Consider the following 133,878-nt stretch of genomic DNA (forward strand, 5'->3'; position numbering starts at 1 on the left):
ATTTCATACATGCTTGCATGCATGATATAATTTAATTACAAAGCTAAGAAAGCGAGAACTATATATTTCCAAATACTTTAGCCTATGTTTAATAGACATTCCAAAGTCTTAAGCGTGAGTTTGAGGCAACCGAACTAGAAAAGAAAATGATGATTGATTGTTTAAAGCAAATTGCTTTTACTCTTAAAAATACATGACTAAAAGTGGGAAAAACGTAACTTTGTGTTATTGTGAGAATACTATATATTAAGTTTAACTATAAACTTCGTTCAAAAATATAACTTTTTAAATATAAATTACTTCACTTTAAATTTATTTTTAACTATATAAAATCAGTTTTGTAAAATCAAAATCTTCTAATATAATCAAGTTTGAAAATTATATAATTCTGAGTCAAATATGAAGGCTAGGTACACATTAACATGTGTCACATGATAAACATGAACTGCTGTAATTATTCTAACACCTCCTAACCCCTTCACTAGCCAACAACAATCAATCATTTTCTGCCACAGCATTATGACAGTACATCATTTAGGTCTAAATACACGATTCTATATCTTCACGAAGTGAATAAGTGAAAGTTGTACACGGATAAGAACTAAAACCATACAGAAAAATAAAAAGCTGGCACAAGAATCTGCTTCATTAACGAAGGTACAAGTCGAGGGTAAGGTAAGTGGTCCTCTATATATGCTGCATATTTAACCAAATTAATGTAAGTATAGAAGCAAGTACAATTCTTGCTTTCACTTTTAATTTGGTCCCGCTTGCTCAGGATTCTAGAGGATGGGACTAATTGCATTTTTTGTGCCAAAGAAAGAATGAAAATTTCAGGGTCCACCTTCCTCCTATTTCAATTTTTCAGACTATGGGGGGCTGAATAAGTTCCAAACTTATGGATGCAGACAAAACAGAACGTATTCTTATATTCTATTCGTTACCCTCCAAACAGTCCCATGCAAGCATCTAAACTGTTTTTTTTTAATCTTTTCTTGTATTTCAAGGTGCTCTAGTCAATGGAATTATTCCTTCTTATTATAAATTCTTCATGTACAACTATTTAAGAAGTTTTTTTTTAAGAATATTAGTTGTCAATAATTTGTTAGTTTTTGTTAGTAAAAATATTTGAACTCACCGTTTTTCTCTTTTAATTTGTTTCTCTTTTCACCTTCAAGCCAATCTTATATATATCTCCAAATTAATTAAGAAATTAATTAATTCCTTGGCTTTTATGTCTTAGTATTTTAACATACATAACAATCAACAAAATCATCCATCATGTTAAAAATACTTTTGCACGTAACGATCACAAAATCAAACTTAGGAACAAAAACATTTAGTGCTTTAACATAGAAGAATCTTCTACTAGAGCAAATTAAGATATGTAATGGATGAGTTTTGGCAGTTCCAAGTCGAGAGGATTATAAGATTCCCCAGAACCAAGTCAGGAAAAATAAAACAAAAATAAAATCCTATTTCAAATTTGGGAATATGATTCCCACTTTTGCCAGGTAAGCGAATTAGAATGCACATTTGGTTAAAATTTGAAGGATCAATTCCAGAATCTAATGCAGTTAGGAACTAGATATTTGCATATTAATTTTTTTTTGGGGTATAAATTTACAACAATTTTAATTTATTTACAGATATTGCTCAAATTCTAAAACAGTTGTAAGAGGCAAAGGGAAAAAAAGTGTTACGACTTACACAGGACATGCATGTCTAATGAAATTTGAGAGTTAAAAGATTAAACCTTAGTCATACAATCATACGCAAATGTTCAAGATTGTTTTAATCTTGATCAGTCATTCATATGATTAAAATTACCTCTTCACATGCTCTCATTTTTCACTCATATGCTTCCAAAATATAATTTACATATATATGCACTAATTAAACAGGAACTCAAATGGAATATTTTGCACTGCCTTAGAATAGAAAGTGGAACTAAGAAAGAGGGTCCACAAGCATAATACAAGTGAGGGAAAAAGTGGGAAGGGTCTATTTGTCAGGTCACCATGCTTAAAGGATTAAGTTCTGTTTTCCATTGGTTGTACCAAAGATTCCATGTGTTACTAGTTCCCCTCCAGCTCTCATATATAACTACCTGTCTAAGCAGGCTTTGCAATGAAGAGAAATGTGCAGTGGAGAAACAAGACAAAGCACCACAAGTTAACATAGGTTCACTTATATATTACTATCAAGTCTTATTATTAATACTTGTAAATAGAGCATTATCAGGTTTCACCTTTCATTGGTAGCAAAGTGATCATTCAGAGAAAGAGAAGCCTGATCAGGTAAAGGCGCAATCATCAGGTGATTATGTTGTTTGATTGATTTTAAAATGTCATGGACTCATATATAGTGCTTATAATAAACAGTACTTATAAGTGGCTTTGCAGGTTGAATGTACACTCATCAGCAACATCAAGGAAAGAACATTCACTCTTCTTCCAGAATGCCAATCCCTTCTGAGAGGCAGATGTTCCTTCAAACAGGAAATGGCTCTGGTGATTCTGGACTTGTTCTCTCAACTGATGCTAAGCCTAGATTGAAATGGACACCTGATCTTCATGCAAGGTTTATAGAAGCTGTGCAGCAATTAGGAGGAGCTGACAGTGAGTACTTACTATATAATACTATACACATCCATTTGTTGATCATCAAATCTCGAAGAGCATAGAATAGAACTTTTAATTCTAGTTGACTAATTCAAAGTGCAAAATTTGTACTGCAGAGGCAACTCCAAAAACGGTAATGAAACTCATAGGGATTCCGGGTCTTACCTTATATCATCTGAAGAGCCATCTCCAGGTAAAAATCATTAGTTTTCTGTATTATATATGTTTGTATTAATTACAATATTTCTGTCCTCTTATGACTACTATTTTCAGTACATGAATTATTTCACCAGTCCTTGCATGTCAAATGAATTCCAGTATCATTCTCCCTCCAAAGTTTGAGAATTGTACTCACAACTAAACAAGTCTAGTTTTTGTCATTCAAAATATATAACAATTATTAAAAAAGAAAAAGATTTTACTCCTATAACATGAGAAAATAAGGGTGCATCCACCGTTGATTTTTAATTAAGTTAGAACAAAAGAAAATCTACCAATAGAACATATGAAATTTTGTCTCAATAAGAAGGGAAATAATTCATCCTAAGACTTTCCTACCATATGAATCTACATGCAAAACATGATCTTGTTCATCATATAGAGCTGTTAAATTGATATGCAAAGATATTTTCATATATAATATGCACAAACACAAACCCATCATAACTATCTGACCTTGACTTGTATGGTGCAATTACTGATCCTTTCTTTTTCCTCACCAGAAATACAGATTGAGCAAGAGTCTGCATGGACAAAGTAACAATATGACACACAAAATAAGTAAGAGAACAATCTCCTCCATTATGTCTAACATCTAATGAACCACAAAGCTTTGTTTCTGAACAACAAACTGGTTTCTCAGCCATAAATTCAGGTGCAGCAACAGACGAAAGACTCAGAGAAAATAACGGAACTCATATGAATAGTTTAAACCTTGCCCCTCAGTCTAACAACAAGTAAAAAATTTTGTTTTCACACATGCTTTCTTAAGAACTTTCTAATTTCTATCACTAAAGGTTTTATACTGACATTCATTAACTTCCCTTGTACCTGGCAGAGATTTATACATAAGTGAGGCACTGCATATGCAAATAGAGGAGCAGAGAAGACTAAATGAGCAACTTGAGGTGTGTTAGACCAACTTACCATTACCATGCATGATATTTCAACCCATCAACCTTAAAATTTATTACATGGTCAGAGACCATCACATGATCCCAACTAATTTACATACGACACCTAATTGAATGTTATTAATTATTTCTCAAATTAAAAAATTTAATTATGTATCTCATAGAAATTGATCAAAACTATAGACACATGATAGTTTAGAATTATATAATAATTTCTCCATCTCAATTAAATGCTATTAATTCTTTCTCTTAAATTAAAATTTTAATTAGGTGTCTACATGAAAATTAGTCAAAACTATATACACATGATAGTCCAGACTATATAATAATTTCTACATCTCAGACCCACTAATGCAAACAATTGACATAACATAAAGCTTTCAGCTTTTTGACATAGCGTAAATTCTAACAAACCCGTCTGACCCCATCCAGGTGCAAAGACTTCTGCAGCTACGTATAGAGGCTCAAGGAAAATACCTTCAGGCTGTGTTGGAGAAAGCTCAAGAAACACTTGGAAGACAGAATTTGGGAGCAGTAGGACTTGAAGCTACCAAACTTCAACTCTCAGAGCTAGTGTCAAAAGTGTCCTCTCAGTGTCTGAATTCAGCATTTTCAGATCGGCTGAAGGAGATACAAGGATGTAGCCCCCACCAACAAACACAAACCAACCAGCCAAATACAAATGACTGTTCCATGGACAGTTGCCTCACATCTTGTGAGGGATCACAAAAGGAGCAAGAGATACAAAATGGAGGGATGAGCTTAAGACCCTTCAATGTTCACACATTCATGGAAAGAAAGGAAGTCATAGAGGGTCCAAATCTTAATAATCTACCAAACACTGACCTCAATTGGTGTGATCCAGTGAAGAAGAATACCTTCCTTACCCCATTGAGCATGCATGCAGATAAAAGAAGTCCAAGCAACTTGTCTATGAGCATTGGACTTGAAGGAGAAACTGAGAATGGAAGCACCATTAGGACAGAATCAGTGAAACCGGTGGCTGATAAAGTTTCTCAAGATTATGGATTGCCATCTAATTACTTTGCTGCTTCAAAACTGGACCTAACCACTGAAGATAATAAAGACACTAAAACGAGTTGTAAACAACTGGACTTGAATGGATTCAGTTGGAACTGAAAAAAGAAAGGACAACGGAAGTACACAAAGCAAGGCAACTCCAATGGCAGGAACAATGTATTTAATGTAAACAATGTATGTATCAGCTGCTGTTTCTTTCAGCTCATGGTGGTCACTAGCCAAATATCAGTTACTTTTAGTAGAATGCAAAATTGCAACTAACAAATTTGTAAGCAGTGATTATAGTGGATATAGAGTATCGTTTCTCTCTCTCTCTCTCCATATCTATCTATATATATATATATGCTTTATTCAAAGTTTAAGACATGTAAGCCTGACATGTATTTGACATATGCCGCATATAACTAATTAGAAAAAAAATACAAGACTAATTATAAACATATCTTGTATGTTTCAGTCTTATTTTACCTTTTTTTTTCTCTTTCTATTTTTCTCTTTTTTTCCATCAAATTACTTATGTTATCTATTATTTTACCTTTCTTCCTTCCACCTCAATCCATCCTAAAATGAGATGGATGTTAATTATGTGTCATATATTAATTTTGAAAAATGTTAAGTGTGCATCTCATTTAATTTTGGGGCACAACATTAATTCTTTTATTCTTTTATCTCTTTTTATCGCACTTTATAAAAATGTTAAAAATAATTTTTGTTTATTTATGATATTGTATTTATATTTTTGCAATCCAATTAAATTCATTATTGTTCCAATAGCTGTGATTAGTGTGTATCTCATTTAATTTTGGGTACAACATTAACTTTTTTATTCTTTATTATTTTATCTTTTTCTATTGCACTTTGTAAAAACGTTAAAAATAATTTTTGTTTATTTATGATATTGTTATTTATATTTTTGCAATCCAATTAAATTTATTGTTATTCCGATAACTGTGTGTGGTTGGTGAACATTGATATTTTGTTGAGTATTAAGCTGTGATACAATATTTGGGTTTCTATTTTATACTTTTTGCACAACTTACCAAATAATTCAATTAATACATATTTTATATTTATTTTATTTTATTATATTTCCAATAGAATCAATTATAGTACATAATAGTTGTATAAATTAAAATATTTAGATTTTATATTTATTATATTTTTTTAAATTTTATATAATAGGTTTAAGAACCGTGTAAATTAATATGGTATATTTTTTTTATAAAAATAAAAAATGTAAAAAATATCTTATTACTTGTATATTTTAAAATATAGTAATTATTGTTAAAAGTAAATTATTATACGTGAACACAACTCATAAGGAGTTGTTTCTAGTGTTTTTTAATTTACCCAAGTAAAGTTTAAACTAATTCACACAAACATTTTTTACTATTATCAGACATACACATGTATAATTTTAATTAATTGTCTAATAAAATAATTTAAATCAACATTAATTTATTCTATATATTTATTGAATATTATATAAAATAAATTTAAATATTTATTGATATATATACTAATATATGTTTAATAAAATTTAAATAATATAAAAAATTAATTCTATAAATAATAAAATATGAATTTAATACATGTATATGATACGAAAAATTATATATATATATATATATATATATATATATATATATATATTTGATTTTATGAAATGATGTCACCTAATAATTTGATATTGATTCTCTTCCATTAAGATGGTTATTTTATTCTGAAATATTTAATTGCAGTAATCATTTATGACTAATATATTCTAACTAATTAATGATATAATTATTTTGAAGATAGTTTATTTGAATATTTGCTCTCAATTTGTCTTAATTTTAAGTATCATTTTTAAGGTAGAAATATTATATATATGAAGATTAAAATAATTAAAATGTAGATAATTTGACCATATATTTCAATCAGTTAAGATTAATTATAGTACTAAAATATTATGCGTCAAATATTCATATACAGTATCTTATATGAAATATTTTTTCTATAATAAACATTATAATTACTATATTATTATATTAAATATTAATTAAGAATATCGAAATTATAAAATATTTGTGATAATATTTTAGGAATAAACATGATAATCATATTTTAAATTTCGTCAATTTCCTAATAATTGTAACATTATAGTACACTTAATAATAAATATTAAAATGTAGATATTTCGAGATACACTATCTTAAATACTATAAGATAACTAAAATGTAGATAATTTGACCATATATTTCAATCGGTTAAGATTAATTATAGTACTAAAATATTACGTGTCAAATATTCATATACACTATCTTACATGAAATATTTTTTCTATAATAAACATTATAATTATTATATTATTATATAAATATTAATTAAGAATATCGGAATTATAAAATATCTGAGATAATATTTTAGGAATAAACATGATAATAATATTTTAAAATTTTGTCAATCTTATAATGATTGTAACATTTATATAATATACTTAATAATAAATATATTTATAATTATTAATTCCTATAAATATATTTAATTACATGAATTAAATTAATTAATTAAGATAATTATAAGTGACATGACATTTATGATTTCAACTTTCAAATTATATATAAAGTTTGATTGAAATTAATTTATAATTGATAATTTGAATTACATATATATATATATATGCATGTGGATGACAAATTTTCACCATCAAGTCTTTTTATTTTTCATTTGTGCTAACTATTCTTTCTTCGATACACTTAATTTTTTTCTGATTTTTTTTATTCATAATGGCAGAATTAATACAAGCAAAAAACACTAATGTATGGGTAGGTTCATAGCTCTTTTTTCTTTCTTTATTATGTTTTCATCTTATTATATTCATTTTCATACTTGATATTTTGTTAATTTCTTCCTTTGACATACCTTACAAGTCTAATTATTTTATCCCCCCCCCCCCCCCGCCCCCCCTCACTTTTTAGCCTTTAAGAGGGTGAGTGAAACGTTGAAGACAAATAATAGATGAATTTGTGGGTAAATTTATATTATTTACTAATTTTTAAATTCTATGTTTTTTTTTTCAAAAAATGTGTCATACTATTTTTTTCATACCCTAACTTAGTCTTTTTTTTTTCATTGCTTTTAGTTTGATTTCTACGTTTCTTATTCAATATTTAAAATTGTGAGAGTTCAGTTATGTTAAAAAACATTAATTATCAAATTTAGATATTATCTAACATTAATGCTTATGTGGTTTAGGATAAAGATGAATCTCCTGTTAATGTATGATAAAAAAGACAATGCAATAAAATCGAGTATTCAAATAAAATAAAATTTGAAAAAATAAAATAAAAAAACTTTGTAATACCTTTTTTTCATTGTCAAAAGTATTTTTTTTATAAAATATTTTACCTTTTTTCGTTTTATTTCATTTTTATTTTTCTTTTGAGGTAAGCTTATAAATATTATTACTATTACCTAAATGTTTTTATTTTTCCAATAAATAACATTTCAGATTTACTTTTTAAAATTTTTTTGCAATTTATGCTTATACGATAGATTTAAGAAAAGGAATTTCATAAAAGAATAATAGAACATTAGAAATATAATTATATTATAAAAATTATAACCTTAATTTTAGATTTTAAATTGAACGTTACATCCATCTTCATTTTTCTTCCTCTAAAATATATTTATTATTTATTAAAAATGGAGATTTTATTGCTAGGATAATACAATGTACATATAAAATTCATTTAATCAATATTTTTATAATATATATCGTTTATTTTTTATAGCTTTATTATCTTATTTTCTTCCTCTAATGTAATGTTTCATTTTTATTTACGTTTTATAATTTTAATTAATGACAAGAAACAAAAAAATATAAAATATAAATTACCTATTTATACGATATCAATATAAGAATTAATAATTTATAGTCTTTTCAATTATTTTAATGCATGGAGTTAGAATAAAATATTAATACCAAATATAATTGTATTACTAAATACAAATTTTTGTTCTAATTATAGTTTATTAAAAATATATTTAAATATTTATTGGCATATTTCTAATATATATTTATTAAAATTTAAACTAAATAATTATTAATAATTTATAAATTTAAATTAATATAAAAATACTCCTATAAATTATAAAATATGAATTTAATATTTGTGAAACTGTAGAAGACATGAAACATTAAGTTAGTAATATAAAATGAATGGTAGAATTTACAATATGAAAAAGAATATAATAATTAAAACTAAAAAAATATATAATTAATCGTAAATAAAATATTATAGCTGTTCAAAATAAATTAAAAGTATAAATTATCATTACCAAAAATTATGTTAAAATTTATATAAAAACATCACATAAGTATATTAATTTCTATTATTTTATTTTATACTTACCAGCTTATCAAACATTTAAGTTCATCAAATAATTATAACTTAATAAAATGAATTAATAAATTTTAACTTTTCAGTTAACAATCTTAAGTTATCACTTATCAGTTAATTTTATCATCACGAATCATGATAATCATCTATTTTAAATAGGCTTGTGTGTAATAGAAGGAGAAAGAAGATAAATTAAAAAGAAATAAGATAAATCCTACATCTTTTGTATTCTACATTAATTTAAATATCTTTATCTATTTTTCTTTAAAAAAATATTTTCTAACCAAACACACATGTGGAAGGTTTAGATAGTAATTAACATGTATCAATGTCACCATTATTAAAAAAAAAGTTAATTTTATCATGATAGAAAAATTAAATTAAATTAAAAAAATAGTTGGGGTGTGTTTGGAACTGTGGGCAGCTAGCTCCTAGTAGGGGCCAGAAGGATCTGATTCACTTTACTTTCAACAGATACGACACATTACCATTCATAATAAACCCCAAAACAAAGTTCTTCTCTCTCTCTCTCTCTCCCTCTCTCGTGAATCATCACTTCGTTTTCCCCGCTTTCAACACCGCTCATCTTCTCTTCTCTTTTCTCTGTAAGCCCCTTCAACATCTCTTTTCTTATTCTTATTCATTATTTATGTATACTATGGATTCATATTTCTTAGACTCTGCAGTTTTTTTTTTTTATTCACTTATATAAACCCTTCATCAATCTTGATCAGGGTTTTTCTTTTCTCTTACCAACTGCACATATATTACTCTATATCTTTATGATTTATGTATTAAATAACATCTTCATCTATTCATCGTATTCTTACGGGACATGGGTATTGTTTGTTTTTTAAGAGAACAAGAAAAAAAAATCTTTTTTTTGGGTTTTGGTGTGACCAAATATATGGGTGAATACTTATACATGTTTTGCTATGCTCTCTTTTTTCTTTGTGTCTTGCACTGTTGGTTGCTTAGGAATTGGGATTGTTATCTAATCAGGAGGTTTTCAATGCAAAGAAACAAACTTTTTTTTTTCTTTAATTATTTAGTGATGCAGTTGAGTGTTACTTCTAGAGTGTCAGGGTCTGTCTTTAGACTGGTTATGACTTATGAGTGTGTTTATGTTTTATGTGCAACAACTGTATAAGAATATTTATTGGTTTTAAGAGAAAATGAGGCAATTTTATAGGTTGTTTTCGTTGTAAATTGGAGCATCGAGTGAAGAGCAGAGAATTACCATCCTGCTTCTTCTCATACGCCTCCATAAATCAAGAGCCTTTTATATGGCAGGATTGGAATTGGTTCCATTCTCTGTAAATTTTAATGGCATAAATTCATTCAAATGTTATGATATGAAGTTGCTTTTACAGTTTTCTTTAGGATTAAAACTCTTTTACTTACTTACCTGCCTACCTTTGATATAGTTTTGATAGTTCGGTGGTTCCCTTCTCTGGTTCTGTAATATGAAATCAACAACTTTAATATCCTGGCCTAGCAGAGGATAGTTGAATGTGCACTAGTAAAGGGGTCTTGGTCTTAGCATTATGGGTTGAGAAGAACTAAGCATAGAGAAGTATCGATGTCACTTTTCATTCAATCTTTTTGTTTGTGTTGTATGAGTGTTGGGCTACTGCATTGTAATTGAATGACATAATCGAGTGAGACATGAAATAATATGAATCAATTATCAGGTGTTTCTACAAAATGTTGTGTTTGTGTCTTGCAATGTTTTGTCAGTGAATATTGCAAGTGGAATCTAAAAGAGACTATCCTTGTTTCCTACTATTGAAAGACTAAGACTCCTTAAAACTTGAGCTGATAGGTGAAGACTTAAGATTATACGTTCCTTTATATCTCTCATACATGTCATTATTAAGGCGTATTTTTATCAATGCGATGATACAAAATAGAAAAAATGTAAAGATTACTTGTGGATATAAAAGATAGTTTATAGCACATTCATTTTTTGACACTTGCATGATAATTTTATTGTGTGCTTTAATCAACAACTCTGACCCATGAATATTGGATACTTCAAAATCGATGACATATCTGACTCATACCTGCGCTGGATACCTATAGAACTTAAAGAAACAACAGTGTTAAAATTAAGACTTACTCATACCATACCTGTACCTGTGCAACATAGAATCAGTAATGACATATACTGTGTATGTCATTTATTCTCTAGGTGAAATATCTTTGCTGTATAATCTTAAATTTCATTCTTTTAGTTTCTTCAGAAGGGTATTGTTATTTGATGAATGTATTTGCCAAACAATGTATGTCTTATAGAACTTTAACTGAATCTAATTGTGTTTTAAGTCTTAATTTTTTATTAATTGGTATGTATAACCTATCTTAACTGTGATTGCCCTTTGTGATAGATAACCACTTGCAAAGGGTTGATTTTTGTAGTGTTGATTTATTTTCAGGCTAATCATGGCAACCTTGTCTACTATGAAAGTTTCCCCTCATTGCACATTACAAACTGCAAGCAAAAATCCATCCATTGTTGCCACCATAGTGAAGTGTCCTTCTTCTTTAAGGTCTGTGAAGAGCGTTTCCAGATCTTTCGGCTTGAAGTCGGCCTCTTCATTTAGAGTCACTGCCATGGCTTCTTACAAGGTTAAGCTGATTGGCCCAGATGGAACAGAGAACGAGTTCGAAGCCACTGACGATACTTACATCTTAGATGCAGCAGAGAGTGCTGGAGTTGAACTTCCTTACTCATGCCGAGCTGGAGCATGCTCCACCTGTGCTGGGAAGATTGTTTCTGGTTCTGTGGACCAGTCCGATGGCTCATTCCTCGATGACAACCAACTGAAGGAAGGCTTTGTACTTACCTGTGTCTCCTATCCAACTGCAGACTGTGTAATTGAAACTCACAAGGAAGGAGATCTCTACTGAGCAATGCTGGCCTTGAAGTTGGGAACTGGGAATTTAAGGTAGACTTTGCAACTAGTTTACTTGTGCTGCTTTAGAATCAAATTTTCTTTTTTGATTATTAGTGATTTGGTGTATTGAATTTTTGTTTGTGCAGCAAGCACTGTGATCTTAATTAATAAGACGATAAGCACCTTCGGTTGGCTTTTAAATGTGGTAGTTGTTTTTTCTTTCTTTTGCTTCTTTATTCGGTTCTTTTAATGTGTTTCTTTCTCTCTCTTTTTTGTTACATTAACATTGGTTAAGAAAAGAAAATATTTAATATTTATTAAAAAAGAAAGCATTTAATTTTAATGTTTTTTTACATCAAGAGCTTAAAAGCTATATAATGCTTTTTTTTTTTAAAAAATAGAACTATTTAATAATTTATAGAGTATTAGTTATTTAGTTTAAACTAACGCATTTTAAATCAAAATTAAGAGGAGGGACATTTGAATTAAGAAAGGGAAATTACAAGATGTAAAAATTGTTAGAAGATAATTATTTTTTTCAATCACTTGATTAAATGTTAAAACGAGGGCGAGCCCTGGTGCAGCGGTAAAGTTGTGCCTTGGTGACTTGTTGGTCATGGGTTCGAATCCGGAAACAGCTTCTTTGCATATGCAAGGGTAAGGCTGCGTACAATATCCCTTCCCCATACCTTCGCATAGCGAAGAGCCTCTGGACAATGGGGTACGAAGTTTTTTTGATTAAATGTTAAAACGAGAATTCTTGAATAATTTAATAAACGTAAGCAAAGTTTCATATTTTAAGTTTCTGTTCCCCTACACAAAAGGGGATGGTCATTGAATTTGTTCTAATCGTTTTCACTTTAAAATATGTTAATCTAAATATAGACTATGAAGCCATTGACATATCATATGAAAGCAATAGGTATTAATATTTTCTTAATGACTTCCACCCTGGTTGTTAAGTACTATTTAGATGTTATTTTTACCATTTATTCTCATGTCAATTTTATTGTTCATGTGTAAGGTTTATTGGTTTTAATCTTAGTGTGCAGGTGCCGTGCATCACAGTGATGCACGTGGGGGTGGTGGGTGGTGGCGTAGTGATGGCTTTGGTGCGGTGTGGAGGTAACGTTGGGTGATTGCGGTGGTAGTGTTTGGGTGCGGCAGTGGTGTTGGGTGGTTGGGTAGAGGTGGGTGCAGGTGGAGGTTTGATGGAGAGGAGGCTAAGATTTTCTTGGGAGAGGAAGGGTAAGGGAAGAGTATTAGGAATTTTGGGGGTGCATCAAGTGATTGCCTATAACATTACTTAAATTAGGGCCCAAGTAAAATGAAACCATAGTTGGACCCCCCAAAAAAGGATTATACCATTGCTCACCGGCTCAGTGCAGCTGATTGAAGTGGAATATACATTGATGAAAAAAATATTATAAATAATATGCACAAATAAAGGAATTATAAATAAACTAAATCACAAGCATCTCTTTTCTCCAACCGATGAAATCATGGCTATCTCTTTTAACTATTCAAATATTGTCTTAGGCTGGTTTCTGTTATTGCTAGGGTCTGATTAGGTGAACCCAATTTGAGATTTTGAAAAGGTGTTTGTTACATTAAATAACAGAACTAGGATCTTTTTGGTGGGTTTTTCTCTACCTAGGGTGCATGGTGATTGATGATGATGGTAGTTGTTGCTACCCACCAACCCTTCCTAATGAAAAGAAGGATTTAAATAGAAGGGTTGGTGTGGCCACCAGAGTGTAAATGGGTCACAACATTGATTTCATGTAGCATTGGAGAGGGAGAGGATCTTACCATTCAATATTCATGCGTGAATGCTTTTTGGTTTTTGCCAAGTTAAAAGCACAAGCTGAGGTGGAATTTTTCGTTATTTTCCAACTTTTTCAAAAGCAAACAAATCATGCGGACGTTGAAAGCCAGTCCAAATCAACTTTTTTTCATTTTTCTTTCCAAGCCATGTCTTATAAACGAATTATATATTAATATTTTGAAAAGTGAAAGGAAAAAAAAAAAAACTATATACTGACATTATAAAATTCTAATCACAACATGTGATAAATTTATGATTAATTAGTTATTTTCGTCCTCAAATAAGTAGAATATTGACAAATTCATCCTTAAAAGATAAAAATTCAAATTTTAGTTTCAGCAAGTGAAAAAAAATCCGACAAATTCATCTATCTTTTAACTTTCATGAGTTATCATTAATGAAAGAATCTACATACATGGTACAAAGAGATCAAAATGTTACAAAAATGATTGTCAATATGATTATTAAATAGATTGGATCAAAGTGTCACGAGGTTTTCATTTGATCAAAATATCATGAAGTTTCCATTAGACTAATTTGTCAAACTTTAAATTTTGTTCATTTAAGGATAAAATATAATTTAATTTTCATCTCTTCTCTCTTTTTTATCATTGCAAACATAATTACAATAAGGGCTAAAAAGAATAGGGAAACATGAATAAGTTAGAACAAATATAATAATAAACATAATATTAATTAATAATTATAATTTGTCTGTTGCTTTGAAAATTCTAATGTGTCAGTACCTTATCCAAAATATGAGACTTAAATAAAAATACATAATCACTAAGTTAATTCTTAAAAAAAAAATGAAATGATGGGTACATTAATAAGCATATTGATTCGAATCCAATTATTATCCTCACTAATTGTCATCACTCATCATTAGCATTAATTGATAGTGCAATTAAAAAAAGTTCATAAAAGAAAAAACTACTCCAGTTGTTTACGTTTTTGCGTTTTTCTAATAGGTCCAAACGTGGATCGAAAAAAAAATCGTTTTTCAGAAAACAGCAAACACGCACGCACGTGCCATCCCGGAGGTATATCAGCCGGCTTTCATGGAGTCGTCGTTGCTCAACACGTGGGCTTCACTGAGATCCCAGTAACCATTTTTTTAATATTAAATAAATCATTACCATAATTTCATCATATTAATTAATTATTTTCTGGCCATTTTAATGGCAGATTTACCGTTCAAAAGTTTCATGACTTTACGTCTCATCACAGTTTATGTTTTCACTATAAAAACTTTGATTGATGGAAGTGTTTTCAAATTAACCTCAATTAAAAAAATTAATCCGAGTTTGAGTTAATCATACAGTCATCATCATAATCAAAATCTCCAGTAAGTTAAGCACATTTGAGGTCATATTCTATTATTTGATGCTTTTTAAAAAAAATTATACATGTTACCATCAAATCCTAATATATATATATATATATATATATATATATATATATATATATGCAACAGAGTATTAAGATTGTATTGCTATCGACACCTAAGTTAGAGAAAGAATAACTTAAAAAGAGTGTTTAGGTTAGTATTAACATACTTAGAATATTGGATACTACTTCTATATGGAATGAAGAAGACATCACAGTATTCTTCACGACATCGTAATTCATGTTACATCATCATGATTATAACGATGTAAGAGACCTTTAATTTTGTATGGCGCAAGTTGTTATTAAAACTAAATAAATATATTTGTATAAAAAAACTACATAAATATATTTGTTATAAAAAAAAACTCTATCTATATCAGATCACTTAAGATTTTGGTATATTCAATTATTCTTAATATACAAGCTTTTGCAATTAGTTAAAAGATGTAATACTAGGCTTATTAAGACACTCAAAGATAATAAAAAAATGCTAATATAGAAATTATTTATAAGCCTATTAATAACTTAAATAATAATAAAATAAATAATTATTGTTTAGATTATTCTTACTGTCTAATTTTCTCTCAGTAAAGGTAACAATTACAGAAAGAAAAAAATGTTTATTCACCAAAACAAAATTGTCAAATCCCTTCTTTTACAGAAAAAACTATAATTAAAATAGTTAATTTATAACTAATTAATTAATTGCTGTATGTGTGGTCCGCACATTTGCAATGAGAGTGACCCACACTTACAATGAGAATTGGGCTTCATCAATAGAGTCTGTGTTTTTCTTTTGTTTTATTTAGCTTGTGTATATCTTATCTTTGTTTATCATACACGAAAGGAAAATCATATTTTTACATTAGTTTTTTAGGTTACTTTTTACATGATTTTTTGCGTCATGCTTGTTTAGGAAGAAAAAAAAGTAAATAAATAGTGTATTAAAATGCATTTTTTTCGTTTTATTATCAATCTTAGTAACAGTAATGTAGGAATGATGTAAATAAAATAACATTGCAATAATACTATAATAGCATTGCTCTTGAAAACAGAGTTGCCCTGATACTCATCTGACAATTGATTAATATATATTTATACACCGAAGCTCACATTATATGAAAAGTATTAGGTGGCCAACATTGCATCCTCTCTCAGTTTCTGTGCCTAGAAGTAGGTGTCTATGGCCATAATGATCAGATCAGTAATGACAGGCTTTTCCTTCTTCATATCAATGCTTTTGTTTCTTCTCACCATTTCAGGTTCGTTATCTGCTTTGTCTACTTCTGCTTGATTCCCTGGAAAGTGAATGAATAAGAAAAGAAAGAAACAATTATGTTAATATAAGATAGTCTTATTCTATTCTATTGGCACTTGCCTTGGAAATGGAACATTCTATTTACCCTTATTGAGTAGTGATCAGAATAGCTTGACAAGAGGAATCAACCACTATTTTAGCTTCCTCATTCTCTCAACTTGTAGTAGTATCTATTCTTCTCATGATATATGTATTGAGTGTTGGTTACCAGGTTCAATGTCTAATCTGACTTAAAGGGCCATCTTGATTCAATGTTTGATCATTTGTGCAAGTTAAGTTGACATTTTTTATTTTCTTAATGTGTTTTCAGATTTGTTTGCGCGAATCCATGGCCTTGGTTTTGGAATCAACTACGGACAGATAGGCAACAATTTGCCTCTTCCCTCTCAAGTGGCTGTTCTTATAAAATCTATGAATGTGAGTAGGATCAAGCTCTATGATGCTGATCCAGATGTTCTACAAGCCTTCTCTCAGTACAATGTGGAATTCATTATAGGACTTGGAAATGAGTACCTAGAGAACATGACAAACCCTTATAAAGCTCAAACTTGGATTCAGCAGCATGTTCAACCTTACCTTTCACAGACTAAAATCACTTGCATCACTGTGGGAAATGAGGTGTTCAATAGCAATGATACTCAGCAAATGTTGAACCTTCTCCCAGCAATGCAAACTGTGCATGATGCCCTTGTTAATCTTGGACTAGACCAACAAGTAACCGTCACAACCGCGCATTCCTTCAACATATTATCCAATTCCTACCCTCCTTCGTCCGGAGCTTTTAGGGAAGATCTTGTGCAATATATCCAAGCCCTTCTTGACTTTCATGCTCAAATCAACTCACCTTTTCTTATCAATGCATACCCTTTCTTTGCATACAAAGACAACCCGGATGAGGTTTCCTTAAACTATGTGCTTTTTCAGCCGAATGAAGGCATGGCTGATCCAAACACCAATTTCCATTATGACAACATGTTGTATGCTCAAATTGATGCTGTCTATGCTGCCATCAAACAAATGGGGCATGATGATGTTCAAGTAAGGATTTCTGAGACCGGTTGGCCTTCTAATGGTGATCCTGAAGAGGTTGGAGCTACACCGCAGAACGCCGCATTGTATAATGGTAACTTGATCAAAAGGATAGAGCAGAAACAAGGCACTCCTGCAAAACCATCGGTTCCAATTGACATATATGTCTTTGCACTTTTTAATGAGAATTTGAAGCCTGGTCCAGCATCAGAGAGAAACTATGGACTTTACTATCCTAATGGTTCTCCAGTTTATAACATTGGATTGAAGGGTTATCTCCCAGAGATGCCTTTGGCAGCTAAATCCAATGTAAGTAGACACATGATGGAAGTTTAACATACTTTAAAATATTCTCATTATTTTTGTATTATTATTATTATTATTTGGCTTGTAGATTGTATATTTTGATCGAGTAGTTTTTAATGCTTCCATCGTTCTTAATCTGCAGACTTTGTCTGTCAATTTTCTTGTATGCATAATTACATGCTTGATATTTGCTTTGGAGCTTTCAAGATGGTGATCAGAAAGGAAGGCTAAAGGGAAACAGAGGAATTCCCATACGTCATTCTTTTGCAATAGATAGTTATTCAAGGTGAGGAAAAATTTAATTTGTCCATGCATTTTTATTTTTAAATCTTAATAATTTTCCTTGTATTTTATTTGCAAGTAATTGGTATTTCCTCCAATTGCTAATACTTAAACTAGAAAGGAGTTAAAATGTCAATATACAAATATAGGGCTGTTGATTTTTTTTATTTCTTATTTTTCAAGTCTTATATAGGTCACATGCTAGATAAGAAGATAATTACTGAACATTTTATGGGTTTATTATACCATGTCATAGAAAATTAGAAATGATTGAGTGTGTGAGAAAGTTCAGTCCGAGGCTCAAAAGGGAAAGCCTTTTGATGCCACCACTTTAATCTTCACTTTCTAATATTAGTGTACAGATTTAGAACAGTTTGAAAATAATTTAATGGGAAATTTTTGGAACATTACTGTAGAAAGGTTCTGCCTTAATATCAATTCGTGCATGCCACAAGTGGACTCTGGTGCCGACCTTAACCACCCCAAGAAAGCCTTCATTACTCTTTTTGAATATTAAAATATGGTAATTAGTCTCCATCTTCCTTATCTCCCACATGCAATCATGCGTATGAATCATCCTGTGAAGGAAATTATTCTTGTCTTCAGCTATACAAAAGTCCAAATCAGTTGCATCAGATTAAAAATAAAAGCCCTCAGAACCTCATCTCAGAAATTCAAACCCCACAAGTTTTGTACATGGTTGTGATTTGTGAGCCTTATTTCACGCATATTTCCTTCTTGTTCCAGTAATTTCTCTTTTTATTTCCATTTTATTTTTTAAGCATACTAGTCATTCTTTAAACATTTCAAACTCACCATGATTGAAGCACAATGTTCAAATCAAATTCATTTAATTAACTTAGTGTGGAATAAATAGTTACTGTGCAAGGGTATTATAAAAAAAATGCTTACAGAGTTGAGAATTTCTACTATCTCTACCACTGAGTCATGTTCTTGCCAATGCAATAGGAATTTCTTTGGGTGAATTGTTCGAATGTCTAAATAACGTGTTGGATAATTATGTGCTTGCGTATCATATATGACTTAACAAGTATACCACATAAAATGGAAGAGGTTATGAGCATGAGTGGCTAAAACTTTCAAAGAAGGAAACTGATTTAGAACTATTTGTGGCTTCGTTTTTGTACAAAAACCACGTGGAATATTCTACAACATGAGATGCTAATCGCTTATTGAAATGAACATGGCATGGTTCATACCCTTGAAAATTGTTGTATTCAATATCGGTTATAGGTCCAAATGGGATAAGATAATTGACAGGTAAAAACATCCACTTGAAAATTTCCAGCTCGGACACTGATTCGGTGATTCCTATCGTACCTGAACTTTTGATGCATTAAAAATGTTAAATTTTTTTTTTTGTATGTAGATTTAACAATTGTTAGAGCATTATAATATGAGTTAAAGTTATACACGAATAGGTAAAGTTTTATATTGCCATCATCATAAATCACTATACATGTTAAATTTGTTAACTTATAATATTAGTTGGTTTTTATTTTGACTAAGTATAGCTTCATGAACTCTTGTCAAAAGAAACAAATAGAATGTAGTAAGGTGAAATATTTAACATAAATTCGTGGACACTGGAATGGTGAACCTAACTCCATGGCCATTTAATGCGTATAGATAATGGCAGAGGTTTCGTTTCTCTAATATTCAAGTTCAACAATACAAAGGGTGGCATGTAGTCATGATGTAGAAATATAGTTAAATTTAAATTTAATTTATTAAACAAGGTTTAAGAAGAAGTAATATAAATTGCAGGATAGAGGAGGTTCCTTATCATCTTAACCAAATCATAGCAAATGATGTAGCTTCTGCTTTTTCGTTGCATTAATAAAATCCAGCATTTACACGTAAAAAAAAGTAATATAAATTGTTGGGGTATAATATATAATGTGATTTCTCTCAATTTTGAGACATCTTTCAAACTGTGGTTACGTATATCTCTCTAGGTAATACATGAGTGGGAAAGGTGGAGTCTGCATTTGGTATATGGTCAGTAAATCAAAGCTATTGGATAAAGATCAAACGTTTGAAATTTCGAATTTATGTTTCGAATTCAATTTGCTAAGATTGAAAATTAAGGCCGTTTGATTTTCATATATAATGACTTCAATGTACTGAGTGCACTAAATGCACCATTTTTACTGCATTGATACAAAGCCCTAGGTCCAATATTTATTTGATTGCATGTTATTGGTTTTGATGTATCATTGCAGGGAGAAGGAAACTAAAGCAGCACAACTTTCTTTTCATTTGCCCAAGGAAAATCCTACACTTCGCATGATGTTGGCGGGTTTGTCCATATAAATGGAAGATGTATCATAGTTAAAATCATTCATACACTTATTGATTTCACCATTTTAGCAATAACCAAAATAAATCTCACAAATTGAAGGTGTAAAGAGGAGTATAGTGATTTTTTCCATATGAACATGAGCTTATTTGTTAATTTTCAGAAATTATGAGAACTGCTGTGTATATATGCACAAGAATGGTACAGTTCAAACTTATCAATGATGCTTCTGATAATCTGATCACACAAAACAATTATGTCCGTCCCTATAAAAATCTTTTTAATAAACTAATTCACAATAGTTAATTAATCAAACACTTATTTTAAAATTACTCTTACAATTACGAAGACTTATGATCTCACTTTTTTACTTATTATTTTACTTACTTATTAGTTTCCGTCTGGGATAATTGTGAGTTTTTAGTTTTAAAATAGAATTTTCAAAACAAAACATACTTGGTAAAAATGGAACTCAAATGATTTTTAATTCAAGGTTTAATGTTACTTTTGATTCATTATGTTTCGTAATTATTTCACTTTGGTAAATAAAATTTTTAAAACTTCATTTTAATCTTTTATGTTTTTTAAATGTATTATTTTTGTCCTTTTTCAATTTTATGTTAAAAATGTTAATATTATGTTAACTTTTAAATTTTAAAAAATGTTACTTTCGGTCTATTATGTTGCATAATTGTTTCACTTTTGTACATTATGTTTTAAAAGTTCAATTATGGTTATTTATATTTTCGAAATGTATCATTTTGGTTCTTTTTTCAATATTTTGTTGGAAACGTTAATGTCCGTTAGTGTTTTAAATTTTAAAATAGTTAAACTAACATATTGACAACTAAAAGTTGTTATTATCTTTTTTATTTAGAAATAAAAAAAAATCACTAGCTAGGTAAATGAAGAAAAGATGGATTTGAAGCCACGAACAACAACATCCTCCACCATCATTATTATTATCCTCGTTCAATTTAATCATTTAATAACAATAAAAATTTTATTTACCAATTATTCTCAATTATAATGGGTAAAGGTCCCTTCTCCTTTCGTCGCTTTGCCTCTTGTTGTCGACCCAAAAGAGTGTAGCACCACCTCCGCTTTCGTCTTTGCCACAACCTTCCCACACAACCGGAATTGCCACCTCACCTAATGACAACAACCGTCTCATCACTGTCATCGATAACAATGCGTTGATGAAGGTAAAGAAGAAGATCGACAACACTCGATTGTGGATGAGACGGTACTATGTAAAGTTAATTTTTTAAAATGTTTAATGTCACTTTTAGTTTATTTTGTTTCACAGTTATTTTCGCTTTGGTACATTAAATTTTAAAAGTTTCATTCTAGTCCTTTATGTTTTTTTTAAATGTATCATTTTTGTCTTTTTTTCAACAGAAAATTTAAAAAATGACCAAAACAATACATTTCGAAAACCTAAAGGACTAGGATGAAATGTTTAAAACTTAATGTACCAAAGCGAAATAACTCTCAAACATAATGGACCAAAAATGACATTAAGCCTTAATTCAATTTCGAAAAATTTTACGTTCATTTTCAAAATCAAGAAAAAATTATGTGTGGATTTAATTTTTAGTTTTAAAAAACAATTTCACCACCATCATTGTTGTCAGCTTGTCGCTATTGCCACCACTGTCACCACACAATTGTGATCACTATTGTCAACACTAATTTATCGTTACACCACCATCATCATTGTTGTAATATCTCATTTTTCGTAAATAAATTAAAAAATATTTTTATTTATAAATAAATATAGTTTTAGAAAAATGATGAGATTTTTATATTTAAATAAATAAGGAGAAATAACTTTATTAATTAAAATAGAGGTTTAAAGGAAAATAAAAATGATATTTTATTTATTCATTTGATAGAAAATAAAATAGAGTTTCATTTTAAAAAATAATAAAAATAAAGAAAAATAGAGTAAATAATAGACTGAGAGTACCATAGCTATAAATAAAGACATATTAGGTTAGTTTTCAGACTGGCGATACGTCTCTACGCTTCCTCTTCCTCTCAAATTCGTTTTCTCTTTTCCTCTCCCAAAACTCTATCTTTTTACTGCATACACTCAAATGTGTCTCAGTAAAATGATAATCCCAAACTCGTCAACCGTTAGATCATCGCGAAATTTGAACATGTGGTTTCAAACTTAATTTCTCACACACCCACCGTTGAGATTTTCTTGATAATGTCTATGATGGAAGAAATGTTCCTCGCATTGAGCTTTCACTTTTCCTGCATACACCCAAAACCTGTTTTGGTAAAACTATGATCCCGGACTCGTCAACCGTTAAATCGTCATGAAATTTGGACACCACCTTTGGAAGCCATTTTCACACATTGTCACCATTGGGATTTGTTAAATAATGTTTTGCAAAGAGAAATTAGTCTCGCACGTCGATAGTGAAATGAAGGCTACAATCTCTTCTCCTTCTCTCTAACGCTTGGAAACCCTAAGAGATAAAATAGAGGAAAAACTTGAGGAATTTTAGGGAATTGTTAGAGACTCTGATATCACTGTCAAACTACACACCTGAGCTCGCTTAGAGGTAAGGGATGAGTTTATCACAATTGGGGTTAGAATGAACATATGTAGGGATCCTTAAGGGATCAAATTGAGGTTTATTTTGGGATATTTATTGTATTGTAATTCTTTATGTATGATTATAATTGCGAGACAGTTATATTGAGATCATAAAATTGTGATTGAAGTTGTGAGTAAGTGATAAATTCAATATGTGATGAATTCTGAAATAACATGTTGCATTGAGATCATAATATTGTTATTGAAATTGAGTATAAGTGTAAAGTTGAACATGTGTTAATTTATGAGATACACATAAACATGTGATGGTAGATTATGACATTATGAGATGTTAAATTGTGGACATGAGATTTGGTTGTGAATAAGTGTGTGGTTAACACTTGATGTGATAGTACTTATGTTGTGAGCTGTGAATTATACAATAACCCGATTGATGTTTACCTTGAGAAAAATGTTTATGCGCAGTGTTAAAGAAAAAGTGTAGGATTCCTATTTAGGAACCTAAAATGTTAAATTGTAGCACAATGTGTTAAGCGCGTTTGAAACACGAGTGTGAGATCATGGGTATTGTATAATTCATGAGCAGTGTCTGTGTGCAAAAATTATTTTAGGGGTTGGATCTGAATTAGGAAGGTGAGACCCTAACAGATTCTTCGGAGTCTAAGTCTTGGGGGTAAATACATTCGGTTTGAGTGCTCTTTTAAGCTTGTGTTGATCCTATCTAGTTGAAACATTATCGTAAAACAGAGTGACCCTGACTGGTCACCTTATGATTTTACTTAGTGAGAGTGACCTGACATACCCATTGTATGGTTGTCTTGTTATGTATTCCTAAACGTCCCAATGTGGTTTTTCACTAACATGGTACCACATTACATATAAGCTTGAGTCTTAGTATAATTTTTGCATAATGTTTGCTAATTATTTATTATGAAATCGATGAGTGTTACTACGTCTTGACTCGAGTGTGTGATTCATATGTAATGTGATTGGTGATTGAAAAATAAATTTTAAATGATAAAGTAGTAAAGTGATGTAGATTGTATTAAGTTGAGCTATGTTATAAATATTTCTATAATTTATTTTGATCATGTCTTTGTTTGTTTGTTTTTTATTTTTTTTAGAAATGTGATAACTCAATCCTTATGTGTTATTTGTGTTTGTTTGGATCCAGTGACGATCTCGAATCTTGTGTTCGTGAGAGCAAATGACTAGGTGGATGACTTTAAAGAACCTCGTGTTAGAGGACGATGGAACACAATGCTCTCATAGGATGTGACATTGGGGATGAATTTTATTTTAATTATATGATGCTATTTTATTTTATTTTTACCTCACTGATTTAACAAAATTTCTTTTGTAAACTTTGACAACCTTGTTCTGAGTCGAATATGTTTTTAATAAGTTTTATTTGACAATATTAAAGCGAATGTGAACTTTTATGCCCATGAATTTGTTTATCTGTATTTTTATATATTTTATTTATATGTATGTGGGGTAAAGGTGTCACAATTGTCACCACCATTAATTTATAGTAAAGTTAAATATGATAAAAAAAATTAGTATTCATGTTATTAATATGTGGAAGCAAAGCTTTCCAAGTTTATTTTGATGATGCCAAAGACTCAAGTCAAGAATCAAGAGTCAAACAAGTTTCAAGAATCAAAGAGTCATTCAATCAAGAATCAAGATTCAAGTGAAGTTTCAAGAGAAGACTCAAGATATGCAAGAACTTCAAGAACCATTAAGATAAGTATAAAAAGATTTTTTTTTCAAAATATTGAATAATACAATTTTGATCAAGAGAATTTTTCAAAAAGAAAAATCTTTTACTAAAGAGTTTTACTCTTTGGTAATCGATTACCATAAGGCAGTAATCGATTACCAGTAGCCAACATTCTTTTCAAACTGATTTACAAAGCTGTAATCGATTAACATAATCATGTAATCGATTACCAATGTTTAAAAACGTTATATTTCAAATTCCAAAAGTCACAACTTATGATAAAATATTTTCAAATCATTTCAAACTTATGTAATCAATTACGCAATACTTGTAATCGATTACAAAAGTTTCTAAACATTTTGATTTTCAAATTTAAACATAAAGAGTCACATCTGTTGATGTGTAATCGATTACACTATGATGATAATCGATTACCAGTGACTTGTTTTGAAAAAATAAATTATCAAAAGTCACAATTCTTAAAGTGACTTGTTTCTGAAGATTTTTTCAAAAGTCACAACCTTTAAGTGACTAGTTTTCAAAAGAGTCACAACTTTTAAAGTGACTAGTTTTGAAGAAATTGCCAACAGTCACAACTTTTAACTTGATTTTTCAAGAGCCATCAAATGGCTATAAATATGTGACCATGACACGAATTTTATAGAGAGAACTTTCAGATTTCTTTCATTCATTCAAAGCATTCTTCTAAGAGTTTTTGTTCAATATTTTTTTTATTCAAGAAAAGTTCATTGACCAAAAACTTGTGTTATTCTTTTTCTTCATTTTTTCTCCCTCTTGACAAAAGATTCAAAGGATTAACCGTCTGAGAATTTTTTTGATTCTTCCTTTTCCCTTTAAACAAAAGATTTCAAAGGACTAACCGCTTGAGATATCTTTTGTTTCCCCTTACAAAGATTCAAGGGACTAACCGCCTAAGAATTTTTTATCTTAACACATTGGAGGGTACATTCTTTGTTGTACAAGTAGAGCGTACATCTACTTGGGTTGTAATACTGAAAACAAGAGAGGGTACATCTCTTGTGGATCAGTTCAAGTGGAGCGTACATCCACTTGGTTGTTCAAAGAGAACAAGGGAGGGTACATCCCTTGTGGATCTTTGCTTGTAAAGGATTTTACAAGGTTATTGGAAATCTCAAGAATCAGTGGTTGCTTGGGGACTGGATGTAGGCACAAGTTGTTGCCGAACCAGTATAAAAACTTGTGTTTGTTTTCTTCTTTCCTACACTCTTTATGGCTGTGTACTTCTTATTTCTGCTTTACTTTTGTTTAAGTTATTGTTTCGATTCTTTACTTTCTCATAACTCAGTAGTAAAACCTAATTGAATTTAGTAATATTAAGAAGGATAAATTTTTAATTAATCAAGACACGTTTATAATTAATTCAACCCCTCCCTTCTTAATTATTATGAGACCACTTGATCCAACATAATATAGGATAGATTCTTTTCTCTTAATCACATTTTTTATCAACAAGGCTTAAACCTAATATTAAATTTGTATCACTTAGACTAACGTTGTTATAAAAATCAACAATGTTAGTGTGTATAATAGTGCATCATTGTGTAAAAATACTTATACCATAAATACATTCTAATTAAATTCTTATACATTTTCCGGTTGTAAAATGCTGTCACGCACTTTGAAATTGAAAGAAAAGAATAGGTCATTGATAATGGCGGGAAAGGAAATTTAACTATAAAAGCCTAACCCTAAACCCATTCGAATTCCGAATCGGAATCGAAAGAAGAAAATGTCGGAGGCGGAGGAGCTGCCCCGTTCTATCGTGCGCCGCGTCGTGAAGTATAAGTTGTCCCGTTGCTCTGAAGACGGAGAAATTTCCGTCAGCAAAGACGGTCTTCTCGCATTCTCCGAAAGCGGTAGGATCTTCATCCACTACCTTTCCGCAACGTAAGCCCTCGAAACCCTTCTATGAATTTCACTCAAAATTTTGGATTTTTATGTTTGAATTCCTTTTCCCCTTATTAGAGAAAAAGTAGGACTCGGATTGTAATTGTATGATTGATTCATAGATCATGAAATTAAACAGTGGAAGAAAGTAAAAGTGGGAACTTTTTGAGATAGAAGAAGCAAGACAATAATGGTGTATTTGTATTGTATTGTAGTGTATGTAAATATGCATGTGATGTGATGTGTTATGCAGGGCTAATGACATATGTAAGGAGTCAAAGAGGCAGATTATCAATGTTGAGAATGTTTTCAAAGCTCTTGAGGAAACTGAGTTCCCTGAGTTTGTTTGCCCTCTAAAAGCTTCCCTTGAAGGTATATGATCCTGGCTTGTTAATTACTTTGTTCTTTGTTGTTGTGCTAACTAAACAAGCACGATCAGCTAGTGTAGTGAGTAATATTTAGTTCAAAGCTATAAAGAGGAGCTGTAGGATCTGTTATTTTATTCCTATTGGGTACATATGTATAGTAGGAGACTAGGACAAGATATACTATTTTGAAGCACCCAAGACACTACTTTGTAACATTTGCATTAGTAATATGTCTAATAAGAGTTATGTAATATATTTTATTCATGATGGAAAAAGAAAATATGTTTTTGTTTTGATTTTTCTAATGTTTGCACTTAGCATGGCAGGCAGTTTATTTTGGAAGAATTTATTCACTGTATCTGCATAGTTTCTAGCACACCTTGACACATTTTCTACATTGCATAACAGAGTTTAGGAAGAAGAATGCTAGAAAGAAAGTCGTAGTGTCAAAGGGAAAGGAAGATGAGCCGAAGAAGAAAAGGAAGTTGGAAGGTGAGTCATCTGATAAAGGCGAAGGTTCTGAGAAAGGAGAAGATAATGATAAAGGTGAGGATTCCGATAAAGGTGTGAGTGGTGATGACCAATGATTCAAAGGGATGAAGGCAATTGTATTTGTTATGACTGAGCCAGGGCGTTATAGTGTTATGTTGATAATGTGCATGACTCCTTGTTAATTGGATGCTGCTTGTTACTACTGCCACAAATAGCTTTCTGATTGTTTATCAGTAAAACACATCCCTTACCCCCTAATGTAAGGAGCATTTTTTTTATTGTTCTTAAACTTGCCCTTGGTCCTTATCGAAAGGGTTGACACTTTTTTTATTCCAAAAATATTCTTTCCATAGAATTATGATTTTGTTGAACAAAATACACAAAGGAATCATGAGTTTGTAATACATTAGTTTTTGCCTCCATTTTCACAATGGAATCACAATTTTATTGTATGAGAATACAACGGAATCATGATATGATTGTATATTTTTTCTTACCCCAAATATAACGGAATCATGATTTCATTGTTGTATTTTTTGGCATCCCCTTAACACAATGGAATCGTTATTGTAAAAAATTATTCTCGATGGAATCATGATTTCGTAGTGATAAAAAATTATCTATAACGGAATTTTGTTGTGGTGTTTTTTTTAAAAAGAAAAAATACGATGTGTTTTTTAAATGTATTTTTTTATTGAATACTACAACAGTGCATTTATTGTCTATTTATTTATTGAGACTATCTTTTTTTAGACATATTGAGTGAAAATCACTTTTTCTAAGACGTATTTTGTGAATGTATGTATACATGATTTTGATGATGTCAAAAGAAGAATCAAACAAGGCTCATTTTGCTTCAAGATTAATACAAGATTGTTTCAACAAATAAAGCCTTGATTCAAGATTTCTTCAAGATCAAGCCTTGCCTCACAATGAAAGGTTTCAAGTCATTCAAGGCACATGTAATCGATTACCAATACATGTAATCGATTACCAATGGTTTGAAAGTGTGTAATCAATTACACATCATATGGTAATCGATTACCAGAGACTCTGAACGTTGGGAATTAAAATTTTAAATGAAGAGTCACAACTGTTCAAGAAATATAACTGTGTAATCGATTACACAAACATTGTAATCGATTACCAGTGGAGAGTTTTCAGAAAATCTGCCAACAGTCACATGTTTTCATTGGATTTGTGAATGACCATCAAAGGCCTATAAATAGGTGACTTGGGAACAAATTAAAAAGAGAGTTTTGATTGATCAAAATGTTTTATCCTCTCAAAAGATTAAGAGAGTTTTGCTTGGCAAAAATGTCTTATCCTCTCAAAAGACAATGAGAGAGATTCCAAAAAGAAATTCTTGACCAAACACTTGCAAAATCTATAAGGATTCTTACATGATCTTCATTGTAATATTCTTCTATTGAAGAGAGAATTCTTCTTCCATTCTTTTTATTCAATGAGATTGGTTAAGAGACTGTGAGTCTCTTGTTGTAAAGCATCTAAACACAAGGGATGGGTTGTCCCTGTGTGGTTCAGACTTTGTAATGGATTTTACAAAGATAGTGAAAAACTCAAGTGAGTTGCTTGAGTACTGGATGTAGGCACAAGGGTGTGGCCGAACCAGTATAAAACTGTGTTTGCATTCTCTCTTCCCTTATCTTATTTATTTTGTTGCAATCAATTGTGTCTTGCATGTTTAAAGAACATTGTTAAATTGATTGTTGTTACTTCTTCTGCATTCTAAGCCTATCCCTTTTAAGATTATTAAGGCCACAAGGTCCAACATATTTGCTAAACGATTGTTTTTCCTAATGCGCATACCAATTGTATTGAATATAAATGTAATCTAAATTATTTACATTGTCGGTGCGATCTCAATTGTTGGTATGATATGACTAATGAGAGAATAATAGATTATCTAATATAAATAATAGTAGGAGTTTGATGCAATTCAACATCTTTGCTTGATATTCATCATATTACTTAAAACATAGAAAATGTATATTTTTTTGTTGCGATGGTGACATGATTCCATCATCCGAAGGGATATTGTTTGAATATCCTTTTGGTTCTCAAGTCATCACAATAAGTGATCACATGTCGCTTGATGCCTTATGGAAAACAATTATTGATGTCATCAAAGGTTGCAAATTTTAATTTATCTTATCGTCAACCAATTTACGTTGGTGATGGTTATGTTGAATACGAGTGTATGGAGCTTAAACACGACAATGATATGGGAAAAATATTTTTCATTTCTTTTGGAATTTTGTAACAAATTTTCGATTGAAATGAATGTAATTTTTAGCCAATCTCCAAATGAAATCTTTGTCCTGTAACGTTTGTTTATTTTATTTTCAAAAAAAAGTTAGTATTATTAGTATTTCTTTAGTTGTTGTTCATCCATATGTTTGTTTTATGAATCAATTGAATAGTTGTTACTACTAGGCGCATGTTGTTTAAACAATTGACAAACACAAAAAATAAACAAATCAAACACATCATTAACTAAAAAAAATGGCAAAGCAACAAAAAGTTGTGCATACTACATGTACAAATAATAATAATGAAATCATAATCCGCCTCGGCCACCCTTGTTGCCCTTGCCACCATCCTTGTCCTTGGCCTTGGCCGTCCTCTTCCTTTGCCTCTCTAAGTTGCACCCAACTTTGAAGCCCTCTTGCAACAATTGCAAAATTTGTTGTATGGTCTGATGATGGCTCATGCTCTTTGACACAACTCTAAGGTCCAATAAGCTTTGCATAGCGCTTGACACCATCCAAAATCTATCCTACAAGCACAATTTCAATTAGTAACATTTTTTAAGTGACAATTTAGGGAAAAAATTAACAAAATTCAATTTAATTTATCTGGCAAAAGTACTCTTGACTTGGTATATACTCTATCAATGTTGTCTAGGCATTAGTTGTACTTGGATGGGCAATAAATGTATGGGAGGACATGATAACTCTCTTTTCTCTAGCAAAATGACATACGGGTGAGAAAACTTATAAAACCATGGTAGATAGTCACGGGTGCAAACTCAAGGACCCCTAGGTGGTACAACATCACCTAAAGGAATGACATGTTGCCACTTCAACCATGTCGTATCATAAGCCTGATACGTGAGATGTTGCGATGGAAGGCATGAGATGCTCTGAACATGACCAAACTACCTCCGCACCCTCTCTGAAAGATAAGACCACACATCTATCTCGCATTTGATGAAGTAAGAGAAAAGACCTACTGGGGAAAAAGGCATGACACCCATGTGGCGCTCATAAGGACACTAAACGACAACATCCATCTAGAGGTCATCCAACTTCTCCTTGATTAGAAGGGTATGCCTAATACCTTGTGTTGGCTTCCATTTGTTGGCAATCAAGTCATTCAGATCATCGATCTTAGGCTCGAAATAGCCAACATTGGGCAGATGCGCAAACGCCCATGACTATAAAAAATATTGTAAAAAAATTAATTATAGTAATAAAGAAAATAATACAAGTAATCACAATTAAACAATTATTTGCTTATCATGACTAATGTCATATAACCTCCAACCTACTTGTTGGTGTACTGGCTCGCATAGGAGAGATGGTCATATAGGTATGCCATTGTAGTGACTCCTCAAGCGTACTCATGGCATTCATTCAGGTTGTTGAGGTATAGGAGGTAGGCAACATGGACGTGAGTCGAGGACTTGTCAAAAAATATTGTATTTTCGATCAAGTGCAAAAGATAAGTTGCGGTAGTCAACACGCATGATCCTGACTCGACGTACCGGTGATACAGCTGTCAGCCACGTCAACCTAACCCTAGCACATGTGGTAGTCATTGCTCTAGCCTCCTCCTCTGTAGAAATGCCAAGGCGAGTCATTAGCAGAAGCTTCATGGCCTCTCTACTAAAGATGAATGGGACATAATTAATAGGCTTGCCTACCATAGACAGATGTAGGAGACAAGACACATCATCCAGAGTGATGGTCATCTCTCCGATAGACAGGTGTAAGGATGATGTCTCTTAGTGCCACCTCTCCACAAGGGCATTCATGAAACCCTTGTTTACGCCAGGGTACCGTGTCGTAACTAGGGCTGATAACCTCAATCGTACCACATAAGCCCTCACTGTTGGCTCAATGGGGAGTGGTAAGACCTGGGCACTGAGGTTGACCAGTTTCATCTCTAGTCGCACCTGTTGGATCCATACATGACCAACAGAGTGGTCTCTGTAAGATCGAATCAATGATAAATCAATCAGACCTCCTCCAAATGGAGGTCCAATGATCTTGTCAGCTAGACATGCCTCTGCCTTTGCCTATGGCTCTGGCTCTGTCGGCGGTTGTCGTTGGCTGCATGCTAACACAGTTAGCCTCTGATGCCTCTCTCCAACATCATCCCTTTCATATGAGGGGCTCAGGCCCTCATGAGAGGGGTTGCGTCCAGCCACATATGAAGTCTATTTGGTTCGAGCCATTTGAAATTAAAGAAAAAACAATCAAACTATTGATAAAAGAAATAACAAAAAAGAAAGAAAGACAATAATTATTAAAAATAATAACAAAAAGAAAAAAAATAAACTCTTAATAAAAATAATAAATAAAATAAAAACCCCAAACCCTGATAAAAATAATAAAATTAAAAAACTTTAAGAACCACAACATTTTGTTCTAACATGATTATGTTGTGTGTTTTGACAAAACACTCAACAAAATACGATTCCCTTATGGACTTCAAAATCTAAAAAAAAATAACAAAATTGTAATTCTATTATTCTTTTTTTTAAAACAAAAAAAAATAATGGAATCACGATTCCATTATAGATTTTTACATCGGAATCATGATTCAATTGCCAACCATAACCCAAAAAAAAAATTTACCTTTGTGTTGCAAGGCGCAAAGAAGTGGAGAAGGGAAGGATTGGATTCACAAAGAATGAGAGAAGGGAAGCGAAGGGTTGGGTTCGCTGGTTGGGTTGGGGAGGAGGAGGAAAACGTGAGAAGGAAGAAGGAGAAGGTTTGGGGGCTCAGAGGAAGCTGAGGACGTGGTAAGGCTAAAGATGGATGAGGCGTGAGGATTTTTGAATTGGGGGGACAAAATGATCAATTCAAGTCTAGGTAGGGACTAATACTTATTTTATTACTTGTAGCCCACCCAAATATTACACTAACTGTAATCGCCATAGATTGGTCAGTTAAAACAAAAATTCTTGAAATTGACACTAATCACTAAGCTTTGTGCATATTTTTAAATTGTTATAGTTTTGTATTTTTAATCTTATGGGTCCATAAAATTAAAATCCATGGGAAATCAAATGAGTGGGCTGGTAACAGCGATATATGTCCATTATTTTAAATACCAATAGATACCATTGGGTGAGTTCCCTTTACTGTCTCTAGTTATGATACACCCAAATGAAAGGAATGCATAGCTATTTTTTCCCATTGGAAAAAGGGTCCTCAAGTATAAAACTGATTAATTATCAACATAGGAAGAATTCAACTTACAAACGCCCTGACATCATGTATGTAATCAAGACTGATTGTACAACAGTTTTTTGATGAAAAAAATATGTAGCACATTTTGATGAATTAAATGAGCTTGAAAAGCCCTAAATACATTTGAGAGAAGGGGGGGTGCTACTATCTATACCAAGACCAGCTAATATGGCCGGTATCTGCGCCCATGGCCGCCATCATTGTTGTGCCTTCCCTTACTTGAACTTCCGGCATTCCTGTTGCCACTCCCACTGCCACCACCGCCCCTGCCACCTCTATGATGTGAGGGTGGGGCTTGTGGCTGCATTCCTGGTTGTTGCCTGCAGAACAAAATAAATTCTCAGGCTTTGGATTCAGGCAGCTAGGTGTTTCATAAGGCCATTGGAATTTTATAGAAAACATCATGGCAACACCTTCCAATCTACCATATGTCATGATAGCAAGCTATACATTTAGAACAACAGTTTTACTTACAAGACATATCCAATCCGTCCATCAGCCAAAAGCATAGGCATCATGGCCATTCCAGCGGGAGTTTGACCTCCTCCATATAACAAGGGCTGCAAAAGATACAACTCCAGCCATCAGAATCTCATATTAATAGATAGTAAGTGTGATAATGAATCAATAGCACATATATATTGCAGAGATCACCTTGTATCTAAATACACTTCCTGTAGCATATACTGATTAGTCTAATATATGCATGATTCTATAAAAGTCAGTAGCTCTATAATCCCATTATTTAGCATCAAAATAATGATTTCAGTTAAACACAAAATGAAGACCATAAAAGAATATTTTTGGGTCTGGAAACGATCTAAAGATATCTAATGGAAACAGAAATGCAAACATGTCACCTGTGCAAGACACAAAATGAAGACCATAAAAGAATATTTTTGGGTCTGGAAACAATCTAAAGATATCTAATGGAAACAGAAATGCAAAAATGTCACCTGTGCAAGACCTGGAGCAGCATATCCTGCACCAAGTGCACCATAGGCACCCCCAACCAAACCATAGCCAACATGTGGTGGATAGCTAGGAAGCAATCCTGGTCCTGGCTTCTGTGTGTTTGATCCTCCAGACTTTTGATCAGCCTGTGGCTTTGCCAGAGAGCATTCTAAAAGTTGACCTGAAACATAGAAGAAACCTTAAATATGTTGACCAACATTCACATAAGATGATAAAAAAGGCTGGACAATAATATGTTACCTTCTAATTCATATCTTTCAGTGTTTTTAAGTGCTTTCATAGCATTTGACCTCTCTGCAAAATGTACAAAGCCAATTCTGTTCTTTTCCTGACCAGACTTTGCTGGTGGAAGAACCACCTTTGTGATCTTTCCATGGCGTTCAAAAAGCTTCTTCAACTGCTCTTGAGTTACATTCTTTGGCAGGTTCTTCACATAAACCGCCTTCACCTGTTCACGCATGCACAACAATTCAGTACATTCAATGCTTTGTTTACAGAGAAATGCATCTAGGATAGGATCCGTTTAAATATAATCCATATTCAACAGCATAGTGGTCTAGATTCAGTAGCAAATAGCGTATGATAGAATATTAATCACTTATAAGTAGGCATGGCACCCGCGCGGGGCGGGGGGGGGAGTACTCCCCCGCTCCCCATTCCCAAACCTTACCCTGCTCCCCATCCCCGCTCCCGTGGTGGGGGTATTTTTTACCCCGCCCCCGTTCCCCGGCTCCCCGCGGGGACCTTGTTTTAAATTAAAAAATGTCAAAAATTATAAAACAAAATACAACAGAAATAAATAAATAAATAAAACAGAGGAAGAAAATACAACAGAGAAAGAACAATTCGAAAGTTGTGAAACCCAGAAATGCACAGTGCGACTCGAAGAAGAAAAAGGTGCAACGAAGGCTTCCACGAGTTCACGGCTGAAACGAACGGTGAAGAAGTGAAGAGGGTGAAGACAGTGTGAAACGATGAAATGAACGGTGAAGAAGTGAAGAAGTGAAGAAGGAACGAAGGTGAAGCAGTGAAGAAGGAACAAAGGTGAATAAAGAAGTCAAGGAACGAAGTCTGAATGTTTGATGCGGCATTTTAGGGTTTGGATAATGTTTGTGTCTTTGTGACTTGTGAGATATTACTTATATATATGATAATTTTATTTTGTATTTTTTTACTGGTAAAATACTATATTAACCCTTATATTTATGTTATACATATTATAAGTTATGAGGGTATATAAGTAAAATTCTGTATACGCAGGGATACGGGGACCCTGCGGGGTGGGGAGCATAGTCTCTGTCCTCGTCCCTGAATCAGCTGCGGGGGATTTTTCATTCCCATCCTCGCGGGGATCCCCGAGTTGCGGAAAGAATTATCATGCCTACTTATAAGTTATAACAATGACTGTAGTAATGTATTTAATACTTAATAACTGTTAATTAGCTATTGCACTCAATGTACTTATAAGTTGTAATATATATTAGATAGAGCTGCTATAAGCTAAGCACACTGTTTGAACATACATTAGCATAAATAACTGCTATCAAGGTAGCTTCTACTTCCAATAGAAATACAGAATTGCCGACGCAGGATAAGTTATTTTCTATCACATGTTCTAATAATACATTATTGCTCCTTAACTTCTACCCATAATGCCAACACGGCAGTTAATATAAGAATAATCTAACAAATAAAATGAACACTTTTATTGAGTGAATAGGAATATAACAAATTCTCCTCCAAGGGTTTCCCCTTTTACAAAGGATTTTTTCGTTCTTACTATTCTTCCAATTTGGATGAATCCTTCCTCCCTTCCTTCACCTTTTTATATCTAATTTAGCCCCTCTAACTAACAACACTAACTGTTGCAAACTAATTTTTCCCTCCCTCTGCCAAATCCTTGCACAGGCCACCAGAATCCTAGTTTTTCCAGCTACCTGTGGCTGCAATCTCCAGCATGCCCCCCTCCCCCCAACTGCAGTTACAATCCAACCAACATTAGTGAGTGTGTTCCCCTCTGCTGGAGCTGCAATCTTCAGTTCTCCATTATCCTGGTCTTCAGTCATTGTACTGAGCCACCATTGGAATTAGAGGGTTCCTGCTTCAACAAGCCCCAAACCGGCTTCAGAGTCACCGGCGATGAACACTGCCTCAGAATCCTGACTTTTTCTTTGATTGATTTTTTGTGGTGGTTGGATTTGTCGGTGTAGTGAGACTTAGTCCTAATATAGTGGCTGATGGTTCAGTTGGGTGTTGTCTGGTCAGTGTTGCCGGTGAGGGTGGGGGAAGAGGGAGATCAGACAAGACAATAGCAATTGTGGATGGAGAAGATTTCTTTTCAGGAAGATTTCTTTTCAGGAAGATTTCTTTTAGTTTTCTTTGTTTATCCTTCACCATTTACCCCTAATGTACTAGTACACAAAAGGCCAACATGTGTATTGGATAAGCCACCTAAAAAGTTTCTTATCACCATTAACCATAACCATCAATTATCAACTGAGCTACAAAGAAGGAAGACATATGAGTCAAAACCTGAGATGCAGCAGAGGACTCGGCATTTTTAGGATCAGCCCAGCTCACTGTTGGAGCATTCTCACCTAGCTTAAATGTTGGGCTCATCATCTTTTGCCTTGAATACTCAGCACATGCATGATTATAATAGTCAATAAAAGCAAAGCCACGGTTATTGTTGGTGTTCTTCATATCCTGAAACAAATTATTGAACAAACATAAATATAAGAGCATTTAAATAAGAAAACCACACTGCTGACTCTTGTGTACATGCAGTTGGGGATAATGGAAAAACAATATAAGAATGATTGTAATACATGACTTTTATGATGATTTAGGCATGACTATAACAAAAAATTCCCTTGACACTTTTGATTAAAAGTGGGAACTGAAAGCACAGCACAACAGAAAAATACATACCTTGACTAGTTCCACACCAGTAACTCCAGGTCCAATCTCAGTTACAATCTTCTTCAGATCTTCAACACCCCAGCTTCTAGGAACATTGCCAATAAAAAGACGGTGCTTGGCTTGAGATTTCGAACATTTTATTTTTTTACCCTTGAAGAATTGATAATTAACAGTCAGGAATTACATATACCAAATTATACTAAGAATTTTCGCATAATGCATCTGCAATGTTTGTAATACTATAGTAGCAATGATAAAGCCACCAACTTAAGAGAAGAACCAGTTACAAGTGCATATTGACTGAGATTATCATATTACCATGAATTCTGTATTATTTAGCTCCTCAATGGCTTTAGAAGCCAATTCCACACTTGTAAAAGTCACAAAACCAAAGCCCTTGTTCTCAGAAGAATCCTTTCCCTTCATTATTCGAACCTGTTTTCCTCAAAATTCAAGTTAATGGATGACATTGTAATATAAGCATAAGCACAATAAAATAACAATGGCACAGACTTACCTCTGCAACTTCACCAATACGCTCACATAAAGATTTCAAATCCTCATCTGAGGCATGAGGAATGCCACCAATGTATACTTCAGACCCATGAGGAGGAAGAGAAAGGAGTTCAGCATGTTTTCTCTTCTCATCCTCATCTTCCACCTTTGCTTCATCACTGCTATGATTTTGCATGGCATCATCTTCTTCCACCTCTTCAACCTCCACTTCTTCCTCCTCCTCCTCCTCCTCCTCCTCCTCCTCTTCTTCCACCTCTACCTCCTCCTCTTCTTCCACCTCTTCCACTTCCTCTTCTATCTCTTCCACTTCCTCTTCTTCTTCTACTTCTTCATATTCAATTTCCTCTTCCATTGCTTCCTCTGGATCATTTGCCTCCTCAAAATCAACCTTCTCATCAGATTCAACTGGCTCCTCAGGCTTGGATGACTTAGCAGCTGATGAAGAAATTGCTTTTCCCCAAGGCATCTTATGAAACTAACGAAACAAGCTCGTGAGGCAACTGTGAAGAAGGCACAGAGGCCAGAAGAATTCCTGGGAAGAAGTATACACATATCGAAAGGAGGAAACAAAAAGAAAGGCCAAACAAGGGGTTGCAGCGAATGAATCTCAGTGGAAGCCGTGCAATGAGAGGCTTATACGACCGCAATGCGATAGACTTTTATTAAAGGGACGATGATAACATAATTAACAGCATTGACAGAGAGGCAAGTCAAAAAATCAATAACAAAAGAGATTAACAAAGGCGGCGAAAGGAACCCGAAATCAAACGGCATGTTGGCGAGCACAAGCTCTTATATTACACAAAGCCAAACTTGGGGCAAAGGAAATCAAGATTTTACAGGAACAACAAAAAATGTAAATATGAAAAATTTTCTACTCAAATGATGCAAGGTGATGAACAAACAATTAGGCATCAAAGGAACGAGAAGGCAGAACAAAAAGGAGAATCATGAAGTGTCCAATCTCAGAAAAATAATAGCAGTTTCCAAACAAAACGTACCAATCTGTGCACCTTCCTGCCACAAATTTACAGATACGTACTAAGATAGGGTACATACACACTGCTACCAGCTAAATCACTAATGCAACCTTAACCACAACACATCAAATTTCACAGAAATCCCAAATAAAAAAATAACAATAATATTTACACATTAATAAAATTCCTAACTTGTCTTCGTGCAAAATTTCAAGGGGAGAGAGAAAGGAGCGTACCTTAGGGTGAAAGAGCACAACAACGATGTCGAAATGGATCGAAAATTTCTGGTGCGAAAATGAAAATAGTGCAAAATTCGAAGGAGATCTTTTAAATTGGATACGATTTAACGAACCCTAGAGTGGTGTCTCACACTGATACTGGCAAAACGGTAAATGTGGTGGCGCCGTTAATCGGAGTTTTGGATTTTTCTTGTTTGTCAAAATTACGGTATGCGACAAGCCGTTTCTGATTTTCCGTCCAATGGCTTCAAGAGACGGAGAGACATGTCTGAGTACGACTGTAGGAGGGTATTATAGTAAATGGAAATGGGGTTTTTAGATTTTTATAGGTCAACAAAATTAAATACATGTAGTACTCCCCTGGTACTTATTTATTGAAAGGCACTTTGAATATCAATCACACAAATAAAAATAATTGATTGTTGATTTTATTGATTTTTTAAAAAAATATTATTAATATAGTGTCAATTATATTCTTATTAATAATCATTAATTTATTATGGGTATTGTGAAAATATTAAAGTTTAATAGTATTATGTACCACGAGAGGACATATTTTATGAGAAAAAAAAATTATAGGAGAGTGAGATGATTAAATACTTTTTCTTATATGATACTTTCTCTAGTTTTAAATATAAGAAAAAAAATGAATTCATGCTAATTAAGTAAGTTAATTAACCACATTTAATTGCACTAATTTCAATCAAAGTTAAAAAAAAATCACAACTTACCTTTAATTAAAACTTGATATTAGGAATAAAAAAAAGAATCATTAAAACTAACATATCAATTAAATAAAGGATATTTTATATATAATAGCATTCAAAATGTATTTTTTCTTATATTTTAAACCAGTGATAGTATGTCCTCCATGCATCACTATCAATAAAAATCACAAATACATAGAATATTTAATAAGAACAACTAATGGAAAAAGGAGAAAATGTTTCATTGGAATTCTAAAATGCCTTATAACAAGAACCATTATTTCCTTTTAAATTATGTTTTATAACAATCAAGTAATTGGATACAAGTGATTAATGTGTTAAATATAAAGTTAAAGTACTCAAGTTCAATCCTTGACAAAAAAATTTTTTGTCAAGCTTTACTTACTTCTTGACTTTATTTAAGTTAGGATTTTTTTTACTCCGATGAACTAGAGGGTTAAGATAAAAAAAAAAAAACCTATATCTTATAATAAAGACATGATATAATATTATTTAACAGTAATTTATATCTATCTTATTAATAAAAAGAATATGCCCTTTTGGTTTTCATAAATTTTAGATAATGATATCATTTTTCCAGTTTTTAAACTCCAACTATTCTCTTCTAATATTTACTTAGTACTTTCATGTTATTAGTTTTTTTTATTAACCTTATTTTTTATTTTTTAACTTCTAAATCTTTTTTTCCTTTTCTTTTATTTTTATTTAAAATTTATAGAGAGACACACTCTCCCCCTTGTAATAATAAAAAATATCTATATTTATTATATCATGATTATATTTATACTTCATTGTCCTATTATAATTATCTTTCAAGATAAAAAAAGTAATAAATAAATAAATAATAATTTTATTATATTATTTTTTTATTTATTAAAAAATACTAATTTATTTTTAATTTTTTATTTATTATTAATATTATAAAAAATATAAATAAAAAAATTTAATAATACAATTAAAATTAAAATGATAATTATTTCAAGACTTATTTTTTCTTCTTATACAACCATAATTATGGGATGAAAGAAGTATTATTAATTATAATTCTTATTTTCTTCTTTTTTTGGTTGCCATAAAATTTATTGTATAAATAACATTTCTTAACATAAAATGAATGAAAATTAAAAATAAAATACTATATTTTAAACTTACATGTTACAGTTATTATAGATATATATTTATCGCATGCTAGACACGCATAATTCGTAGTCGCAAATGCCTACGCTTTTAGGCCAAGATACAATCTATGATGATGGCCTAGGAAAAAAAATCATCAATGGCATATAAGTTTAAAGCGAAAGACAATTGGCTGTCATCTATCCTCAAAGAACGACTAAAAAGGCAACTTTGTAGAGGATAGAATTCTCAACACATTACTTTATCATCCAAATTCCAACACGGTAGGTCATTAATATAATCCATTTCTCCATTAACGTAAATCTAGAAGATCAGCCAGTGTAAATAAGGATAGTATTATAATGTACATTAACTAGCACTTCAAAAAAAAGGGTATAAATGATATAAAACAGGTACAACAAAGGCAACCAACCAAAAGCTTGACTCCATGGTTGGTTCTGAACGAACTAGAACCCATCCTTACAAAATGGAAGCACCTATAATGTATATAATTCCTGTATCTGTAAGTAGAAATTGTACCCAAAAGGGATCCCTATTTCATGAATTCCAAAACTTTCTGTGTAATGTCTTCAAGGAAAGAAACAAAACCCATCACACTGGTAAGACCACTTCCATCAACATCCTGCTCTTCGATCAGAAAGTTCTCAAAAATTGAGGCATCATCATGCCCTCCTCGAATAAAAATGAGCTTGGGAGTGATGCATCTCTCTTGCTTCAATTTGTTGATTGTAGTCCTTAACAAACCTGACAAGGTATTTTGCATAAAGTTTAGGCTGAAAAACGTTGTATTTAATGCATTGAGGACAGAAGGTAAATAAAAGAAGGCTTACAATCATGGGGTGGAGGAAAAGGAAGTGTCGGGTCTGCAGTCGAAGAATAAAACACAATCAGAATTGTGAATGCATCAAGGAAAAATATCGGACTGCCACTGGTAATCAGTGCTGCACGACTCAATGAATGACGAGGATATGCTTGTTTATCTGGAGTAGCATATGATGTCAACACGGGATACACAGCACGATGAAGGGAACTGGGTTCCAACATGCTGAAAAACAAATGAAAATGAACTGCACAATCAATTCTTGAATACATAAATTCAAAGCTAGTACAAAACTACAAACCAGGTTGCTGAAGCTTATTTATTGATTAATTAATTACCCAACAAACATCCCTATTCCCATACCCTTATCTTTCATTTAAGGTACTCAGTTTTGCACAGTCAATTCTTGTGAAAAAGTATTCTATTTTTGCTCATAGTAAGTTCTTAACCTAGACAAGGGAAACAAATTTTACAGCTATATATGTATAGGGCTTGATACATCACAAACAGGGAAAATAACCAAAGATAACTTTTATTTCTATGACAAATACAGGTTGGCTTGCTTCTAAATCCATGATGAATATGATTTTGTTATACTGTTAGGAACAAAAACTAAGCTACTCTATGCTAAGCTACACTAAACTGATACTTGATAATTCTTCTCTGCCCATTCTATTTCCTTTAGTGCTTATTTATACATGACTTATGGTTGTCTGTTAGTGGAAATCATATAACAATAATATTCTTCTAACAAAATTGCACTACTAACTGCATAACAAAATTGCTATAACAGATTTTGTTATGACCTATGGCTAGATGGTGATGGTGCTGTAATCATTGTTGCTTCATCCGATCATTCCCTAGCCCATAAAAAACACCTTGTCCTCAAGGTGTTGGGTGTAGAAAACAGAACCTGGATCCCAAATGAAAGTGGGTGAAGGAATGAGTAAATGAAGATCGTTGCAAAGGCAGAACCATTTGGCAGTGACGAGAATGTCATAGACGGTGGGGAGGAAGGGGTGGTGGAGATTTGTGTCCCTGACCATGGCGGCAAACACAACGGAAAGGGAGAAGCGGAGGTCGGAGGGAAGGATGCAGCGGCTAGGGGGCTCCACGAGGAACCGGTGACTGGCAGCCCGGAGGGGGTTGGAGGAGGGTGCGTGGTGCTTGGCGTTAACGGGGAGGTGGGAAGCTGCCATGGGAAGGGGAAGGCGGCATGGTTTCTGCTGGTGGTGGTGGCTTTGCAAAGGAAGAAGATGGGAAAAGTTGGCTGGTTACCTTGGGAAGCAGAGGTGGCATGGTTCCGGCTGGGGGTGGTGACTTCGCAGAGGAAGAAGATGGAGAGGATTGTCTAGGTACCATGGTATTCAATTTCAGGAGAATGACATCAAGTTTGGAATCCATGGAAGCTTGGGCTGCGGCGAGTTTGGCCATGGCGGCCTCGAGGCGGTCCACGCAGGCGGCGGAAAGTTCGGCGTCCGCCATTGAAGAGCGGTAGGTCGGACCAATTGTTAGGAACAAAAGACTAAGCTACTCTATGCTAAGCTATACTAAACTGATACTTGATAATTCTTCTCTGCCCATTCTATTTCGCTTATTTATACATGACTCATGGTTGTCTGTTAGTGGAAATCATATAACAATAATATTCTTCTAACAGAATTGCACTACTAACTGCATAACAGAATTGCTATAACAAATTCTGTTATGACCTATGGCTAGATGGTGATGGTGCTGTAATCATTGTTGCTTCTTCCTATCATATACTTTCAAAGTCAAATGTGCTTTCTTTAACAAATTGTAACCAAACTAACAAATTATATCGAGTAAAAGATTTGTCATACTATTTTCTTTATTATGCTATACTAGTGTGGGCAATGTTAGCAAAACTCTAAAATATATTACCCATTTTTTATGCGAATATCTTGGACTCAAAGTTCATTCATCTTTATGTTAGTCTGTTTAATTCCTTCCACCAGACACTTAAGGCATGATTTTGCAAACTCCATTGTGCAAATAAACCTGAGAGCAACAATTACCTGAAAAGGCATTGAAGATAGATGCGATAGTCCGGATGAACACCCTCTTCATGAAAGCGGAGAAGAGGATTTCGAAGTAGAGCAAAAATTAGGCGTGGTAGGGGCTGCAATTGAGGACATTGAGAGAATGCAACATCAATCTGAGATCTTACGGAACTTCCATTATTATACTGAATAAGCTTATATGCATCGTTGTACTGAGCTGTGAGGATCACTAGCCATTCTTGAAGCAAAATTCTACCCTCCCTAACTCCTTCCTCCAAAGAGGCTAATATAACCTGCAGAATAGAGTAAATTAATCAAAAAATTAAGTTGGAAGAATGACAAAAGAGAACTCATAAATTATAAAACAAAAAGAAAATGACAAGAGAAAAATATTGTTTGGTAATTTATATCCGTGACAAAAGTAATCAGATTTAAAAAACTAAAACAAAAATACAAGTAAAGCAAGCATACCACATTCAGGATTAAGATTGAAGAGTGGGACCAAAAACAAGCATCAATCCAAATGGCATAGAAGGTTGATTTTATAAATTCACCTTGTGAACAAGCAAAGATAGAACAACTTCGGGATCACAGCTATCATAAAGTTCATGAATGTTCTGAGCAACACCAAATTGCAATGTTCGGATCCTTAGCCGGCGCTGAAGGGAATGCTTGGTTCTGTATCAATAGTCAGCACAACAAACTGAGCCCCAAAATCCTTTACTCCATAAATTAAGTAATTTTTGGATGGCGGAAGAAAATAATAAATCTAAGCATAATTATCAGGAAAACTAAGGACTCAGAATTATAGCAAAACAAAAACCAACAATGAAATACAATTGATGTTCCAAAAAGCAGTTGTTACAGAATAAAAACCCATACCAAAATTTAGAATGCAAAAACAAGTGTAAATACAAGAAATCTAATGTTTGTTCTCTGCTGATTACCATACCTATTTGTAGAAACCCCTCCTGAATTAGAAATAGAAAGTTCCTGAGGAGGAACTACAACTGAGTACTGAAATGCAATCTGAATTGTAGGAACATCTGATTTAGTTCTGTCAAAAGAAAAAGTTAACAGTAAACCTTAATCAGATTACCAGTACAGGAAATGTATCAGACAAGCACAGCTATCTTGTGATAGAAATTATATCAAATTATAGAAGTTATGTTTTTTAAGATAAAAATTTGTTCAGCTACTCTTAGTTTAAATTTTTTTTGTTTTGCATTCAATTCACATGCTAACATGAGTATTTTATTTATATTATCTAAACCCCACAGTTAAAGAGCAAGCATTCTTTTTGCAAATAGAGGAAGTTTATTTTAATATATGAGGAAATTCACCATAGTTCTGGGCAAAATATCTGGAAGTTTAATCTTTACCACCCCTTCTCCTGGCTATTGCATGCTGAGCAAACTCAAGGATTTCCTTGTTCATAAGAAATCCAAAGTAAATCATCATATTAACAGTTTTGTCACTCTGATCTCTGAGATTGTTGGAATTATGGAGTTTTAGGTATAGAGGGAGGAACAGAGATAAAAGAGAATGAAATGCTGAATTGATATTAACTGAGACGTATTACAATGTGTGTTCATAAAACCTAAAGTACTAACCCTTATTTATACTAATCATAATTATAATTAATTAGAGAAACAGATCATAATAAGATAAGAACCAAAAAGTTGTGGGGGCAGACTGATGTCTGTATACTTGCATAGCATGATTTAAGCCAAATGGCAAATTTGAGAAGAGGAAGAAGAGAATGAAAATGAACCAAAAAGTGACAAAAAAAAACTGGAAAAAGTCACCAGTGGCAAAAGGTCTGAACCTGCCACAATGATGATATGGCAGTGGGAGATCAGCCACAGTGGCAGGAGACTATTTAAAACACACTGGAAAAATGCACAATGAAAGAGATTGGAACTCAACAAGAAACACGGGTGTTATGTTATGCAGGAGATGTCAGTGGTAGAACAAACCAATGAAGCAGATGACATAAATAACAAAAACAACAAAAGACTAGCAGAAGAAGAACAAGGCAGCCAAGAAAATGTTTGAAACGAGTCAATAAAATGCAAAGCCGAAGCTAAGATGGAGAAAGACGTGAACGGAATGAAAAATACAGACACATAAAACACTCAGTAATTGATGGAAAAACTAATGAACTTGGAGTTTACTACGTGAATTGCCTCATAATAACAAGTCTAAATAACACAAGGACAAGGCTTAACATGACACTTACAACTTCTTAATTTACCGGATTTAAACATATTAAAGAATGTATGAGCATTAAAGCTTGTAAGACATGATTGTAACCAGTAGCATTTTATACCTTGAAAATCCAACGTTGTTCTCAAACACAAAGTCGTAAGCATATGTAGCATAAGAATCACAACATATGATGTGTTGAACATTTTCATACTGTGGATCTGGAAAGAAGTGACCATACTGCAATAAAATAGCAAGTTATTCTATAGACTATAATAAGTAGACGCAAAATTGTGAATTACAAAGCCATCCCATACAACACACTTACAGAATTGCCAGGTTTAAATTCAGTCGAGGTTCTTAACCGCAGGACACAACCAAAAGCATACGGTCGACTCAGCATCCGATACCTGAAAAGAGGACAGATCACAACATAGTCACCCAAAGTGATATATGTGAAAGTGTGTACACAAATATCATTGATAGGTAAGGTGCTATTGGTAACACTTGTGATTTCAACTACAGTTGAGTTTAGTTACCCAATTAGAGTTCATGATTATCACTTAAAGTAACAGAATAATAAAACAATATGTGGTCAATTCAATTGCACTTGATTATTTTAAGTAATAAATAGCTGAACAAAATAAGAAACATTCATTTTGATATGTTTAACATAAAGATATATTGGTTTAATTTAAATCTAATGTGATTAAGGAGAAAACTGGTCTATAATAATACCACCTCAAGTTCAGATTGTATTGAAGGCACAGTCACACAGCCAATCAGCCAATACCAAACAACTATCTGTAACTGATCTAATATCAAACAATTGAAATGATTTTACCAGTAAAGCAAACCTAGGGATATTAAGTAAACACGAGACTTACATGTCCTGAGGCAATGTTGAATCCTCGGTACTTGTGTATAAAAATAAGGAACCCCCACTTTCAATACTCAGAAATTTTAGGGATGCCAAATCAGTGTACTCATTTGTTACGGCGAATATGTCAACACATACACCTGCTTGAACAGCAACAGCAGCCTGTAATACACATGTCAATTCTTCCACTTCTAGGAAATGGGAGATGGGAGTAACAATAACATAAGTTGAATACCAGATCTTTATAAAAGGGTGTCTGCTCCGGGAGTAAAGCACGATCAGCATCCTCTCCTTTGCTTGCATATTGTTCACCATATCGTCTTGTGTCCAATTGTCCAGCTCCATAATCAGGGGGACCAGACAAGAAGGCAAAGACTCTAGCTGCAGTTCTCAATAGAAATAATATCTGCTTGAAGCTTCTTTAAGTATCGAAGATTGAACATTAAAGAAACACACTAACAAAAGTCATAAACTGTAAGTTTTGTATTTGTTTGTTCAAACCTAAAGCAAAAGTGTTCCCATATTCAGATCCAAGGTAATTGCAGAGAGCTTCCATTGCCATCCCAAAACCACGCCCACCTATCAGAACACCATCCAGCCCTTGACCTGCTGCCGTGGTTCTCTCCCATGAAGTTGTTGGTCTAAGTGTTTCAAGTGCAGATGCAATACGGTCCTTACAAGTTTCCACCTTCAAAAAAAATATGGAAATTAGATCTGATACAGTTTTCCATATAAGGTTATCTTTTCCCTTCAACATACAGGTGCCAGAAACTGTAACAAAGGCATTGCATACAATTAACATACAGGAGCCAGAAACTGTAACAAAGGCATGACATCTTCAAGCTCAATGGGCAAGGTTCCCTCTGCATCAGGAGGGATAAAAACATTTTTCACAACAGGTATTGGACCTTGAACATCATACAATCCTAGTTTGTGGCTGAATGTAGCAAGCCCAAAAAGTGAACCAGGAGCAAGAGCTGCAATAGAACCCAAAAAAATGATAAGAGCAATGCTCAAGAGATGAACCTTATGCAGGAAAGCAATATATACTGTGATCAACATAATACCTTCCAGAGCTGCCAGCAATGCACTTTTAATAAGTTCTAGAAACTCCTCTGAAGCTGCAGTATAACCAAAAACATTTTTCTAAATCACAAAATGACAATTATAAAGATACATCCACATATTTAGGAAAGTAATCAAGGTTTAAAGAAGACAAGTGAAGGAAAACACAATGCAAGAATTGAATAACAAATGTAGTAAACTAGGCACAATTATCTTCACCTTGATCATTGCATCCTTCTATACATATCAAAGATATGCTTTGCAAATAAGGAATATCTGCAGCTGATTTATTAGGGATTATAATCAGCATTATGGAATATTATGTTTCCTTTTATTGTAACAAGTTTCACTATAAATAAAGGATCATTTGTGTGATACAAACACACATTTATAGAAACCCTATTTTATATGGTATCAGATTTTTTTTAGGGTTCTTTTCTTTTTCCTTTTTCTTTCCCTTTTTCCCTTCCACTGCTAGCACTCCTTTTCGCATGAACAGTGGCATGCACGTTGCAAGCCACCTTGCACTGCCACCGCGCTGCCATCACGCCGGTGTGACCCTCCGAATAGGAACACCCCTCTCCGGCAAACCCAACGCCGCCAATCGAGTCCCTGTCAGCCGTCACACGTGCCGCCCCTCTCTGGCACATGAAGCTCACATGCCAGCACCTTCTTATCGCATGATGTGCCTTTTCCAGCGTGTCCTCTTCTGGTGACCTTGTTTGAGCACTGTTTGGCCACGCTTGGTTGTTTTTGACTGGTGCTTGCCACTTTTCCCATGGCTACCGCATCCGCCTTGAGTTCCATTGTGACTTATACCACTGTTCCATTGATCCTGAGCAAAAAACTCACCGGGAAAGCCAACTATAGCACTTGGGCCACCACTATTTAGTTGTGGTTCCAAGGCCAAGGCTGTGCCGATCAGTTGATAACAAAAGTGACGGATGTTCCAATCGACAACCAAGCTCATTGAAAGCAAATTGACGCCTCTTTATGCAGTGTCTTGTGGTTCTCTCTTGCCCCTAACCTCAAAGCACAGTACCAAGCTTTTACAACTTGTTATGATGTGTGGACCAAGGCTAAGAAAGTTTATTCCAACGATGTCCATCACTTCTACAATGTACTCACCAGCCTAATGAACATTAAGTTGGAGAACATGGACATGCAAACATACCTTGGTAATATGGATCGTTTAATTGCGGAATATTCCACTCTTATGCCCTTTACTACTAATGCAGAGACATTTTACAAACAACACGGACAGTTCTTCATGGTAGTTGCTCTTGTCGGACTCACACCGGACCTTGAAGCAGTCCGCAATCAGATTTTATTGAGTCCCACAGTTCCTACATATGACTTAGTTCAGGAGTAGTTATTGCGTCTCTCCATTCCACGTACCTTTGGACCTTCTTCCATGTCTACCGGGAATTCCTCTGCCCTTGTATCTCATTCCTCTCATCATGGAGGACTTGGTATTCACTATCACTACTACAATAATTGGGGTCATGCTGAAGCAAAGGTATTCGGTCCACTTGTAATCCATCGCATTATGCAAAGGTATTCGGTCCACTCGTAATCCCAATCCTAAATATGCCAAAATTGTCTGCTATTCTAATGCTGACTGGGCAAGATCACCATCAGATAGGAGGTCCACTTTTGGATATTATGTTCTCAATGGAGGAAACTTGATCTCCTATAGGAGCAAGAAGCAGAAAACAGTTGCTATATCTAGTGTTGAAGTTGAGTACCGTGCTATGGCAGTAGCTACATGTGAGATTACATGGCTTAGACAACTTCTCCAACAGCTAAAATTTGGAGACACTCAAGATACTAAACTGATATGTGACAATCAAGTTGCTATTCACATTGCGTCAAATCCGATCTTTCCATGAACGGACTAAACACATGGATATTGATTGTCACTTTGTGAGAGAAGGTGCTTTTAGGAGAAATCATCACTGACTTTGTCAGCTCTAGTGACCAACTTGCAGACATGTTCATTAAATCCCTCAAGGGCTCTCGTGTTGACAACATTTGTAACAAGCTTGGATCATATGACATATATGCTCCAGCTTGAGGGGGAGTATTAAAGATATGCTTTGTAAATAGGGAATATTATGTTCCCTTTTATTTTAATAAGTTTCACTATAGATAAAGGCTCATTTATGTGATACAAACACACAATTACAGAAACCCTATTTTATAATACAGATTAAAAAAAAAGAAATAGGCAGAAAGGGATAGAAAGATTTGATAGGGGGAAAGGATCAAAATCAAGGCCACTTTTGCAATCACAGCCTCCTCATTCAACAGAAGTTAGTCCAACAAACACAGTCTCCATAACAGTTTCAAATCCTACATTAGTCTAACTTGCAGCAGTCATGGCTTGTACAACTGAAAAGGCATGACCACATAATCTAACAATCATTGTCGTTTTTTTTTTCTTCTCGTCTTAATAATTCATATCCAGACACAAGATGTCATGTGTATTGAATAATGAGAAACCAGACATATAAAGTTCAAATCACTAAGCAACATATCCTGCTGAATTATAAATGAAATGCCATAAAAAAAAATCATTAAAATTTCCTAGTCGTGTTTGGATTGCCGTTTCAAAGCTTCAAAACATCCATTTGCACTTTTCTAGGCACTAAACAGAGAAGGAGCTCCAATGTTGGATTGAAGAGAACATTGGATGTAACTTTTTTTCCCAAACACACACCTAGTGAACCAAGTCCTAATCAACGAACCAACTAAACAAAAGCAAAACCACGAAATTCCTAACCAATTAACCTCACTGAACCCATCCATTTGCTAAAATCCAGTTCCAATTACTGCAATTAGCATATCAACTAGCTGCCTTGTGACGCAAAATGCAAGGAATCTTACAGGACAAGTCAACAGCAGCAACATAAACCGGACACGCCTGCATTGCCGCTACCTCTGCGGATTCCTCTGCAACAATTGCAATTCAAAAAACAGTCAAATCTGAAAACCATGCACAAGGGCAATTCAATTCCAACCCAATCCAATCCATTAATAATGAGGATAATTACGCGAAGGCAATTCGAGATCTACGAAGGAGGACATCATCTCGGCGCAGGACTGAGGGCGAGAGTAGCGGTCGATGGCGTCGGAGGAGAGTCCATTGAGGTTGCCGCAGAGGGAGCAGGACCAGGACCACTGCTCGAGCTCGCAGTAGGTGTTGAAGTAGGCCCAGCAGTTCTCGCACCGGGGCAAGAGGTCGCCGCCGGAGCCGTACGACGGAGCGCGGGTGTTCTCGTCGGTGGCGGCGAACGGCGTGACGGTGACACCCCAGAGCAGGCCGGAGCCCTCGCGCGCGTCCGTGTCCATCGGGAAACGCGACACTGTGGACCGCACCGCCATGCTTCTTCTTCCTTCTTCCTCAGCCCAAGCGTTGTGCTCGCTCGCTGTGCTGTGAGATCAGTGCGTGGAGACTGAGTTAGACTCGTTCCCTCACTTGACTCACTCGATTGCAAGAGGGTGAATTTTGGTTGGGTTGGATTGATTAGGGTTGAAAATTTGTTGGTCTAATTTCATCTTATGTTACACCACCAAGTCAAGTTGACTCTAATTAAAAGAAAATATTTTTAGTATGTAAAATATTGAAAAATAAATTTGAAATAGTTAATCAAATAGAGTAATATAAGTTCAATTTCTCTAGAGTGGACCTAAATTTCAAGAGTTTATTTATTTTTTATTTTTTTAGTACAAGAGTATCATTTATTGAAAGCAATCGTATTTGAGATACAGAAATTGACGCTCAAACTTTTCTTTCAAGAGTTTAGTTTGATTTTAATTGTGAAATTTTCGAGCTAATCTATCAAGTTGGGTTAAATTTGTCATCTTTAATGTTTGCATGCAAATTTACTCACTTAGGTAAGATTATTATATGCAAAATTCAATGGCTGGTATTTTTTTTAGTAATCTAATTTTTACAAAATTTGTAAAAGCTATTAGTTTTTAAAAACATATTACACGTGGAAAAGAAAAATAAAAATAAGGTTGGACCAAGTACGTGATCCCCTTTATTCAACTTTGGTCCCCTTTTCCGATTTGGTTTCCATTTCGTTCTTGTTGTGTTGTGTGTGGTCACAAATTAGTTGTTCTTAACCTGTACACTTTCATTTTGATGCTTACTTTGTTTTGCGGAGACAAAACTCTTGAAAATCCCTGAAGAAAACAGCGTCAGATCGGAAATAGTTAATGGCCCACAAAACTATGGCACCGTTGGTGGACTTTGGCACCCCAACCTTCGTCATGTTTTAACACAATGTCATATTCAAAACTTGAATTCGACACATTTAAGTTAAAATAATTCAATGATGATGGTTTTGTGCATGTTCACATAAGAACTTAACGAATTAACCTTATTATACTCTTTTGTCAATCGAACAATCTAGCAAGTAAAATTGTAATGTAAGTTTTGATGAACAGATTTTATCACAACAAACCAAATTTCAAAAAATTTCACCAAGCTAATGATGTGTTGAGTGCAAAGATGGCCTAGTAATGACAGTCCACAATGGCCTCGTGTGGCTTCAAATGCAACAAGAAGAAATGAAGAGGAAGGAGAGAGAAGTTTTGTGGTAGACTAGAAAACTAGAAAAGGAGGATATTTTCCATATTTCAGAAAATTTATTAAGGTCGTGATTCTTAAATATATAATTAGTTTGAAATATTTCTCCATAAACTCGTATAAAAGTATAAAATATGAAAGTAAAATGTATTGAGTTTTTTATAAGATAAAATTAACATATACAACTAAGATTTTGAAGAAGTTAAATAAAAAAGTTCTATAAAATAAAGTATATAGAAGTTAACTTTAACTTATACGAGAAACTCAATTCATAGAAGAAAGAGATTCCTAGTCACACTATCATTTACAAAACCTAGTTTTTTTCCAGAAAGCCTGTAGTTGTGGCTTTGGAAAAAAAGTACAAGACCTTTAAAAAAACCAATTCAAACGTTCTAAATCCTTTAAGAGTTTTATCTTCCGTTTAAAAATTAAACTAGCTTCTAAAATACCCTCCCCTGCAAAAAGAAGAAAGAGGTGCCAAAAAAATAATCACAAAACCCCAAAATTTAAACAAACAAACAACAACTACTGTTGAAATGCATGGTAAAGAATAGTAACAAAATTAATGCAAATAAGCTACCCAAATGATGAACTCTCCCTACCTAGTGTAGCTTATCACCTTTGCAAACAAAATTTTCTTGGGCAACTAAGCTATATGAATGGAATCCAACTCCTCTCCATTTGATAGAATAAATGGACATCTTCAGTCATTCAAAACAATGAGTGGCACGTGCTTTAAAAAAACTATCAACGGATGAAATTAAAAGCGGGATGCAACTTTCATTTTCCTTATCAAAATGACTTGTAGTTTGATAAACAATCAAAAACGATAATTTAAAAAAAAATGTACGAAAACATTCTTAGCATTTCCCGCAAAACAAGAATAACCATCTTCTTCATTGTTAGGCTACTAATCTCCATTGTTACAAACAAGTGTTTTCCGTTGCTGTAAAAGTTCCTCTACACAAACAAGTGTTTGAACTCATTTTGATTGAAATCCATTTCTCCTAAGTTTTGCTAAGATTTTCCGATCCACACATTAATAAAAGAGTCACCATGACACCAAGGAACCAAATATTATAAAAATAATTATTGACATGTTGAATAGATTAGATCAAAATATCAGTTAATTTTCATTGGACCAAAAATTTCAATAAACTTCCATTGAACAAAAATATTAATAAGTTTTCATTCGATTAATTTATTAGATCTCAAATTTTATTTCATTTAAGGATAAAATATAATTTAATATTTATTTTATCTTTTTTTGTCGTTACTATAATATTATAATAAACACTTAAAAAATAAGAAAACAAACATAATAATAAACATAATATTGATTAATAAACATAATTTAATCCAATAGAAAACTTATGCATTTTGATTTTATTTATCTATTCAATTTTGCCAATCATTTTTGTCACATATTCGTATCTTGTTCATATAGTCTCTTTCATTAACTAGTTAACTTAACTAATGAATAAATTTATTATATTTTTTTTCACTTTTTAGAATTAAAATTTGAACATAATAAATATAAAAGAACAAAATAAAATAAAACTAAAATAAAATTTAATGGATACATTTAAGTCAAATAAAAATGATAAAGTTATTTTTATGGGCCAGCGTGACAGGTGCTACACTATTCTCAAATAGACCAAGTATGGTCAAAAGAGTGATATCAAATTGTAACGGTGACCGCTGCCAGCAAGGATAACGTGGGAACTGGTCACGCGATTCCCGCGTATCAATATCAAAACCTTCTAAAGATGAAACAAATTTACATAAAATAATAAATATGCCCGAAAACTTGAAATAATAGCATTGAACAAATTTAGGGGATAATAACTTCTCTGTCAACCGATCCGCACCACAATTCGCATTCTAATTAACTATTAATCATCATTAATAATATACTTATTTTCATCATGGTTTGACTTTGACATGAAAAATAATAAAAACCCATAAAAAAAATTAAACTCCTTCATTGTGTCGTGTATATAGTAGTATTTTATTTATAAGAGCTACCCCTTGGAACATTCAAAACAGATCCTACATTTGGGCAAAAAGGAAGCTCAACCACATCCAATACCTCAGACCACACAACAGTGTAGAAGGGAGATTTGAAAGTGCATGTGAAGAAACGCATTAGAAGAGAAAAAAGATGAGCAAAAAACAGACGGTGAAATTAGACGAGGAGCAAATCGCAGAATTGCGCGAAATCTTTCGGTCCTTCGATCGGAACAATGACGGGAGCCTGACGCAGTTGGAGCTGAGTTCGCTTCTGCGCTCGCTTGGTCTGAAGCCCAGTGCAGACCAACTCGAGGGATTTATTCAGAGGGCGGACACCAACAGCAATGGCCTGGTGGAGTTCTCGGAGTTCGTTGCTCTGGTCGCGCCGGAGCTTCTGCCGGCCAAGTCGCCCTACACGGAAGAGCAGCTGAAGCAGCTGTTCCGAATGTTCGATCGTGACGGGAACGGCCTCATCACTGCGGCGGAGTTGGCTCACTCCATGGCTAGGCTTGGCCATGCCCTCACCGCCGAGGAGCTGACCGGGATGATCAAAGAGGCCGACACCGACGGCGATGGCATGATCAACTATCAGGAGTTCGCTCATGCTATTACTTCCGCTGCTTTTGATAATTGCTGGCCTTAACCACTCTCTTTCTAGGTAATAATGTAAATTCAATTTTTTCGGGAGAAATTACGAGATTAGCGATCCATTTAATAAGGGAGAAACTTTTTATTCTTATTTCAAGAATTTGAGTTTATATTTTGCTATATTTTGATGTACAACGATGATAATAAGGAGCAAATCTAAGTGCTTATACATCTATTCCAACTTCTCCAACCTGACCCTAGTAAGTCTAATAGTATTACTACCTTTTTGTTGTATTATAGTGCTTTTGTTTCTTTCTTCACTTTAGTTTATGCGTATTATACAATATAGGAAACAATATGTTAATGGGGAGAATAATACATACATATGAAATATGGATTCAAATATTACTTTATACGGTATTAAAAACCATTTTGTAAATTTCCTGTAACTTCTTAAGTCAGTGCATGCTGCATATAACTTTTTGTTTTTCCTATTAATAACAACTGATGAATTTAACATTACTAGTTAGCAATAAGTCTCATATTTCACTTTAATGTTATGCAACTACAGTTGTAACTTAAACCGAGATCTATTAAAATCCTACTAATGCTAAAGATGTGTCCACTAATTTGCTCTTCTAGCACAGATTAGACAGCCAAACTTGGATTGATTCAGGACACTGCATGTACCAATAGGGTCCAAGCCTTTCCCTTGAGAGTCATCATTTTTCTGTAGACAAAGATGGTAAACTAGATTTAGATCAATTGAGCCGGTGTTTAAGTTTGAGTTAGAAGATTTTGTATGCTATTCAATATCCTTTTCCTATCAGAACAGGGGAGCTAGTACATCAATTTTCGGACCTTGTGGTGACATAAAAAGTTGATTTTTTTTTATATATATATATAAAGAAGGTACTGCAATTAAGCATTTCCTGATATTATCACTGTAGATGCACAAGAAAACTCCACAATAGATTTGTTTCAAGAATTTCTTCCAAGTTATTAGGGTTGGCAAACAACCGCTACAACCACACCAAAAACAACCAATTTCTCCAAAGCAAATAAATATAATAGCAGAACTGATTTGTATCTTAAAAACAGTTTGGTTAATTAGTCTCAAATTCAACTCGGTTAATTGTATTTACCAGTATGAATTATAACTAATCAAATTGCAAAGTCACGGTCTTGTGGAAGAGGACTAGCACCTTGTCGTTGTTTCCAATGCAACTTCGTTGTAGATCTAATCACAAGAAAATGAAGAAACATTCAAGTAACGTTAGGAACACTGACCACATACATTTAAACTTTTTACTATTTTTTAATTTGGTACATTTGGTTTTTCGGTAGATTAAAATTTTACTATTAAAAATTATTTTTTAATTGTTAAAATATTTTTTATTAGTAATAGTAAATATTAATTATATTTAATATTAATTGAAAATATTGAGCATTGGTTAAAAAAATCAAATAAGATCTTTTGTTCTTTAGAATGGTTTCAATTTTCTGTTTATATGTAGAGTTGTAGACATTCTTTCCTCTTGGTCCTTAAAAATAAAAAGAATCTACTTTTTATGAGTCTTGCTAAGAATATTTATTGATTGAGAAAATTAATAAAAATTAAAAACAATGTCGAAATATATTGAGAATTGATTAATTTTTAACCAATGTCTTTAGGAAGTCAGTTAGTATAGGAGTAGTATTTTTTAAAGTCCTACAGTACTGTTGACTATTTATACAACTCTCAAAACTATTCTAATGATATAAGATCCTTCATCAGGCCACACTTTTTTCTTTAAATTTCTATTTCTGACAGTACTGTTAATCATTTGGCGGTCAACTGTATCCTAATCGAACTAATCAATATACGAGACATCAATTTTTGCATCAAAAGTATGGAAAAAGAGTCAAAGGCACAAAAATGAGAGCCAAATTATAGTACTATGTATGGAATTCGAGGCAAAAATCATTCATTAATTGCAATTTGCCACAAGGAACAATGACAAAGTTTTCATATAACGCCTCATGCATTCAATGATTTGTAGTATGCCTAACAAATGCTCATGCCGCGTAATAAAATGTCATTTTGTAAGTACATACCAAATTGTTAACTGAGTAATGGGTAATATTAAGGGTGTACAGATGCTGATTTGGATCGGATTTAATTATTTTTTTATTAAAATATTTCAGTTTAAATTGAGTAAGGTTTAAACATTTTTTTTCAGCCCAAACTGAACCTTATACTCAATAATGGATTGATTTGGGTCGGATGTATCAAATTTAAAAGATAAAAATTGTTTTAAACTTTTTAAAAGATTGTAAATGATAATTAGATAAATAAATATAAAATATAGAAATAATAATTAAAAAGTAAATGATCACATCAATGAGTTGGGTCATCAAATTGACAAATTTAAAAATAAAAATCATTAATCAAATCACCCAAAGGAGAATAATATGAGTTTAAGCGATTTGAAGGTCTGAGCAACAAATTTCGAATAAAAATATTTGGGTTGGGTGGTTGACAAAATAAAATCGGTACTGTTCATGTCATAAGTTGAATTCATTAATTTATAGAATAATATTTTTAAATTTTTAATAAACAATAATAAATTACAAGACGCTAATTTAAATAACTTTTTCAACATGATAATATTTTTACATTGATGTGATTTATTTTAAATGTACATTACAAAACATTTTTTTTTTGTTTTTTCACTTTAGAATTCTTAAAATTTATCTATGCACGAAGTCTAACTTTTAAAAATTTATCCGAATAGTAAGTTGATTTGATTGTTTTGGTTAGAAATATATATTTATTTATTTTTGGGTTGAAAGTAAGTTGATTTGATTTAATACTAATCATGACCAGGTCAAATCCAAACTACCGAAATATTAAAATGATTGAAGCCAGTTGGATTATCATCCTCACCCATTATGTAATTACCCTATAATTGAAACAAAACATCTCAAATCCTTTTTAGTCTACAACTGAAAGTCTTTGTCAGTTATAATACACTGAACTTTACTGCTATACCACTTACTTTTTATATTTTGTGAATTTTAAAAATTTACAAAAGCATTTCCTTTGTAATTTTTGTTAGCTTCATATTTGCACGGAAAAATAGTTTTTATGCTGTAACAATTCAACAGGCCAAGATCTAGTATTTTTCACGACCGTTTTGGATTTCAAAGGAATTATGAAGGACGATTGGACGAATTTTGATTTTCCCTTTTATTGTGTCTTTCATATACTGTTCATTCAACAGCAAAGTCAGAACGATAAGAGTATATACAGTATTTGCTTTGTGTAGTTTACTTTAATAACTATATAAAGGTAAATGCTAACCATTATTTTTACAATATTAGTTAAAAAATTTTAAAAAATTCATTGAAATGCACAAAATTTATTATTCATGATTTTTTTTTCTGCTCTTCTATAATCTTTACAAAAAATATTATTTTTTTATTTCTTAGTCAATGTTGACATTAATTAACAGGACCCTAACTATAAAGATATATACAAAATATGTTGGAAAAAAAACTTATATAGGAACTGGTCAACTGGGAAGTATCATAATTCTATTGAAAAGAAAGAGTATAAATTAATGGATAAATTGACAAATGTATCATACAACACCTGTCCATCCTAGCTGTACATACGAAAATAATACGCAAGATCTAAATGCTTAACTAAGGATTGTTCGTTTGCAAATAAAAATTGATTTGGGTCTTATCCATAAAAATGAAGTTCTAATTATTTAATGAAATCGTATCAATTATTTGAGTAGAAATATCATTTTTTTCGACCAAAATAAGTAAAATCTAACAAATAAATTTTTTTTATTAAAGATCCAACTCAAATAATATCTAATAATTTAATCTTAAGTTTGATTCATTAAACACTTGTACCCTCATGGTTAGGAAAAACATAATTTTTAAAATTGTATCAAATAGACTTGTTCAATTGTAATAAAAAAATACAAAATAAACTGGTTCAATTCATTGATAATTTGAACTCGAAATTGATTTCATTGTCCGTCCTAACAAATCTAAACAACTAGTGGAGCAAAAGTTGGTTAAAAACTGATGATCCCAAAAACAGTACAGCTTGATTTTGTTTTTGATAAAGCAACGATATTTTTTTTAATATTTTAAAATCTTTCTAGTTGGTTTATATATATAATATCCGTATACATATGTTGTTATTATTTAATTATTTATTATGATTTTTTTATCTCATAAAACATGTAATATGATATTTTTATGTTAATTTAAAATTTTATCTAATCCAATTTTCTTATAATTACTAAATTTATTTTTACTTTTTATACTGCTATATTTATTTTAATTAAACAGTCACATTTCCCTTCTCCATACTGCTATATTTGTTATTACTTAATGTATTATATAATATTAAAAATTATATTTTGTTGCTATCTATTTCATTTTTGTTTAATCATAATTAAATTATTCAACCGTATCTGAATGAATGTAACAAACCTTATATCACTGCCTCAAATTTTTAAGTTCTAATAAGTCTTTAATTAAATTTATTTTAGCTGGTTCAAATTAATAACAAAAGTGATGGCACTTTTATGATCATACTTTAAAATTATATTTAACACAAGTCCAAGTAGTGAAATTGAACTTAAATTTCATACTTTGCACTTATTGCATGGCGACAAGAAAAAGAAAAAAAAAACAATCAAAACTTGTTATTTTCTCCTTTTTATAACATTATTTCGTCTGTTATCCATTTCTCATTCTCTTTTACCTTTTCTCTAATAGGGTGAGTGTTGAATAAAGTTTAATTTCCATCATACATATCCCTAATTAAAATCTAAATGTGACATTTCCAAGATTCACATATGACACATACCTAATTAGAATCCAATTGCAATATCTCCCTCACTCACATCAAAAGAATCTAAGTATATCAAATTAATTATTAAGTTAAAAACACACATTAATGATGAAAAATAAATTGCAGACCAGATTTTACATGTGTGGCTCCAGCTTTGGATTCTTGTGAAATGGAAGTTGGATAAATGACACAACACACACAGAAGCTCTCTCCACCAAACACTATTATTGCTCTTAACTACTGTTGCGCTGTAAAATTTTCACCCTTTTCTCTTCTCTTCTTTCCCACCACTTTTACCCCATGCCATCATCTTCTTCTTCGCATAACAAAAACAAAACATTAAAAAAAAAAAAAAACTCAGTTAATGACTCTCACGTTCCACATTGTTGGGCACCCTTTTTTTAGATCCAACTCCAAAAAAAAAAAAACCACTTTCTTTCTTTTTAGTACCTGAAAGTCTCTTCCTTTTTCTTATTTATATTTTTTTTATATTCCAAGAAAAGGTCTTTTTTTTTTTTTTGGTTTTTCAGTGGCAGCAATGACGGAGGTGCTCCATTTCTCATCCTCTTCGTCGCCAGCCACTTGTTCTTCTGATGGCATTCTCCAAGAAGCACCGCCACCACCACCACCTTCTTCTTCTGTGAGCGCGGTGGTGGACGGGTTTTCTACGGTCACCGACTGTGACGGGTGCGGGGTCACATTCACAGACAGAACGCAGCAGCAGGAGGAGGAGCTCTCTCTTCTGGCAATTCTTGTGACCCTCTTGAGGAAATCGCTTATTGCTTGCAACAAGAGCGAGGAGGGCCATGGCGCCATGGAGATTGGGTGGCCCACTAACGTGCGCCATGTGGCGCATGTCACCTTCGACAGGTTCAATGGCTTCTTGGGCTTGCCTTCTGAGTTCGAGCCCGAAGTCTCCACAAGACCTCCCAGTGCTAGGTACGTGCCCTGCTGCTGACTCATCATCACGTTGCTTATATCTCATCATGTCATAATAATGTTTGTTGATATCGCGGATGCTGTTTCAAGTTCGGTCACAGACAGTTAAAACCTTGATGTTGCGGCCCAAATCACCTTAAAACCTTGAATGGTACTATGTTTCTTTGAACGTAAGGGTGCCAGTTTTGTTAATGTGAGTTGGTGAAGTGTATATCATTAATATCTTTGCCATTTTTGAAATTAGCATATATGGATTTTTTTTTTTTTGGTTACCATGTTATCACTATGGTACAGAGTATATATCCATCTGCTTTGTTGATGATTAATTTCCTTCGCAGAACTTAACTGGCTACCTTTAGTGGATTCTTCCCTTCAAACCACTTTTTTTTTTCACCCACAAGACTCAACGCGAGTCCAACGACTTGTTGGTTAGCACTTAGCATATCTGGATTTGATCATGTGTTGTAATGTTATTTTACTTTTTGTGGGGGGAGGTTGTACTTGTTTGTATGTGTTTATTAGGCTCTGTTTCGATGATTTTTTTTTTCCATGAACACTTATAGGAGAGAGGAGTGGAGAAGGAAACAAGAAAGTAGAATGAGTCGTGTGTATTCCGTATGTGAAAATCAATTTATGGAATTAACTTTATAAAAGTTCTTCCATTTAACTTCTCCAAAAGTTGAGATATAAAAGTTGAAATTAACTTGGGAGAAACTCAATTCATTTTACTTTTTTCATTTATGGAAAACTGGAAAAGTGTTTCCAAATTGGATCTTAATATATTATCATCAGATGTCACTCCTTGGATTAATTATTGGGATATATCATGGTGTTTAAAACAAATTACAGTTAGTTTTATCTTCCTTGTTCTATAACCTTTGCACTTCGGTGGGATATAAGACTTTTGTTGTTGTTTGTTTGTTCTATAACCTTTGCAGTGTAAGCTGTGGTGTATTCTGTTTGGATTAATTGCCATTTTCCTAATGAGGTTGTGTGGTGGTTTTCTCTGTTTGGAATATGGATAACTCGAATAAGATCAAGAGGTGTATATTCTTCTCTAGGGCTTAAAAAAAAGAGGTGGGAGGATGCATTTTAATCATGAATGGATTTAAATTCATTAGGGCAGAGATTGATTGATGCTTCTGAAGATTTTTACTGTCTAAGTCTTGTTGGTTGTTGCTTATACTTCGTGTCTATAAGATCTATGATGACTTCTGCCTATTTTATAATGCTTGAGTCACATTAAAAGCCTTTTAATTTGTAGATTTCCTGTTTTATGATGATTTCTGCCTATATTACTTGCAAATGTTATATGATACAATACAACGTATAAATAGTTTTCTTTGAAAATTTGGAAGTTCTTTCAACCTTAGCTGTAATGTAATTGTTGTGAATAAAGATGCTACTTGTCATTATCATGATTCATGATGGAAATAACTAATCTGATGTTTGATTTTTGGGGTATTTTTTTTGTTTTTATTTTCACGTGTAGTGCAACTGTTTTTGGAGTTTCAACAGAATCCATGCAGTTATCATATGACACGAGAGGGAACAGTGTGCCAACCATACTGCTACTAATGCAAAGGCACTTGTATGCTCTCGGAGGGTTGCAGGTTCATCACCTAGATCTTTCTTTCTCAGCTTTGCATTTTGTCACATTTTCTCATGGTGTTGAATTGAACAACTGAACACAATTTAGAATATGCCAAAAGGCAAAATGGCATTCCTGCTTTATAGATCACCACTCTATACAAACGTGATAATTACTTCAATTTACATATGACTACTTGTATGCTCCGGCTTGGTTAAACAGTTTAATTTATTCGTGCAGGAAGAGGGAATTTTCAGAATTAATGCAGATAATAGTCAAGAGGAGTCTGTTAGGGATCAATTAAATAGGGGATTGGTCCCAGAAGATGTTGATATACATTGTTTGGCAGGACAAATTAAGGTATATTAAATTAACAATGAAAAAAACATAGTACATTACATGAAGAAATACCCTAATTGCTGCTTACTATCTATTTTTTTGTGTGAGTAGAGGTGTATCCACTACATATGATAAATTGATTTTGATATTCTTGTGCTTTTCAAGGCTTGGTTTAGGGAACTGCCTACTGGTGTTCTGGATTCTTTATCACCAGAGCAAGTAATGCAATGCCAGACTGAAGAGGATTGTACTGAACTGGCCGGCCAGCTACCTCACACTGAAGCTTCCCTTTTGGACTGGGCTATTAATCTAATGGCTGATGTTGCCCAAGAGGAAGACTTGAATAAGATGAATGCACGGAACATCGCCATGGTTTTTGCACCAAATATGACTCATGTGAGTTCCAATTATTTTTTAGTGAAGAATTTTATTCTTAGTTTTCTTTGGGTGCAAGTAGACATCTTGGAAATCCAACTAAAATTTTACTGAGTGAAGAATTTTCTGCACTACTTGTTTGAAATTGGTCATGTATATAGGTAAAGCTGTAAAAGATTTAGTGTTTCCTTTTGTGTCTTGACATATTACATGGTCATCATTGTGATTTGTGACAATACTTTTACCTCTAGTGAAGTCCTGATAGTGCCATTTTTGTCCATAGAGTAGTGAAGATGCCAATGTGATACAGTTGATCTATCTTATGGTTGGTTTCAGTTACAGAATTTAGTCTTTTTGGTTGCAGATGGCAGACCCTTTGACTGCATTGATGTATGCAGTTCAAGTGATGAACTTCCTGAAGAATCTTATATTAAGGACCCTGCGAGAAAGAAAGTATTGTGTCGTAGAATCGTCTCCTGGGTTTTGTTTAGAGCCTTCTGATGAGAATGGGGACCACAGTCTTTTGGAGTCCTGTCAGCAAGATGACATTGCCACTGAAAATGAAGAGGCCGGGGAAACCTTTGTTTACGAGAAAACTGAATTAGACTGTTCCCCTGAATCTCTCCAAAGCAAATATTCAACTGAAGGAGAATGTGGCAGTTTGATAGGCTCTCCTGAGAATCTGGTTTGTGAGGAGGACTTGTATTGTGAGTTTCCACCCAAAGGAAACATTGAGAAGAGTAAGAGTGGACAATCAAGTAATTCCAGTGCTAAAAAGGGGTCCAAAAGAACCAGAGGCCTGCTCCAACCTGTGATCCATGCAACAGTGGCTGTTGATAAAAAGGGTATTAGCAATCTTAGCCGCATAGATTCAAGATCAGAGCGGATAGAAGCCTGGCGGTGAAAGAAGCATCACTGTGATCGAGTGTAGTTTGATTCTGACATTGTGCATTGTAATTGTAAGTTTGTTTCTAGGACAAGTTTGTGAAGTGGTTCAGATTTTTTTTTTTAATTTCCTCGGTTTGTTTAACTTGTTTGATTTCTAGAATGACATTGTACTGAAATAACATATCCTATGTGTGTTTACTTGTATTCTCAACTTCTCATAATTATTCCTGAATGACAGGCCATTCACCTGTCAATGTTGCAATGGATAAATTAATCACTTCCGGATTCTTACTCTACTTGCTAATGCTTAAGATAATAATATGGTATGCTAGCTAATACCTAAATCACCTCTCATAATATTATATTAATATGGTATCCGTTGACAAAGTCAATAAATCTTTTACACTTATAATATACTATGTTTTTCGTACTCCAAATTTAGGGCCTTCCTGTTTTAATTCCTCAAAATAAAAGTAAGTTGTTTGTTTCAGTCTTTTAAAATAGTAAAATGTTTATTTTAGTTCTTATTTGCTTATGCATTAGTGGAATATAGAATCGCAGTTTGTGGTGGATTTCGATCATCAAAATTTGATTTTTAAAATAAATTTTAAAACACTATTTTTAGCATAGTTAAAAATTGTCACAAATTAAAAAAAAATAATCAAGAATCAGATGCATCTTCTTTCTTCAAAATCAAATCAGATCCATGAGTGAAAAAAAAAACACAAATCATAAACCACAAACAAAAACCAAACCATCCAATACAGTAAATCTTTTGAAAAAAATGCAACCGACCCTGTATTGAATTTGAAGCAGATTATCATGGGGAGGCTAAAAAAAGGATACTTACAAAAAAAAGACTTGGTAAATGAAGTTTAGATAATTTTGAAAGATTTAGAATTATTCAAGATATCAAGTCAAGTGAACCAAGACGTGTTTACTTTCTCTTGCAATTATCTATACTATTAATAAAGAGAATATTTTCTTTTGATGTTTAGATAATTTTATCCTTTTTATATTTAAACTTCTATTACTTTCTTTTAATAACTACATGTTACTCTAATGTTGTTAGTTATTTTTTTTTAGTCTTATTTTTTTTTAACTTCTAAATCTTTTTTTTTCTTCTCTTTTATTTTATTTAAAATATGTATAGAGGCGCTCTCTCCCCCTAGTAGTTATAATTGGTCCAGCTGCAAGAGGGTCATCTACAATTTAGAATTTTTGTAGGTTTTTGGTTGCTCTCATAGGTTTGCAATTGGTGTTATCCAATGTTGAAATTAAGCATGCCTTCTGGAGTTTGATCTCAGCAATTACATCTTGGTTGACTAAGGTATTAGTTATAATAGTATGGACTAACACAACTCCATAACCATCCTAGGGTTGTTCATTTTATGTTACTATGCATGATGTAGTGGGTGTTGTTTCTTCTATATCTGTTAGGAGATAGTTTGTAGCTGCAGCGACATGTTCCCCTCCTTTAAACCAAAAGGAAAAAAAGAAAAGAAAAGAAAAACACGCCTTCAAGGTAACTTGCATTACTCATTTTGTTGGAAATACAAAATAATTTTGTAAGGTTAACAAACTTTTTAATCAAATGCATTTTTATTGGTGATTTTTTTGAGAGGATTATTGGTGAATTAAACAATATATATATATATATATATATATATAATTATTAAGATTAATTATGTTTTTAGTCTCTAAATAAATTTTGATCCGTCTTGATTCTTAAACTTTTATTTCTTTAATATTTTTAATTCCTATCATTAAATGATGATATAGTGATGATTTAATTATTATTTACATTTGGACGACTAAAAACCCCCCAAAAAACACTTGTTAACTTTTCTCATATGCTAAAATGCTTGTTTCCCTTTTTCTCCCTTGATCAACTCAAGTTAATATCATAATCAAGCATAGACCCAAGTTCAAAGTGAATAGAGACACAAGTCCATGTCAAAAACACACACAAATATAGAAAAAAATAGAAGAAAAAAAAGATCTAAAATTTGTTACAACAAACCCAACCCAAAATTTGTTCTTGTTCCTATTATCGCTTGAAACCCACAAACTCAGATATTGTTTCCACTTCTTGCACGAGTCACGTTAATTCCTTTGAAATGACAATCAGGAACAACCAGCAACCAAATCCCCATGAAGGGAAGGGGATGGTAACCAGAAGATGCAACAACAATAGATTTTAAAATATAATTTTCATCTTCATTTCACTCAATCCAACACAATAGCAAAACGTCTCTTCCCTCTCTAGACTCTGCTCTCAAACCTTTTGGAACTCTTCACTTCGCCTCTCTGCCTTTGTAACCAAAGAAAGAAAATAATTAACTCCAATTTCACAATGAATTCTTCAGCGTCTAATCAAATTGGATCTCCGGTCAATTTCTCTTCCTCTTTTCCTACCAAAACAAATTAATCAAATCCAATTTTTTATTTTTGGGTTGTCTAATTTTACATATTGATTTTTTTTGGTACATTAACGAATGATTAAGAAACAAAAGAAACACAATTAAGAAACAAAGGACAAATCCTTCGTGAAGAATCCTAATGACTAAGCTGGTGGAGTAACAAAAAGTTTAGAACTTTGCAATGCAAATTGACTTTGTTGTAGATTTGAATTTGTTTATTATATCATTTTTATCTATTGTTTGTTTTTTTATGCTGGGATTTGATTGAGGCTTGTGCAATGTAACTGTTGATCTTGGAATCTATGGTGTAAAGAATGGAAAGTAGGTTTAATTTGTGGAATCAAAGAAGGGGCATTATATTGAAGGAGAATTATAATTAGATGTATTTGTGGAGATTTTTAATCATTACAAATGATTTAATATCTTTTAAACAAGTTAACAAGCATTTTTTTAGCTTTTAGTCCCTACTAAACGTAAATAAAAATAAAATCATGACCACGTCATACGTAATGGTAGTGACTAAAAATATTAATATAACAAAAATTTAGGAACCAAGATCAATCAAAATTTTGTTCAAAGACTAAAAATTAAAGCATGAAAAAGTTCAAGAAATAAAAACATAATTAACCTAAATTATTATTATTAAAATTTATCATATATAAAAAGGTGGTTGTATCTTACAATATATTTATGATTAGTTGATAATAACACTAAGAATGTATAAAAACAAACTCCCAAAAAATAGTATTGAATGGTGGAAAATCACAATGCCTTGCAATTTGCATTGGGATTCAATTCTAAAGGACATATAAGGCGATGAAAATGAGAGAGCAAAGTGAGAATAAAGCATTTTTGAGCGAGCAAGTGTTAAGTAGCTATAAGCAAATATTCCTCGAGCTCCTTTCAACAATGATAAATTGCAAGTGGTAGTAGTGGTTTGTTCGTGACTATCTATGCTTGCATAGGATAGTGAAGGCTATAACTAATTCCAAATTCCTATTGCTAGCTACTTGGTATATAGCAAAGGCGATTCCAAATTTAATCTGCATAAAAGGGGTTTTCTACAATATACAAAAGTGAACTAAGGCAAGAATTAACCAACTATGTACCTAGAAATCACAGCTTATATACAAAGGGGTGCAGAATAGATTCATCCAGTAGAAACTTTACCTTCACTATTTTTTTTTCTTAATTATCAATTTCGTCATCAACTTATTTTAAATAATTCAATTTAATTTGATCCTCAATTTTTAAAAATAAATCAATTTGGTCATTGAATTTTTAAGAACTTAAAAATCAAATTGAATAATTTAAAATAATTTAAAATCTAAATTAATTTTTTTAAAAAAATTAAGAATTAAATTGAATCTTTTAAAAATTTGAGAACAAGTTGATTCATTTTAAAAATTTATACATCAAACTGAATTTTTTTAAAATTTGAAAATCAAATTAATTCATTTTAAAGAATTTGAAATCAAATTAATAATTAAACCATATTCTTATCGAAAAAAAATAACATCCAGAGTTCTAAACAATGAATACATCCCATTGTTATTGATACTATTTTTTTTATATTTCTCTATTTTTATTATATTTTGTGCATATTTGATAATGATAAAAAAAAATGTGCATATTTGATACTTCATTGCGCCAAGTTAAATCCAAGTCTCAAAGAAGTTAGTATTTATTGCTCATGGCTAATTTTGTTCTTTTATGCAGTTTTTTAGATTAATGTATAAGACCGCACGTAAAAGCAAACATGTCATTATCATTTATAATATTTATATTTTTTATTATATCATATTAATTATCTCATATACATATATTATAATATTATAAACATGCTTAGATAAAAGATTAATTATGTTTTTATCCTTTAACTTTTTTGAATTTTCACTTTTAATTTTTAAATAAAAAATTGACCAATTTTAGTCTCTCATCTTTGTCCATCAATACATTTAGTCCTCATCTTTAAATCTTACTCTTAAGTGATAATGTGGTATTACATTTTACTACATTTTATTGTCTGACGGTTTTCTTTTGTTATCCGTAAACACATGTAGAATAAGAAAATATGAAAAAAATGAACTTTTCTATAATTAAGCTAATTAGTTTCTTTAAAAAATAATTTTAACTTATAATCTAATGAATAAAGTTTATTTCCTTTTTTTTTAATTTTCTTCTTTTATAAATTGTTATAGAAAAATTTATATGTCTAAATATATATTATATCACCTATATTTATATTTCTTCTCTTTTCTCTTTTAATTTCAGTAAAGTATCAAATTAGTTCCTCACTTTTGGAGGTATTGTCAATTTGATCGATTTACAAAGTGTAAAAATGATCATCGACATTACATTTCGTTCTTAATTTCTTTCACCATTTATCTGCCTGCATATATATAGGATATCTATGAAACATTTTTCCGCCGTACTACAAGTCTAGATAGTGGTTTTTTTTTTCGGAACAGCAAATTAGTAGTGTAATCTAATTTTTGTCAACGTAAACTTGATGCACCCCTCAAAAGATAATAAAGATTTAAATTAAATTCATAATTATCATTTGCACATAAAAAGATTACACGGTATGATATAACATATAACTATTGACGTCTTTCATTTTTCTTCATATACACGTATAAAAAAAATCATCTATCATGATACAAACAAGGCCCTGACAATGCTGACATGGCATTGTCAGGGCTAACGTGTCGCACAGCCAGCTATCCAACTTCCCGCTTAAAAACATCACATCATACTTTATTATTATTAATGATTTTATTATTTTATTAATTATTAAAAAAATGAAAACCACTTACCGATACTTTGGTGTTATCCAGGCAGTACCAATACCAATGCAAGGCCTTTCATTTTCCTCCTTTCCCTATTTCAGTTGCATCCTTTTTATTACGTTTTTTAATTTATTACATTGCATTTCTTCTTTTCTCTTTCTGTCATTTGGTACTCCACTGTTTTCTCTCCCCCGTTTGGTATTCCACCATCTTATCGTTCTCTCCCCTTTCTCTCTTCTTTCTCTCCATTTTTTATTTTCATTTTTTCAGAAATCTTCGATTTTTATCTTCAAACTCCATGAATACAGGTTCTTTTCTTGCTTTATCTCAAAAAACTTCAATTTTTATCTCCAAACTCCATGAATACAGGTTCGTTTTCTTGTTTTATCTCAAAAAGTTTTGATTTTTGCCTCTATCCTTGTTGATGTGGTTTTCATGTGCTTTGTCTTCCTGTTGATGTGATATTTGCCTCTATTTGCATTTGTATGCGTTTTTTTTTTGGTTTTTTGTTTTTTTAGCTGCATGTTCATTGTTTCTTCTAAAGATGTCATTTTTATCTCAAAAAACTTTGATTTTTATCTCCAAACTCCATGAACACGGGTTCGTTTTCTTGCTTTATCTCAAAAAGCTTCAATTTTTATCTCCAAACTCCATGAATATAGGTTCGTTTTCTTGCTTTATCTCAAAAAGTTTCGATTTTTGCCTCTATCCCTGTTGATGTAGTTTTCATGTGCTTCGTTTTCACTCCTCATCTTCTACGTTTTCTTTTTTTACCTCTATTTGCATTTGTATGCGTTTTTTTTTTTGGTTTTTTGTTTTTTATTTGCATGTTCATTGTTTCTTCTAAAGTTGTCATTTTTATCTCAAAAAGCTTTGATTGTTATCTCCAAACTTCATGAACACGGGTTCGTTTTCTTGCTTTATCTCAAAAAGTTTCAATTTTTATCTCCAAACTCCATGAATACAGGTTTATTTTCTTACTTTATCTCAAAAAGTTTCGATTTTTGCCTCTATCCCTGTTGATTTAGTTTTCATGTGCTTCGTTTTCACTCCCAATCTTCTTCTACGTTTTCTTTTTTTACCTCTATTTGCATTTGTATGCGTTTTTTTCCGGTTTTTTGTTTTTTATCTACATGTTCATTGTTTCTTCTAAAGTTGTCATTTTTATCTCAAAAAGCTTTGATTTTTATCTCCAAACTCTATGAACAGAGGTTTGTTTTCTTGCTTTATCTCAAAAAGCTTTGGTTTTTGCCTCTATCCCTATTGATGTGGTTTTGATGTGCTTCGTTTTCCCTCCCCGTCTTCTTCTGTGTTTTCTTTTTTTACCTCTATTTGCATTTGTATGCATTTTTTTTGTTTCTTTTTCACTGCATGTTCATTGTTTCTTCTAAAGCTGTCATTTTATCTCAAAAAGCTTTGATTCTTATCTCCAAACTTCATGAACACAGGTTCGTTTTCTTGCTTTCTCTGTCAACGCTTAAATTTTTTTGTGTTCCCGAGCCTTTTCCGACGTTGCTTTCTCTTGGTTTTCTTGCATTTTGGGTTCAGATATGTAGCATTGGGTATTTTTGTGACCGACAGCAACAACGAAGACAACAAATAGTGTCTGACATGAAAAGAACACGTTTGTGATGTATTTCATTTCTCCTTTTGATTCCTGGGTTCTGTCGGTACAAAAGATTGAATTTTTTTGTGTTCTTTAGTCTTATTTGACCGTGGTTGAGTATTCTTCTTCTTTTGCAAGACAAAAGCCACAGATCATAGTATGTTGGATAAATTACAGGTTCGTTTTCCCTCCCCGTCTCCTTCTGCGTTTTCATTTTACCTCTTTTTGCATTTGTATGCGTTTTTTTATTTCGGCTTTTTGTTTTTTCACTGCATGTTCATTGTTAGGTTCGTTTTCCCTCCCTGTCTCCTTCTGCGTTTTCATTTTACCTCTTTTTGCATTTGTATGCGTCTTTTTTATTTCGGTTTTTTGTTTTTTCACTGCATGTTAAAAACTATGATTTTTGGGTTCTGACAATGAAAAATATTGAATTTTTTTTCTCGGCCTTATTTGACCGTGGTTGAGTATTGTTCTTCCTTTGCATTTCGTGTTTCTTTTGTTCTGCCTTTGTTTTGTTAGTTCTCGCAGTGAAAAAGATTTAATTTTTTGGTGTTCCTGAACCATGTTGATCTTTTTGGTGTTCCTGAACATGCTTCATTTTCTTTGCAGGAGAAAACTTTGTTTTCTTTGCCCGATGCTGACGTGGATGCGTCAATGCTTACGTGCGGCAATGTCAAGAGCCCTCATTCCCGCTCAAAAACTTCACAGTCAACCTCCATTTATATTAATGATTTTTATTAATTTTAATTTTATTGTGCATTTAATATTTTTTGTCTTTTGCATTGCTTTTGCTTCGGTTAAGATGCATTTATTCATTTATTTCCATTGTAAATGTAAATATGTAATAATTAATTATTTGTATTCTGTTCCCAAGATGTTTATCTTTCCAATGCATTTTTCTGTTCTCGAGACTTGGCTTTTCAATGTGCTTTTCTTTGTCTTTCCAATGCATTTTTCTGTTCCCAAGACTTGCCTTTCTAATACATTTTTCTGTCATAGTGCTTTTAGTCATTATTATAATAAATTAATTATAATAAGATTGTCTATTATTGTTGATTTAATTTTCAAAGTAATAATATGAGCGAAGGGTTTTATTATCATTTTAGTTCTCTCAGAAATATTAATATTGTCTTATACACGTTAACATTTTTTTGTATTTTGATCTATGTTAATATTGTCTTTTACGTTAACATTTTTTTGAATTTTGAACTTAAACGAGTGATAAATTGTTTTTTGAGAAATTTTTTATTATTTTCAAGGAATAACTTGATAATGTCTTTTTTTTTACGAAATTGATTATTTACTCTAAAAAAATTGTCATTAACAAGTCTACGGGATAGACCTTGACCCATGTACGATTGTATTACATCACTTCCACTAAAGCATATTCATATACATGAAAAAAAAATCTTCAAGTGTAGTTAGTTTTTTTTTTTTTATCAAGGATAAGTTTCATACTTGAATCAAAGAGAAGATATTTCAAAATTAATAGGTTCTTAACAATTAATTTTAAATATTATCATATCAATTTTAACATATTATTAAAAACAGGTTCACTTTTGTAGGAACTTAACATATTATTCCTAATTAGTAGGAACTTAACAATCAATTATATTTAAAAGTTTGTTTTGTGAATTTAAAAATTAAACAAAACGTTAGACAAATTTAAAAGACTTTTCCATTAATAGGTACTTAACAATCAATTTTAAATATTTTGTTAGTATATTAAAATAATAATGATTTTCAAATTACTAAACATATTCTGTTTGGATTGGTAAATAATCATAATTTAGACGTTGAGTTATTCCTAATTAATAGGTTATTAAAAATCAATCTAGAATATTACCATATCAATTTTAACATATTATTAAAGTCAGGTTCCCTTTTGTATTTATTTTCATCTTAATCATAGTCAATTTATAAAAATTTAATCATAATATCATTTTACTTAATAATCAATCTTAAATATTACACTATTAATCTTAAAAATTAATTTTGACGTTCAGTTATTCCTAATTAGTATAAACTTAACAATCGACTATATTTAAAAGTATATTTTTTGGATTTAAAAATTAAACAAAACGTTAGACAAATTTAAAATATCTTTCCATTAATAGGTACTTAACAATCAATTTTAAATCTTCTGTTAGTATATGAAAATAATCATGATTTTCAAATTACTAAACATATTCTGTTTAGATACGTAAATAATCATAATTTAAACCTTTCCATTAATGGGTCTTTAACAATTAGTTTTAAACATTCAGTTAGTCTATTAAAATATTCATGATTTTCTAATTAATAAATATAATAATTTAGCAGTTAAGTTATTCCTAATTAGTAGGTTCTTACCAATAAATTTTAAATATTATCATATCAATTTTAACCAATTATTAAAACCATGTTCACTTTTGTATTTATTTCTGTCGTAATCATTGTCACTTTATAAAAGTTTGATAAATTTTAATAAGCATGTTCTGTTAGGATATCAAAATAATGATAATTTAGACATTGACTTATTCTTAATTAGTTTGAACTAAACAATCAATTTTAAATATTACACTATCAATTCTAACATTTTATTCAGATCAGCTTCAATTTTGTATTTATTTTTGCCAAAGTCATTTTCAATTTATTAACATTTAATTAATAACTATATTTTATTTTTATTTTGGTTATTTTTCATTTCATTCTGAACTACTTAACAATTTTATTAGGATATCGAAATAAACATAATTTGCACGTTGACTTATTCCTTTTTTATTTTGTTTTATCTTTAGTAATTAATAATAATATAAGACGACTTATAATAACTCATACTGTTCAATCAAACGTATTTTCAGATGAGATCTCAATTCTTTTCTTTGTGTGGTCTTATTTCGGTTACCATATGTTATGTTCTATGAATTTTAATTGTAGATTAAATTTGGACGAAAGATTTATGCTCTGTAATTTTTGTGTATGTATTACTTTCTTTAATTTATGGTAGAGGAGATTCAATTAAAAAGAAAAAAAAATGTAGTCAACAATTTAAAGGCACGGGCTAACACTACTAATACCTGATTTTAGTCATATGCATCCCAAAGGTCCTCTAATCAAAAAAAGGGAAAAAATACAACCCGCAATTTTAAGGCACGGGCTAATACTACTAATATCTATTTTTAGTCATGTCCATCCCAAAGATTCTTCAATAAAAAAAAAAGACAAAAAAATACAGTCAACAATTTTAAGGCATGAGCTAACACTACTAATATCTTATTTTAATTATGTGCATTCCAAAGGTTTCTTCAATAAATAATAAAAAAAAGAAATACATCCAACAATTTGAAGGTACGGGCTAACACTACTAATGTCTGATTTTAGTTATGTGCATTCCAAATGTTCTTTCATGTGCCTTTTTCTCATACTTTTATTAATGTTGTAAGTTCAATATCGTTGGGTATCGAACAATTTTTCAATTCCATTTTAATTTTAACTGAACAGTTTATGGTTTATTTTAATTAATTCTGAATTTATTTCGTTGGCTTATATTTTTATCATTTTTTTTTGCCCCTTGATGTTTCATGACTTAGTGTTCTTGATGTTTCATACCTTAATGAGGTACATATTATTCAATCATTTAATCGTTTGGTTCACATATTTTTATTATACATCCTTTCTTTTATTCCAAACAATATCAAACAATATATAATATTTACACATTACCTTAAAATTATGTTTTATTATCTACATGTAACTCAATATTAGTTTCAAATTCATATTTTATTTAATGTATTTTTTTTCTATCAATACTTAAATATTATTATTATCCAAATAAATAAAATTATATAAGTGTGTACCAGTAATAATTTATATTTATGAAATCTCAAATATTAGTATGAACCCGTGCATCGACACGGGAGACTCGCTAGTATACCCTAAAATTAAAGGATACAGTTGCATTCTGGCGTGGAAAAAATATACACATTCGAATGTAAATCTCTCAACACAAGGGTGGAAGCCTAACAACTAAAAGTCTAAGCACTTCTATAGCCACCCATTCATATGCATGTCCACATCATCGGATAAAAATTAAAATATACCAAAAATCACACCCTCTTCTCCATGATAGATAGATAACAATAATACTGCAGCATATTCCCCTTGATTTTTTTTTTTCTTTCTGTTTTCATGCTATTTTCGTGCCTCATTTCTCTCTCGGTTCTCAACTACCACCAAAACCTCCACAATTATAATATACACATACACTTAATTTCTTTCTATCTTCCTTCTTCTTCTTCTTGTGTGCCATTTTCTCTAGAAAATTAACATCGACCCAATTAACTAAGCCATGTCAGTGTGTGGAAGCCTTCAAAACATCTTTGAAAACTCTTCATTGCCAGAAAACCCTACCCTCCTTGAATCCCTCTCCTTCACTGAGATATTTGGTGAACTCCATTTCAAGGAAAACCACACAGCCCTAACCCTAACCCACAACAACAACAACGAATATGTTTCAAACACCACCCCGACAGCAACAACACCCCACAAAAACATGCATCTGTGCACTGAAGGGCTTGGCTTTGAGAGCTCCGATGATGTCGAAGACTCGAAGAATAACGAGGTGAATGGTAGTAATGAGTGCTGGGAAAATGATGTGAGAGAGAAAGAATGTTATGAAAACAAAAAGTGTTTAGGGTTGGAAGATTGGTGTGAATGGAGGACAAGGTCGTCAATTAGGGTTAGTAATAATAATGGGGTGGAATACCCTCCTCCGATTTCGAGCATAGGGAGGAGTGGGAAGCCTTGTGTTAGCTTCATGTCTTATAGGGATAATGGAAGGTTTGTCCTTAAGGAAGTAAGGACACCCATTCAGGAGTTTCTGCATGCTCACAGGGAAGATGGGAGGTTGAAGCTTCACTTTGTGCAGCCAGAGGATGAAGAAAAAGAAGAAGATGGTGACGACGAGGATTATGATGAGGTAGAAAGTGTAGTGGAAGAAGAACATGTGTGAAAAGAAAATGATGAGAGTGTTATAGATATCAAGTAAATGAAGATGATGATGTCTAAGCCACTTGTGGATGAAATAAATAAAATAATAAGTAACTGGAAATTTTTATATTTGTGTATTTTGTTTTCTTTCTAATAATGATAATGATACATTACAGCATCATAAGCTACGATTTCTGTGAAAACATTTTTGAGTGTTTACAACTAGAAATTAAAAAAGAATATGTAGTTATTTAGATCGGTAAGGTATATATTGATAAAATGTTTATAATTAGTGACTAGTGTGCTTGAGTGTGTTATACATCACAAACAACTATTTCTAGGAAAACATTTAATTTTGAGTGTCTACAATTAGAGAAAAATAAGGTATATATTCATGTGGTTCAATAACTCTTTATATTTTGGTATTATGTCAACAACCATACATCTCATAGTTATTTATATGTTTTTTTTATAAAAATTATACATTGATTTAAATTTATTTAATGAAATATTAAAAAAAAAATTAGAAAGAAAAATATAGATTTGATCGATTCAATAACTTTTAATTCAATGATTGAATTGTTATTTATAATATACAAGAGTTATTGAATAGATTAATCCTACCATGATTAAAACAATATTATTATTAAATAAAATTATTTTTAGGAAAACAAATTTTTTACTCCTCATAGGATTATTAGACCCATTCTATATAATATTACTGATATCACTTTCTACTTAATTCTCTGTTACTTTAGTTTTAACTTTTACGTAAAACATGTGTCCTCCAATATTGGGGGAGTGGGAACTGGGGAGAGAATTGGAATCCTGTATCTATTTGTCCCACTTCCACTCTATTGCTATCCACACAAATGACACAGGTTCATCTTGTTTGCTTGAATTGGCTTTGTATTTACAGATTGTATCCAAATTCCAAGTTAGTTTTAATATTTTGCCATTATAAGACTTTTTTGTTTTTGGAATTAAGACTTTCATTTTAACGGGTGTTTGAATTTGCATTAATTTGGTTCCAACAAGATCACATCATTTCACATTTAGCATAGAAGTTTGTAATACTAACTTCTGAGTTTCACATTAGTTACAAATGTTTTTGCTTCTGTATGGGTAAAACCAAACACTATCAATTTAGACTTAGTTAAATTTTCTTTATCTTCTAAATTTGGCTAGTTTTATTACGTTCGGACTTTGTTAGTTAGGTATACAAAACCTGTCATAAGCCTTGAGTATGTAGATTTTATGATTAATTAATATTTGAATTTCTCTATTTAAAAAGTATGAGAAAATAAATTTCTCTATTTAAATGTAGGTTTATCAAGGAATATCTTAGTAAGAAAGTATTCTTGGATTGTTTCCCATTGCTTAACCTCCAAACTCCAAAGCCAGACCAATTGTTTCCATTCTAATCAAAGAACGTCATCACTGAACACTGATACAACAATACATATATTTTTGTGCGACTGCTACAACCAAAACAAAAAATGAGAACATGCAATGCTGAAATGTTCAATCTTCTTCTAGCTTCTTTGCAGTGCCTTTAAGGTATCAAACCAATAACCCAAAAATTGTTATAGCGCCAGCTACAACTGCATAATTCCAGTACTTATCAGTTGAAACTTTGTCAGCTGACGTACTTGTTTTGGCATCAGTTACTGAAGCCCCTGAGCCTGCATTTTGCTTTGCTTCTGTTTGAGGACCCTAAATTAGAGAATATAGTTACCATTAGGTACAAAGCATACATTTATAAATTATAGACAAACAAATGCACAGAGAGAGAGAACAATTAAAATGCAATGGACTTTAAAAAGTATTTTAGCCCAAAGTTTTAGCTGAAAAAAAGCATGGTAAGTGAAACAGCAAGGTCGGTACAAGTCTTTTTTTTTTCACATTTTTCTCTGTTAATTTGTCAATTAGCCTATTTTTTCAAGTTTCCATTTTACCACCCACCAATTGTCAAAGAATATGTCGTTCCTTTCTCCTTGTGTCACTGTCACCTTACCTAGAATCACATTTCATTGATTCATGCAATTTGCATACACAATGCAAGCATACTTTGGCACTGGCAAATAGTAATCAAGTTCCATAACCATAGTAATATTTGTTAGCACTTGTAAGCATGTGTTTCTGAAGATACATACAATAGATTAATTATGGACTCAATTGTAAAAATGTTGCAAGATAGTCAACCAACATTCTTACTATCTTATCTGTTGGGAAATGATCTATACTATCATGGAAAATAAGATGGTGAATGGTACACTTGTTATTTTATACGACTCTACATACATCTATGCTGCTCTGGTGAACCATATCAGGAATCTGTTCACCAGGGATTGGAACTTCAGTATCCAACACATTTACAAAGAGGGTAATTGTTGTGCGGATTTGCTAACTAGAAAAGGTTCTTCATCTGATAAGTTAGTTATTGTGGATCAGTGCCCGCCATTCCTCATTCTGGCTTTACTGTCAGATGCATGCTGCACTCTCCATGTTAGGAGTTAGCTCCTGTTTGTCTTGTTTAACTTTCTGAATAATCAAGAAAGAAATAGAAAAAAAAGACTCAACATATGTTGACTAATAGACTAATTAACTCAATATGTTGACAATATTTCTGTACCGGTGTTTAATGAGCAGCCAAGGATTTCCATAATCTGTGTATACAGTATACTCATCATGCTAAGATATGATAATTTGTGTTGAATCTATTATAGGCAAAATGGAAATTTCCGAATAAAGAGGTGGTGAATTTTCTTTGCTATAACATATTCTCCCCCTGCTTGCTGGTTTCAAAACTAGATAGGTTACTCCTGACAAGCATACCACGAAATAATTGACCAAGCTTTTTATAACATGTGCTAGACCCCATTACAAGTTTCCTCAGGTTAAAGTTATTTATTGTTTTTTCATAATAGCTTATTGTAATTCAGATGTAAAATATTAAATAGGTTGGGCATATACATTGATTGCCTTTAGCATTTTAGAGTTTTTCTTTTTTGTGTAATGATGGCTTTTAAATGGGTAAAACAAGTTAGTTCTAGTCTCCTAGATCATTGAAGTTTGAACAAACCCTACCCATAATGCATCCATCCGTCCATTTGCCACCACATAAAACTGGTAAAAATCCTCTCAGAAAATAAATGCAGAGCAATGATAACCCATCGATTAAGTACTTTCAACTTTCAAGAACTTTCTCACATATTGTACTGAAATCATAAAAGATTAAAAAGAATAATAAGAGGGTAAAATTCAAGGGCATACCTTGCGAGCAAGCTTCTCCAGCTTCTCTTGCCATCATCAAGCACAAACCTCTACTGATGTAGATAAACACTACCAAGAAAGCTAGCATCTCTCTCTACAATAATTGAGAGAATTGGCAAAAAAATATGGATGTATACTTTCTTTTATATTTTTACCAACAGTACATGAAGATGTTGAAGTTGAACAACAATCTATTTTCTAGGCAAGCGAGGCAGACTAAAATTGAAGACTACCAGAGCACAAAAGTGAAAAATAATTGTGTCCATATGTTAGCTGATAGAACCTAAGGCAATCCGTTTGCCCAAATTCATAAGCAATTGTTTCCATATGTGAACATTATCAATGCATACTATAAGCAATTCTCCACAAGCACTTATTTCAACATAGATTCTAAGCACGTTTCAGAAGCGTATAAGATATTGTATCTGCATAAAAACTTATCATACTAACATTCCCTTCATCTCAAACTATTTTTTCCCTATCAACCTTTCATCATCTCCTTCTCATATTTTGCTCAAGTTACTTGGCTTCTAGTTTTTCTTGTTGGAGTTTTTTTTTTTTTAGATAAACTTCTCTATAAATACTTGTAGAATAAGAAAGATGGAAGATACTCTTCTGTTTTTGTTTATTCCTAGTCTGCTTCATGTTATGCATGAGTATGTCAGTTTTGCTAAAGAAAATGGAAGATACAATGAATTAGTTTCTTTCATAAGCTAAAATTAATTTATTAGCTTAACATTTATAGAAACTATCTCATTTAACTTCTCTAAAAATTGAGATGAGTTAATTTTAGTTCATGTGAGAAGAGCTAATCTCATTTTTCTTTCTTATTTTTTTTTTTCTCTTAATAAGTACTTGTGGAGAAATTTATCAGACAGAACTTTAGTCATCAAAATATATGAAAGTTTAATAACACAATACCACCAGTAATGTTGTCTCAATTAAAAATAATAGTATAGAATATAATTCAAAAAAAGAGTAAATAATCAATTCCTAAAACTTTTTCAAGGTTTCATTTAATTTCCTAAAATTAACCACTTTCTTTTTTTCATTTTGGTCCCCTAGTCCAGGGACTTAAGTGATAATAATAACACATGTTTGGAGACTAAGATGAAAAAAATGGTTAATTCAGAGATTTATTTGAATTTTCAATTTTAAAATTAACTCATTTTAAAGTTTAACTTAAGTTTGATAAAAATCCTAATATTCTTTTAGCTACTGGCCTTGAGCAACTCTGAAGTCTAAACTGACCTAATATTCTTTTCCAGTAAAGGTCCAAATATGCTTCTTACAAACAGACAGTAAGAAATTGAAATTGGAAAAAAGCGATCTCAAGAATTAGCTAAAAAAAAAATGAGAGAAAGGGAGGAGGAGATTTTTTGTTGAAATGTTATCTAAAAAAATCGAATTCCATTGCAAAACAAAACAATTTGAATTAGTAACTCCTAGTTCCTAGTGAGTGCTTACATATTTATACACCTCGTTGCTCACTCCCCTAGGTCGCGCGGTGAAGACTTCAAGCTCGGAGGTGTTTTCCTGATCAATGACGTCGAGGAACACGGAATCAACGGTAACATGGCTGTCCACGTGGACCATAAAGTTATGGTTCCACCACATGAGCCTGGCGGTGCCGGCGATGTCAACGGCTGGAATATTGGGTCCTTGGGTTTCGCGGATATTGGGGCTGATGCTGCTCCAATTAATGCTCATCTCCATTTTGACTTCCTGTTCTCCATCGCGATTCACTCAACCAGCTGTGTCTCATCAACGGAGAAAGGATGAGGATAACAACTAAGATGTGGACGGAGTAACGACCTTCTGTTGTAAGAACTAAGAATAACAACACCACGTGCGGTTTACTGCTTCTTGGTCGGTGGTCCATTTTTTCAATGATTTTTTCCTTTCCAATGAAAATTTAAAAGTTCATTTAAAGCACTTTTTATTTACCGATTGTTTCTTTTTTTTACATAAAGTTTCTTATCCAAGTAAAATTAATTTAAGAGGTTTTTTTATGTAATAATAATAATAATGTCAATAACAATGATAACATACAACAATAACATCAATGATGGATGATAATAATAATAACCATACAGGTGACAGTGATAATGAATATAACAAGGTCAATGATAATTATAATTACAACCATGGTTATAACAATACTTATGATGAGGGAGGGTGGGAGAATAGGAAAAAGGACAATCGTCAAATGAAAGGAGTTTGTGATTTTGTAAAACTAAATTATATTTACAAAACTTTTCTTTTTTTGAAATGAATGTAAAAATATTTTAAAAATTGCATTTGAAAACAAAAACCTAAAACTTGAAACCACCCCAAAGACGACCTTAACTTTGCCCGCTTTTCAACTGTCAATTGGTCATTCACCAGCAGGCAGCAGCCATTTACATCTCCCTTCGTTAAATCATTATAAATGTCTATTTTATTATTTAATGTTTTCAATTTATTGGTACTACAGCCATGGTCGTATCAACGCCTCCATGCTAAGGCTTACATAAGAAACATTGATTTTTATCCATATCCCTACCAAACGACACAGTTTACTTGAGAGTTGAGACTGAAACGAGATAACCATGACGGGGTCAAGATATGGTCTATTCCAAATATATCCTTCTCTCTTGACATTTCATTCATAGGCTAATTCCAGTTCCGGCAACATACAATCTCACTTCTTTTCATCACCATCTCACCCTGCTAATGATGGGCAAATGCAAGTAATCATCACATGCATTTGATTCATTTGAACGACTAGTGACTACTGAAAACAAATTTTGATGTTCGTCATGCTAAATAGCATCGAGAATATATAGGGTAATATGTAAATCATGAAACATTAAAGGAGTAATTCATGATGATAGTCAGATGGAATGAAAAGAGTTAGTAGTTTGGTCATTTATTTTTGTGCAATTGCTGCAACCAATAACAAAATGAGAACATGCACAGCTGAAATGTTCAATCCTGAACTTCTGGCTTCTTTGCAGTGCCTTTAAGGTACCACCCCAAAGCCCCAAGAATTGTTACAGTACCAGCTACAACTGCATAATTCCGGTACTTGTCAGTTGAAACTCTGTCGGCTGTTGTTCCAGCATGTCCTGAGCTACTAGGTTTGGCATCAGTTACTGAACCCCCCGAGCCTGCTTCGGGTTGAGGACCCTAAATTAGAGTATATAGTTACCATTAAGTTCAAAGCCGATACTGATAGACAGGCAAAATTCATAAACAATGGGAGAACAATTTCTAGCAAACAAGTTACAGAAACAGAAAGCTACACACGCGGGAAAGTGACAGGAAATCAAGTAAAATCAATATCGTAGAGTCATCATCCTTTAGTTAGAAACATGAGTGGGATAAGAATGCAATGGACTTTCATTTTAACCTTACAAAGTATCTAAACCAAAAGTTAGTCGAAAAAAAAGGTAAGTGAAACACGAGATCAATAGTAAAGCAGAAGGGTTATGTAAATAAATAATGATAATCCTTAATAGGAACTGACCTCACCTAGAGGATAAGACTTTGTTGTTGTTAATACTTAAAGAGAGGAAATGAATCAAGTTTTTAGTTCAATTTTTTTCCTGTTAATAACTATTTGTCAATTGCTGAAAAATGTCTTTTCTCTCTCCTTAGGTCACCTTACCTAGAATCACATTTCATTGATTCATGCAATCTGCATGCTATATGAAAGCAATCCTTGGCACAGACAAATAGTAATCAAGTTTCATAACCATAGCAGGATGTGTTAGGATCTGTAAGCATGTGTTTCTGAAGAAACACTGATACAGACCGTGGATTAATTACGGACTTGATTCTAAAATGTAGCAAGATAGTCCACCAACATTCTTACTATCTTATCTTTTGGGAAATGATCTATCATGTAAAAATAAGAAGCTAGATGGTAAACTTGTTGTAATGTCAGACTCTCCACTAATTAACTCAATATGTTGACGGTATTTCTTTATGGGTGTTTAATGTGTAGCCAAGGATATTGTAATCAGTGTACCATTAAAGGGGTGGTGAACTTTTCTTTTTTATAGAAAATGTGTTTTAGACCCAATTACAAGTTTCCTTATACCAAATAACAGCTTAACATTTGAATTTAAAATAAAATAATAAATAGGTGTTGGGCATATGCGTTGATGGCCTTTAATATTTTAGAGTTTTTTTGTTGTGTGCGTAATGGCTTTTAAATGGATAAACAATTCAGTCTTAGATCATTAAACAAACTAAACCCAGAATGTATCTATTCCATCTGTTTGCCACCGCATAAAACTGGTAAGAATCCTCAATCAGAAAATAAATACAGAACAATGGTCTGATGATCCAATGATTAAGTACTTTCAAGAAGTTAATCAAATATTGTAATGAAATCATATAAGATTGAAAAGAATAAGAAGAGGGTATTGTTCAAGAACATACCTTGCGAGCAAGCTTCTCCAACTTCTCTTGCTCAGCTTTCTACAATACAGAAAATTAGTAAACAACATAGGTATTGTCAAGCACAAACCTAAAGGTTGACAAACACTAAAAACAAGAGGTAGCACCTTTCTCTACACTCTACAGTAATTGAGTGGATGGGAAAAAGATATGGATTTATACCTTTACATTTGGACCAACATGAACACAAAGATTTTGAACAGTGATCTATTTTCCAGGCAAGTGGTAGACTAAAGTCGAAGATTAACAGAGCACAAACGTGAGTAAATAATTGTTTCCTTCTGCTGGAACTTAAAAGTTAAAACCTAAGGCAATAGGAATGCCCTAACACACTGGATAAAACTATCCATAAAATTCCAATAGATTAGTCAAGGCCAAAACAAAACAAAATCAGTTAAAAATTTCAATGCACTTTCAAAAATACTAATTTAATGTTCCTCAACATGTGCAGAGGATGCAAAAAAGTTGTCTTTACTAACATCACATTTCTTTATTCACCAACACATGTTAGAAGCAAATTTTCCCAAGCACTGGTTTCAACATAGATTCTAAGCATATTGTGTATGCAACAAAAACTCATTATACTAGCTAAGTTGCTATGCAGCAACTATCGCAAAAGCTTAAGTTGTTGAGTGAAAACACATAAATACTAAATAGTTTCCAATTACATATCCCCTCACACAAAAGCCCTTTAGGCCTGAAGCATAGACAATGCACAGGTCCACCCAACCTTGTGCTGAGATTTAACCACTTAGTCACAAAGGCTCTGATTCCATATGGTGAACCAATTATTCCAAAATGTTAAAGTCGTTGGGCAAAATCACAGAAATGATTTTATATCTAACAATACCAAAGCTAATATAACCCAATTCATACTTCATATAGAACTTCTTAACCCCTCGAACACCAAAGCAAATCCGAATTATACAATACTCATATCCCTAAACATAAATAAATATCTCAAACCTAACAAGCACGAACAACTGCACCACAGGCAAGAAAAATGCTAACGAAATTACGATGGAAAAACTTCTGAACACACAAACTTGCTCCAATAGCAATACATTACACTAAAACTAAAACTTTCAATCCAAAGCACAATAAAACCAAGCTTTCGAGGTTACCTTAAAGTAAGCATTTTCTGCAGCCTTTTCCTCCTCGCTCAGTATTTTTCCAGAACCACTGCTAAATAGCCTTCTAGATCCGTACCTTGCAGCCACACGTGCAGCCATTGCAGTTAGTTAAATGTTTTCCTCTTCTGTAAATAACATAACGAATCGCAAGGTTAATTTTACATTAATTAAGAACAAAGGTAGGCTAAAATCAGAGCTCAATTCCACATATTCCGAACACTTCACCAAAACCTCAACAATTTCAGATTGTGCATACAAATCACATCGAGTTTTCCAACAAATGGCGCTATATTAATTAAAGACGAGAAATGAAAATCTGTCGTTTTCGCAGCGATGCGAATAGCTTTAAGCATTGCATTTTTATTTTATTTTTTACAAAGTTCTTAGACACAGATTCGAGAGAGCTACAAAATCCGATCCAAATATTATTTGAAAAAGTTTCTATCGAAAATAATAAGAATAGGAATAAATTACCAGACTCAGTTCAGTGGAGAGCCCAGAGAGGGTTAGCAGAAGCAATGTGTGAGTCGTGTTTGTTCTTGAGGCGCTTAAGAGTTAAGACCTTCCCTTGAGGTTGAGGGTGCAAATACGGCACCGTTTCGAATTGCTCCCGATAACTATGATTAATGAAAAATACTTTCATGCCCGATAACTATTATCATTGTGATTACGAGAATCATGAATTCTAAAGAATCATAATTTTTAGGAATGATAAAATTTATTTGTTTGATTATTAAAAAAAATTAAGATAGGTTTTTTAAAAATTAAAGTAATATATATTTTTATCATTATTTTAATGATTTATGACGTTATATAATTTCATAAAAAATAACATCATAATTTTATGATAGTGAAAGAAAAATTAAACTTGGAAAAAAACATTTTCATTTCTTTCATGAATTTTTTTTTCTTGAAAAACAAATTAAATTTTTTTTCAAGAAACATCCTTTATGAGGATTGATATTTATTTAAAGGTTAAATTACTTATTTGATCTTATAGTTCCACAATTCAAATATTTTTAGTTCCTATAATTTAAAAGTAATATTTTTAGTTATTATAATTTGAAAGTAATTTTTTAGTTTATATAATTTGTATTTAATTATCTTTTACTCCTTGTTATAAAAATATATATAAAAATAATTAGTTATAAATTAGTTATAAATTATCAACTATTTTTTTATTATAAATTATCTTGCGATAAATTAGTTACAAATTATTTGATAATATTTTTGTAGTTAATTATACTCATATTTTATGATAAAGACTAAGAGAATTATAATATAAAATATAGGGATTAAAAATATCATTTTCAAATTACAGGGATTAAAAGAAAATTAAAATGTAAACTATAAAGACTAAAATATACTAATCATGAAACTATAGGGACCAAATGAGTAATTAAACCTTGTTTAGAATACATACCAAACATGAGAACTAAGTTTTCTCACATATAATTCCTTGAAAATCAAAAACTTTTCTCTTACCAAGGCATCAAAATGTTGTATCTCTTCAGATTCAATAAGTGTATGTATTCCTTGAGATTTGAGAAGATGTGCTTTTTAGAATTAAAATAAAAATAAATAGAGTTTAATATGATAATATAAATCAGTTTTACGTTGTTATTCAATAAAAAATTATCGTTCAAATTACTTTAAAATAATTATTTTCTCGTAAATAAATACTAATGTTCTCACTTTTTTTTATTTTGTTCAAACTATATTTTTCTAGAAATTTTACTTCAAAAGAAATGTTTAAATGAATGAATCATTTTACTTCAATCTAAACAAATGTTTGGGAAATATAATTCTCCAAAAATTAATCATTTTCAAAAAAATAAAATATAAAAGTAATTATATGTTTAAATGAATTAATTTAAATATACACTTGATTTTTTTAAGAGTGTTGTTAAGATCAAGATAAATTTAACATGAAATTGAACTTATATTTGATAGGATATATTTTTTTAGGAAGAAAAGTATTCATCCCTTTTTTATGAATAGGTACAGTAAACTTGATTTGGTCCTAATTGATCCTTAAAATTTATCTTTTTTTCAATGGATACCACAAATTTTAATTTCAATTAATCCTTAAATTTTATCTCTTTTTACACATAGATAACTAAATTTCAATTTTATCTAATCTCTGTTGATTAATAAAATTTACCCTTTTATGAATTGGGATTAATTTTTTTTTATAAAATACTTTTCCAAACATTAAAAAATAATAAAATTTAGAATTAAAAATCAAATAAAAACTCTTTTGATTAATTTTATTAGTTCCCATTTTTATATCTCTCTTCTAAATTCATATTTTTGTTATATTTTAAATATGGAAAATGATTAATAACCAAAAAATGATAATGAATAATTAACATTTAAGATAGATAACTTTATAAAAAAAACAAATTTTAAAGATCAATTAGATTGAAATTAAAATTCAAAGTATCTATTTACAAAAAATAAATAAATTAAAGATCAATCATAATAAATTTAAAGTTTAGGTATCTATTTGCAAAAGGAGATAAATTTTAAGTATTACTCAAGACAAAATTAAAATTAAGATGTCTATTTGTAAAAAAAAAAAAAAAAAGTAAAGTTTAGGAGTAACTAATATTCTTTGACCATTTTTTATTTCAACAAGAGAAATTTTTTTGTCATATGCTCTTGATCAATTCGAACAAGAATGTCTTCCATATCATAGAGTAATACAAATAAAATTAAGAATAAAATGTTAATAGTAACTAATTAAAATAACAATTAAAAATGTGATTAAGAATATGTAGAAATGTATACTAAATTACTAAAATGTTAAAGCTATTGTTATTTATTTTTAATTAATAATTTCTTTTATCTTCACCTTTTATAATGTAAGAGGAGTTTAATATTATTATTATTATTATTATTAATGTTAAGATCAATTTATTTATAACTCACTTAATGTCTCTAAAAGTATATTAACTTGAGCTATAAATAAATTGATCTTAACATCACTTAGAGTGCGTTTAAATAGAGAATTTTAATTAAGGAAAATAATTTATCAAAGAATTTAAATTTTTGTATTATAAAATTCATTATTTAGATTTTTTTAGGAAAAAGTTGAATTTTTGGAATTTTAAAATAAAATTTTAAACAACTAAAAATGTGAAATTTCAATTTTCTTCTAAAGTGTGAGAAATTGAATTCTCTTCTTGATAGAAGAATCTTTTAAAATGTTTGCGTATTTCTTTAATAACATTTATCATCTCTTCCACATGAAAGTTTCCGAAATCTCATTCTTAAACTTGCAACTCTTCCCTCACACCGATAATCCTTTTCTTCAAGAAACATTGTCTGAGCTTGTGGAACATCGATCGAGTGTGGGCGTAGGGGATACACGTAAAATTGCACCCGCCAGTCAGGGGAGCAGACGTCGCTATCCATTACGCGACAGAGGTACTCATCGACGCGGATGGTCTGAGTCATGCCTTGCATCGTTGACTGAATGTTATGATCGGGGTGTGATGACGTACGCCGTCATGTCCCGATTCTCCTACGACTTTTCATGCCGCATTAATATTCTTCTTTTTGGAAGCACAACAATCATATCTTCTCTTCTCTTTATATTCATTTTCTTTCATTCTCACAATTTTAATTTTTTTATCTAAACACAAAATTTTAAAAATAAAAGAATTTCAATTGAAGAATTTAAAATTCTTAAAAAATGAATTAGGTAGTGTTTCTTGTTTGTAATAATTACTGCATTGAAATTGAATGAAAAGAATGAGAAAAATGTTGGCAATTAACTATTAGCTACTTTTAGAAGAAGAAAACTATGAAAAATGAAAAAAAAAAAAACCATGTATATATAAGTATTAATAGATCGATGAATTGATAATACGACCTTTTATTTCATGAAATTAAAACTAAGCAAGATTTTTTAATTTGAATTTGATAAAATTGTTAATTTGGATATATGTTAAAAAGTAATGAATAATGGAATGTGCTATAAGAAGCACATAATATTTAAGGAAATACTTAATTAAGGTAGTAGTTTAGAATAACAGAGTAACTGACATTGATTTTTTGGGTTGGATGCCAAGTCTCGAACCTGAGTTGCCAGGGACAGGCAAGTTAAACAGACCGTTAGAACAGGTTTGAGATCGACTAACTGATATTGATTTGTTAATACATATATAGTAATCACTTAGTATTTAAATCACATGTTGGAAGCCAATGCATGCACTGATAAACTTGCTAAGAAGGGAGCATCCTCCAGTGAATTGATAGTTACGCTACATCAATGCCCTTTCTGATGTTTTGCCTTGTCTTTCTACAGATGCCATTGGCAATGTTTTCATTCGTTTGTAGTTTCTGCTTTATTTTCTTCATTAACAAAAAAAAGTAATAGTATTTAAGTTAGTGACAATTGTTTTTTTTAAAGAGAAGTTAGTGTTATTCGTTACGATAATATTACACTGAGTTACTATAAAATTCTAATTATCATAATTATAAAATCAAGATTCATTTAAGATTTAATGATTTAAATTGTAATGTTGTCATTTTTGATAATATTACACTGAGTTACTATAAAATTCTTAGAAATGCGAAGATAGGAATATGTTTTTTTCATGTTTATTAGAAGATAATAAAAAATATTTCCAGACATAATTTATTCTCTAGAATTCATATTGTACATGTTTTTTCATTTTTATATTCTCATGTAAAGGGATGAGAATTTTACATTCTTATGGGAATATTTGAAATAATTTCTCAATTTCTTATTATTCAACCTCATCTATTTATTTAATTAATACTTTTATTTTTCAATTAAATTAAATTAAAAAACATTCTCATGAATTAGAAGTATTTATCAAACATCTATGATGGGAATAACATTTTGAGTAATAGCATTCCTAGGAATATTATACCCAGGAATATAATCAAATCCGTAAAACAAACGCTCACTTTTCTCAATTTATTTTCAATTTTTTACATAATTGATAATATCTTTTTTATAAAAAAAAAATTGGGAGAGCTTAGTTGTTGGGGAACAAATCAAGAAACGACGGGAAATATTCTTTTACAAAACTTGCACTGGGATATTTTCAAGTCCTCATTCCCAAAAATCTTGCTCAATACCTTGAACCTCCATATAGTTTTTTACTTAATTCAAAACATTTATTATTTTTTGTTTAAAGATATAAAATACTTTACTAAAAATTAAAATAAACTATGTAATATTAAATGCAAAGATAAGTTAACAATATTTTTTTAATCAGCTGATGTTTTCCAATCTACTGGTTGTGATTCTTGGTGTATGACCATCATTGACCTAAAAACATATATTTAACACAAATAAAAATCGAACACAATTTTTTTCATTAAATAATTTTTTTTCCACATATGAATATACAATAAGGAATATACAATAAGGTTTACATTATTACATCAATCTTTTGTTTAGTCACAAATGTTATTACAACTTAAGTTAAATTTAAAAATAATAATTAACCATACTCATTCTAAACTTGTGAGATAAGTTAGTTTATTAAATATCTTTATTTTAATCAAATAAAGTTATAAATTAATCAAGTAAACTATATAGATTAACTAAATAAACACACATTTTCTTTCTTTCTTTTCTTTTTTTCTTGAAGATCGAGAGCACACTTTTTCAAGTATCAATTTATCATATTATACTGTTAACAACTGTGCAGAACCAATAAAGCTAGCGGCTCTGCTTAGTTACATAAGAGAAATTCCGATAGCAATAGAAAGAAACAAGAGAGGAAAATGGTAAAAGCATAGTGTGCCATTATTACTACCACCATGGTGATGATGAGTCGTGTTAGGTTCACGACGGGGAAGGGGGAAGAGAGAGAGAGAGAGAGATAGAGACGAAAACATAAATGGTTCCCTGATTCGAGGTAGGGACCTCCTGAAGTTCTGACTTGGCTTATTCTTATTATCCAATGGAGATACTCAGCAACTTATATATTGCTGAGGGATACAAGTGCGTACAAGTGTGTAACCGCCATAACGGAATGAATCCTAACAACCCTAACAGCTTGAACAGATTAACTACACGTGTATTGGCATGCCTAGCTCGTGGGTGTGAGTCTTAGCTAACGTAATCCTGCAAATACACAGGTTTGGTTACTACACGTGTGGGTCGTGTTGAGGCTCCATTAGGTGTATCATCAGCCATGGTGGTGCTGTGCGTGTCTTCAATACGCTGGGTGCTAACAATACCGCCGTCCCCGAAAACCACCTTGTCCCCAAGGTGGTAGGCATCACGTAACTCGAGCCAGGGTTCCCAGGATGTGTCCTCGGGAGCTTGACCCACCCATTGAGTGAGAACTAAGCGTGTCGGAGGAGTTGTGGACGTATCAAGTTTACTGTCCAAGATACAAAGTGGACGTTGCATGGGTTTCTGTCCCACGATCTCTAAGTTCCATGGTTCCAATGACGAAGGAGGGGGTCCATGATGAAGTCGGAGCAGTGAGCTGTGGAACACCGGGTGGATCCGAGCCTCCGGAGGAAGCTCGAGCTGGTACGCAACGTTACCTACCCTAGCAATAATTCTGAAAGGACCAAAATAACGCTTTGAGAGTTTGGGATGGTGAGTCCCAGTGATTGAACGTTGACGCGTGGGACGAAGCTTCACATACACCCACTGATCCACGGCAAAACTGATGTCGTCTCGTTTCGCGTCGGCATATCTTTTCATCGTGGTCTGGGCCTTCTGCAATCGTTTCTGGAGCTTAGCATGCATGAGTTGCCGATACTCAACCAAGGATTCCACAGCTTCATTCTTCGTCAGGCCTGGAAGATACTGAGTTACCGTAGGTGGGGGTTTCCCATATACGACTTCGAATGGAGTTAATCCGGAGCTCGAATGCAATGAGGTATTATAGCACCATTCTGCAAGTGAGAGGTAACAGAACCATGAAGATGGTTGAGAACTAACGAAGCACCGGAGGTATTGCTCAAGGACCCGGTTCACCACCTCGGTCTGGCCGTCCGTTTGAGGGTGGTATGCCGTGCTTAGTCGGAGCTGAGTGCCACTCAGCCTGAATAGCTCCCTCCAGAAGGCGCTTAAAAACACCAGATCCCTGTCCGACACAATGCTTTTGGGGAATCCGTGATGTTTACAAACAATTTCTATGAAAAGCATGGCGACTTTGTAGGCGGAGAACCCAGTAGGAAGGGCACCGAGATGTATCCCCTTGGAGAATCGGTCGACTACGACGAGGATTACTGTGAAGCCATTCGATGGTGGTAAGTGGGTGACAAAGTCCATGGAAATGTCTTCCCATACCCCGGTCGGCGGTGGAAGGGGTTGTAGGAGACCCGCCGGACGACGAGTGCTGGATTTATTCTGCTGACATGTGTTGCATTCCCGGATAAACTTCTGGACATCAGTCTTCATTCCTTGCCAGAAGAAACTAGCTTCGAGTCTCCGTAAGGTCTTGGTTACCCCGAAGTGGCCACCCAGAGGAGTAGAATGAAATTCTGATAAGAGGGATGGAATATGGGGGTTTGTGTTGTTCAACCAGATACGATCGTTGAATAGTAGGCACCCGTTATGAATACGATAGTGGGGGTAAGCTGAGGGTTTGGTCTGGACATTGGTCATCAGTGTTTGAAATTCGAGGTTGGTGGTAAGTGTCTGTTGAATATCACTCAGGAAATCCATGTTGGGTATGGATAGTATGAGGAGTTGGCCGAGCTCAGGTGGTCGCCGGGAAAGTGCATCCGCGACAATATTGGAAGTTCCTGCTTTATATTGTATCGTGTAATTGAACCCAAGCAATTTGGATAAGTAATAGTGCTGCTCGGGTGTTTGAATTACCTGAGTCATAAGCTCTCGGAGGCTTTTGTGATCGGTAAGAACAGTGAATGTGCTCCCGAGAAGGTACTGTCTCCATTTTCGTACTGCTGAGGTAATAGCGTGAAGTTCTCTCACATACGTTGATGCGTTTAGTAACTTTGGGGTGAAGTTCTTGCTAAAGAACGCTAACGGGTGACCTGCTTGGGTGAGGACAGCCCCCATAGCCGTGCCTGAAGCATCGGACTCGACCACGAATGGTTCACTGAAGTCGGGAAGAGCCAACACGGGGGTACTAGTCATGGCAGTTTTGAGCTTATCGAAGGCCGCTTGAGATTCGATGGACCATTCGAATGCATCTTTACACAGAAGATTTGTGAGTGGGGATGTGATCGCAGCATAGTTTCGTACGAACTTCCGATAGAACCCGGTTAACCCGAGAAATGCTCGAAGGTCTTTGGCAGACGTCGGAGTTGGCCACTGAGAGATAGCCTTGATCTTAGATGGCTCTGGTGTGACTCCTTGAGCGGAAACGACGTGACCGAGGTACTCTAATTCCCTCTGAGCAAAGAAGCACTTGGTACGCTTCAAGTAAAATTCGTTCTGCAGCAAAGCTTTAAAGACGAGCTCAAGGTGTTGAACGTGGGAGGAAAGTGAGTTGCTGTAGACGAGAATATCGTCAAAAAATACAGCTGCGAAACGCCATAGGAATGGTGCGAGGAGGTGGTTCATTGTTGCCTGAAAGGTTGAGGGCGCATTACATAAACCAAAAGGCATGACTAAGTACTCGTAATGCCCATGGTGCGTCCTGAATGCAGTCTTCTCGATGTCGGCTTCATTCATAAGGATTTGGTGAAATCCTTGCCTGAGGTCGAGTTTAGTGAACCATGAAGCGTGGCCCAGTTCATCCAACAGTTCTTCGATGGTGGCTATCGGAAATCTATCGCGCACCGTGACTGCATTAAGGGATCGATAATCGATACACATACGCCAAGTACCGTCCCTTTTCTTCACCAAGAGAACCGGGGAAGAATACGGGCTTGTACTTGGCCGGATCAACCCGTCGGATAGCAATTCTGCTACTTGTCGCTCGATCTCCGCCTTCTGGAAATGCGGATAACGATATGGTCGTACGTTAACCGGAGCTGTGGAAGGTAAGAGGGAGATGCGATGGTTTATTGCTCGTGATGGAGGTAAGTGGTTTGGTGGTTGGAAGAGTCGATCGTATCGGAGAAGGAGTTCAGCGATGGGCTCGATCACCATGGGTGTCGTTGATGAACCTGTGAGGTTAGTGTCTAAAACACACAAGTGAAACAAGGCGGAAGCGGAACCTGTATGAAGCATACGCTTGACTTGGTTAGCCGATGCCGGTTCCGGTCGAGTGGCGACGTCAGCTTGCAAGGAGATTTCCTGTCCTTGGTGTGAGAATTTCATGATGAATGCGTCATAATCTGTGGTGACGGGTCCGAATTGCTTTAACCAATCAACACCTAGAACGGCATCCGCGCCGCTAATGTGCAGGAGATGGAAGGTTACCGGAAATGAATGACCTTGAATGATCAGAGGTGTATCGGGGCAACGTTTGTTACAATCTAGGGTGGATCCATTACCCACAAGCACCCTTAACGGATGAGTGTCCTCAGTGGCAAGATGGAGAAAACTTGCTACCCTAGGTTGAAGAAAATTGTGGGTACTCCCACTATCAATGAGGACCGTGATTCGTGCGCTGTGGATTGAGCCGTAAACCCGAAAGGTTTCTGGTGACGGTGAGCCTGACATAGCATGGAGGCTGACGTGGGGAGAACTGGGGTCTGGCGTAGGGTCAGGGCCGCACAGGCTATCGTCAAGCTCAAGGTTGTTATCAGCGATACCTGGTTCGCCGGAATCGTGCGTGGATTCGTCGGCGACAAGGAGTAAGATTCGTCCCTTGCAGCGGTGACTCGAGCTCCATTTGTCATCACAGTTATAGCACAAACCTTTCTCCCTGCGAAACGCCATCTCCTCCGGGGTTCGCTGAACGTAAGGGGTCTTTGGTTTCGGGTTGAGGTTGGCCGGGGAAACAGACGTCGACATAGGATGGAAGCGCTGTGATAAGGATCTTCTATCCTTCAATTTGTCTTCCTGTAATTTTGCTAGAGCAATGGCCTGAAGAAGGGAGATCGGTTGGAGAGCTAGCACTTCTCGTCGGAGTTCGGAATTCAGGCCTGATATGAAGTAGCTTAATAGGAAGGGCGGCGGAAGGCCGATGACACGGTTAGCCAGGCGTTCAAACTCCGTTAAGTAGTCGTTAACGGGACCCCGTTGTACGAGCTTGAATAAAGCACCTCGCGGATCGTCATAGAACGTCGGAGCGAATCGCGACTCAAGCGCCTGAAGGAAGTCTTGCCACGAAGAGATCAACCCATTGGTGAACATCCACTGGTACCAACTGAGGGCGGCGCCATCAAGGTACAGTGAAGCCACGGTGATCCTCTCCTCCTCCGGGGTGTTTTGGTATTGGAAAAGCTGATTCATCTTGAATATCCATCCAAGAGGATCACGACCATCAAACCGTGGAATGTCAAGCTTTACGGTGTTGCGGTGGCCACTCGTGTTGCTCGTGGAAGGTGGATTCTGCGGTGAATCTCGTAATCGGAGGTGATCCAAAATGGAGTCTACCTTGCCGGAAAGGTCCGTATAGCGGTCGTTGAGGTTGGCTTGGCTAGAGGTGAGGCGTGCAATCGCGTCTTCTAGGCGGTCGGTGGTGGTCTTTCTGGTTCCATGCTCCGCCATGGCAAAGGCAGCGCCGGCAGGTCGGACCAATTTGTTAGGTTCACGACGGGGAAGGGGGAAGAGAGAGAGAGAGAGATAGAGACGAAAACGTAAATGGTTCCCTGATTCGAGGTAGGGACCTCCTGAAGTTCTGACTTGGCTTATTCTTATTATCCAATGGAGATACTCAGCAACTTATATATTGCTGAGGGATACAAGTGCGTACAAGTGTGTAACCGCCATAACGGAATGAATCCTAACAACCCTAACAGCTTGAACAGATTAACTACACGTGTATTGGCATGCCTAGCTCGTGGGTGTGAGTCTTAGCTAACGTAATCCTGCAAATACACAGGTTTGGTTACTGCACGTGTGGGTCGTGTTGAGGCTCCATTAGGTGTATCATCAGCCATGGTGGTGTTGTGCGTGTCTTCAATACGCTGGGTGCTAACAAGTCGTGCCTGCAGCAGTGCCACCACCTCCACGTCCAAAGACACCACGTCCACCACCTCCACTGCCACCGCGACCTCCACCACCACCACGCCTATTAACTGATACTACTTCAATTTCTGTTAAACTTGTTATAGCCACTGTCCTTGCCCTTTCTGCAAAATATTATAATATCAAGTTAGCTTTCATTCATATAATAGTAATTTTCATACATCATCATTTAATTATATATCAACACATTGCTACATGAATTTGATTTTTAAGTAATTATATTATAATCAAAATCTTTTTAATAATATATATAACATTGCATGATTGAATCATAAATAATTATAAATATATTTTATCCTTTTTTTTTCTCCTTATCTTCTTATATATTTATCTTCTATCCTCACATTACTTATTACATTTTTTTTTATTAAATACATTAAAATGTGAGAACAAACTGTTAGCTAATCACCCCAGAATGAAAGGGATGATATCGTAGTTCTTGATATGTGAAGATACATTGTTAGGTATTTCATTTTTTTTCATTGAAACCAAACCTAAACCTGTGATTGAGAGATAATTGTCCATATACTGATAAGGGATGTATGAATTCTGGAGAAGAGAGGAGTTGTGGTGGTCCCCCTGGATCGCCTGGATCCCACGAGTGAAAAGAAAGTTGGATCTACATTGGATCTCACCTTAATTGTTCCATCTATCCTTCCTGAGGATAAGTTTGGTTTCAAACCCCGATTCAAACACGAGAAGTACGCCATGCTAATGTGCCTTGGATTACCTCTGTTATGTAAAATTTGATTAAGTTATGCAAATTAAATTTCGATATAATTGCTTGAAGATGAATAGAGGAAGAAGCCCTTCAAAAACAAGTAAAATAGGAAAAAAATTGAGAAACTTGATTGTACAATCGAAGGAACTTATTTTTATTGAAATTGTTCATTTTGATAATTTCGTTCACACATGCGAGATTGAAAAACACTCGAGTAAATTATTTTTGGACAAATCGAAGTACCAATTAGCGCGATTATGGAGAAGTTATGCAAAGACAATTTACCAATATTAGATCATTATATATACGAATGCCTTTGTACACATTTTGAAATCATGTAATTCAATTGTTAGTATTGTAAATTTATACACCGTTGACTGCCAATTTCGGGGAATTGATACACAATCACTTAATTCCTCAAAACACCAACATGTCTACCATCGAAATTGGCAAATGTTCAACAGGTCATCATGTATGTATTCAATTCCTCAAAACATTAGTCAAAACAAGTTGAAGAAAATAAGGGATCCTTGTTATTACATTGTTCAAGTATGGGCTCACTTGTCTCAACAACTAGCATGGGAGCAGAGGTATCAATAACAGCTTCGACCCTAACTTGTTCTTCTACAGTTAGAGGGTTATGTTCAGTTTCAATGTTCAGAAGATCATCAAGTGTAGAATCCACCTCAATGGCATTCTTTTCGATTATGGGCTCTGGAATTGATGTTGCCTTGAGGGAGAAGAAGCATTATGGCTTGGAACATCTTGATCTTCTAGATCTTCAGCTTCTCTAGCATTATGAGCATCCATCATCAAAACTGGTATATCTAAATACATGTATTAATTCTAATTACTTGACATTTAAATCGAAATAGTGAAAATGATTCAAGCTCGAAATGCTTACCAATTGTTTCTTTATTTACACTCTTGGCACTCGAACTGACAGCAGAGGTATCTTGATTTTCTTTTTCCAGTCGAAAGATAAAGAGTTTAGTCTTATAAGTTCAATCCTATAACTGTCAAGAAATTACAATGAGAAAGAAATTATGAACGCTTAGAAATTTACCCCATTATCATCGCTTTGAGAGGAATCCTGAGATGATGAAAGATCCACTATTTTGTCAACCTGCAAAGTAGAAAGTCAGGATCTATCCCTCAGTATTCCATTCGAAAGATATGTCTCAAGAAACTCTCTAGCTCAAGATATGGTGAAATAAATTTTCTTCAAAGTTTCTTGGAATACCTTTTGCTTTGGGGTAGCAGCAGAAGTAGCTTTGAAAGAGGAACTAACAGGCACATCCTTATCAAAATCATCCAATCCCTTTGAGATATCAATCTTCAATGGTTTGGAGGTGGTAGACTAAAAAGACAAGGAAAATTGGTTAAATTATGAAGATCATAGAAATAAGTTAAACATAAAGTTTCAAACCTTGGATGGTTGTTGTAATTTTGGTGGTTTTGGTGGAAGCCTAATTGATCATCAATCTTGGTTTTACTGGTCTTTTTCGATCCCTACAAGAGAATCGATCATGTTTAGGAAAAGTCAGAAAGCAAAGTCAAGAGTGTTAAAGAATTCGAATACCTGTTGTCTTGTGCTGCTCTAAGAGGAAGTTTTTCACTTTCGAGAGGTCTTCTTCGAAGACCCCTGATCATCATCGTCCCAGTCTTCATTTTCCCCTTGATGAGAAATCTTGATGGGAACAACTGAAAATTGAAACTGAAACATTAAAATATTCAGTAAAGATGGATTCAAGTACCTTAATATGATTAAATACAAAATTTACCGTTTAATTGTTTAGTTTCGATTTCTACACATCGTAGTGGTAAAATGCCTTTTAGGTAATGAAGGTAATCTCCAAGATAAATTTTAGCAAATGCAACTTTTTGAGAAGGAGGAGTATTTTTGAGTTTATACATGGATAAGAAAGGCAATAGTTCTCAAACCCAAGGAGGATTTCGAAGACTCTTACTTAGACCAAAACAAGCTTTTGGAAAGAGAGGAAGGTGTTTTGGGCAATATCGAGAAAATTTGGTGTTTCCTTTCTTGTTAATAACTCTACTAATGGCTCTATTTTTTCTCTATTTTTCCCCTAAGGGCAAAAACAACTTCTCGATAAGTTTGTATGGGACAATTTGAATGATAACAAATACAATAGAAATTTTCGAAGCGAGTAATTTTGACAGATAATTTGTGTTTACCTTTACTCTGCTTGCTGGTGTCTTGCACAGAACTACGAGATTTAATTAGTTTATCTAAGCAAATCACAATCGAAATATGTCTTTTAGAATAATAAGTTGTCCACCAAGAGTGGAAATCTTGCATGCTTAGATAACAATTCTCGAATGACGATGGTTGAAAGTGAAACTTCACTTTTGGGATTCCATTTCGAATGAATTTTAGGATTAATGACTCTTCTCCCGAGAGTTGATTAGGCCTAATCCTTTTCTTGTATAGTGGCACCGGAGGGAGTTGGCACAAACCAAATTGTCTTGCAAAGAGTTCCAGTTGGTAAGGGTAAAATCTAAGATCTTTCGATGTAGTTCCTGTAAAAACGATGTCCCAAGTGAGAAAATTTTGACTAATTCAACTTGTTGACCAGGGGTGTCATAAGGGAATCTTAAGTTTAACCACTTGGGGCCTACCAGATTTGCATTCGAAAACACGACCAAAGTCTTATTAAACTGATCAAAATTCAAGAAAGCTTTGATGTACTTAGTATAACACTCATAGGTGTAGAACTCTTTGCTTAAAGTCAAATTAGTCAACCAAGCTCCTTCGATCTTCAGTTTAAAATGAGAGGGGATATCTCTTTCAGGAGTAATATGATTGACTAAAATTGAATTTAGCGACACATAATCCACAAAGGTCCAGCTATTGGCTTCATTTTGCCTGGGGTGTCCAGAATTTCGACAGCTTCTTCCATGAATTTGTAGATTGAAGCTAGAAAAAACTTCCTAAGACAAATATTGTCTCCAAAATGAAGAGCTTGGGCTAAATTATAACTATACATGGGAATTTGGAGAGAACGAGTGCAACTGAGGTGTGAAGATACCCAATACATAAAAAAAGCTATATACTCCACATTAGAAATCTGTTTAGTATTCCTCACATTCTTTTCGATGAAATCCCCACAGGACTTATCACTAAAGTCTATGTCAATTTCAGCTCTTTCGATCTGGTCCTTGAATAAACCTAAAGCATAAGTTTTGCCTAAGGGTTTAAGGCCAATAATAGCAACTATGTCTAATAGAGTTAAGCTAACTGGACCATAAGGAAGTTCCAGCGCATGTAAACTTCGATTGCAGAAAAGGAATAAGGCCATCAACATAGGCATATCTAGACTCACAATGTCGTATTTGCTTAACTAGATTAAGTCATAGATACCTATGTTTTTCCAGTGTTGGGATTTTTTCGCTTCTACCCTAGCAAGCCAATTGAAGAAAGTCTCCATATCCTTTGGAGGCGAGGCCCTAAAAATCCCACTTTTTTGCTTCAAAAAATCACTCCTAACGGCTTCCTTATGAACTATAGGGTACTCTTCCTCTTAAGTGGGGAACCAAGACCCAATGGCCTCGTAATTCATCTCAGGGTTGTACGAACCTACAAATCAAATATCTTTAGAGTTCAGAAAAGCTGGAAGTAGTACCTGGGTCTCCCATACTTTCTTGCATTCCTTTACATGCCCAAGAACGGAGAGTAGCTCAAGGCCTTGATTTATCCTCGTTGAGGACACGATTGGTGTTGGTAGTGGTGTGCTTCTTCCAGTGTTAGCAGAAGCATCTTGCTCTGAGGGGTTGGTGTGTTAAGAAGAGGCAGTCATTGTTGAAGAAAGGGAAGAGGACGAAGAAAAGAGTAGTCGCAAGAAGTAGTGGAATACTACGGACATATAGTTCAGTATATAAAGTTTAAAAGATTGAAATTTTCAAAATATGAATAATTTAAATATCTTTTAAGACTAATGATATGATCTTACGACATGTTAATAAAGTAGGTTGTTACAATCGTAAAATAGGCAATCATCTCCTATCGGCTAGCATGAAAATAGCAACCATGATTAAATGATGTTTCCCATGCATTAAATATTGATTAGACAAGATATTAAAGTAATATCTGAATATTTGTTACAAAATTATTTCATTCTCAAAAGATATTATTTGAATATATTATTTTTGGGAGCATATGTTTCTTTTATTATGTAAATTTTGATTAAGTTGTAGAAATCAAAATTTTGATATAATTGTTTGAAGACGAATGGAAGAAACACTTCAAAAACAATTAAAATAGGAAAAAATTTGAGAAACTTGATTTTGCAATGGAAGGAACTTATTTTGATTGGAATTGTTCGTTTTGATCATTTCGTTCACGTAGTGAGATTGGAAAGCGTTGAAGAGCAAATTATTTTTCAACAGATCAAAGTATCAGTTAATGTGTGCACATATCAAAATTATATAATTCAATTGTTATTATTGTAATACACATTTCTAAATCTTTTATTTTTTTCAATTTTCATTTCTTCTTAAAACTTTACTTTTTCAATCCCTATTTCTTATTATTATCAAATTTTTTTAGAAACTAATCATTAAATCAAAAACATTTTTATCAAAAGTTATTCTATTATCTTATGAATTACAATCTTATTATAACTAAAATGAATATGTTTATCAAAATTATTATCATAATTTGCATTAAATATTAAATAATTCTCTATTAAGTTAAAAATTATAAACTTATTTGTTTAACAAAAAAAACTCATAATCAAAAATAAATTTAATCTCATTTTTAAATATTTATTTGTTAACACAATCATTCAGTAAAAATTCCTTTACTATCTTAAAAATATTTTCTTTTCAAAAAATAGATACAATTTTCACTATTAACACAAACACACACATAATCCTTGCGTGTGGTAGTGGTAGAATTTCTTTTTATTTAAAACATAAAAATGGTTGCTTGTTTTAAGTTGAAGATATATAATATGTGTCATCCACACACAAGAAAAATTTGAAAATTGAACCGGAAACACAAGAAAAAGTTAAGAATTATATGCTACTTGCTGATGAGTTACCCTTCTGAACTCGCTCATAATTAATTGCATCGATGGAAACAGAAACCAATTATTGGCAGATCTAAAGAGTCGTTTAAATTAATTAAAGTACTTTCTTTTTCGTGAATTTGCTCTATCTTTCCTTTCTCTTCCGTTTGATACTCGTCAAATTTTCGACTATTAATTTGATAAATACTGAATTATATACTATTTCTTTCTCGTATCTTTTAATATTTGAATTTTTTAAATTCTTTTCAAAACATTTAATGTTTTAGAATTTCAAAATCTAATTAATACATTTTTCTCAAATACACCGTTATTTAATATTAAATGACAAATATCAAATATTAAAGTATTAAATAAGATCATTTTAGTCCAAATATAATAATTTTTAATTTTCATTAAATATTTCTTAATCTATATGTAATAACCTTAAACATAAAAAATTACGAAAATGAAGTAGTATTTTATAATAAATAAAATATATATGCAGTACTTACTGGAGTTTAGACAATCGCAAGTTCACAAGAATCACAACTATATGAAAAGAATGGGAAAGAAATACCTGTGTGAGAGGAGTTTCGTTGGTGTTCTGAATTAGCCGGAAGAAGAAGCAGCAGCAGCACATGCAATGTAGAAAAAACATGCTTCCTGATGTGTGCCATTACAACTTACAAGCGAGCTCCTTTCAATTCAAGGGGTTAATTTCGATATCAAATCTCAGAGTCACATGCACTAGCATCTTTTTAATTGTATACTTGAAATGGACTAAAACAAAAATCAGTTCTATTCACTAAAATGGTAATGAGTTCTTCTAAAAATGTAGTATCATTTTTTTTGAATGAGTAAATGTAGTATATATCACTAAAAATGCAAAAGATGGTATCACACATTAAATTTAATTTGAGTAAAAAATAAAACAATGAGTAATGTATGTATAAAGCTTTTACAAAAGCACAAAAAATAATGTTTGTATAAAACCTAGAAAGTTTTTTGACGTGGCATAAACAGGCCCAAAGTTGAAGGGGAAAAAAACTGGTAGAAATAAAGACTTGTGGCTGCATACCATTAAAGCCTATGACTTTGTTTTTAGAGGATTAAAGTCTATAACTTAATTGCTACTATATCATCTACTCCTACTCGTCATTTTGCAGTAAAAAAAAATATACTCATCATTTTAAAGTCACAGATTTCAAAAACAAAAAGTCACGTCTTGAAAATAACGACAAAACATCTCATAATTCATTTTGGGTTCAATTACTTTATATATAGCATGGTTATATCTCATTCATCAAAGACTTTTTTTTTCTTCATTTAATTTAGTCAATACCAGTCATCGTCGCGATTTTATTTACATGACAGTTTAGGGATCGTTTCACATGTTTTCTTAGATCTAAGCATACGATGACTTGAACATGATAACATGACATTTCCCCGTCATCAAGTATGGACTCGATATAAAATAAATTTATGAAATTTTTTAAATAAACATTAATTAGCTAGGTTAAATTTCCAATATGAATATATGATGAATGACTCAACTAGTAAACTATGATTCCAAATGTATTACAAAATTAAACTAGTGTCAAGTTCATTGTATATATGTCTGATTTTGTCCAATTAAGAAAATTCTTCCTCTCAACATATATATAGTCTTTGTTGATGTCAATTGTCAACGAATCTCTCTCTCTTTTCTTCATGATCATATCATAGTATTTCATGTTATCCTTTGATTACATGATGGTCACTGTCTTTGTATAAATGATTATGTAAGATTAATTTAAATGCACCACGGACTTCATTAATTGGTCTTTACATATACATCATCCTTGCACCTTCCATATATACCTGCTCATTGTTCCAAAAAACTATAAAATATATATAATCTTCCCCTATACGAATTATTATTACTATACAAACTCACAAATAACCCTCCAAAAATGAAATTGGTGGTCCTGTTAACGTGATAAGCTTCTCATGGGCATATTGCATGCAACTTCTTTCCCATGGGCATATTGCAACTTTTGCTGCTTCTCTCCACCTATCTACTACTTCACCTTACCACTTACCACTTGATTCTTAAAATCCTATCTTTAATTTACTTTTCCTCCTTGTTCTCTTCTAAACTCTTACGTCTATGACCATTGACCAAGAATTTGTGATAGGTAATTAAACTCTCCTTTGATACGACTTTGCATAGATCGATTCAAATTCTTTTATCTGATTTTGTTAATCATGAGAAAAGAATTAATTTGAGAACATATCACCCAACTTTTGCAGGAAATTCAATGTACCTTATTCAATGTACCTTATTCTCGATTTAATTTAATTTTGCCAATGTACCGACGAAGTAAACTACTTAATTTCTCATAGGCATGTAAAATCGATAATTCTCCTCCTAATTATAGATACCATACCTCTATAAAATGAGATCAATTTAGAATGTGGAGTCTTCCATCGAAGTCAGCATAAGAAATAGGCTTAGCATGCATATTTTACAGGTTAACGGACTAGCTCATAGACTATTAATTGTATTTTTTTAAAAATAGAAATTATATTTAATAATTATTTATTTTATTTATGTTTTTAATATTTGATTGATGTGTTTGAGATATTTGGAAATGCTAATTATTGGTAAATGGTAATGTGTTATTCTCCTTCTTTGTTTGTTGACTCATTTAAATTATCTGGATATTCTATTATTATTTGGTTTGTGCTTTATTAATATATTTATCATATTATTAAATTTTATCAATTGTTGGCAAGTAATATAACATAAAAGGAAGATATAAAAAATTCTAATTTAGACTTTAGTTTTAGTTTAATTACATTTTCTTTAAATTATTTTTTCATCCTTGAACTTGCCCGTTTTAACTGATGGAGGATGAACATCTGTAAAAAAAAAACAAAAAAAAAAAAACTGATGTATGTGCGCACAAACCAAAAAAATACAGTCCATTTATTTTGCAGAGACTACCAACCTAACCAGTTAAAAATATATCATTACGAAGGGAAATTAAAAGGTAAAAAAAAAAAATTCTTTAGTTTAGTCAAATGAATTTATAGATTAATTAAGTAAAATATAAATGAACTAAAACAAATACACTTTTCATGTATCAGTTTTTTTTTTTTTAAGGTTTTTCATGTGAACATCGTATAACACTATACTGTGAACATCGTATACAAAAGTTGTTAAATTGGATAACTGCAGAATATCGACATAAATTAAGCGACAGAATATATGTGCTTAGGTACATAGAGAAATTCCCATGGAAATAGAAAGAAACAAAAGAAGGAAATGATAAAAGCACACGTAAATTAATGTGGCATTACTTTTATTACCATGGTGATTATTATTATTGTTTCTCTGATGAGCAGAGCCTCCAACAGCAGCTCCATATAAAGGGATTGTGCTACCATGCATTCCCATGCTGCTTGCGTGACCACCACCACCACGACTATTAAACATTCCCATGCTTCTTGCGTGGCCACCCCCATGACCTCCACTACCACCGGCATGGCCGCCGCCACCACCACCCCGCCTATTAACTGCTACTATAATTTTTGTTGAACTTGTTATAGCCGTTGTTCTTGCCTTGTCTGCAAGTTATTATAATATATATGAAGTTAATTTTCTTTCATGGTTTAGTATAAGTTTCCATGCATTATCAATTACTTATATATTAACACATCCTTTCATGAATTTGATTTTTCAAGTAATTATATTATAATCAAAATCTTTAATAATATAGCATAACATAATTGAATAGTGGATAATTATAAACAAGGATGTATCCAGAATTTTTTTTACAAGTGGGAACATAAAATAGTCTAATATTTTGTCAAACAAAAATTATATAAGTTTTATTAAAAATGATAATAAAAAAAATTAAAAACAGTAAAATTTAAAAGGATAAAGTGAGTAAATTTAATATCAATTTATTTTTTCTTTTATCTTTTATAACTATTTATATTTATCTTATTGGAACATAATTTATTTTTTTATTGAAATAAAAAAATATTTATTTAATATATTCAAATAAAAAAAATTATTTTGTGGGGTAACATTGTTCCCACACTCCAATGAGTGGATATGCCACTAATTATAAACAAGAGAATTTCTACGGTGCCCATGTTAATTTGGAGTATTGATTTTTTAACCAATAGGAGTCAAACTGTATTATTATATTATTATTTTAAAATTTAATGATAATTAAAAAAAATTAATTTTTAAAAAATATTAATTTAAAGGGAAAAATTAAAAATGTGACCAATAACATAATAACAACTAACACGATATGGCAATAAATTCTGAAAGTGATACAAAATTCACAAATTTTAAAATTTTGAATTCCATTTTCTTTTTTCTCAAAAGAAATAAAAATTATCTTTTTTTCTCAAAATAAAAATATAATAATGAAATTCATAATTTTAAAATTTGTGGATTTTCTTTAATACTTAATTTGTTGATTGTTATTATGCTATTTGTCATATCCTTATTTTCTTTATTCTTATCTTTTCTTAGCTCTTTGTATTTTAAAAATTTTAGATATAAGAGAAGAGATCAAATTATATTACTATAATTTTGATAATTATTATATTATTTTTATAACTTGATATATAATAATAATATATGTGATGGTTCTAATTATACATGTGATATATGTGCTTTTGTTTCATCACATTATTTTTGATAAAAAAAAATCATTATTTTCTTTCACATATATTATTGTATACATGTGATATATGTAAAAGAAACTTTCAATTTAACAATAAATTATTTCTAAAAAATATTATTCAGTTGAAAGTGATATAAAATAATATAATAGTTATCATAGATATACTGGTATAATTTAATCTTTTTTTTTATATAATTCTCTTGAGTTGTATATGCCATTTTGTGTTTTTGTCAATTTTTATATACAAAAATATATATAATTCTCTTTAGGTATTTTATAAAAGTTTTTTTTATCCATTAGTGCTTTGACAATTTTTTTACATAATTTTAACATTTTAATTACGTAAGAAATATAAAACAAATTAAGAATTAAACTCTCAATATAATTTTTTAAAGAGAATTATATAAAATACCTAAAATTTGTAATTTGTTGTCATATCGTATTGCTTGTTATTATGCTAATTGGCACATATTTACTTTTTTTTTTGCTTTAAATTAATCTTTTATTAACATTTTAAAAAAATAAAGTTTCTTTTCTCAAATTTTCATTAATTTATTAAATAATAATATAATAATACTGTTTGATTCCTATTTAATTTGTTGAAAAATCAATCATACCAATACTCCAAATTAACGGGCTTACGGTAAAAAATATAACATAATTGAATCGTGGATAATATAAACACGACAAATTCTCTTATAAACATACATATGTACACACAACTTTCTAGTTGTTCTTCCCTTTCACTCAGAATTTAAAATAATTTGTCATGAAACCAACAACTATAGTAAAATTAAATGACTATTTAAATTTTTTTTAAAATTAAACAAGGGTTTCGAGAAAAAAATTAAACCATAAAATTATTATATTAATAAAGTTAATTAAAAAGTTAAAGAAATTTTAAAAAATTTACACTTGAAGCTCAGCTAGCTCCACCACCCTATAAGAAGATCGAAGAATACACCCCTAGAAATAGCTAGCTATCAAATGATCAGCATATGGCAAAGGCAAACAATGATATATATATATAATTTCTTTTTATTAAAAACATAAAAATGGTTGCTTTGTTTTTAAGTTGAGAATAATATATGTGTGTCATCCACATTTAAAGAAAAAACTTTAAAGTTATATGTTGCTTGCATAGAAAAAGGGAATGTCTGCTATGGCAGTAATGCATATATGCCAAACTCTTTCACATTTTCTTTTCTTCTCTTCTATATATCAAACACAAAAGCGCTAAAAAAATCCATGATAATTTTTTAAGGAAATTAAAATAAAGTTGAGTTTCTTTGGCTTCTGATCATGATCACAAGTTTGGTTACCTTCAGAATCCTCACACAATTAATTGCATGATCCATGGAAACAGAAACCAAATTAGCCGATCTAATTAAAAATAAAACTTTTTCTTTCTTCATAAATTTGTTTTCTCTTTCCCTTCTCTTACGATTGATACAGGTCAAATTTTCAACTATTATCATTATACATGATTAATTAATTATGATATAGAGTTTGATAAATTCCGAGTTATATATATACGTACTTAATTTATAAATAACTACAATAAGCAGTACCTAGCCTACGCAGTTTAGACAAAATCACAACTAAATGAATAAAATGAGCAATACCTGTATGAGAGGAGTTTCTTTGGTGTTCTGCAGTGACCGGAAGAAGATGATGATGAAACAGCAGCACAATGCAGAATAGCATCACATGCTTCCATATGTGTTCCATTACAAGCGAGTTCCTTTCAATTCAACGGGTTTCAACTTTCAATATATATGTCAAAAAAAAAAACTTTCAATATATATAAACCTCGCACGAACTTCTATTTATATACTTCACAGCGCGTGTACAGCTTCCACTCCCTACTAATTCTTTTCTTTTAACTGAAGCAACTTAATTATAGACACTTCTAGAAAAAACTATAAAATCCTTTCTTTTTCCTGAACTTTTTTTAAGACAAAAACTATAAAATACGTCTTCACGCATTATCAATTTTGTATCTCTAACCACATTTTTTATTTATTTAAGCTAGTTTAATTCATATTTGAAAGTTGGAACATTGTGTAAATTAATATTCCTTTCTCACTTCTGGACATGAGAACCTGTATGTATATATATAGAGAGAACAAGACTGAAGAAAAAGTCTAACAATTTGTAACTCACTGCTGTGTTTGGATTGTTGGTGGTACCATCCGTTTGCACCCAAGCTCACTTTGGAGGAAAACCTCATCTTCCTTGCTTCCACCATAGATCCAAACATGTATTAAATCAGAGAACAACTTTTTATTCCATGACTAATAATCAAGAAAATCAAAATTATCCCTCCTTTTCTCCTTTCTCTTCCACACGTTCCTACACTGCCACAACCGGTTGAGGAACGAACGCTGCAATTCATCACGATCGAACAGGGCAGGGGAATGAGAATTTTATTCCGCAATGAAGTTCGATAGGTTTTGGCATGTGCTGCACCTTGCTACAATATGTTGATATATATATTTGAAGCTATGGCATTTAAATGGGCTGTCCAAGTTTCCTTGCAAATATTCTTAGCAAGAGCTACACTTGTCGAATCAAGCAATGGTATTCTCAACAACAAACTACTTGTAACAATTGGGTATGTGCCCATTTCATATTAAAGTGAATAATATAAACTATAAAAAAAGAAAGAAAGAAAGAAGAAGACAGATGAAGAGGTCAAGAGAAGAACGAAGATGCGTAATCCAATCCAAAAGAAGGAACAACACCAGGTCGTTTAAAGAGGGTATTTCAGTAAATTCCGTGTTATTTTGTCATTGTCCATCAAATTACACATAACAAAAAGTTGTCATGTAATTTGCTTATTTGTGTTGTACTGTACTCCTCCTTCTCTTAATTCTATGTTATTTCTTAATCTAAATTCTTTTTTTTTCTACCATAAATCTCACATACCAGAATTTTTAATTAGTTAAATTGTAAAGTTTTTCACACTAATATTACATAAATAAATAAAAAATTGACATGTATATTTCTTAACGTGAGATTAAATAACATTTAATAAATGTATAAGATATTATTATATTTACACTAAAATACCCTTTTTAATATCTCATTATTTATGATAAATTATAATAGTATTAAACCCAAATTTCATCCTTGATGAAAGTAATTTTTTATCAAATTTTAAATTTTAAATTACTCAAAGTTTCTTTCTTGATAAACAAAAAGATTAAGACATAAAAAACTATTGTGCCAAATATTAATAAGGACTTAAATAAAAATATAATTAATAATATTTAAATTTGTAAAACATTAATAGTTTTGAAATACAAACAAAATACTAAAACATCAATAAATATAGAATAAAAGGTCATAATATTATAGAGTTTAATTTTTATAAATTGTAAATATAAACTTATTTTATATTATTAGCTAATTAGAAATCATCCTATGATTTTTAAATAATTATTACAAAGACATTAATTTTTGCAAAAGTAATTTAATCTATGAATAATACCTGTGTTTTATATAAAAAAAGACAAATTATAATTAGACAATAACATGACAAATGTTTATATTTTCAGTGCATTTTCTTTAAATTATATTTTTATATATAATTTGCCGGAAAGTATCATTGCAGTATATTCCCATGTTAATATGTGATTAAATATTAATTAATTAACCTTATCAAAACGTTGTACTAGGAATAAGGCTGGACACTATATTCCCATGGTGTCTTGCATGTACTTTGTAATCTCCAATAATCTTGGGTATCGTCCGAATGGCCTGCAGGTAGATAGATAGAAATTAGAAATCACCTCTTCCCTTCTAAAAAATTCCCAACCAGATATTAACCTTATATATAGAGGCACACACATCATCCCTAATATCCAGTATTTCAAGGTGTTCAACATTACTACCACTTTAATTTGCTATTAACTGTGTGTAATACATAAAGCAAAGGATGTCTAATTCCACCACCTTGAAAGTTGTCTCAGTTGTCATATCAGCTTTTGCCATCGTGCAAATGGCACTTGCGGGTGACCCAGACATTCTGAGTGACTTCATAGGCCCAATAAATGGCATGATACCAGATGGGAACTTTTTCACCTACACAGGCTTCCGTGTCCTGGTAGGTCAAAACTCACCACCCTCAACTTTCAAAGTATTGAAAGCAACCATGGCAGAGTTTCCAGCACTGAACGGACAAAGTGTGTCTTATGCTGTTCTTCAGTTCCCAGCAAATACCATCAACCCACCCCACACTCACCCTCGTTCTGCAGAGCTTCTTTTTGTTGCACAAGGTTCTCTTCAAGTAGGGTTTGTGGACACCACCAACAAGCTCTTCACGCAGAGCCTTCAAGCTGGGGACATGTTTGTCTTCCCAAAGGGTCTTGTTCACTTCCAACACAACGCCGATGCTAGTAAGCCTGCTCTTGCTATTTCGTCCTTTGCTAGTGCCAACTCCGGCACGGTTTCTCTTCCCAACACGCTCTTCAACACCTCCATTGATGACACTGTCTTAGCTTTGTCCTTCAAGACTAACGTTGCCACCATTCAGACTTTGAAGAAAGGCTTTGCTCCTTAAACCTGATATCATGTTCATGGAGGCCTGCTTAATTTGTTTCGTTCCTTAGTTTTTAACCTGCTGTTTTTTTTTCTTCTTCTTTATTTGATTGTTCAATGAGTGCTTAATTGTGCAATTGTTTGATCTTGTTATTGTTTTATGAATAAGGATATGAAATAACAGCATCATTAACATTAATGCTTTTCACGTCTTACCTTTCTTATTCGATGGCTCATGACTTCAATCTTGTTGACATTGCTTTAAAATATTTATTAAGGGGGATCGATAAGCTAATCTCTTCATAATGCCTATTTCACTTTCAACACAGCAACAACCATTATATATATATATATATATATATATATATATATATATATATGAATGAATGAATCATGTAATATCATGGCAATGAAGAAATAAAACAATTCTTTTCTCACCTTTTCTGGAGGAACCTAGACTTGAATATTAAGAAATCACTAAGTTTTTTTTGTAGTTCATAACAGTTTGGTATTTTCATTGAGCATCAATGATTGCCTTCGTTTCTTCCACGTCCACTATGGACCGCATCGAAGCCTCCATCATGAAACTCACCTCCGATCAACTCCACTTCATCGTTACTCAAAACTTCATGTCCACCAAACTGGACAAAATTCTTTAGAGGTTGACCCTTCTTGAAATTCACTATCAGTTTTCAATGTGCTCAATCCTTCTTCGACCTCCTCATTCAAGAAACCCGTCGCTGGCACGATTCCTCAGTCAAACACCGAAGATGGAGGTGTTGTCGACAAGTAAGTCCCTTGTGATGCCACAGATGAACTTTTCATTTTTGTGTACAACGGAGCTGCTTGTAGGTACCCCAGCCAAGCCTCAAGTTGTACCTAACCCACCAAACACTCTTCTTGATACCAAGTGGCTGAATGGTAGGTGCTTTGATGATGCTCAAACACAAAAGGAGAGGAAAATGATTCCATTCAGGATTGTTAAGGCTCCAAATGGCGATTCATGGGTGGAAGCTAATGGGCAACAATATTTCCCTGGCCACATTGGTGCCTTTGTTCTCACCAAGATGAAGGAAATTGTAGAAGCATATCTAGGGAAGGTTGTTGAACCAGGTAAGCTTAGCTGGAACAGCCTTTAGGATCCTGGAGGACCTGGGCAGAAATGGGATTTGATTGGATTCTACTATCCTCTGGTACATGAACGACTGCGGTGTCATCATTCCACGACGTCGTCACTTATAGCCGCTGTTGAGTCGAAATCAATGTCAACACATACAATCATTGTGTGTCTTCCACCACTCTGCCTACCACTATCGTTTCCTTTCACAATGCGTGGACACCTTGAAGTCAAAAACAACACCACCATCGTTTCCACACAAGGGTCTCAAACCTCTTTCTCATATGTGTCACCCTTGTGTTCCTACAAAACCCCACATTTTTTTCTTTTTTCTTTTCTACACCTACCCCACAGTAAGCCCAAATCACCATGGCCCAACTCCACACATGTGCTATTTTTTCTAAAGCCACCCCATGTTTCAACATTTTTTTTGTTTATGAACTGCGTCACCAAGTTGTTTTGAGGTCTGGATTTGAGGTCCCAACACCTTGAGGACAAGGTGTTTTTAATGGGCCAGGGAATGTTATGAAGAAGGCAACACAACAACAACCATTAGACATATTCAGTTAAGAAATGTTGAGGTGACAGGACTTAATTGGCTAAAGAAGCATATCATGTGTGTCATTTATCCTTTTGTTAATTCATTTGCAAGTGCACCAAATTGTCACTAGTAATAAAGTAAGCGGAAGTCAGAGTGTCGAGCCCACAAGGACTTTGTACTTAAATTGGTGCAAACTCAATTTTCAAGCAATTGATAGAGTAGAAAAGATAAGGAATTGTAAGTGAAAAACTAAAGGGAAAAAGTAAAAGATAAGAAGACCAAACAAATAAAAAATAATTTGAATGCGAAAGATGATTCAAAATACAAATGTGTTGGGGCCTAGCATGCCAAAACTACTTGTGAAACAATGTTAATGATTTTTCTCTATCTAATATTATCTTAGTTTTTACCCGTGTCTACCCTGATACTCTAACTTTGATTACTCGCATGAAAGGGCCTAATTTATTTATTTTCTCTCCCAAATTCTTTTGCAAAGACAAAACATTAAATCACATTAAGAACAAAGATCCATGAAATAGGCTAAACAAACATCACTCTGTTCCTAGACATGATTTCATTTAGATGTCCTTTCCCAATTCTTTAGAAAATAATCATTTTCCAATGTATTACTTCCTAAATAGAATGCATGAGACCACAATCAATAACAATAAAGCACAAAAAAGGACAATAAAAACTGGAATTATATTAAATAGATAATATAAAAAAATTATATTACAAGAGTTGGCCGCTAGGCTCCCAACAATTGGAGGTTTAACCTCTCATTGCTATGAGAGACTTTACACTTTAGGAGTTGACGGGGATGAAAGAATAAGAGAGATGGATAGAAGAAGAGAATGATTATAGAAAGAGAGTTTCCCATATTAGAGATGTTCAGACTTTGGATGTATTCAATAGTGAGTTTTAAGTCTTGGTGTGTCCTTTTTCTTTACTTCCTACTCCTTTATAGGCCTAAGGTAGTTTAAAATTCACACGATCTCGCGCGCTTAGCGCGCCCTTCTGAGCTTAACGGGTATGACGGTAATCATGTGCTTAGTGCGGGATTCACACTAAGCGCGCCTTTGGCCTTCTTTGTGGATCTTTTTCACACTAAGCTTGGGTTGGTCCCTGAGCGAGGAGACGTGTTGGGCTTGTCTTGTACGTTAAGAAAACTGTTTCAATCTTCAACTTTTTCTTCAAATTTTTGCATCAATTTTCCTCCAAAGTACTTATGATTTTTCTTCTTTTGTATCTTGCCAGCTAAAAATTAGAATGATATTAAAATCTTCATTATTTCATTAAAAACAACAATAAAGTAGAGAAATTCTAATCATTCTTAATCAAATTTGACTATTAATTAAACTCAAATTTTACAGCTATAATCTTTTTTTCATTTGTTTTATCCTTTTTTGTTATTGGCTAGGATCCTGTTAATAATTTGTTAGAATTTGATTAACAGCTTTTTCGAATTAACAAGCCTCAATTGTTTTTGGATATGGCCTATGCTTGGTATTGCTGCAAGGACACAACCCGTCCAAGTCACAAAGCATAAAAAAAGGTTTTAGAGAATACACTAGGGGATATTGATGATTATTGAATCAAATTCAACGATGACCATTTTTCCTTACTTGATTTCCTTTTAAGAGAATAATCAACTTCCTCCAAAATAGTCTGAACCAACTATACTCAACAATCTACTTCGATGGTAACCCTTTCAACTTCGGTCATAAGCATTTTCTCAATCACTACTTTGAAATTAAACATGCAAAGTGGGATACAGAGAGTAATTTGAAGCCATTGCTAATATAATTGAGAAATTACCGACGAACAAAACAAGGGTGTCAACTCATTCATTGCTTTATATAACAAAGTAAGTGAATATTTGTAAAGAGAAGGCTACAATTGAAGAGAAAATGAAGAAAATTGAAGCTAAAAAATGACTTTTGAGATATTGCAATACTCGAAATACAGAGTTTGACACTTATGGGGAAATTATAAAAAAAAATGATTTTTTAATTAGATTAGATCAGATTTTATATTTCATATTAAAAACTGATCCAATCCAATTTATTTTTAAAGACATTTAAAGAAAGGCTTTGCTTCCTAGCTGCCTGATCATATTCGTGGGGTTCAACGTTTGTGCCTGCTCTCCTTCGTTCCTTAGTTTTTAATTTTTTTCCCTTCATTTGACTGTTCAATAAGTGCTTATGTTCAGTTATTTATTTATTTATTTATTTGTCTATTGCTTTATTAATAACGATATGAAATAAAATCATCGATAACATTTCCTCATTCACTGTTTTTTGGTGGATGCGTTTTTTTTTCTTGTTTTAAAAGGATTTGTCTGACCAATTCAAATCAAACTTATACATATGTATTTATTTATTTTTATAAATTTATTATATCACTTATGTTTATTTTTTTATATTCATTATAATCTCTTACTTATTTATAGAAATTAAATATATTTAATTAAATATTCTTTTTTAGTAACAGTTTAAATAAAGATACATACATACATACATATATATATATATATATATATATATATATATATATATATAAAAACAAATAAAAGTATAATTATCATGTTATGTGTAAATTTATTTTTAATAGTCTATATATGTTTGAAGTGTTATATGGTATGGTTATTAGCATCAAATACTTTAATATTTTCACTAGTAAAACTAAATAAAAATTCTAAATATCAAAAAATTAAAATTTGTTTTGCATAATATGATTTTTCAATAGGTCCAGTAGAGTACTATGATTTTCTTATAATCCCAATAGAGTATTATGATTTAATTTCTATGGTTTTAACAATTGAGTTTTCTTTGGCATAGTAATAAAAAGTATTGGATTGTAATATATATGTTGTTTGGCATAATATAACTATGCAATTAAAAAAAAATCCAAACTGTAAGTTATTTTAATCATTGAATCAAATAACTTTTAGCTCAAGACTGATCCACACGTGAACACCCCCTACTGATAAGTTCGTCTCGATTCGAACCCTTGCTTCAAGATGCTTCATTTGAAACTTAGCTACTCTTGAGAATTTCCATTTCTAATTTCTTCAATCTCAACCTTCGTTCGACCTTTGACTCGAATTATAACCATTTTGCCAATATTCTTTGAATTAATTTCAACCTTCCATTTGGAATACGGTTTTTGAAAAGTCGAAATTAACCTATCAAACATGTTTTTCAACACTTGATTTTTTTTTTACATATTAACACTAACAATACTATTAGTGTATTTTAGTTAAATTCTTTTTTTACATGTAATTTACTTAGAGGTATATTTGCAATACATTCCCATGTTAATCCTTGGTCAGATGTGAATCAGATATAGAAGTTATTAACTGACCTAATCAAAGATTCAAAGTATATATAATTCGCCAAAGTTTCGATGAAAGCCTAACTTTCAGCATTGTTAATTATTGGTGCATGTCTTCTATATGCTAAATAGCTCAATCAAACTACAACCATGCACTGAACCAAGTCTACATTGTAATCTCCATTAATAATTGTGGATTATGTCGCCCGCATGGCCTGCAGATAATAGATGGAAATTACAAAGGCTCTCTACTCTCCTCCCTTCCTGACAAACCCTATATATAGAAACACACATATCAACCCTAATATCCCAAAAGCACGTATTTGAACCTTATTTCTTATCCTAGCTTCACACACTTCAAGCCTCGTAACATATATATTAACTCTAAAAAACCATGTCTAAATATTCCTCTACCTTGAAACTTCTCTATTTGGTTATCCTATCAGCTTTTGCCATCCTGCAAGTAACAATGGCCAGCGACCCAGACATTCTCATTGACTACAAAATAAGGGAATGGATGATAATTCTCTCCTCTTTCATTCTTTTAGATGGTATTTATAAGGAGTACTACTAATGATTACTGCTGCCAATCATTGGCTAGCTGTGTAAAATTCACTAAAAACAGAGAATAACAGAATAGAAGAAAATAGAATCCTAGTTTGTTATAACTGAATTGCTGATAATGCCAGAAGGAATATTCAACAGCTCAGCAGCCTTGTCCTTATCCTAAACTTGATTCACATGAAATCATTAAGGTGGGTGGGCCTCCTTGTTGTCCTCTTGGGCCTGGTGGGAATTGCAGTATTGTTGTCATCAACTGCAGTATTGCTATCAGAATACAACAACCCAGATAGGAAATTCTTCACCTTCAAGGGCTTTCATGTGCTCGTTGGTCAAAACCCTTCACCCTCAACCTTTAAGGTGTCGAAAGCGAGCATGGTAGAGTTTCCTTCTCTGAATGGAAAAAGTGTGTCTTATGCTGTCCTTCAGTTCCCAGGTGGGAATGTCAACCCACCCCACACTCACCCTCGTTCTTCTGAAGTAGGGTTTGTCGACACAACCACCAACAAGCTCTGCACCCAGAGCCTTCAAATCGGGGATGTGTTAGTTTTCCCCAGTGGTCTTGCCCACTTCCAACACAATGTCGATGCTAAGAATCCTGCTCTTGCTATTTCGGCCTTTGGTAGTGCTAATGCTGGCACGGTTTCTCTTCCTAACACGTTTTTTAACACGTCTATTGATGACACTGTCTTGGCTTTGGCCTTCAAGACCGATGTTGCCACCATTCGAAATTTGAAAGGGTTGGCTTCCTAGGCCTGATCATGCATGCATGCGGTTTTGTTTTGGGGTATTTTCTAATTAAGATGGCGTTCAATAACGAATTTTAGTTAATTAGTTAGAATACTTTTAAGAGTGCTAAGAGTGCAACAGCGTGTTTGGGTTTGTCATCCCACAAGTAAAGAAAAATGTTTAGTGGACACTCATTGTCCTCTAATACACCTAGAGAGAAAAAATATATATAAATATAATATAATTTATGATGCAATAGAAAGATAGATATGAAAGATATTGATGAAATATTTAAAATAAGGAGATATTTATGTATCATAGGTAAAAATTGTCCACCATCTTAAAATTAGAAAAAAGTTATAATATTTAGATATCTTAATATTAATAATACTTCATTAATATTTGATACCCTCTATTTTTAATTTTATTTATTTTTTCTTCTTATCACATCATATTTCAGATATTAATTATTTATTTCTTCTTCTTTTTAATCTTTCTTAAAGTGCCTATACGTCAAAGGATGTCTAAATATAATTTTCTAATTAAAAAAGGAAAATATTTTCTAGACATCTCATATAAATGTAATAGGTATAATATGCATTTGATGTGAGAAGAAAATAATGTTAAATTAATAAGGTGTCTAAAATATTGGAATGTGAAAGTATATACTACTCATTAGAAAATATAGTATCTTAATAGTGTATTTGAATTGTTATTTACTAACAAAGTTACGATAAAAAAATTGAAAATAAAAATATGTTGTTTTAATTTTTAATGTGGAATTGGAATTGATTATGGAAAATTTAATCTGATTCAAACACATTATTAAAGTTTATGCATATGAAACGACATGATTTTGGATCCAAATTAACACTCGTTAATAGTTATCATCTGATGAAAAAAACTATGTAGCATCAAATTATTAATTTTTTAAGAATGATTTTAAGAATGTAAAAGTTGGAGGTGATTTAGGTTTGAGTTTTGAAATTTTAAAAAATAAAAATTAGTTTTTAGTTTTAGATTAAAAAAATTTAAAGCCAAGTTTTAAAATACGATTAGTTTTAAAATAAATTCATTTTTAAAGTTTTATACTATATTAAAGTTATTTATTTTTTAAGAGTGTTTGTGTGGAGTGATGACAATGATAACGGTGATGGTGTCAAAAGCAATGACAATAGAGATACTAGTAGTGATTGCAGTGCAATAGAGGTGGTGATAGCAATATTGGTGTCCATAACGATGCTAGTAGTGATATCTAATGGTGACGACTGAGGTGGTATTGATTGTAGCATTGATGGTGACAATGATGACAATGGTGGTAATAAAAAGAGTGGTGGTGATGATAATGACGTTGGTTATGGTGGTAGTAATATCGGTGATGGTGGTGGTGATAGTAATGATTGTAGTGGCAACGATGGTGGTGGCGGTAGTGATGAAGTGGTGATAGTGATGTTGATGTTGACAAGCAATGGTGGTGATGATAAAGGTGATATTAGTGGTGGAGACGATAATGATAATGACAACGATGATAACAAAAAGTCTGATGGTCAAATGTGTATTTTTTTTAAACTAAATCAAATTCATAAAAAAAATTCTTGATTTTCAAAATAAATGTAAAAGTATTTCAAAAATAATTTAAAAATTATTTTAACTCAACTTTATCAAACGTGTTTTATTTTAATAATTGCATTTAAAAACCAAAATCTCATGATCACCTCAAATGAGTCCTTAGAGTTTTATATACTATTTTTTTTTGGAAAAAAATTTATAAATTGTAAGTATAAAAAATTATATTATCGACCAATGAGTTAAATATAAGTTTTAAAATGTTTATTATAAAAAAAATGATAAACTAATCATCAATAAGCAATGAAAAAGACTAATTAGTGTAAAGGGTACTTTTTAGCATATCCTAGTACTGTTTTTAACATGTCATGACAATGTTATAAAAAAAAAATGTCATGGCTCATGACAAAAAGTGTTTTGAATAGTGTGTTGGATGTTCGTTTTACGCACGTTTTAGGTCAATTTATGTGTACCGAATACAATTATTGAGGATAACTCCCCTTTTCTATATTAAAAAATTTTAACCGTCCATTTCAGTTACCAAATTTTTTTAACACGTCATACAATTATTATTTTTTTATATTAAAGACGGTAAGAAAAAGCCTGGCGATTAGCCTCTTCAGTCTCGTCACCGTTCACCACTCACTGCTCTGCAACCTATTTCCGTTACTCTCACCTTTCCGAACCTAACCGACATGGATTCATTCGGTCCGAACCGGCTCCCGAACCGAAAACTCTCCGCCTCGGAACGCTTCCTCTGCGTTCCGTCTCACGCGCCGCCGCTCTTCTCAAACTCCGTGGCCTCCAACGACGAGCTCCACGAGGACGACGTCGTTTTCTTCAGCAGCGACTATGGCGCCGAACACAACCACCACAGCGCCTCCACTTCTTCCTTCTCCTCCTCCTCCTCGTCATCTTCCTCCGCCACTCCGAACCACCACCACAACCACAACCACCACCATCCCCACGGCATCCTCGCCGCGCTCCCCGAGAACGGAACCTCCCGCAACTTCCGGAACGTTTCGCAGCACTTCCACAAGGCCTCAATCTCTTCAATCTCCTCCGCCTCCTCCTCCTCCTCCTCTTCGCGCGTCATTCCCTCCATCCCGCGACCTCCGCCGCCGGCGCAATCGTCCGTCATGTTCCACCAGTCCGCGCCGGTGAACGTCCCGATCCTGTCGATGAAGGCGCGGCGGAGACACTGCGACTTCGATGACAATGACGAGGACGAAGACGGCGAGGAGGACGAGGACGAGGAGATGGTGCCTCCGCACGAATTCGTTGCGAGAAACTCAGATCAATCGCCGATGCTCGCTTATTCGGTTCTGGAAGGGATAGGGAGAACGCTGAAAGGGAGAGATATGCGTCAGGTTCGAAATGCCGTTTGGCGCCAAACAGGTTTCCTCGGTTGATTCATTCAATTCAAATTCTTCAATTAGGGCTTAATTTTAACTCATTGATTGAACTCTATTATATTGAGTCTGAATTTGTCCTGAACTCGTGGATTGCCCTATCTAACGTAATTCATAACATAGGCTTCCCTCACTTTCTCTTTTGATTTTCTTTCTTTGCCTGAGAAAATAATGTGAAATATGCACTTGCGTAAATAAATAGTTAACAATGGAGAGAAAATGAATTTTTGTTTTTTTCGGAACTAGAGTGTCAAACTCTAAACCATTTGCTTATAGAAAGCTCTGGGATCTAACAATTTCATAAGTTAAGTAATTAAAGTGAAGATTAGTGAATGATTTTATATTAACACCTATTTTCTAGAATGTGTTATGTAAATTGGGCTTTAAGATGTTGTGGAATGCTGATGAATATGAAGGTTATATAAGGGTCTGTTTGGATTATCCAGAAGTACTCTGCGGGAAAGAAAAAAAGAAAGATGAAATGAACTTCTCTATAAACATTTCTACTTCTAGGATGATTTAATGCATCCATCTTCTTGAGGTTGAGGGTGTTTGTTTCTCCTACTGGATCCTAAATCTAATGAATGTTGTTGGTACGTTTTAAGCTGTCATGCTCAGTTTTGGTCTAGTTAGGCGTTAGCTCCTTTTCTTTGGGTGTATGATAAAAGAATAATTACTCCTTCAACCCGTAGTCTTACACAGTTTGGTCAGGGCCTTGATTACTTGCTGTAGTTTTGCCCCACAACGAATAGTGAAGGTACCTATCTAGTATCTAGTAAATTTGGGATATGGTGGTTCTGTTGGTTTTGATTATTTCTCTGTTAATGATACTGATTTTTTTTTGGGTCTATAATTTGAAAGAAGTAGATGTGGAGCTATTGTTACTCTGATTGTGTAGGTTAGCAACTAGCAACAACAACAAAAACTAAGTTGTGCTTAGGAATGAAAGAGTGGAATGGAAATAGGGATGGCCATCAGACACAAATTTATTGGGTATTTTAGAAGTTACTTGCAAGGGGTAGGGTTTATACCAATCAAATGGATCTTGATCAGTATAGATATTTACCTAAAATTTTGCAGTTATGGGTACAATAGAGGTATTATAGTGCGTAATCTTACCCATACTTTCATAATGTATTTTTCATATTTTATAGTTGAAATTTGAAAGATTTTTTAAAAAATATTATTACATTAAATACTTTTGTTTGGAATATCTTATAATTAGGAATTGAATATTTTTTAATTAAGGTACATAGTTCAATTGAGAGTGAGCCCCGGCGCAGTGATAAAATTGCGCCTTGGGGTAAGACTCTATACAATGTTTCTCCTCTGTACCTTCGTATGGCAAGGAGCCTTCAAGCGTTGGGGTACGTTAGTTTTTAAGGTATATACTAAAATCAATGCTTTCTTTTTTTAATTTTTCATAATTAATATTATAATAACATTTGTGCTTTACTTGTTTGTCAAACACATGCATTATGTCATTACTCATTAGTATAATGTTAATAATGGTTTCGGATCAGAGTATATAAATAGGCAAGATTACAGATGTAAAAGTTGTTAGCCATGAGAGTAAGGAGACATGCATTGAAGTACTATTTATTGTCTTCCCTAAATAAAGGGTGAGTAAAAATGATCAATGGTCTAGAGCCATTGAGCGTACATTTTAACTTGCATCTTTGGTTTCTCTCTTCCTATTTCACTTTGTTCCACCTAAACGTAACAGAAAGATGGCCTGGAGTCAGTCTACTGTGTGAAGAGTCTTGTTTGCTATGGCTTTTATTATGAAGTTGTGTATGAAGATATTCTCGGATGTATCCCATCTTTCTGTCTTCTTTCGTATGCTTCAGTTTTCTCTAAATTCTTTGTTGTGTTATATTGCTAATAGATTGATAGTCTGTTCTTTGTAATCTTGCAAGTTTTTCCTCTACATTCTCCTTCCAATCTACATATATATTTTGTGTGGATAATTTGGAAAGAAAAGAAGTTAGTTTTTCTCAGCTTATGATGGTACTCTTACAGTTTCTATGGTTCCTCGAGGAGGTGATGACTGATGAGTAATCAAGTGCAGATACTTATATCTTCTGGTCCATTTCCCCCTTTTATTTTTATTTTTTTCATAATGCTTGCAGCTTATTACAGACTGAAAGGTTTGGCTTTGCCCAAGATATAACCCAATTAGATGTTAGTATGGAGATACAAGGTTGACCCGATGGGTTAGGTAAGGATGAAGGGAGAGGGAGAGAAGTCGTGGTTTTGAATGATATTTCTAACAAAACTAATAAACTATCATTTGCCCAAAAAAAAAAGTATGGGTAGTTTGATAAAATGTTTTCTATTTCAATTTTTTTAAAGACTTTTACTAGAATTGATGAAAACATTTTTTTGTCATCACCAAGAAGGTTCAGCAAGTTAGTCGATGGATGAGTTCCTTATGCTAACATAGGTTCGATTCCTTGGTTTTGTATATGGAAAAGACTTTGTTGGGTTTGTGGGAAAGATAAAACTTATTTCAATGATCTTTACCTCCCAAGGATTAGTAGTATAACTTTTGGCTTTGGGGGATACCTTGTTTCTAGCAAAAAAAATCATTTTGTTCTAAAAAAAATTAAATCAAATCAAATTAACATTTTTGTAATTATTTATGAAAGTAAGAAATGAATTCTGAAAATATATATATTTTCAAACAAATAATAAGTCTTAAGAATTTTGCTTTTGTTGGGTATCAGTAATTTTCGTATTTGACACAGCCTCTGCATACGGCGAATCTTCCCAATAGTGGTGGCATCCAATTAGAAAAAGACAACCATATACTTCGAGTAATTAGCAAGACAGTGCTTTGATTTACGTTCTATCTCTTCTACTCTGCAAAAATTATTTAAGGGGTATTCGACCGTTGTTCAGTTTTGAAGTATCTGAGTCCAGTGTGCGTGGGCTTGTGCTGGGTATAAACATTACTAGATTAGCCATTGTTGTGAGTTAAGTGTGGTAAAGGGAGAAACAGAAAGATTTGCCATTTGCCACAGCCTTATCAAAATATTATTTGCCTTATAAATCCTCTCAATATAAAACTTAAAATATCTTAATAAAAATTATTCTTCAACAAAAAATATTTTTATTTTTGTTGTTGTTTTGTTTCTCTTAATCTATCATTTTTATCTTTATTTCTAAATTCAAATTTTATTTTTTTGAATTAAATTTTAATATATTTAAAAGAAAATACCAATAATTAAAAATAATATTGGATTATAATATAAATTATTTATCATAAACTTATGATATAATTTATATGTTCAAAATATTTATAAGAGGGTTCGTTATTGGTTCTTACAATTCCTCAAAATTTCAAAATTATGGAATCATGATTTTGCAATAAGAGGGTTCGTTGTGCACAATTGTTGCACCCCCTATTATGCAACGAAATCACAATCCGTAATGCATCTTGGCATGGGAAAAAATACGTAATAGAATTATGATTTTATTGTGAAAAAAAGAGGTTAAAAGATGACGGTACGACAGAAGTGTGATTCTGTTATATAATGTGTAATTGAATCATATTTTCGTTTTATATTTTTTTAGAATAAAAATATACATTATACAATGGAATCACACTTCCATTTAACAAATTTTCTTTAAAAAAATATACAACGAAAGTGTGATTCCGTTATACATTGTGTATAATGGAATCATATTTCTGTTGTATATTTTTTTTTCTTCAGAATTTTAAAATGTCGACAAAAATGACATGTATTGTGTATAATTTCATAGAAATGTCAACTACATATTAAAAACAAATGCACAATACAATGGGGTCATGAGTCTATTGTGTAATATTTTTTACAATACAATGAAATTATGTTTCTATTGTGTTGCCCAAAGTATTATAAAATGTAATCACGATTCCATTGTGCAATAGATTTTGTTACTCAAAGGAATCAATTTTGTTGTGTAATAACAGTGCAACACATCAAAATCATGATTCTATTGTGTTGCATAATGTTCTTTATAAGAAAAAAAATTGATTCCATTATGTAATAAGACATGTTGCACAATGAAATCGTAATTCTATTGAACAACAATAATATAAATTAAAATAAACAAAATCATGAAAATTGCACAATGAAATAGTGATTTCATTTTGACTATGAAAATGAAAAAAAAAAAAAGGGATAGTGTGTGAGTGTCCAAGTCTAAGTTTCCTACACCTCAACCTTCCTCCCTTCATCTCTCCCTTCTCCGTCATGACACCCCACCATCTTCCTCCCATTTTTTTCATCTCTTTTCGTTAGATGCATTTGAGATTTGATAAGAATTTTTAAATTTTTTTTACCCAATGGAACCATAATTCCATTTTTTTATTTTAGAAATTCTTAATGGAATCATGATTTTGTTATTGTTTGGGTTTCGACATACAACAAAATTATTTTCATTGTAATAAAAGTTGTTTCAAAAATACAAAATCGAAATACATTTTTTGCATACAAAATATGCACTGAAAACATATTTTCATTATAGAACGTGGAATGCGTACAAAATCCAAAATGAAAATATGTTTTCATTTCATTTTGTACATGGAAACATACTTTCATTTTGTATTTTGTATGCATTCCTTGTTCTATAACGGAAATATGTTTCCGCATATAAAATCATAATGAGAACATATTTCCATTGTAGTCTAGGGAGTGTGTACAAAATCCAAAATCAAAAAATATTTTTATGTATAAAATATATTATTTTCATTTTAAATTCTTTATGCACACTACATACTATAATTATTGTATATTTTGTACAATGGAAATGTATTTCCGTGAGAAAGACATTTTTGAAAAAAAATATTTTCAGCCCATGTGGATAGTGTCAATAGTAATAATATTGCTAGTCCCAATAGTTGTTCCCAACAGGAAAAGGAAATGGTGGGGAAAAGGGAGGATGCCATCTTTTTACCAACTTTTGTGTGAATAATAGTGTTTTCATGTAAGAATTGGTTACATGAATGATGTATTCATATAAGAGTTGTTCTTTGGTCTCATACTTTTCCGAAAAAGAGACCAAGAAACAAGAGAAAGTGCTGTTTGATTATTTTTTTCTTAGGTTTTAATATTGGTTAGACTTTAGAGTAATTTATAGTTCAGGAAAATATTTGAGATTTATTGTAAATTTTTTTTTTTTAAAGTTACTCTTAAAGACTATTTTATGGAGGTTAAATATAAAGGTCATAGTGTTATTCTCCCACTAAACTATTCTCATTATTAGTGAAGGAGAGATTTGATCATATATCCTTATAGAGCAAATCAAAAAAACTATTGATTAAATTAACTATATAAAATTAACCAGAACTTAGGGCTAATTTCTCTCAATGTGACTAATTAAAATTTAAATTTTCATCAGGAGATTTTTTATATTTAATATCTGATTGTGTCTTGAATATGATTGTCTTTATAAGATATTTGAAAAAAATGTAAGATCCTGTTGTTCCTTAAACATGACATGATCTATCTTTTAAATCATGACATATTTTTTTACTAAGATGATTCATCGGCTGGGTTAACTTTTGTTGATAATCCATGACAAAAAGTCATATATAAATTGAACGCACAAAAACTAACATCAAAATAACTTGACTAAGTTACATGAATTGAATAGATAAAATTCATATCAATATTATCAACCATTCACAAAAGAAAAAGACGTGGTTAATAGAAATTTTGAATTTGGAAAAATCCAAGTGAATGATCTTGTTGGGAAAGGAAGAAGATTTTAGACCTCGATCAAGCTTTAAATTAAATTTATGTTTGGTTGGAGGAAAGAAAATGAATGAAAATGTGTGAGGGAAGAAAAAAGGAATGCAAAGAAGTGAAAGAGGATGAAAAATAAGCTTGTTTGGTTGAAGGGAAATATGGTGAAAAAGATGTATTTTTAATGCTCATTAAACTTTCATGACATTGGATGTGCTAAATGCTTCCTTAGCATATCAAAATTCGAAAAATAATTCCTTCATTGAGGCATGCATGACACACAACCTCGTCCTTGAGGCTTGGACACTTGCAAGTTGCAGCCTAACCTCATCACAACTACTTGTCCCACACAATCCTCACTTGTCACACTTCACTTGAAGAAACATTGCCTTTTTTAGCGGGTATAGCCATATATCGACCAATTATATGGTCCCTCTTTCGTTCGTTAAGGCTTCGATATGTTGAATCATCATTCGGCTACAACAAGAAAAGAATGCCTTCCTTTATTGCAACCCTATATATAAAATCATTCAATATTTAATAATAATGTCGCGGTGGAATGAGTAACGGTGATATTTTTGTATGATAGATTTCCTTTATTCTGTCGCATGTGGAGGTTACTCGTTTGCTGGATACTGTGTCAAGAAAGCCTAGGAATGAACCAACTTGCATAGGGGCCTAAAGAGGTTATTATTATTTCTGTACTGAGACAATCATCCAAAAGCCTATGTAAGTTAAGTCTGCTATATATCCATTCGGTGTATGTTCTTTACAAATTACAACCGTTAGTTAATGTGAATTTGCGTTCTGTAGTGCCGCAGCATCACTTCATTTCTATGAAAACTTTGGAAAAGAACTAGAACCCTAGAAATATAAGAAAATTCAAGCTCACGTGTACTCAACTACTCATTGTTGAAACTTTACTAGAGGAAAGAAAGGATAGATAAATACGGTTGGCACCCAAAATGTTATTCTATGCCGAAGAGGAAAAAATATATAAATATAATAAGTAATATATGCAATGTTATAGAAAGAAAAAAATGGAGATAAATGAGAAGTGTTAATAGGGTGCTTGACAATGACTATTTTAAATTATAAAAATTTGATTAAACATTATTTTAAAAGTATAAACCTTAATTTCCTCACCGATATTAATACAGAATCGTAATTCTACTTTTCTTGAATGTAGTAGTCATTCTAATTTATATTTAATCATTTTTTTAACTAAAATGATTGTAATTTTAGATTCTTAAAAAATATTTTAATTAATCAAAGAATTAATTTTAAAAATTCTTTAATTAGTGAGAAGACAAATGATGACAATTTTATCTGTTAAAAAAATAACAATACCAAAACCCACACAATTTTTGGTAGCATCATAGAAACTCTCCTCAATTAACTGACAGAATTTTAAAAAAATAATTAATTTAGTTAATCATATTAAATTTATCAATAATTTATACTATTCTTTTAAAATTATCTTTCATTTTTCTCTCCAGTTAATTATTTTTACATAATTAATTAATATAATTTCTTCTATTCTCCGATATTCTCCGATCTTAATAAGAGAGATAGTGTAATTAATTAAAGATATTATAAAAAATAAATAATTAGTACACCAAGTAATTAAAATTTGATCTTATAAAAAGAGACCAACAATAAAATAAAAATAACAATCTTATATATAGAAATAGAGATAGTATACAATAATCTGTTGTAAATAACTTACTTATTTATAATAATTTCATTAATTTTTATAGTAATAATTTTCTTAAAAGTTGTAATAATAATCATCTGTAATTAATCAACAGTATAAATTTTAAACAGACGGTGCATAATCATTCAACTCAAATATAAATGGTGCTCGCAATAAATTTTGCTGCTTATTCATTGGGCAATAGCACAGAAGATTTCTTTGACGGCATGCTTCAACAAATTTCTGCGATGTGTGTGACCTTCCCATGCATTCACTAGTACGTTTCCATTGAGTTGAAGATTCAAGCACATCCACAGATGTAAAGTCGCATTAAAGTGAATTGAATGGTATGTCAGAAGTAGGAGTAAAACTGAACACCAATAAACAGCCTGCATGGTCATGGTCCAGTTGGATGTTTTCATCCACCACATGACCTCACTTAAGAAAAGTTTTCTTTTTCTTCTCATAAAGGGATAAGATTATTACGACTTGTTTGTTTACTAATTCTCTTTTTTGGAAAACAGTTTTATGATTTCTAAACTTTGTTTTTTGTGCACATTCTCTTTTTCTTTTTATCCAAGTTGAAAATGTATAAATAACATCAAAATTTATATATTTTTATTTTGTTTTATTTATTTATTATTTTCTTAATATATTCAATGAATGAATTTAGTTGAGAATACACCTCCTTGAAAAGAGATGAAAGAAAAGAAGCCTTAAGTGTGGTTAGACTCCAAATTAAAGATTAGTCTTATAATTAATTTAAAGAACTCAAAATTATAGAAAATGAAATACATCATAGTTTCATTAAAGAGTTAAATATTCTAATTATGACAAATAAATCATTTTCCTAAGATAATGATGAGCAGTAAAATTGTATTTCCTCTAGTCTCGAACATATATAACAAAAATCTTTTTTTTTTTATCTTAAATATAAACAAATCGCAATTACCTATATCTTATTTAATGAGTTTCTCAAAATATTTCTCATTTAATAAGTTCAAAGATATTTTTATGTTTGATATCAAGTTCTAATAAAGGATAATTTAAGAAAAATATTTAATTTTTAATTGAAAGTAACATAATTTAAGGTTAAATTAGTTTATAGGTCCTATATTATTACAAAATTTTTAATTAGGTCTCTATACTTTATTTTTTAAAATTGAGTTCCTATATTAATTTTAAATTTGTAATATGATCCCTATGTTAATTTACTTTGAGGAATTTGTGAGATTTAATAGAATATTTTATCATACACACACATAGATGTCAAATGTTATTTCATATCAGTCTAAATGGTTACACATAAAATTATTTATTTTTTTAATTTTTGTATCTAACGCGTCTCAACACTCCTTGTTTTTCATTTCCAATCCATCTATTATCTCGCAAATCATAACTCAAATCCTAGAATGTGGATTTTGTATCCCTCATACCATAACTCCTTGATATTAATTCCTAATTTATTTGAATGTTGTTTGCACCTCCTTAATCACCTTTGTAGTAGTTTGTAATTTAGGATTCACACCTTTATAATTAACTTAAGTGTATTGGTTTAAGGTTTGTAATTACGTGTGTATATGTTAAAATATTTCATTAAATCTAATATATTTCTCACAATAAATTAACATAGGAACCTGATTACAAATTTAAAATTAATATGAGAATCCAATTAAAAAATTTAAACTATAAGAATCTAATTTAAAAAATGTAATAATACGAGGATCTACAAATTAATTTAACTAATTCATTGAAGTTAACTAATTTTATTGATAAATGTAAAGTATGTTTTTTTTTGTTTATAGTTAAGACGGGAGAAAGTATTATTTTGTAAGTAAAAAATTAAGCATTCACATTTAATTTGAACAATCTTTGTCATTAGTTGGAGTTTCAAATTGCCACTGGGGGGGGGGGGGGGAGTGGGGCATGACCTACCACTTACGGTTCTTTAATATTCGTATCTAATTGATGTCAGCTGTTGTCCACGGTCACACATCACACACCAAAAATTCAAACGAACATTGAAAACCGTTTCTGACTTCGATGTTGAAATTGTTTGTAACTGGTTCATCTGAATTTCTTCCACCATACGAATGCTTTGTTAAGCAATGAAATTTCTCCTACTTAATTAACGAGCTTAATGAAAGAGCAAGAATCAGTCATGTTCCTAATTTCCCTCTGTTAATTGTGACTTTTTTTCTAGCCTTATGTCACAGACAGTTGACAAAATTTTGTATCCTAGAAAAATCTACACTAGTATGAAATTTTCAACGGAACTAATCTGAAGTGATTGCTTGGCTAGAGCTAGCTGTTTAAAACTATCATACTCCTGTTTAGACTTGATTCATGCCACTTATGCACGTTACGATGGAACAAAAAGTATGAGGGGGAAAGTAATTTTCAACACGAAACTTTTTGGTGAAAAAATTGTTTGTATTTTTATTATAGTTGTTAATATTTAATTTTTAATTTCACTTTTTTATTTATTGCATAAATGATCAACGTGATTATTGTCATCAATAATAAGTTTAAACAGATCAAATTTTAAGAGAATTATGACAAAAAAAAAACTTCAATATTTAAAATTAAAATGTAGTAAGCGTTAGTATATGGTTATACTGAAATTGACTATGGACATGTTAAATTTAACATGACTGCTAACTGAGTATATTTTACTAAAAAAATTTAACATGGTCTTGCATGGTTGCACGTTCATGCAAATTAGCATAGATTAATGTAATAAATATTCGGCATGGGTTGTGCAACTTAAATAATGCGTCCGTGCACCTTATTTGATGCGAGCTAGGTTTAGATTTCCCACTTCACTTATAAACACCCCTCTTTAAGGGTTTTAAAGAGCTTTATTCCCCATCTTTAGACTGATCCCAAAATCTCATTCTTGATGTATTGTTAGTTGATTGATTGTCACACTACAATTGATTAATGAAACTATAGGATAAATTAGGTTTGGAGGTTTTGAAAGATCAATCATAATTCTTTTTCTTCAATTAATTATTGAATTAACAAATCTATTAGCTAGAATTTCATACTTCTCTTAATTGTTTCGTTACATGATCATTGAAGGCAACAACTTAGGAAAAATAATATTGGTATTATATGATCATTTGGTGCTCATAAATTTAGAATGCGTTATTAGTTTACGAGATTGATTTACAAACTTACTCTTTTTATACAAAACGTGATTTGAGTTGGTTTTTACATGGTGTTTGGGTCAATTCAAAATGGAATTTTGGTATATTAGAATAGCTTACAAAATTATCTAACAATATTAATGTGAGTAAACTTGCAAACTCCCGATATACATACATTTAACCCATTAGGCAAATCAACCCATGTAAACTCATAATTAAATAGGCCTAAACTGTAACTAATCCAACCTGCACGGGCTAAATTAATGTGAACCGATTTGTGTTCCGTGACTCGCAAACCCACCTTTATGTTTGATCTTAACCCATCAAATCAAAATTTAATGGATGATACACGCTTGTTTGCTCACTTTAGATAAGTAATCCCCATAAAGAGATTTCCTAATGGGTGAGTATTCAATTTTTTTACCTAAAAGAGGGTGTCTTCAATTTTCAAAACATGTCAACTACGATACAAGAAATAGTACTAAATAAATGTTCACTAGTATATTTAGAACATTGATTAAAAATTAAAAAAAAATTATTAGAATATACAAAATTGTATTATTTATTATTTTTTTATGATTTTCATAATAAATATTTTTTTTATATTGATATGTTAACCAATACTCTAAATACAGTAATAAATACACTAGTTAGTGAGATCCCTAGTATTAGACTATTACACAGCATCAACATAGATATATACGTGGATTCCAGACTATACTTTCTTGTATTAATGCTGATAAGCTCTACGAAAGGTATTAACTCCATCTGTTGACGCCAACTACTAATGTCAGCCAAGGACCCTTTACATTTAATGTGCTCACTCTATTGCTTCTTGTATTTATAAGCTTCAAACTTACCACCTTCTCTTCAATTTATCTTTGCCTTTGATTTTTGTCAGCTTTTTCTTGCTTCCATAGTTCATGGCGTGTGTTCAAGTCATCACAGTTCTTCTCTTTGCATTGGCTCTTGCAAAAATTGACCCCTCAACATGCCAAATGGTGCAGGGCAGAGTCTTCTGCGTTGACTGCACTCACAACTATGACTTATCTGGTTTGTGCCAACTCTAATGCATTATATATCTACTAGCTTTAATTAAATTTAAATAAATGTTCATTCTATCCATTACTCTATTTGTTAGCCAACTACCATCTGTGTGTAATTTTTGTTGTGTACTAGTAACGAAGTTTGATAAACCTAGTACTTCATATGTAAACTATTTAAATCTCTCACCACTAAGCAGACTCTGATAAGTTAATCTGTGTGTATATGTATTCTAGGCAGACGGACGGATCTATTTGAGAGAGAGTGGGAGCAACTGCCCCACTAAATTTTTTATTTTTCTTTACATGATATATATGTGTGGTTATAAATTATTTTAAAAATTTAAAATATAGTTAAAAAATTAAGTTATAATATTAGTTTTGTCCCACTAATTTATATTTGTAAGTATTGTCCCACAACTACCAAATTCTGGATCCGTCACTGTTTCTAGGGATCATATATGAACCTTGGTTTTATATACTTCTTTCATATTTTCAGATATTAAGGTTTCAGTGAGGTGTGATGGTGTGAAAAAACTGGCTTTGGCAACTACAGAAAATGATGGCTCCTTCAAGGTTGATCTTCCCTTAGACCACACAAAACCTTCTTCTGTGAAGAATTGCTTAGCAAAACTTCTTGGCGGGCCAGTTCAGCTTTATGTCTCAAGGGAAAACCAGGTATCCCAAATTATTAAGGGCAAAGAGCAAAACAGCTACACCATCTCCACTCCCCTTAGTTTCAGGACATCATGCCCCCTAAACACAAAATGCAAGGCTGGGAAAAAGGTTGGTTCATCCAAAACTGTGGATCTCCCTCTGCCTCCAGAGTGGGGATTGGCACCAAGTAGCTATTATGTTCCTTTCTTCCCCATCATTGGAATACCTTGATCATGTGCTCAAGACTTCACAAGTGATTTGTAATCACTTGAGTAATAATACTTGTGGGGGGAAATAGACTGTTATATGGTCTTGTATGTTACATATGATTATAGATGTGTCATGTGTAGTAGTGTGAAAGAATGCCACTTATAGTTGTGGAATGTACTGTATGATAGTATGTGAAAAGCAGATAAATACTCTACTGGTTTGTCTACTTATGTTGCCTTGTTATATAGTATGATATTTTGCTAATCTCAGTTATACGTAAAAGATATTTAACTCAAAAAATCCAAATTTCAGTCAAATTTAATATCGAAGTGAAATGGATCATGTAAGGTCGAATCCTAATTAAATTTGGTTTACCCTACTTATATTTCTACAATCAAACCTATGCTTATTACCCGTTACGAGCTTCTTTTTTTTTTTTCCTAATTCTGACATTTATATAAGTTTAACCTAGTCCGCTAGCCATCTTTCATGTTAAGAAGTATAAAAAAAAATTATATAATAGTAAAATTATTGTGTGTTGAAGTATTAGATTGTGAAACAACTACTGACATACTATTTCTATGTTATCCAAAACTGGATGCATTTAATTCTTATTTACTTAATTTTTTTATTTAACAAGTCAAAGATTTTCATTAAAAACAATAAGATGATTTTAAACCATAAAATATGGTCAAAACTTGCCTGCAAATATTATATGTAATAGGCATTAAAGTCTTTTAAGTCCTGAAAAAACAAAAAATGAATTTCTATTATTGCTACTCATTTATGTGTATAAGAATTAACCTATTTCAAACATTAAAATATTCAAATCATTAAGTCATTAAAATAATTTTGTAATTTCATTAAAATAATTACAATATTATATTAATAATAATATTTTTGTTAAAATTATAGTGTTACTAATTAGGCAGTCCATGAAGATTAATATATTTTTAAGCCTAAGCTTAACCCATTTAATCGAAAAGGTTTCTTTTAAAGAAATTCAACATCATCTTTTTGTTAAAGTAGCAATAATAGGTCTTCGACAGATAGTTGGACCTATTTTTATCCCTAATTCAAGACATTAAAAATTCTAAATCAAACTTGTATTTAGGAGACTTTAAATATAGTAAAATTTTCTAATATAAGTATTTTTAGGAAATTTTTTATATATTTATAATAAGAATAAAAATATATTGAAGCATTTTTGTTTCCACAAGGAAAAAAGTTACGGAGAAAGTGGGTCAAATCATAAAGTTCAATGTCTGGTTTTTGAGAAACATTTCAGTCAAACAACTCAAATTTTAGTCAAAGTTAATAGTTGATGCAACAAAAATTTTAAATCAAACTTATACTGTAGAGACCTAAAATATAGTCAAATTTTAATATATTTATAAGTAATAAAAATGCTTTGAAGCATTTGTTTTTCTAGAAGGACAAATAATCAAAGAAAAATAAGGCCAAAATATAAAGTGTAATGTCTGACATTTCAGTCAAAATAATCTAAATTCTATTCAAAGTTAATAGCGCATGCATTGAATTTTTTAAATCAAACTTATACTATAGAGACCTAAA

At 32.3% G+C, this 133,878-nt stretch overlaps 18 protein-coding genes and 2 long non-coding RNA genes across 36 annotated transcripts; 13 read left to right on the plus strand and 7 right to left on the minus strand.

Annotated features, from left to right (window-relative positions):
* The first annotated feature begins 2,120 nt into the window (after positions 1-2,120).
* Positions 2,121-5,162, plus strand: LOC114378156 (myb-related protein 2-like). Of its 2 annotated transcripts, none has more exons than XM_028336698.1 (7): positions 2,121-2,319; positions 2,406-2,621; positions 2,741-2,817; positions 3,347-3,404; positions 3,487-3,580; positions 3,682-3,751; positions 4,190-5,162. In XM_028336698.1, exons 2-7 carry the CDS (start codon positions 2,411-2,413, stop codon positions 4,895-4,897), a joined length of 1,218 nt encoding a protein of 405 aa, XP_028192499.1. In that variant the 5' UTR covers positions 2,121-2,319; positions 2,406-2,410; the 3' UTR covers positions 4,898-5,162. The 2 variants fall into 2 exon arrangements, with proteins under 2 accessions (XP_028192499.1, XP_028192500.1); XM_028336699.1 differs by having other exon boundaries at positions 2,121-2,300.
* Positions 5,163-9,642: 4,480 nt separating this feature from the next.
* On the plus strand, positions 9,643-12,319 carry LOC114380500 (ferredoxin-like). Of its 2 annotated transcripts, XM_028339590.1 has the most exons (3): positions 9,643-9,788; positions 11,622-12,134; positions 12,230-12,319. In XM_028339590.1, the coding sequence occupies exon 2, from the start codon at positions 11,629-11,631 to the stop codon at positions 12,094-12,096; it is 468 nt and encodes a 155-aa protein (XP_028195391.1). In that variant the 5' UTR covers positions 9,643-9,788; positions 11,622-11,628; the 3' UTR covers positions 12,097-12,134; positions 12,230-12,319. The 2 variants fall into 2 exon arrangements, with proteins under 2 accessions (XP_028195391.1, XP_028195390.1); XM_028339589.1 differs by having other exon boundaries at positions 11,622-12,306.
* Positions 12,320-16,375: 4,056 nt separating this feature from the next.
* On the plus strand, positions 16,376-20,789 carry LOC114380499 (glucan endo-1,3-beta-glucosidase 14-like). 3 transcript variants are annotated; one of them, XM_028339585.1, is made up of 4 exons: positions 16,376-16,565; positions 16,932-17,959; positions 18,099-18,242; positions 20,485-20,789. In XM_028339585.1, the coding sequence occupies exons 1-3, from the start codon at positions 16,487-16,489 to the stop codon at positions 18,168-18,170; spliced, it is 1,179 nt and encodes a 392-aa protein (XP_028195386.1). In that variant the 5' UTR covers positions 16,376-16,486; the 3' UTR covers positions 18,171-18,242; positions 20,485-20,789. The 3 variants fall into 3 exon arrangements, with proteins under 3 accessions (XP_028195386.1, XP_028195388.1, XP_028195389.1); XM_028339587.1 differs by lacking the exon at positions 20,485-20,789 and adding an exon at positions 18,655-20,458; XM_028339588.1 differs by lacking the exon at positions 16,376-16,565 and adding an exon at positions 16,591-16,832.
* Positions 20,790-26,577: 5,788 nt separating this feature from the next.
* On the plus strand, positions 26,578-27,746 carry LOC114380325 (DNA polymerase epsilon subunit 3-like). The gene is made up of 3 exons (XM_028339327.1): positions 26,578-26,791; positions 27,045-27,163; positions 27,568-27,746. Exons 1-3 carry the CDS (start codon positions 26,634-26,636, stop codon positions 27,744-27,746), a joined length of 456 nt encoding a protein of 151 aa, XP_028195128.1. The 5' UTR covers positions 26,578-26,633.
* Positions 27,747-33,089: 5,343 nt separating this feature from the next.
* Positions 33,090-39,086, minus strand: LOC114379800 (heterogeneous nuclear ribonucleoprotein Q-like). Of its 4 annotated transcripts, none has more exons than XM_028338533.1 (10): positions 38,785-39,086; positions 38,570-38,585; positions 37,570-38,043; positions 37,371-37,487; positions 37,062-37,202; positions 36,663-36,836; positions 34,371-34,578; positions 34,112-34,290; positions 33,630-33,715; positions 33,090-33,475 (listed from the first exon to the last, which is right to left on the minus strand). In XM_028338533.1, the coding sequence occupies exons 3-10, from the start codon at positions 38,032-38,034 to the stop codon at positions 33,319-33,321; spliced, it is 1,527 nt and encodes a 508-aa protein (XP_028194334.1). In that variant the 5' UTR covers positions 38,035-38,043; positions 38,570-38,585; positions 38,785-39,086; the 3' UTR covers positions 33,090-33,318. The 4 variants fall into 4 exon arrangements, with proteins under 4 accessions (XP_028194334.1, XP_028194332.1, XP_028194333.1 ...); XM_028338531.1 differs by having other exon boundaries at positions 37,570-38,100; positions 38,785-39,085; XM_028338532.1 differs by lacking the exon at positions 38,570-38,585.
* Positions 39,087-40,916: 1,830 nt separating this feature from the next.
* On the minus strand, positions 40,917-51,200 carry LOC114379707 (protein transport protein SEC24-like). Its single transcript, XM_028338393.1, has 14 exons — positions 50,706-51,200; positions 50,539-50,604; positions 47,652-47,705; positions 47,389-47,561; positions 47,086-47,272; positions 46,820-46,965; positions 46,592-46,746; positions 46,033-46,114; positions 45,829-45,944; positions 44,449-44,553; positions 44,051-44,174; positions 43,512-43,789; positions 41,483-41,697; positions 40,917-41,396 (listed from the first exon to the last, which is right to left on the minus strand). The coding sequence occupies exons 1-14, from the start codon at positions 51,034-51,036 to the stop codon at positions 41,185-41,187; spliced, it is 2,244 nt and encodes a 747-aa protein (XP_028194194.1). The 5' UTR covers positions 51,037-51,200; the 3' UTR covers positions 40,917-41,184.
* A 3,076-nt stretch (positions 51,201-54,276) lies between these two features.
* LOC114379335 (probable calcium-binding protein CML18) lies at positions 54,277-55,144 on the plus strand. The gene has a single exon (XM_028337976.1). The coding sequence runs from the start codon at positions 54,414-54,416 to the stop codon at positions 54,903-54,905; it is 492 nt and encodes a 163-aa protein (XP_028193777.1). The 5' UTR covers positions 54,277-54,413; the 3' UTR covers positions 54,906-55,144.
* A 4,799-nt stretch (positions 55,145-59,943) lies between these two features.
* On the plus strand, positions 59,944-64,133 carry LOC114378223 (rho GTPase-activating protein 5-like). Its single transcript, XM_028336779.1, has 5 exons — positions 59,944-60,653; positions 62,146-62,266; positions 62,485-62,604; positions 62,749-62,979; positions 63,323-64,133. The coding sequence occupies exons 1-5, from the start codon at positions 60,253-60,255 to the stop codon at positions 63,860-63,862; spliced, it is 1,413 nt and encodes a 470-aa protein (XP_028192580.1). The 5' UTR covers positions 59,944-60,252; the 3' UTR covers positions 63,863-64,133.
* Positions 64,134-69,174: 5,041 nt separating this feature from the next.
* On the plus strand, positions 69,175-71,361 carry LOC114379698. 2 transcript variants are annotated; one of them, XR_003659565.1, is made up of 3 exons: positions 69,175-70,509; positions 70,610-70,844; positions 71,277-71,361. It is a non-coding gene; the product is annotated as an uncharacterized LOC114379698 (long non-coding RNA). The 2 variants fall into 2 exon arrangements; XR_003659564.1 differs by having other exon boundaries at positions 69,175-70,844.
* A 3,636-nt stretch (positions 71,362-74,997) lies between these two features.
* LOC114380330 (protein FAF-like, chloroplastic) lies at positions 74,998-75,660 on the plus strand. Its single transcript, XM_028339332.1, has one exon. The coding sequence runs from the start codon at positions 74,998-75,000 to the stop codon at positions 75,658-75,660; it is 663 nt and encodes a 220-aa protein (XP_028195133.1).
* A 1,322-nt stretch (positions 75,661-76,982) lies between these two features.
* Positions 76,983-80,800, minus strand: LOC114378270. 5 transcript variants are annotated; one of them, XR_003659288.1, is made up of 4 exons: positions 80,382-80,799; positions 78,915-79,008; positions 77,943-78,182; positions 76,983-77,354 (listed from the first exon to the last, which is right to left on the minus strand). XR_003659288.1 is itself a non-coding variant. In XM_028336837.1 (3 exons), the coding sequence occupies exons 1-3, from the start codon at positions 80,628-80,630 to the stop codon at positions 77,302-77,304; spliced, it is 396 nt and encodes a 131-aa protein (XP_028192638.1). In that variant the 5' UTR covers positions 80,631-80,797; the 3' UTR covers positions 76,983-77,301. The 5 variants fall into 5 exon arrangements, 3 of the variants coding, with proteins under 3 accessions (XP_028192638.1, XP_028192637.1, XP_028192639.1); XM_028336837.1 differs by lacking the exon at positions 77,943-78,182 and having other exon boundaries at positions 80,382-80,797; XM_028336838.1 differs by lacking the exon at positions 76,983-77,354 and having other exon boundaries at positions 77,709-78,182.
* Positions 80,801-81,527: 727 nt separating this feature from the next.
* Positions 81,528-85,129, minus strand: LOC114377901 (uncharacterized protein At2g27730, mitochondrial-like). Its single transcript, XM_028336373.1, has 4 exons — positions 84,971-85,129; positions 84,488-84,621; positions 83,346-83,384; positions 81,528-82,085 (listed from the first exon to the last, which is right to left on the minus strand). Exons 2-4 carry the CDS (start codon positions 84,593-84,595, stop codon positions 81,885-81,887), a joined length of 348 nt encoding a protein of 115 aa, XP_028192174.1. The 5' UTR covers positions 84,596-84,621; positions 84,971-85,129; the 3' UTR covers positions 81,528-81,884.
* Positions 85,130-95,504: 10,375 nt separating this feature from the next.
* LOC114380331 (uncharacterized protein ycf68-like) lies at positions 95,505-96,268 on the minus strand. Its single transcript, XM_028339334.1, has 2 exons — positions 96,088-96,268; positions 95,505-95,662 (listed from the first exon to the last, which is right to left on the minus strand). The coding sequence occupies exons 1-2, from the start codon at positions 96,266-96,268 to the stop codon at positions 95,505-95,507; spliced, it is 339 nt and encodes a 112-aa protein (XP_028195135.1).
* A 312-nt stretch (positions 96,269-96,580) lies between these two features.
* On the minus strand, positions 96,581-100,131 carry LOC114379695. Of its 5 annotated transcripts, none has more exons than XR_003659563.1 (7): positions 99,927-100,131; positions 97,862-97,996; positions 97,709-97,791; positions 97,523-97,639; positions 97,346-97,405; positions 97,184-97,243; positions 96,581-97,064 (listed from the first exon to the last, which is right to left on the minus strand). It is a non-coding gene; the product is annotated as an uncharacterized LOC114379695 (long non-coding RNA). The 5 variants fall into 5 exon arrangements; XR_003659562.1 differs by having other exon boundaries at positions 96,581-97,097; XR_003659560.1 differs by having other exon boundaries at positions 96,581-97,106.
* A 4,324-nt stretch (positions 100,132-104,455) lies between these two features.
* On the minus strand, positions 104,456-107,788 carry LOC114378239 (keratin, type II cytoskeletal I-like). Its single transcript, XM_028336798.1, has 2 exons — positions 107,629-107,788; positions 104,456-104,924 (listed from the first exon to the last, which is right to left on the minus strand). The coding sequence occupies exons 1-2, from the start codon at positions 107,732-107,734 to the stop codon at positions 104,572-104,574; spliced, it is 459 nt and encodes a 152-aa protein (XP_028192599.1). The 5' UTR covers positions 107,735-107,788; the 3' UTR covers positions 104,456-104,571.
* Positions 107,789-109,885: 2,097 nt separating this feature from the next.
* On the plus strand, positions 109,886-110,756 carry LOC114378147 (germin-like protein 9-3). Its single transcript, XM_028336689.1, has one exon. It carries the CDS (start codon positions 109,947-109,949, stop codon positions 110,568-110,570), a length of 624 nt encoding a protein of 207 aa, XP_028192490.1. The 5' UTR covers positions 109,886-109,946; the 3' UTR covers positions 110,571-110,756.
* Positions 110,757-111,318: 562 nt separating this feature from the next.
* On the plus strand, positions 111,319-111,687 carry LOC114380332 (heat shock 70 kDa protein, mitochondrial-like). Its single transcript, XM_028339335.1, has one exon. The coding sequence runs from the start codon at positions 111,319-111,321 to the stop codon at positions 111,685-111,687; it is 369 nt and encodes a 122-aa protein (XP_028195136.1).
* Positions 111,688-115,904: 4,217 nt separating this feature from the next.
* Positions 115,905-116,856, plus strand: LOC114378559 (germin-like protein 9-3). Its single transcript, XM_028337185.1, has 2 exons — positions 115,905-116,059; positions 116,383-116,856. The coding sequence occupies exons 1-2, from the start codon at positions 115,937-115,939 to the stop codon at positions 116,854-116,856; spliced, it is 597 nt and encodes a 198-aa protein (XP_028192986.1). The 5' UTR covers positions 115,905-115,936.
* A 2,237-nt stretch (positions 116,857-119,093) lies between these two features.
* On the plus strand, positions 119,094-119,810 carry LOC114380333 (putative protein TPRXL). The gene has a single exon (XM_028339336.1). The coding sequence runs from the start codon at positions 119,094-119,096 to the stop codon at positions 119,808-119,810; it is 717 nt and encodes a 238-aa protein (XP_028195137.1).
* An 11,449-nt stretch (positions 119,811-131,259) lies between these two features.
* On the plus strand, positions 131,260-132,567 carry LOC114379136. Its single transcript, XM_028337730.1, has 2 exons — positions 131,260-131,446; positions 131,936-132,567. Exons 1-2 carry the CDS (start codon positions 131,317-131,319, stop codon positions 132,322-132,324), a joined length of 519 nt encoding a protein of 172 aa, XP_028193531.1. The 5' UTR covers positions 131,260-131,316; the 3' UTR covers positions 132,325-132,567.
* The last annotated feature ends 1,311 nt before the right edge of the window (positions 132,568-133,878 follow it).

The sequence above is a fragment of the Glycine soja genome, chromosome 12 (assembly GCF_004193775.1).
Source record: "Glycine soja cultivar W05 chromosome 12, ASM419377v2, whole genome shotgun sequence".
Lineage (NCBI taxonomy): Eukaryota > Viridiplantae > Streptophyta > Magnoliopsida > Fabales > Fabaceae > Glycine > Glycine soja.

What these genes read in the sequence shown, in the direction of transcription:
- LOC114378156 (XM_028336698.1), top strand. Translation starts at nt 2,411, where the DNA reads ATGTACACTCATCAGCAACATCAAGGAAAGAACATTCACTCTTCTTCC. An exon ending in ATCTGAAGAGCCATCTCCAG is followed by an intron (nt 2,818 to 3,346) that starts GTAAAAATCATT and finishes TTTCCTCACCAG; the next exon opens with AAATACAGATTGAGCAAGAG. An exon ending in CAATATGACACACAAAATAA is followed by an intron (nt 3,405 to 3,486) that starts GTAAGAGAACAA and finishes CTGGTTTCTCAG; the next exon opens with CCATAAATTCAGGTGCAGCA.
- LOC114380500 (XM_028339590.1), top strand. Translation starts at nt 11,629, where the DNA reads ATGGCAACCTTGTCTACTATGAAAGTTTCCCCTCATTGCACATTACAA.
- LOC114380499 (XM_028339585.1), top strand. Translation starts at nt 16,487, where the DNA reads ATGGCCATAATGATCAGATCAGTAATGACAGGCTTTTCCTTCTTCATA. An exon ending in GTTTCTTCTCACCATTTCAG is followed by an intron (nt 16,566 to 16,931) that starts GTTCGTTATCTG and finishes ATGTGTTTTCAG; the next exon opens with ATTTGTTTGCGCGAATCCAT. An exon ending in CTTTGGCAGCTAAATCCAAT is followed by an intron (nt 17,960 to 18,098) that starts GTAAGTAGACAC and finishes CTTAATCTGCAG; the next exon opens with ACTTTGTCTGTCAATTTTCT.
- LOC114380325 (XM_028339327.1), top strand. Translation starts at nt 26,634, where the DNA reads ATGTCGGAGGCGGAGGAGCTGCCCCGTTCTATCGTGCGCCGCGTCGTG. An exon ending in ATCCACTACCTTTCCGCAAC is followed by an intron (nt 26,792 to 27,044) that starts GTAAGCCCTCGA and finishes TGTGTTATGCAG; the next exon opens with GGCTAATGACATATGTAAGG. An exon ending in TCTAAAAGCTTCCCTTGAAG is followed by an intron (nt 27,164 to 27,567) that starts GTATATGATCCT and finishes ATTGCATAACAG; the next exon opens with AGTTTAGGAAGAAGAATGCT.
- LOC114379800 (XM_028338532.1), bottom strand. Translation starts at nt 38,034, where the DNA reads ATGCCTTGGGGAAAAGCAATTTCTTCATCAGCTGCTAAGTCATCCAAG. An exon ending in CTGGTGTGGAACTAGTCAAG is followed by an intron (nt 36,837 to 37,061) that starts GTATGTATTTTT and finishes AATTTGTTTCAG; the next exon opens with GATATGAAGAACACCAACAA. An exon ending in TGAAAGATATGAATTAGAAG is followed by an intron (nt 34,291 to 34,370) that starts GTAACATATTAT and finishes TCTATGTTTCAG; the next exon opens with GTCAACTTTTAGAATGCTCT.
- LOC114379707 (XM_028338393.1), bottom strand. Translation starts at nt 51,036, where the DNA reads ATGGCGGTGCGGTCCACAGTGTCGCGTTTCCCGATGGACACGGACGCG. An exon ending in GGAGGGGTTTCTACAAATAG is followed by an intron (nt 44,175 to 44,448) that starts GTATGGTAATCA and finishes CTATTGATACAG; the next exon opens with AACCAAGCATTCCCTTCAGC. An exon ending in TTTTCCTCCACCCCATGATT is followed by an intron (nt 41,397 to 41,482) that starts GTAAGCCTTCTT and finishes ATACCTTGTCAG; the next exon opens with GTTTGTTAAGGACTACAATC.
- LOC114379335 (XM_028337976.1), top strand. Translation starts at nt 54,414, where the DNA reads ATGAGCAAAAAACAGACGGTGAAATTAGACGAGGAGCAAATCGCAGAA.
- LOC114378223 (XM_028336779.1), top strand. Translation starts at nt 60,253, where the DNA reads ATGACGGAGGTGCTCCATTTCTCATCCTCTTCGTCGCCAGCCACTTGT. An exon ending in GTTTGGCAGGACAAATTAAG is followed by an intron (nt 62,605 to 62,748) that starts GTATATTAAATT and finishes GTGCTTTTCAAG; the next exon opens with GCTTGGTTTAGGGAACTGCC. An exon ending in TTGCACCAAATATGACTCAT is followed by an intron (nt 62,980 to 63,322) that starts GTGAGTTCCAAT and finishes TTTTGGTTGCAG; the next exon opens with ATGGCAGACCCTTTGACTGC.
- LOC114380330 (XM_028339332.1), top strand. Translation starts at nt 74,998, where the DNA reads ATGTCAGTGTGTGGAAGCCTTCAAAACATCTTTGAAAACTCTTCATTG.
- LOC114378270 (XM_028336836.1), bottom strand. Translation starts at nt 80,630, where the DNA reads ATGGAGATGAGCATTAATTGGAGCAGCATCAGCCCCAATATCCGCGAA. An exon ending in GCAACGAGGTGTATAAATAT is followed by an intron (nt 77,355 to 80,381) that starts GTAAGCACTCAC and finishes TCTCTAATTTAG; the next exon opens with GGTCCTCAAACAGAAGCAAA.
- LOC114377901 (XM_028336373.1), bottom strand. Translation starts at nt 84,595, where the DNA reads ATGGCTGCACGTGTGGCTGCAAGGTACGGATCTAGAAGGCTATTTAGC. An exon ending in CAGAAAATGCTTACTTTAAG is followed by an intron (nt 83,385 to 84,487) that starts GTAACCTCGAAA and finishes TCTGTATTGTAG; the next exon opens with AAAGCTGAGCAAGAGAAGTT. An exon ending in TGGAGAAGCTTGCTCGCAAG is followed by an intron (nt 82,086 to 83,345) that starts GTATGTTCTTGA and finishes ACTCTAATTTAG; the next exon opens with GGTCCTCAACCCGAAGCAGG.
- LOC114380331 (XM_028339334.1), bottom strand. Translation starts at nt 96,268, where the DNA reads ATGGCGTACTTCTCGTGTTTGAATCGGGGTTTGAAACCAAACTTATCC. An exon ending in AATTCATACATCCCTTATCA is followed by an intron (nt 95,663 to 96,087) that starts GTATATGGACAA and finishes AATATTTTGCAG; the next exon opens with AAAGGGCAAGGACAGTGGCT.
- LOC114378239 (XM_028336798.1), bottom strand. Translation starts at nt 107,734, where the DNA reads ATGGAACACATATGGAAGCATGTGATGCTATTCTGCATTGTGCTGCTG. An exon ending in AAGAAACTCCTCTCATACAG is followed by an intron (nt 104,925 to 107,628) that starts GTATTGCTCATT and finishes AATAACTTGCAG; the next exon opens with ACAAGGCAAGAACAACGGCT.
- LOC114378147 (XM_028336689.1), top strand. Translation starts at nt 109,947, where the DNA reads ATGTCTAATTCCACCACCTTGAAAGTTGTCTCAGTTGTCATATCAGCT.
- LOC114380332 (XM_028339335.1), top strand. Translation starts at nt 111,319, where the DNA reads ATGGAGGTGTTGTCGACAAGTAAGTCCCTTGTGATGCCACAGATGAAC.
- LOC114378559 (XM_028337185.1), top strand. Translation starts at nt 115,937, where the DNA reads ATGTCTAAATATTCCTCTACCTTGAAACTTCTCTATTTGGTTATCCTA. An exon ending in ACTACAAAATAAGGGAATGG is followed by an intron (nt 116,060 to 116,382) that starts ATGATAATTCTC and finishes CTATCAGAATAC; the next exon opens with AACAACCCAGATAGGAAATT.
- LOC114380333 (XM_028339336.1), top strand. Translation starts at nt 119,094, where the DNA reads ATGGATTCATTCGGTCCGAACCGGCTCCCGAACCGAAAACTCTCCGCC.
- LOC114379136 (XM_028337730.1), top strand. Translation starts at nt 131,317, where the DNA reads ATGGCGTGTGTTCAAGTCATCACAGTTCTTCTCTTTGCATTGGCTCTT. An exon ending in TCACAACTATGACTTATCTG is followed by an intron (nt 131,447 to 131,935) that starts GTTTGTGCCAAC and finishes TCATATTTTCAG; the next exon opens with ATATTAAGGTTTCAGTGAGG.